Genomic DNA, 144179 nt, shown 5'->3' with positions numbered 1-144179 from the left:
AATTGTGGGCACAGCGACACTTACGATGGACTCAGAGGAATTGGAATCAAGTCGTCTTCAGTGATGAATCCCGATTTAATCTTCGATTTGCTGATGGTAGGGCGAGGTGTGGAGGCGCCGTCATGAACGTTACTCCCAGTGCTGTGGACAGGAAGTTGACAAATTTCGAGGCGGAAGTGTCATGGTGTTGGGGGCTTTCTGTGGCAATGCACGTTCCAGGCTTCTTGTCATCCGTGGCAACCTCAACGCTGCTGCTTACCGCGACCAGGTACTGGCACCAGAACTTCTGCCTTTTATGGCAGCACATGGACCCGGTTTGATCTTCCAACACGGCAATGCCAGACCCCACACAGCAATTTTGACAAGGAATTTCCTTCAGAATGCGGGAGTCAACGTCATGGATTGGCCGTCAAGGTCTCCCGACCTCAATCCCTTCAAACACGTCTGGGATGCTCTTGGCAGAAGTCTGCGCACTCTCCAGAACCAACCACAGAATTTGCAAGATCTTGGCACCATTTCGCACCAACAATGGCATCGTCTTCCCAATCATGTGTTCACAAGCATCACAAGGTCCATGCGGAGGCGTTGTGTGGCAGTTGTCAACGCACATGGTGGCCATACACGCTACGGAACTTGTGTGCCATCAGATTCTCGTGCTTGAGACTTATCATTTAAACTGTTGATGTTATTACCGAATACCGTAGGTGCTTGGAACAAATTATGGTTACCACCGTTTATTAAAATTCTTCTTTGGACATTAATGATTAAAAATTACCTTCTCTGATACATTTGTCCGTTGTATATCATATATGGGATTACTTTTAAAGATTTGAAAAGATCCATCTTCTTGAAGGACGAACATCAGACGGGATAACAGGTTTTAATATTGTTGGGAAATGGTCCCTGCCATAGCGGTCATCGCGGACTGGCCATTCGAATTCATTCAGAAGATCAGAGTTTGTAAGAGATAGATCAAGAGATGTGTACGTACCTGTTCCAGGATGTAAATATGTTCTAGAATTGTCATTGAAAAGACATAATCATTGTTAGAAATGAAATCTTCTAATATCTTCCCTTTACTGTTTGTAGTGGCACTTCCCAAAACCGACATGTGTAATTAATAGGATTCAGCATCCCTGCTCCCCACCACCAATCGAGTGTCAACAAAGACGATGTTGCAGTGGAAGCCAGCCGACAACAACAGGGCTACAAGGGTACTATACTCCAGAAAATACAGACTTGAAAAGCTGTGACATCTAATAGAATACATGGCAGTCTGGTTCGGCCAATGGCACATTTCTAAAGAATACAGAAAACAGGTCCATATATATCACCAGGCTGGTCCTTCTGGCATATGACTCTAGGCAACATTCATAATATCATAATTTAAGGGATAATATTCCCTGACTAAAAGCCATTTGTAATATTGATAGTCTTGCGAAATTCAAATTTCCATGGACAGGGTATGGCGTGAGCAGCCGCTTGATAGAATCGGGCCAATTCTACCACCAGTCAAGGTGAAGTAAAGGTCGAAGTGGTATCTTGGGCAGAAGAAACACCGGTTCCTGGCTCCAATGCCCTCAACCACCAGAATCCCGTCCTCCACCGACACAGGGGCGCAACCCACGGCAAACGGGATGCGCAATTAGGTCGCCTTTTAAGACCTGCCATGGAGTGCTGAGGACACATTCTTATCTATCCCGGGTTCCCCCGGGGGTTAAGCAATGGAAACTATATACATACTACAGAGACTGTGCTTTTAAAAGTATTTTGAATAAGTCATACAGTCCGTAAAAGTTGTTTTGTGTTAAACTTTAGAGGTTGCATGATCAGAAAACATAGTCCGCCAACAATGTAACATAACAATATGAATATTTATTTTATTTTTTTTATTACGTGTTTGAATCCTTTTACCTATCGTGTAGTTGTCCGATTTTCGATCACGAACGTTGATACTACTTAATTTCGTTTATCCGACATACTCGTTAATCCGACATAATCATATGCAACCATCGATGTCGGATTAACGGGACTTGACTGTACCTCTCAGATAATTTTATCTTATGTTTGATTTTCATTTACAAATATCTTATATAAGAGCAATATTGTATAAATGAAATGACGTAGTCAGAACTCATAGAATTTTTCTACATGGTTATATTTTTAACTCTAATTTCATTTAAAAGATTAAAAAAATCAATTTCGCATAATACATAATTGCTGTTGGGTATCTTATATTTGAAATAAATAAAAAAATATCGGTACAAATTAACAGCATCTCAAATATGGTAGGGGTATGTAGTTGCAAATTCATTTCTTACCCCAGTCTCCAATGAACCAAAGCAATTTTACATAAAAGATACCCAATCGTAGATTACGTTTTATAAACTGTTGCAGGAATGTGGGGTGGTTAAAAAAGACATGATGAAACTTAACAAAAGTTCTTTCAATTTTCAATTACATATAAAATCAATTCGGTATACTTTCTATTGTCCCTCAGTTTTTAACACGAAGGCATGTCCATCCCTCTACAAAGATATTTGTATTGCTGTGTCAAGCATATGCACCACCAAATCACTGTTTCAAACTTAAGATTAATCTGAATTATTAATAATATCAAGGACAGTCTTTCTTTATCTTCACAGAAAGATGGAAACTTTGAAATAAGTGGAATTAATACCAATCCCAAAACCTCAAAGATTGCAATCTCAGTTCAATTATGTTAAAACATTTGATTTTTCAACTTGTACACCGCTATGCCGAACCACAAACAACGACCATGTTGGGTACTTGATCCATGTGGCATATGTAACATCATGTCAACGTGATGACCATAGATATAGATATCTCTATAATTTGTTAAAAATGAAAGAAAATGTCAGCTGAAGTTTTCTGAGAAAACAACATGTGAAATAGCTTTGCTCATAGATAACATTCACTTGTGCGCTCCTCCTTGCTGATAAGTTTCTTTAAGTACACGAGTCAGAATTTCAGCTTGAATTGGCAAAGCCAAAAATAGTGAATTTGGACAAGGAATTTATCCTTTTACTAAGCTACAGATATATCGGTCATCGGCTCCAGCTAAAAAAATGCATTATGAACAATATACAGGCGCTGTCGCGTCAATGGTATGAGTAGGAACTTGACGCAATTAAGGATTGAAGTTGTACTTGTTGACGTTCATCAGCTGATGGAGACTTAATTGATCAGATTCCACGATGCGCGAAGCGTTTCATGGCAAAGAGTATGTGTCTCACAACTGTTGCCCAGAAACTAACAACACACAGTATTAGTCTGGACGTGAAATACAGTAATTACAGTATTTAATTGGTGACAGTGAGATACTAAATATATAACACTCTTCCACGTAGTTGTCATTTATTGAGTTGGATGCAGAACATTTTCACTTTAATTAGCTGCCTTTAATAGTTTAATAGCAGAGGTAAGTGGTTGATTAAGAACATGGTAGGGCCAATTTAGGCAGTCATGCGGTTATACCGACTGACAGAAGACCCTCACACGAACCAATTATAAGCATTTCCAGCATACTGCTGCCTTTCACTAAAACTCTCAACATACTTCAGTTCAATTCCTGCCTTATTTTTCCTCCATAAGTGCCACTCACCAGAGCATACGAATCATACACATATTTTTTCGTATTGCTTTTAATGTCGATTTATAGTTCAATTGGTAGCCTTGTGTTTAAAGTGTCCGCTCGGGGGCACGGGTGGCCCAGTCGTCTAAGGCGCCGCGTCCCTTGGGCACGCCAGAAACCTATGATTGTGGGTTCGAATCCCGGTTCGCCCCAATTATGTTTCTAGGTTTGTCCGCACCATACCCGTGCTCGTGGGTTTCACAGAAGTGGTAAACGTCTGAGACCTGCATCACTTGGGGCTTTCCTCCCACATTAAGCTGACACGCCGCGATATAACTGGAATACTGTTAAAAGCGGCGTTAAACCCAACTCACTCACTCACTCACTCAATGCTTCACAGATTGGACTCCATGTGGATTCAAAAAGTTCTGGGGGCACGGGTGGCCCAGTCGTCTAAGGCGCCGCGATTCGCTGTGCAGAGTTGCGTCCCTTGGGCACGCCAGAAACCTATGATTGTGGGTTCGAATCCCTGTTCACCCCGATTATGTTTCTAGGTTTGTCAGCACCATACCCGTGCTCGTGGGTTTCACCGAAGTGGAAAACGTCTGAGACCTGCATCACTTCGGGCTTTCCTCCCACATTAAGCTGACACGCCGCGATATAACTGGAATACTGTTAAAAGCGGCTTTAAAACCCAACTCACTCACTCACTCACTCAAAAAGTTCTTGGGGTAAGAGCGGACGACTATCAGAGGTTAATTGGAAGTCAGGGTATACAAAGGCGTGGGTCGCTACTCCTGTTGTCAGCCACGTGTGACCGCGGCGTAAACATCTTCTCTCACTTTAACGAAGAGGAATGGGAACAAACCTTCCATTCACTTTGACACGTGTTCCTTATTTGTGGAACCGCAATTGTACTTCTTAGCCAATATTGTGATCTTCACTAGCTTTGCGTAACACAAGACGACATTGCTGTGAAATAGACATTTTACATCTGTGATGCTTCGCCCCAAATATCTCTGAAGGCAGGCTAATATGGATTCGGGGTTAAGTGAGTGTCTTCATTTAATATTTGATTTGTCAAACATGCACCCACACTCTTGGATTAACTTTATCTTCTGAACTGTAGGCTTTCACGAAGTTCAGGACTTTGCAAATAACCATGTTATCATTGCAACTGTTACCCCTTTGTAGTGATTTTGTAACATTGACCAAATCATTAACTATCCTGCTGTATTAAATGTATCATAATTAAATAGTAGCATCACTATTTGATAGTGATTCATAAACATATGCTTATGATATTAACTGACGGCCATAAGATACCGGGCTTATACCATAGTTTTAAATCACTCAAATTTAAATAAACAAAAACAAATTAGTAAAATGAAGTATGATGTAAAATGTATTAAAATGGTCATAATCTCATTAAAATTAAATAAAACCTTTAAAATGACAGTCACACAGTATCCGATATTGGCATGACTGTTGCTTGAATTGAGGTTGAGTAGCAAAAACAGGCTTTCAATGTCATGGACAAAGAGCACACACATATAAATTGCTCAGGTTCAATGACACGTCACATTAATAGCGTGTATGACCACCCCCTGCTACGGGACACCACGCAACAACTCTCCGGCAGACTGAAAAGGTCAGTCGTCTGATGACGACACGTGGGATACGTCGCTATTTTTCTTGGAGGGCCTGCACCAGTTCTTGTCGCTTGGCTGGATGATGTGGTCGCTTTGGATATCTGTTGAGCATGCGGGTCACGTTGGATGCAAGGAAGTTCTGTGCTATTCGGGTCAGTCTGATAAAGGACACACATGGCAACTGTTGGAGAAATGATAGGACAATGAGCTGTCAATACCCCGTCAGTGGTGTTCTGCTCTCCTGCGTCCACAAATCCCCCCCACCCCCCCACCCCCCCCACCCCCATCCCCCCACCCCCACCCCGCCCACACACACACACACACACACACACACACACACACACACACATACACACACACACACCATAACAACCCCTCAATCAAACGTCACGACCGCTGTTTGTTTTCCACTTCGTCGCTAAACGCGCTGTCTTCCATCAGCTCTGATCAGACAAAACCGGCTTTCATCAGTGAAGATTACCCGCTGCCAGTCACGTCGCTGCCATCGACGTACAGTCCGGGCCTGTGAATAACAATCCTCTGTAAGTCTGTATGAATGTCGACTAGCCATATGCCCAAATGCATTCGTCACAGATGACTTCACTGTCAGGAACCGGTTCCAGGGTTGCAAGGTAGACAAGTACCTGTCTTCATTGGGCGAAGTTACCCTGTTCCTGGCCTGTCTGATGTCTGCCACTCTGTCTGTAATGTTGTATCAGGTTAGTTACAGCAACACGGGATCAACCAACGGTTCTAGCTACGTGGACATGGGTCTGCATCTGCATTGTACCCAGGGCCTGCTCGCGTTGTTCGGGTGTCAGTCGTGGCATTTCTGTAGGTTTGTTTTATTAGCGTGAGTGCCGTCCGTATCATTTAATGGTATGTACACTTATTACGCGTGTAGTTTCAGCTGCCAAGGTGGCACGTTTTCTCTTTTCACATATTCTACAAATAAACGTGGACGTGTAACGCTTTCTGCATAGAACATTGTTGCGTTTGGGCGATGTGTTTGGTTTAATCTTCTTCTTGAGTATTTTAGGGTGATTCTCTTAAAGAATTTCGTTTTGGTGGAAAAAGTGACGGCCAAAAGGTTACCGTTACTTAGTATACAGTCAAGGCCTCAGTAAAGCTTTCAAAAGGTTTTATGGTAGACGTGGAGGACATTTCCAAATTTGAAGCATCAGTGACAACACTTATTTCCGATATAATTCTCTATTTTGACTTGTACCATATGTTTCCGTGTTTTGTAAGGTGAACAATTGACTTGCCTTTGAAGAAGTTTGTGACAGGTGCCACCAATGGGGCAGGATGCTCTCACCCTTCAGCGAACACCTGGTGTCGTCACTTATTTTGTCGCTTGTATTTATCAATTCGCATATTTCGAACAAGGATGTGGAAAGCTAATTGAGTGGTCAATGGGCAGTCTGAGAACCCGAGTTTGATTACCCACATTAGTTCCATATGTGACGCCCATATCGGGGTTCAACCTTACTCGCTATGTGATTATTCATAAATAATAAACGTGACTTGACCCATTTAATTAAATCAGATACTTGTGACACCGCACTCAGCAATATTTCACCTGTATAACAATCTGTAAATAAGCGAGTCTGGACCAAACAATCCAGTGCATCGATCTACGCAATTGGGTTACGATGATATGCATCAACCTGACCATCCAATCCCGTTAATCGCCTCTAACGACAAGCAAGGGTTGCTGAAGACCAATTCTAACCCGGGACGAGTATAGATAAGTTACTGTATCTGTGGTCGCTACGTTTTATAACAACAGCCCCATGGATCAAGTTTTTCTCTAAGTTTGTCATGTGGGATGGTGGTGTACAAAGGTTTAAGAATCATATGTTCTGACAGAATGGAACTTGGTTCTTTTCTCAGATTTAAAAAAAGTCAAGTCCTTTGAGGTTTTGAGAATCCACATGGTATAAATTCAACTTGTGTCAAATACTTTCTGTGACTTCCTTGATTGCATTAAGGATTTTTAAGCTTAGTCTTTGAGACAGGGATTATATATGGACCCAGCAATATATCTCTCTTGGTACGGATTTTTATGGAGCTTTGGAATCCAGTACAAAAGGGGAATGGACATGTCTTCAGGTTGTAGAATCAAGTCCAAAGCTGACAGTACTTATTTGTGATTTTGGCAGATTTCTTCCTCAGTTTACATACTGGCCTTATATCTGGCATTATTTGATGTGTCATTTATACCAAGTTCTTTGATCAAACAAGTAATCTGGTTATGCTTACATATAATTGCTATGTTACTTAAGGCTTTATCAGGGGGAACAACTACAAACCTTTCATGTAGGTCACCCAGACTTTAGATGACATCTGGCTGGGACAGAATGGATTTATTCAAATTCCGTTTCCTCTTTTTAAGTTTGTGCATTCTACCAATGACAACATCGCACTGACTTAACCCACTTAAGACATTTAACAGGTTCCTCTTCTCTTTTGGCCCATTTCGTGGCATATTCTTCGACAGTATCCATAATGGGATCCCAATTGGCAGGAGGTTGCTCAAGATATTTTGGTCCATATTTGAATAACTGACAGTTATTATTGTCAACAATAGAGAAGGCACCTGTGAGTATATGACCTATAGGTTGATAGCAGAATGGTGAGTCTTGGCAGCCACAAGTAGTTGAATTTACATCTTGTGCTGCCAAGTCCACGTTCTGCAACACATTCCTATAATTGAACAACCATGATGAAATTGTGCGCGTATTCGAAAATGAAATTGTTGGTGGTTCCTGAAATTTGAAGTATTATGGGACATTTTTGGTAACTGATCTTTGTCTGAGAATGTTACTTAAATTTAAGGCATCAATACCCTTATTTGCAAATTTCACATTCAAGAAATTGCGGTCTTTTTGTGATTGAGTGGTGTCTGTTTCTGGTTTGGCCAAACGTTTCAAAGCGATATCAAGAACTATAATCTCTTGTCGATACTGTGGGCTCTTACTGTTTGTAGACACACCAATCAGCAGAAGTTCTTTCAATTGAGCAGAGTAAAGTCGTGTTCTTTCTTTGTGCAGTCCCAATGGTTAATGAAGAAGAGGAAACAACTCTTCCAAATGAATGGCATCATTTGGCCTTCGTCCTATATTCTGACAATGGCTGCGTCGACGTCTTTGGGATGCCGGAAACAGACTCAATACATTGCCATTAGACATGGAGATCTTTGTGTCGGATTCCTCATTGTCCATAAGTCGACATGAACATCGAAATAATGTCGAAATGTTTCACAACCTCATCTTTATAGTGAGTGAGTGAGTGAGTTGGGTTTAACGCCGCTTTTAACAGTATTCCTGTTATATGACGGCCTGTCAGCTTAATGTGGGAGGAAAGCCCGAAGTGATGCAGGTGTGAGACGTTAACCACTTCGGTGAAACCCACGAGCACGGGTAGGGTGCTGACAAACCTAGAAACATAATCGGGACGAACTGGGATTCGAAACCACAATCATAGGTTTCTGGCGTGCCCCTGGTGGCATGAATTTTTGTTTTTGTCTTCAGTCATTGATGGTCAATGTCAATGATTTACAGGCCGGCTTGGGCCGCCTCTCTGGCCTAGTGGGTAGAGCGTCTGCCCGGAGAGCCGCGTCATACCAGGAGAAGTCAGAAGATGACATTTATTGTTTCCCTATGTGGCGCTCGACATGAATAGAATGAAAAGGACTGATCGGCTCGGGAGCTGTATGATGTCGGACAGAAGAATCCTTAAACACCGTCAATGCTGACTCTTACATATTTGGCAAATCACTTCGAGTAAAGAAAATTAAAAAAATTGTACAATCACTCAAGGGGAGGATTGACGCATGTCTCTTGGCACATCTTGTTTCCTAGCGAATGGAGGTAATTGTACTGTGGGGATAAGAACACAAACGTGTTTAAGCATTGAACATTAAATTCGATTATGCTAATTTTCCGTATCGTACATTTCATATCACTAAATAAAGGGTGAAAAACTAGTCCCGGATAGTGGTATGGTTGTCAGAAAAAAACTGACGAGTGGCAATAATTAAGGATCATCCATTTTAAATTCTAGGTGGTGGAGATTTATGAAATGAATAGTTTGTTAAGAAATATGCACAAATGAATAGTTTGTCCAAAGTCATGAAAAAAATGAATTGTTTGTTGGAGTGAGTGAGTGAGTATGGTTTTACAGAAATGGGCTTCACACATTGTACCCATGTCGGGAATCGAACCCGGGTCTTTGGCGTGACGAGCGAACGCTTTAACCACGAGGCTACCCGCCCGCCCCAATTGTTTGTTGGATATCGATGGGGAAAAATAAATTGTTCCCTCACCATCCCTCTCCAACACACTAATGAGGTGAAGTGAACCGTGATTTTCATTTGACGTCGCGTTCATGCATGTATGTTTGTGCGATGAGCATGCATGTATGTTTGTGTGTGCTTGAACTCGTCCGAACGTTGCCGGCAGTATAGTGGTTGCCCACTGATGCCCACTGATGGATACTTTACTCAGACAAAGTATACGGATTCCGAGCCGACCATTCCTTGTTTTAGCCCCTTATATTGCAAGGCATGGTAACAACAAGCACGTTGATCTTTTAACGTCTTATGGTATTATATACGTTACCGGTGATCGATCCGCCGACCGTTTGAACAGACGCTCTATAAATTAGACCATGGAGGCGGTAGATTCACAGTAAATTGCATTCACTCATATTTAATTTGTGTTAGACCATTTGATATTCAAGGGATGGGATATTAATAAAAACAGTTGTCCCAGAAACTTCTTGAAATAATTATATTTCAGATAGCTAAAAGGAGAAGAAAATACTGTGGTATTATTGCAAGATTTTTAAAAACAAACAAACATGTTTAGGTTCATGGTACTCGTATAAATTAAAAATAATATCTGGTTTTACAACTGTAGCTGAAAACAATTCTAGTCTCTACTCTCCACATAAAGTCTCTCCTATATAAGAATATCAAACTTCTAGACAAGAAGGACGAAATTTGTTGAGCAGATCTGCGTCCATTAGTGAGTGAGTTAAAATTTAACGTCACATCGGCAATATTTCAGCCATATCGTGACGAGAACGCGTTTATTAGTCATGCAAAGACCACTTAATCACTTGGATTCTTCTTCATCATTAAAGTGACACAGTAGAATTATCTTTCTTCTGAAATAAGGCCCCACGCCACTAGGTCTGTGCTAGGTGTACGATAAACAGTGTTTATTCATTTTCCCTTCCTTCTTCTTAAATAGAGTTAACACCAAGTCCTTCTGTACCATGCCTGATTGCAAGAATACATCCTGCCGTTATGACATTTGAAACCTCAAAAAGCAATAAATGTGCACATGTTTTGAAACCTTCCCACAGTTGGTATCATCAGACGTAAATTGAACCTTTTTGCTTAAATGAAACAATCTCCGCTGTCGACAAAACAAGTGGTCATGTGTTAAGAGCACACTGTAGTCACATGTTCATATTTAAGGAAACTGGAAACTCTCCGATCCTATAAAAAGATGAAGATATCCAAATCGCATTGTAAGTGAAGAAAGGGGATGTAGTCTGTAGGGCAACTGTGGCACGATCTGCCTAAAATATAGAAAACAATATACCTCACCATGATAAAAAAAATATTGTGACATTTCGTTCAGTTCATTACATGCATGTTCTGGTATTCTGGGAAACAAATCATGGAAACAATGCAAGCGGCAGACATCACAAGGACACTGATACAAACTAAACAAATCATGGCATTGAAAACAATAGCACAAAAAATGTAAAACAGTGTATATAAGAAAGAAGAAACTTTAAAACTAGTGAAAGATGATCAGTACATGTGTATATAAAAACAACGACAAACAATAAATCTAAATTAAAAATTGTTAAGAATGTGGGAGAGAAACTTTATTGCAAGTCGGTATACATTACAACATAACGATCGTGCTGTAAACAGTAAACTGCAAATTGAAAGACGTTAGATAAGTTGACATTCTACTTAAAGAATGACATCATCCTCCTTATTATTTGTCACACAACACAAAAGTCACCACGTCCATACTAATTCATTAAGTTGGTGAGTGAATGCATGAGTGGATTGTTATGTCGTTTTCAGCAATATTCCAGCCATAATAAGGGAAGCGTCAAGGCTCAGAAAGGGTGTATTAGCTAAACTAAAATATAGAAGTAAATTGCATCTGAGTTTATCCTGTCATAAGAAGCATATTCGAGAAAGCCTTCTCATGCTTGCACAGTGTGGAATCACAATATAGATTAAAACACTAAATGCAAGTATTTATTTATGAACTTGCTTGTGAGGTGTTCTGAATCAATACGTCCCTTTAATCTTAAATTTAAATGATTTTAACCTCGATAAATAACACCAAGTCCATTAACAATATCCGTATAATTTATGACTACCATTTTGAATCCCCATGCTTGATAAAGTCAATTATCCTATATTCATTGTAACCTGCATGTGTACATGCATTATGTCAGATCGAGATACAAATTATGAGCAAACATGTATCTGTGTGTGAGTTGGGTTTAACGCCTCGGTGAACAGTATTACAGTTATCTCAGGTCGTGTCAGCTTAATGTAGGAGGAGAGCCCGAAGTGATGCAAGTCTCAGACGTATGGTGCTGACAGACCTAGAAACAAAATCAGGGCGAACCGGGATTCGAACTCACGATTCTAGGTTTATAAGCGACCAAAGCAATTCTACATACACAAGAAATGTACCGTACGTTTCCGACTACACTATAAGCATGTGCATATGAATCACTGAGGTGGTGATATAACCAGGTGTTCGCAATAAGGTGAACTCATCCTGAACCGCCGAGGGAACCCTTCACAAACACATACACAGTCAAGTCAACCGTTCATCCAAAGAAACATGGAAATGTTTGGCACAAACCAAAACAGGGAATTGCATCAGACATCACTTTCTTACTGATGCATTAAATTGGAAATGTCCTCCACATGTCTGTTATATAATTTTTGAAAGCTTTTCTGAGGCCTTGAGTGCTGCAACCCTGATCAAACAACTTTTGAGCAAGAGGCGTATGACGCTCTTTGACATGTTGGTGGAAAGAGCATGCTCGATTGTACCTCAACAGTTGTGAATGGTGTATATGAAAGGCTGGAGCTGCCTGAATATTGCTGTACATAAAGAGAACTCAACCCTCATGTCAAACAGACTTGTGGAGAGTGTTTTGTCACACTGAATCTTTATGCATAGATCTAAATAACAAAAAGCTTAGGTGTTTTCAATGGTTCCTTCTATTTCTAGTTCAGGTGGGTAAATCAGTGGAAGGGAATGACTATTTGACCGTAACTGAACGAAATGTACTCTACAAACAGTTGTGTGGATAGGTATTTAAATCTTTATGCATAGATGTAAGAATAACAGATGAGGATAACTCACTGAATCTCTCAATGGATTAATCAATGTCAGGGAATTGGCAATTAGACCATCATTTAAATATTCAGATATCGATATACCTGAAACTTAACTTGGCCTAATTCCTGTATATTTTGACAATTCCAGCAGAAATTCTGATTTACATTCATAGCAGACCAGCAAAGATGGGGGACACGCCTAACTCTTGAATAAATGCCCTATCCCCACAAATTTCACATTCAGTGAGGCATTACCAATGAGGCATTCACATTTTGTTCGTCAGTTAATTTGGTATTCAACATTTTGGAGCGTGTGGTGCACAGGATAAATCTAAATTCACACCTAAAATGTATGTTCATAGCCACTTGAATGCTCTTGTATTTCAAGAGCTGCTTAATATATGCAAATCTGGAGGCCAAATGATTCGTAGACCTCAAACGTTTGTCGTACGGATCTCAGATTACACGTTCGTTTCCTATCATGAATAGATTTATAAATACTAACTTTTCGTGTTGTGTATGCTCCAGTGGTCAAACTTCCAAACCAGGTATTAGCAGTAACGCTGCCAGGTCGTTAATGGCTGACTTAGTTTGCAATACTGCTATAACCAGTTCTTCGATATACCCCTGAGAGGTAGTCTCACTAATATCAATGGTCGATATTACTCACGTATCAGAGAAGGCAATACCTTTTCTCCTGTGCATGTATTTGAGCATGATTATAATGGTTTAGGAAAAACCGCTGCTAATTGTAAGGAATAGCATCATTTATCAAACCGGAGACATTGTCAGGCCACACTGAGACATCGTCTTAATCACATCGCTGTTTCCGCTTAAGTGATCTGAATGGCACAAGAACCCATAAATTGCACCCACGGTCAGATCTAAGGGGCTGTGAAAAAACTTAACAAGCTGTGTTCAGTCTGATCTGAGGAAATGAAGCCGGCAGCACGGAAGACCGCTGATGCACAGATTAGCTGACCGAGTTGAATTTCATGTGGCAAACTTGACAGGTAGTGACATGATTACACAATACTGCTCGATCTTACAGCAGCAGAACCTTTAAGTTTGAATAGTCCAAATGTGCCGAAATTCTATATGTGTGCACTCTATCACGTGGAATCACTCTGGCTATGGGCTTTTTCGTCTCACACAAGGGGAGAGGTAATACATCACATATTCTTTTCAAAAATGATGCAATAGGAAATAACTTTTTCAGCCTCCCACTTTTCAATACATACTTACATCACATACCCTACATATTCTATGATATATGCAAACAATATAAACACACTTGAAACTCCAAAAACTGGTTTCATCGTGTGTTATCATGTATGAGATCGTAACATAAATGGCGCTGATATCCTTGTGTTTTCATGTTTCTCCCGACTGATATCAAATCTATAAAACTCATTAATATTAACTACAAATATGGCTCTTGAGCACCTAATCTCGCCAGCAACTATGGTCGTTGTGCACTTGTGCCTTTCCGGACTATCCCGTAGCTGAATGCTTGTAAAGACTCTCATCAGGTAGTTGAAGTGGAAGTATTAGATTACTCTTTATAAGCTACATGTTATCCCCAAAACTCGTGTATTTCGTATATTGATAATGATAGTAAGTTAGTTTCTTAACAGTGTTCTAGTTATACCAGAGCTTCATGTGGTTGGAAAGACTTATGTTAAGTTATTGCATGGGATCCAGACAGTATAACAGGATATCTTGGCATATCCATGAAAACCAGCAATGAAAAAACATGAAACTGCCTGCAGTCACAATTCCACAGGAAGAGGAAGTTGTGATATGATATATGCGTCTCGGGTTCAAGTTATCTTATATACTTTTATCGTCTTAAAAGTTCATATTTGTGTGACATTCAGATATTTTCCTTTGATGATTTGCAAAGCTGCCTCCCGTACGCATGTTTAAGTGATTATCCGTTCTTAATCTTATATCTCTTTGGTGGACAACACTCAGACCATATAATTCCATCAAACCTTTTCAAGTTGCGTACATTCCTACCATCAAAGCTATAAGTAGCCACGTTTAATAAGATATTCAGCAACTAGCTCAGCCTTTGAAGTGTATATAGGATATGTACTTTCTGTTTATTCTCGCAATTACATTGTAATTATATTTGAACTTTGTAATACACGCCTTTCAAAGCAAAAGATGGAGATAGATGCTTTCATAGTTAATAGTTGGAGCTGTCAGTTCTTGTGCTTGACTTATGCCTAAACTTAAGTGTATACTTTATAACGAGTGGACACTGTGGCATATTAATGTCAACACCAAGTTCTGAAATGTTTTATGTTACGACTTCTCACCTAGTCTGTGTGAAGCCTATATAATTCATTACCTCAAACAGCGTGTAACACTTTTCCAATATTCCAGGTTTGAATGTCAAGCTTAGGAAATTAAAGGGAATATCCGTCTGCCGCTGGCTGTAATAGTGACAATCATCATGAAGACGTAAATGCAACGCTGACTTTACAGACATGTTAGACCCAAAACGCAAGAAACCTAATTAGATGCAGTAACACTCTACGTGTTCCGCTGCGCGCCGTCGAAGAAATGAATTAGAATTTGTAAAGTGTGACATGATACTTGGTTTTCCATTAGATTTGTAGACAGCATGTAGCTCTTATGAAATTAATAAAGCATGTACAATGTATATCAGTCGTTCGTCTCGACTAGGTACAGTAACGTATTTGTTTCTATGCCTTTCTTTAGAGATTGAAAATTGTATGAAACTGTTCAAAGGTGCATTGCATCCAACTCACCCGCCGAGGCATTCTCTCATACCACCACTATCACCACCACCCCAGAATATCAAACGGCCTCTCCTTTAAGTTAAACTTCTTGGACACTTCATATATTGTTTTCGCATTTCATATATTTTGTAAAATTATTGTGATATACTGAAACGAACACTAAACGGGCCAACCATTTTATATATTTTTTGTGTGTGTGTGTGTGTGTGTGTGTGCGTGCGTGCGTGCGTGCGTGCGTGCGTGCGTGCGTGCGTGCGTGTGTGTGTGTGTGTGTGTGTGTGTGTGTGTGTGTGTGTGTGATGGAGGATGGGGGTGCAGGAGGCGCAGTATCGAACATTACCAACTCGGCTGCATCCACATCAACGACTATCACGATACCTGGTTGAGACGTAAGGAAGTCTGAAAGAGTAACGATGCCATATGACTTGAATGGATTTATTTTCTTTCGTTAATGGTGCCGAGAAAGTATGATCAGTTACCGGAGTGGAGACGTTGTCAATCAAACAGGTCTTAATTAATCCTCTCTTCTCCGCCTCCGTTTTTCATGTGGAAAAGGAAAAGTGCTTGTTCAGCCCCTTCTTCACGGCTGTACAAAAACAGCACGAGATTTGCTCAGTCTGATGTGCAGGAACCGAGGCAGGCTATGCGGAAGCCAACTCGTCATCAGGCTCCAATCGGCGGTGTAATCAGCAAATAGACTGCTCACCATCCTCATCTTCAAGCATAAAACATGAGGTTTTTTATTTAAATTTATATTTAAAGAGTTAGCTGAAGTCGTAGAGAAGGGCAGCAGTCGCTTCATTATGGTTAAAATCAAATATGTGCAATGCTATGGTTAATTTTGAGGTGTAGCTTCCCGAGGCAAGAGAACTAGGCTGGAATTCTTCGGCTCGGTCGTAGCGCCACCAGTGGTTATTACGATTTAAGTCCCTTCTAAGCCTCTTCTATGGACCAATCAGATTCCACATATCGTTTCACTTACAATTTATTTACAACAAAATGGCGGGGAAGATCTGATCGACAATCAAGATCTATATTTTGATAATACGGGTCTTACATCGCAAAGTGCATCAAGTTACGTGAACTCCTTGATTCAAAACATGAAAAGACTTGGTAAATATCCGCTACGAAAGAGTTGGCGGTGCACATGCTTTGCTAATCCTGCAATCGACTGAAATTGCACGACGGTTTACGAACCAGATTTCGATTTCGTTACGCGATTTTGATTGGACTATGCATATACTATCGATAATATCAGCCTAGCTCGGCAAGGGTGGAAACTGGACGTTTAAGGTCAGTTGACGCTCTTGCCTCGGGAAGATGGCATAATAACTCGCTTCATTATGGAGACAATCAAATATGTGTGATGCTTTCTCTTTTGCGGTTAATATGGTTAATCTTGAGCTGTATACATGTATATACACGCGTATTTAGCTTTATTCAAAACTACTTATTACATACAATGTTAGACGTTAATTTTGATTCATATATTGTACCATGAAAGGTCAGTCACTGATATTGTGTCTCACTATACATTTTAATGGCAAGACCGCAGGTAATTCCAACAGTGTGTACTCCGAATATGCAGATCCTGTCTTTGTTCTTGAAGATCACCAATGACGTAAACGACCTTATTAATTATGTATCTAATATGCAAGCAGCTTTTCCAAGTGTTAATGAGTCTGAATGACATCGATTGCAGCGTATTGGGACACTGATGGCATGACATTTCGATGGAAATATTGAATATTTATGGAGTTTAAATTCGGATGGGGGCGGGGCGGGGGGGGGGGGGGGGGGGGGGGGGGCACCATGATTACCCAGTGTGGATGCCATTTCTAAAAAAGCTGCGGCAGGTGGGCGGAAGCATGTCATATCTGAAGCAAGCTCCTTTACTGTGTAATTGTTAGTCATTGAATTATAGTATGATTGATATCCTTCTAAATAGTTCATCAATCTACACCAATTGTTTGCATCAGGATGATAATAAGTGCCAAGTAAGGTTAAATATACATTGTAAATGCAAGAGAATAACCAGTCTAGATTATCCACCAAAACAGCTTCCATTATCAGCGAAGGTCTGTTTCTCATATCTGACACTCCAATTGTACCCGCTTTACAAACTAAGTTCACCTATTTAGATTGATAGATTATGTGATGAGAAAGAATATTTTTTTGGTGCGCTCAATTTTTTTCACTGCGGTCACCCTGAAATCCAAGGTGGCCGCAAATATGGCCGCCACTTTTCTACCTAACCTATTAACTTCACTATATATCTATTTGTTTATCAAATATTAATCATAAATCATTACTAAGGGAAAATGGCTGTGAAAATTATATGCTAAATAAATATTTGATAATTTGAGCAAAAGAAACTATACCTCTCAGTTAATGTTATCATATCATGTTTGAGTTACAAATATATCATATGCTAGCGATATTAAATTAAAGAAATGACATGTTTATATTTTTAAAATTATAATTTGATTTTAAAAACTGGAAAACAATTTCGCATAATACATAACTGCTGTTGGGTATCTTAGACATCTTATATTTCAAATAAATAGAAAAACATCGGGACAATTTACGAACATTCAAACAATGGTAGGCCAGGAGTCATGTTGTAGCAAATGTTTTTCTTACCCCAGTCTTTAAAGAACCAAAATATATATGCATTTTTACACAATAATTACCCAGCAACAAATTTCTTTTTATTAATCTTCATTATTAATAATACCAAGGGAAGACTTTCTTTATATTCATAGAAAGTGTTTAAAACAAGTGGAATTAATACCACTATCAAAACCTCAAAGGATTGCAATCTCAGTTCAATTATGTTAAAATATTTGATTTTTCAACTTTGATCACCACTATCCAAGACGACAAACAACGCAAATGTTCACTTCTATGTAACTACATGGTGACCACAGCTATAGTTAAATCTCTATCTGGACAATTCGTTAATGATGACAGCAAATGTCTTCTGATATTTACTGAGAAAACACCATGTGAAACGTTGGACTTCCTCATAGATAACATTCCATTGTGCACTTCGCCTTGCTGATATTTCTCTTTTAGTATACGAGTCAGAATTTCAGCTCGTATTGGTAAATTTGGACATGGAGATTATTTTATTATATATCGGTTATCGGCGCAATGTCACAACATGCAAATGGACACTATAAAGGCGCTGCTGTGTGAATGATATTTGTTTTACCTTGAAGTTTGTTTGTGTGTTGCCGTACTCAGCAATACTCCGGCTATAAGACGGCGGTCTGTAAATAATAGAGTCTGGGCCAGATTATCCAGTGATTGACATCATGAGCATCGATCCACGCATTTAGGACCGATGACATGCATCAACCAAGTCAGCAAGCCTGACAACCCGATCCGGTTCGCCGCCTCTTACGACAAGCATAGTCGCCTTTTACGGCAAGAATGGGTTGCTGAAGACCTATTCTACATCGGATCTTCACGGGTCTATTGTATTAACTATAACCTTGAAGTAACCTTGAAGTAATTAATGACTGATGTAAAGTGCATTTGTTGACGTTCATCAGCTGATGGAGACATTGCCTCAAGTGAGTAGATTCCTTGATGCGCAAAGCGTTTCATGATTAATTCTCATATTGATAGATACATAAATCATAACACAACAATCAATTTAAACACAGAACTTGAATTATTTATGTATAAACGCAGAGAGCAGTTCCGTCGTGACGTTGTCCGTCACAGAAATTCTATGGGGAATTCAGTCCCTTTGTTTTACAAGTCATGAATGGCATTCACTTGAAACAGAAGTTGCATCCAGGAAAATTGAAATTGAAAAAGAATTCCAGACCCGGTTGGTGCTGAAAATGAATTAATATATACGTTGTGAACTTTGAGTGTGTATTTGAGTCAAACTAAGGCAAGAAGAGCTCCTGGTGACGTGGATTACAGCTTTTGGCGGTGCAGTTGGATTTCCTTCAAGCAATACATGACAGTTTGGAGCTTCGTGATTTCCTTTGGGTAAGTAGGGCATCTCTGTTGCAATTTCGAATGGACGCTTTATTTTGGTGACTCGGCACATACATGATCTGTCCGACTTCAAAACCATATTACGGTATTTTTAGACATTGAGTGAGTGAGTGAGTTGTGTTTAACGCCGCTTTTAACAGTATTCCGGTCATATCACGGCATATCAGCTTAATGTGGGAAGAGAGCTCAAAGTGATGCAGGTCTTAGACGTTTACCACTTAGGTGAAAGCCATTATTCTATTAGTAAATATGATTTTCATGGATGATGAAGTTAGGGATATACTACTGTCCGTGGACACCACAAAGTCAACTGGCTCAGATGGTATTGGAAATAAAGTACTTAAAAAACAGCTTACAGTTTAGCCCCAATCCTTACAAATGTACAAATTACAGACTGGTTGCGCTCACAAGTTGTTTAGCAAAGAAAATTAAAAATGTATATTTAAACATGTCTATTACTTTTTAAGGAATAAAATCAGTTGACATATTTATATGACTTTATTGCAAAGGTTTCAGATGAAGGCTGTTGTTTTGTGACATAAGTAAAACTTTTGATAAAGTCTGGCACAAAGATCAATTTATAAGCTACAACATTATGAAAACTGTGGAAATGTATTGAGATGGTGTGATAGTAACTTAGAAAATCGATATCTTAAGGTAGTTATAAATGGCTTTAGCTCGGATCCCAAAGCTGTCTTGGCAGGTGTGCCACAGGGCTCGGTCCTGAATCGGAAGTAGCAAAGGACAATTCAACTACAGCGGAAAGGAGCAAACTCTTCACCTCGGAATCACGCCAGAATACAACAATGCAACCGAAGCTCCCATTCAAGACAAGAAAGTTGTCATCAGAACCGTCTAAGGGTGATATATTCAGCAAGTTTGTCAGGTCGGGGATCCTACTGATACACAAAGCTCTCCGGATGTCCATACCATAACGTCTAGTGCATCAGCAAAACCCAATCGGGTCGACTGCGATCCGGACCTCCTTTTTTATTATCCAGTTGGCCTATACTGGCAAATGGCAAAAGCAAGCTTGTTTGACCTTGAGTGTCAAAACACTCCATAATGAAAGCTCTTCAACTTTACCGCCTGCAAATGCATCACCAAAGGATGTTGTTCGCATGAGACGCGACGGAAACTGTCGTTTTCGTTCATTAAGTTTTGCAGTTTTTGGAAGCCAAAGTCTTCATGGTATTGTATGAACTTCTGTTGTACAGTTTATGGTGTCCCACGCACATCTTTTGGATGAATATCTATCACTCCAATGGAAGAGTTTATTAGCAGAAGTGAAATGGATCTTGATGGTACTTTTGGAACAGAGATTGAGATTATTTCCGCAGCTACAATGCTGAAGGCATCAATCCATGTCTATAGCAGAGTAGGAATGAAGAGTGGAGAACCAACATTCGGGTGGCTTGTGTATCCTCCTCTGGGAAACAACAAACATGACTGAAGAAGCCATATATCGTGATAATATGAGCAACCATTTCCCGCCAGTCACAAGCACCGATACATCTGGCACCCATTTCCTGGAAAGAAGCCCGTTCTTCAGAGTAGAAAAACATCTCTGAACTTTCAGAATTCATTGTCAGAAATGTGTCCAAGGTGTGAATAGCTAACTACAGATTTTAAAATTGACCGAGTAGAGATGGATTGTGTGTAACATGTATATTTCTTTCATATAAATATGCATCCATACACAAAAATTCAAACGGAGTTGTTGTTACATAAATGTCCATTGTGTCCGAGATATGCACACCTAATTACAGCCTGAAAAAAATGCCGAAATTGAGATGGTTTGTGCGTAACATGTTCCTTTCTTTCATATAGATATGCATTCAATTAAAAAATTGCAAACGATGTTGCAGTTACTTGAATTGGCATCCAAGTAAATTGTAAGGCAGTACATTTCACTGACAGAGCATTCAATCCATCATCAACAATCATGAAAATCGTATCCGCCCCGGCGATTATATAACATGATTGTTGATGATACCATCAATAAAACAGTCGGTCTATCTGTCTTGTTGTACATGGTTACCAAGTGATAAAACCTGACATATGCGACTGGGTAAGTCGGCATAGATGTCCTGTACAAGCACCTGGTGTTCACATTATATGCAGTGAAAAATGTAATGCTAGGCTTGTCGAGGTTTTTAAAATATTTTTCAAAATTATCTGTTATAAAAATCATTTGTTTATAAAATATTTCTTTACACCGGCAATAGTTTGACCCTTACTTATCCTAGACGATGGTAGGATGGGCCCGGTCCAGTCAATCGGCTTGACATGCCAAGCCCCGTGCGTCAATATTGTTTTGCACCTGTTTATCTAAATGTTGAAATAATTTGTTTTAGTCTTGGATGAATGATATTTTACTTTAATTCCGAATGTATAGTTTAAATTTCTCATTTGCCTAGAGTCGTATGCCAAGAAGGCGGTGACTCATGGGCAGGTCTGGTGAATTCTATTGTTCTTCTGGAATATGCCTTTATTCTGTATCCCTTTGGTGTTAGTTTAGATTGTTTTGCCAGGAAACAAGCAAGATTAGCTGCACTTCAGCTAATACCGGAGTTAAAACAGTTAAAACGGTTACAACAGCAGCCGTACATCCGTGGACAATAGGAGTGAGTGAATGAGTATGGTTTTACGCCGCTTTTAGCACTATTCCAGCAATATCATGGCGGGGGACACCAGAAATGGACATCACACATTGTACCAATGTCGGGAATCGAACCTGGGTCTTCGGCGTGACGAGCGAACGCTTAAACCACCAGGCTACCCGACCACCCCTCATGGACAATAGGAGACACACAAGCAAGTGTCTGATATTGATTACAAAGCTACAGCTCCAACATCTACGGCAGCAGCATTAACAGAGACAGAAACAACCCACAAAACTATAGCATCAAATAATGTTTACATTCCCCAAAAGAACAAAAAAATAACTGACCGAGTGTCAACGGCACAAGACAATCTCATGTAAATCTACGACAACTATGGGTCGCTCGAGGATATGGATACTGAATTATCTCCTCACATGAGCCCTAGTGGTCCTGCAAGACACGAATCGATTCCCTGTTATTCCACCTCAGTGAGTAACACAAACCGTTGAATTCAGGTCTTCAGTAACCCTTGCTTGCCGTAACAGGTAACTATGCTTGTCGTAAGAGGCGACTAACGGGATCGGTTGGTCAGGCTCGCTGACTTGGTTGATGCATGTCATCGTATCCCAATTGCCCAATTGCCTTGAAGTAAATTTGAAAAAGTCAAATGTTATTGTTTTCAGAAAAGGTGGTATTTTCAATAAATTTGAAAAATGGACGTATTGTAATAAGACAGTCAGTATTGTTTCACATTATAAATATTTAGGATTTTGGTAAACAGCATGTAAGCAGTTGGCTCTGCAAGCATCTAACGCCTTGATTCCTGTCTATAGAGTTTTAAAGAAAACAAATTTATTTATTTCCGAGTTGTCTCGGACATTTTTGACAGAAAAATAGCACCAATTCTTATGTATGGTTCAGATATATGCGGATGCCAATATAATGATTCCATAGAAAAAATTCATTCCATGTACTTTAAACGTGTTTTAGGTGTCGGTAAATATGCCTCTAACAAAGCCATTCTAGGAGAAACTGGTCGTACCAGTCTTTTTGTTTCATCCCAGCTACGGGCAGTTAAATATTGGATAAAGTATGAATTCAAATAGATTTCCTCTTCATTGTTATAATATGTTAAAAGCCTTGGACGAAAAGGGTAAATATTGTTTATGGTTGTCTGATATCAGGAATATTCCTTGTATGTCTGGTTTTTCTCTTGCATGGATATCTCAAGATGTTGGAAATGATAAATTATTTATCTTCATGCTTAAGCTAAGATTAATTGATATATTTTAACAAGATTGGCACTGTCAAATATCATCCTCAATGTTTTTATACGAATATAAAATTATTACTTGTTCCTGAAAAATATGTATCTGAACTTCAGGATAGAACTTTGAGAAGATCTTTGTGTAAATTACGTATATCGTTACATGATTTTATTGTTAATAATTTCAGAAAGAAAAATGTACAAGATAAAGAAAATAGTTTATGCCGTTATTGTAATGAAGGCTATGTTGAGGATGAGTTTCATGTACTTCTCATTTGTAAATATTATCAGTTTCTTAGAAATGGATACCTCCCTCTGTCCCGCATCTCCGTCAATATTCCTGAAGAAGATTTTTGAAATAAGACGTTAAAATATTATATGTAAACTTACTATTACCTACACGTGACTGTACAATGTTGATACAAAAAATAACCACTTTTGTACTATAGGTCATATGGCCTAAAATATTGAATAAACATCTGTCTGTCTGTCTGTCTCTATGTATCCCAATTGCGTGAATCGATGCTCATTATGTCAATAACTGGATTGTCTGGTCCACACTCGATTATTTACATATAGCTGGAATATTGCTGAGTGCGGCGTTAAACAAAACACAACAACAACAACAACAACAACAACAACAACAACAACAGTGGAATTTCAATTATAATGAATTACACTTATTGATACAAGATTATAAGCCGTCAAATAATCTGTCTCCAAGAGACGTATGCCAAACATACAGACCCATTTCACCTAAGGTAGTACAACTGTTCTCTTTCATTTTCTCCTCCAGGAGAAAAAGCGACTATGTTACTCCGGCAGACATCATTCAGAGCGCTGTTCATTTAAATTATTATCTTCAAGCTGTTAATATCCGACTTAGATTGCTCACAGCATTGACTTTGTGATCTCTGTACATCCCACATTCATCTGCTCTTCGACAGTCTGATCTTCAGAATCTATACGATCAGCTCCCTAAGCCCTGCATCATCATGGGCGATTGTTTTCAGCCCAACTAAATGACAATGCTGACTAAACAATTCCTAAGTCCTCTGCAAATCCTCATATTCGTAAACCATGGTTTAATAACGACTGCAAACAAGTAGGAAAGTGTAGGAAGAAAGCGGAAAAATATTTCCGCCGACATCCTACAGTTCACCATTTGAATAATGTAAACAAAACTGGTGCCAAGGCTCATAAACAAATCATGGAGAAACATTGTCTCTAAAATTAATTCACGCACCCCATGTCACAGGTGTGGATCATAGTTAAAAAACTAATAGAAAAATGTTCCAAATCGTCTGTACAACATTTTAAAGAAGATGACAAATTAATAACTGATTAATCTGCCATTGCAAATAAACTTGGCGAAACTTGACAAAAGTTCTTCATCATCAAATTATGTCCCTGATTTTCAGAAATATCAAAAACAAAAGGAAAGAAAAAGTTTTGATTCAAATAATGGTGAAGATTACAAAAAAATATATTTATTGCATGAGATACTTACCGCTTTAGGGCAAGATCATGATACTGCAGCAGGGGATCATAATTTCCATTATCGCTTATTGAAGCATTTGTCCGAATCGTGCCTTTAAGACACTTTCAGATATTTTTTTAACCAAATATGGACTTTTGGAAATATTACTCATTCGTAGCATAATGCCATTGTAGTCATACCAAACCCTGGCCGTGATCATACATATCCCTCAAATCCACCCTATATCTTTAACAAAACCATGGAACCAACGTGAATAATGGATTAGTTTGGTATTTGGAAACCAATAAACACCTTCTAAAAAAATATTCAATGGGGAAAAAGGAAATCTTATTGATCATTTAGTAAGAGTGTAATCCTTTGTTACAAATGCTAAAATAAATAAACATCATGTAGTATCAATTTATTTTATCTTGAGAAAGCATAAAATACTACCTGGGAGCATGGCATTTTAAAGGATTTACATGTTATTGGCTTGAGAGGTCGTTTACCTCATTTTTTTACAGTTTTTAACAGACTGGCAATTTCAAGTCCGAGTGGGTACAACCGTGGCTAACCCTTATAATCGGGATTCAGTAGATGGATCACTTTTCGTGGATGATTTCAATATATCTTGTCGTGATAAACATATGCATACAATAGAGAGACAGTAAGATATTTGTCTCAATGAAATTCACAAGTAGTCTGATCCGTGAAGATCCAGGGTAGAATAGAGTCTTCATCAACTCATGCTTGCTGTAAAAGGCGACTAACGGGATTGGGTGGTCGCAGCCGCTGGCTTGATACATGTGATCGTATCCCAATTGCGTGGATAGATGCTCATTATGTCAATCACTAGATTGTCTGGTCCAGACTCGGATTATTTACAGACCGCCATCATATAGCTGGGATAGTGCTGAGTGCGTGGTTTAAACAAACAAACAAACAAACGAGCACAAGCGGTCTCTTGCAAACGGGTTTAATTCTCTCCTATTCACAGTCTGTATGTGGATCCGGATGAGCCATCCCTTAACAGTACCCTCACAATACATCAGAATCAAATCTGCCATTTCTGCTTCCAATATTAAACTGCCAGAAAGAGCTCCCATACAACTGTTTTCACCGCCCCTCCCCCGAGCAAATAGTAAGGCCTATCATTAACTTAAGAAATCAGACACAACCCATTCATTTATAAACAGGAATACAATCAGTTAAGTTAAGAAACACTTTAAGACTCTTTTAAATCTATATAAACAGATGGCTAGTGCCACTGTCATTGGATCCAGAACAGTATCTTCACGATTTCCCGACAACAGTTCCATATTAACAGCAGAATAACACGCCATTTTAACAGCACTAACATATTTCAATAACCAATCTAAACATAAACAATGCATTTTAGATTCTCTTTCGTGCCTTCAGCTATTAAAAATATGTCACGTGAAGATTCCCTTTTAATCGAAATTCTTAACTTATTTACTGGCCAGTATGACATCGTGTTTTGTTGGTTACCGAGCCATGTTGGTATCATTGGTAACACAATGGCCGTTGCAGCTGCAAATGCAACACTCGACAAAAGTTATCCCATAAAATGATTATAAACCTATAATCAGCTGTTACATCCGAGATCTGATGCAAAAGAAGTGGGACACCGAAGAAGGTATGGCGTAGCGTAAACGTACTGTTCCTGTAGGTTCCAGCTCATTCAAAGTATTTTTAAGTATGCCAGAATTCTAAAAGTAGAATATTTGTCATTTTACTCTGTTGGCTAAACTTGCATACACTCCTCAGCAGCGGAAGAGATGGTGTAATTCCTCCAGAGGAACTATGCAGGAAGCAGAAGTATTGTTAGTCTCCACTGCCCCTGATAGGTAGCCTCACTTTCGTTGTTGGCGATCCATAGCCCATTTCTATATTGCCTTGTTGAATATTAGTTTCTTCTTTTAAATGTTCTCACCTAGTTTTAGAATCGAAACTTTAATACTCTAGTTTTTAAACTGGTTCTGATTCAAACTAAATACATTTATTATAAATGTCTAAGTTCTTGTCACGAAATGGCTGAAAGATTCCGGGGTAGAATAGGTCTTCAGCAACCATGCTTGCCGTATAAGGTGAATATGCTTGTCGTAAAAGGCGACTAACGGGATCGGGTGGTCAGGCTCGCTGACATACTGTTGATACATGTCATCGATCCAAATTGCGTGGGTCGATGCTCATGATATCAATCACTTGATTGTCTGGTCCAGACACGATTATTTGCAGACCGCCGTCATATAGCTGGAATATTGCTGAGTGCGGCGTTAAACAACAAACCAACCAACGTTAATTTTTAATTCACTCACTCACTTTAAAATGGTAAAGTTTCTTTTGGCCGTCAGTTTAGTCGGAATCGTGTAATCGACTCTGGTTTCGGCAAAATATTCGAATGTTTGTTTGTTTATTTGTTGTTTAACGACACACGCCGTATGACGGCGGTGTGTAAATAATCGAGTCTGAACCAGACAATCCAGTGATTGACATGAGCATCGATCAACGCAATTGGGATACGATGATATGCATCAACCAAGTCAGTGAGCCTGATCACCCGATCCCGTTTGTCGCCTCTTACGACAAGCATAGTCGCCTTTCACGGCAAGCATGGGTTGCTGAAGAACAATTCTGCCCCGGATCTTCACGGGTCAGATTTCTTATGAATAAGGAGAGGGTTTTGTCGCTTTATAAAAATTTACGTCAATCAATACAATTTTCTTATTATGACTGTAGATGCCATCTTGCTTTCCTGCCATGACCGCTTAGTCGTCCTTCTCGAAGTCGCTTGTAAGTTCCCCTGTCAAGTTGTAATACGTGCCAACGAAGGTCACACAAAGACTGTCATTTATACCACTACTGAGACGGTGTAAATGGTCATCGGGCGGAGACTAGAGGTCTCAGAGGATATCTTCTAGCAGCCAGACTGACATTATTAGGACAATAAAACAGTGGCGTGTCTGTCACTGAGAAGTGCCTGAGGAGGGGTCTGTGAATACTGTCTACCATTACTTGACATCAGTATATATTTCCCTAAACAATTCAAATCTTCTTCGTGAACATGTTGGAGTGATTCTCTTGCAAATGTCGTTTTGCTGGAACGGGCGACGGCCAAAAGGTGTCCATTGTCTAGAATACATTCAAGGCCTCAGTAAAGCTTTCAAAATGTTTTATGGTAGACACGTGGAGGACATTTGCAAATTTGTCGCATCAATGGCAAAAATGATGATTCAATTCCTCATATTGACTTATACCATATATGTTCCCGTGTTTTTTCAGGTGAGCATTGGTTTGCCTTTGGGTGCGTTTGTGGAGCAGGATACGCTCATCTTTTAGCAAACACCTGGTGAGTGAGTGAGTTGGGTTTAACGCCGCTTTTAACATTATTCCAGTTATATCACGGCGTGTCAGCTTAATGTGGGAGGAAAGCCCGAAGCCCGCGAACACCTGGTATCAACATCAGTGCTAAATTTAACATTTGAAACCTCATGCTGCTGCGGTTTATTGTGATTTGACTAACCTCTTATAAGAATTGAGTAATTTCCAAATTCATGGTAGAATGATTCATAAACACATGCTTATTATATAGTCTGGGTTGTACAATCTCTGTCTTTTTTGGCCACGGTTTCCTTTGAATATGGAAAGAACTTTGTCGCTTTTATTTATACATGTATATATTAGATCATGATCATTACTGACTTTCTCCCGCCTCCATCACAAGCTACAAGTAAGGTGGTAAGGTAATCGAGTGGTCAATGGGCAGTCTGGAAACCCGAGTTTGATTGCCCACATTAGTTCCATATGTGAGGCTCATTTCTTGTGCCCCAGTCAAACTCGGGGTCCAACCCCACACGCTATGTGATTAATCGTGGCTGATAAACATGACTTGACTTGTGATGTAAATCGGAATGATACTGCAGGTGAAATGTTCCCTCCAAAACTATCAGCTTGTGTTTTGAAGTATACTTATGCACCCAGGATGACTAATAGAAAAACTGACTGACTGACTGAGTATGGTTTTACGTCGCTTTTAGCAATATTCCAGCAATATCACGGCGGGGGACACCAGAAATGGGCTTCACACATTGTACCCAAGTCGGGAATCGAACCCGGGTCTTCGGCGTGACGAGCGAACGATTTAACCACTAGGCTACCCGTCCGCCCCGAATAATAGAACAAAGTACCAAATTACATCACGTCGTCGTCATAAGCTTGGTTCTTTTGTTTGATGTAACACCAGCAGCATCGATCTACGCAAATGGGAAGTGATTACAGCTAGCCTGACCATCCGATCCCGCCAGTCGCCTCTTACGACAAGCAAGCAATTATATGGGATGCATTCATTAATTACTGTAACAATGTAACTACAATACTCATTTGACAGTTTGGACATCACAGATTGTACGAGTCGGTGTAGCGTATGCGGGCGTAATGCCTTGTTAGCTGCAGATTTGACATTATAATGTGTGGCTTTCGCTTGAAGGGTGAGACTGACAGACATCATCACAGACAGTCTAGATCTACTAATCTTCACATATTACTTCAAGCACATCGCTTCCTTTTCAAGTTCTTATTTCTATTTCAGGGTTTCCCTTTAACCGTCCGTGAATGTACCATGCATGATTTGAACAAATAATATAACCAATTAATGTCGATAACACATGAGTGCAAATTAGAAACAGATGATAACGAACTTCGCTCATTGAATTCTAGACAGTGGGCGTTATATTTCCCAAGTTACGGAATTAAGGCAGTTAACAAAATGATCCACGTGAGTAGCTGGTTGCATTTTGTTCAGGGGAAATTAATCTTAAAAATAGGAACAAATCAGTGAAACTTTCATTACTGAATTTGTTTTAATAAATGATAATATGCAGTAAAAATCATTTCAGAAACAAAATGTTATTTCTTTCCACGGCATTGACGTAAATGACTTCAATATTAACATCGTCTCACACGTTCAATGTACATTTTAGGTGATCTGTAGGTTATGTTCGCCATATCGACATTCAATGCTGAATCTCTCAATACTGGTACTTTTCCTCAATGCGAGGACTGGTATAAATGCCTGTTTCTCCCACGAAGAAATAGATATGTCAATGTAATATTATATCCATCCTACGACTTGTATTAAGCACCCATTACCTTTACACATGAACACCTGGGGTTTTGAGAGTGATTCACACTTCTTTTAAATCAGCCTACGTCACATTTATGTACGCACACCTGGTAATATATTGCGCTTTATAGCAGCTGATAAGAATATCTTAACATGCAGGAAGTTGTGTATGGGTAATAAAATTGCCAACGCGTGTACCGATGGTCCCCTGAGACCTACATTTATTACTTGGTTTACCGATTTTTTCAGGTCGTTTGATCGAGGTTAAAACGTTTTGTAATTTTATTTTAATTTTGAATGTGTACTTGAAATATTATGATAAACTTTATTTGCTAACAATCATTTTGCAAGATGGTAATTAATAATAGTTTTATTGTATATTAGGGTTTTTCCCATCGAACTAAAAAAGGCCGGTGTTTTTAGATGTGACAATTAAGACAGGTTTGGGGGCGGTCGGGTAGCCTAGTGGTTAAAGCGTTCGCTCGTCACGCAGAAGACCCGGGTTCGATGTAAAGTGGCTTGGTATTATTCTGGGAGCAGTTGAATATGTTTGTGTGCGAGAAGTCATTTCTATTCGTCATCCTCGCAACACGTCGACGCTACATACCGAATTTGAGATCTAAAAATGTTTCAATGTGGAACAGAATAAACGTCGAAAATTGAACAGGGAAATTTTATATTTCTCTATGGAAGCGAATGTGTGGTTTTGCCGTCCGGCCTTGGGGAAGGGTAAATAACCAAGCATCGACCCATGGCTTCAGGTCATTGACTTGATAATGTAGCTCAGTCAACACAGTAAGGGAAATTCAAGGCGTCTGTTTCTCAATAAACAACCATGCCAAGGGGTTGCTTCTATCTGATCATTTTGTTAGTTACCCTTCAAGGAATCCGCTCGGTGTCCAGCAGTCGACACAAGCAGCGACACAATGTCCACTGTCTAAAATGTGTCAGTACCTTGTCTGAAAAACTGGCATCCACACCCACTTAATCAAATGATTTTCAGGCCGCCTTGGGCCGCCTCCCTGGTCTAGTGGATAGCGCGTGTGCCCGGAGATCGGAAGGTCAGTTGTCCGCCGCGTCATACCAAAAGCCTTTAGAAGATGGTAGGTATTGTCTTCCTGTCAGGCCCTCGGGCATGGTGGGGATATATAGTCTTGGTCGACTCGGAAGATGTAAATTGTGTCTGAGTGGGGTACCTAAGTAAAAGTAAATGGTATCCCAGTAGGCAAGCGCTACAATATATATATATATATACGTCGCTTTATACGTGAAGTAATCTTGAACGCCACGTTAAACCACATTACACCTCACCTTACAGGCTGTCTTGGTCTTACTAAATAGTGTTCTCTGCGGCTTTAAACACCGTACACTCACACATCTTCTGATACATTTCACTGGGGATGTTATTGATTAAATCACACACAAGGGATGTGACAAAGCAGTGCTGGAGGTATGCTTGTCAGCCAGACACGTTCACTTTTCCAGCAACTTAAGAGATAACTGTGATGGATGACACACGAAAGTTTATGATGATGAAAGTAAGTCTTGATACAGAGCTGGACTGCGAAATATGACGCGTTCTCAAATGACATACTTCCAAAGTACTCAGCTGGAGGACAACGGCTGTTGTAATCCCACTGGTACACATGTCTGAGTACCTGATAAGAACGTGAGTGCGACTGCAGGGGGCACTCAATCAAGCAGGAGTGGGGGCGGACATTTGAGGGCTAACTGTCAGCCACATGACTGTGATGATTGGCGGAAGAACCCTTACACCGTCCATACTTACTTTTTCATTTGCAAAACATTCACTCTGAAACACGTACTGCTTATGTTTCAACATTTCACTCCAAAAACTCTGAATCTAACGCCCATCAACCTAATGGGCACATCCATTGCTTCCTAGCGATTGGAAGGGCGTAATTGTGCTGTGGGGATAAGTGCACTAACGTGGTTAAGCAATGATTATTAAATTTGACTGTGGTAATTGTCCGTATCAAACATTTCTTTTCGCTTTTTCATGTTTTTATTTCCAATGTTATAGATGCAAAGATACATCGACAGGTTATATATACACACATCAGATTTTAATATGATAACATTTTTGTACACTAGAAAGTTTATACGTTGTACATTCATAAAGATAATACAAGTGCAATATGAAATGAAAAGGCGACTTGACATATGTGGTTTAGGTGCATTACGTACATGTTCGAGTACAGTTTAGTTGAATCATGAGAGGATAACCATGGCAACCACGCAAGCGGAAGACATCACAAGGACACTTATCACAAGGGCACTTCAGACAAACTATAAAAATCAATTCTTTGAAAAACTATTTTTTACGGTGTATATTAGAAAGAAAAAAAACCTATAAAAGTAGTAAAAGCTAACCAGTGCATGTGTATATAGAAAGAAAAGTAAACAATAAAGCTAAATTAAAAGTTATAGAGAGAGTGAGTAACGGTATTAAAAGTCAGTATGCTTCACAACATACAGTACGTGCGGTAACCAGTAAACTTCAGATTAAAAGATTTGTTGGTTGGTTGGATTTTTACCGCCGCACTCAGCAATATTCCAGCTATATGACGGCGGTCTGCAAATAATCGAGTCTGGACCAGACAATCCAGTATTTGACATCATGAGCACGCAATTGGGATCGATGACATGCATCAAACAAGTCAGCGAGCCTGACCACCCGATCTCGTTAGTCGCCTTTTACGAGATTAAAAGAAGTTGGATAAGCTGACATTCTACTTGAAACGAAGCCAGTTCTCATGGGTGCGTATGTGCATGAGTGGGTTGTTATGCCGTTTTCAGCAATATTCCAGTCATAATAAGGGAAGCGAGAAGGTTCAGGAAGGGTATTAGCTGAAATAAAATATAGAAGTAAATTGTATTTGATTTTACACGATCCGGGGTAGAATAGGTCGTCAGCAACCCATGCTTGCCGTAAAAGGCGACTATGCTTGTCGTAAGAGGCGACTAACGGGATCGGGTGGTCACACTCGCTGACTTGGTTGATGCATGACATCGATCCCAGTTCCGTTGATCGATGCGTATGATGTCAGTTACTGGATTGTCTGGTCCAGACTCGATTATTTACAGACGGCCGTCATATAGTGGGAATAAAGTGCGGCGTTAAACAACAAACAAACAAACAAACATGGGTTTACACTTTCATACGAATCGCTCAAGAGATAGACAAAACTCTGAATGAAATTAATACAAGAAGAGGACTGAATTCGTTTGCCGGATACCTCGCTGGACACCCCCGATGCCCTCCCAAAACGCATCCTGGAATCTGGTGCAGGATCAGCTTTCCAGGGAACCTGACAATGGAACCTCGCCCGAAACCTCGCAAATAGGTACCTAAATATTGATCTGAATAACAATGACTTCAATCTCGCTAATGAAAATGAGCAGACATGACAGTTCTCAGTGGTAGCATACATGTATTAGTGCCCGAAGTTTTGCAGGTCTTAGAGGTTTAACACTTCGATGAAAATCAGAAGCACGGGTATGGTGATGACATACCTAGAAACATAATCAAGGCAAATCGGGATTCGAACTCACATTCACAGGTTCCGGTTCGAATAGTGGCGCTTTAGACGCCTGGGCAACCACTGTCCCCATACATATCAAACGTTCCAGACCTGTCCATGTTGATACACGTGGCAAAAACCAAAGACTGATAAGAGCCCATCTCACAGTGCTTAATGATATACACAATGTTATACTTGTCCTGTCAGCATCGGGCCGCCTCCGTGGTCTAGTGGTATAATGTCTGCCAAGAGAGCGTAAGGTTGGAGGTTCGATCGGGCTAAAAGATGGTACTTATTGATACCCTGCCTGGCGCTCGGAATGAATGGCTAACACAGTCAGTATACTGTGGCTGAGTGAGATATTCATGTTAAACTGCGGCACGGTATCTCAATGGGCTGGCACTATAAAATCGGCATTAGTCCCCCCACAGCCACGCGCACGCACGCACGCGCATTAAGTGCAATAATCATGACCGCGACGTTCACCACCACGTCACCACATGTCAGCATCTGAAGTAACAATGCAGAACTCCATTTATCCATAAGACGGGCAACATTGATCCTACTTGCATATATGTAATATTATTAGGGATATATAAAGGATAAGAATACCCACACATAGGTGAGGTGAAATGGGGTTTAACGTCGCGTCCAAGAGCATTGCACTTATATAGCGACGTGTGCGTGCATGCTTACTTGCGTGCTTGCACTAGTCCGGACTGATGCCGAATGAATACCCCACTCAGACACAGTATACTGACTCCGAGCCGACCAGTCCTTGTTTTAGCCCCTTAATGCCTAGCGACAGAAGGGTAACAACAAGTACCATCTTTTAACGTCTTTTGGTATGACGCTAACGGGCGGACACTCTACCACTAGACCACGGAGGCGGTCCTACCACAGATATGTACATGGTTTGTTATTCAAATATTTGTTCCTGTTAATTCAAAACAGAACTCATGAGTTTTATATAATTCGTTAACTTATTAGTCAGCAACATGCATCTCATGTGTACTCAATTAACACGTTATGCCAATGTTAATGTTGATACCATGGATATGGTTGATATATCAAACTCGAGCGAGAGAGTCAAAAAGTCTGTCACATATGACCCGAAAACAGATCAGAACTATATTTAGTGTTGAACTCGGAGAGAGTTCTTTGAATATGAAGTACAAAGCAAATTCTGCTAATTCATCCAAGTCTTCTCATTGAAAGTTCAGGAACTGAAACAGCCTAACTAAAAGTTAATGATCACACAATCAGTAAGCCAATCCTCCCTGATGTAATTAACTGACATTGCAGATCATTTCGATAATTTGTCAAAGACAAAAATATGCTTGCAAAAAGCATAACAGTGCTATTCTTCTTTCATGTCCATAGTAAGATTGGAAAACCATCTTGCAGATCTGTTAGCCATTATTATCTGCTTGATATGTGATCATCATGCACATTAATAAAGTGTCAGGGCTGACACTGGACCTATTAAACCAAGGGTGGGTGTTTGCATATACCTTCCACTATCGTAATATAAACTACATAAAATGACGACCAAAAGAAACGAAACCAAACAATTTTCTGGTCTAAAACAGACGCAACATTTAGTAACAGTTGATGTTTTATTATAAAAAAACCCCACTTATTCAAAAATGACAAGATAAAAAACATGTACTTAAAGTTCTGCAGACACGTTTATCGTGCTGGGTGCACTGTCCAGTATTCGATCACGCCCGCAGAATCGACGTCGATCTCTTTTAAAGTTCCGTGCTACACACATGGCTCAGTATCGGATGTAACCCCCTCCAGCAACGATGCTGGCCCAAGCACGACGTCGAACTGAGTCATGAGTCTCCTGACATCCTGATTATTCTACGGCATCCCTCCTGCAGGGCAATTGCCAAGGCATCCCTCGTCAATGGCGGCTCTTGACGTTTCCAAATCCTGCGTCCAAGTTGGTCCCAGAGGTGCTCTATGCGCGACGGGTCCGGTGATCTGGCTGGCGCAATACGGTCACGTTGTTGGCGTTCAGAAAGTCGTTAGTGACCCGAGCTGTGTGAGGGATGGCGTTGTCCTGCTGAAACTGCGTCCGTGGGTGTCGTTGCAGGAAAGGCAGTACCACAGGCCGCAAAACCTCATAAATGTAACGACGTGCAGTCAGATTTCTCTCGATGATGAACAGATCTGTCTTCTGGTCCCCACAGATGCCACCCAGACCATCACACTACCACCTCCATACGGCTCCACTTCTTGGACGCAACAACGTACCGTCCGTTCACCACATTGTCGGTAGATTCGAACCGGCCCTGACACCTAACCTCGTCGCTGAAGAGCTTTCTTCGTCGATTTCGGTACAGTCCTGGCCCATCTCAGTCTGTGAGACCGCCTCCGTGGACTAGTGCAGCAGGTCCGGGGTTCGATCCCCGCCCGCGTCGTTACAAAAGACGTTAAAAGATGGTACTTGTTGTCACCCTGTCTGGCGCTCGGCATTAAGGGGCTAAAACAAGGACTGGTCGGCTTGGAGTCAGTATACTGTGTCCAAGTGGGGTATTCATGTTAAACTGCGGCATGGTACATGTATCTCTGAGCTAGCTCTATAAATCGGCATCAGTCCGGACAAGTACAAGCAGCAACACACACATGCATGCACGTCGCTATATCTTGGACGCGACGGTAAACCCCATTTCTCCTCATCTCAGTCTGTGACGTCGGTGTAGCAACGATAACGTCATGCCCTTGAAAGGTCGATAGGCACGGAGACCATACAGGCAGAGTCGTTTAGCACCGTCCTTTGCGGATGATGACGTCAAAGTTAGGAGTCTTGACCTTAGGTGAAGCACCCTTAAATACCGGTCTTCCTTTGGGGTCGTGACACTGGGTCTTCCACTGCGTCGCCCCCATCTGCAACATACCGATGGCTCTCTATCTCTGCTCTGCGGTTAGTCGAGGCGTGTTCGTTGTTTTACACGGTTTCATGTGGTTAGAGAGTACAGTCCTGCTCATGTTTTACATCAGTACAGGCCAGACGATCAAGTGATGGGCCAGAAAATCCACTATTCACTTCACAGTACGGTGAGTTTATTGATGAGATTTTTCATTTTCCTCGCTTTATTAATCTGCGGATATATTTTCCCTGTATAAACTGGAACAACGATCTGAACTGGGTGCCGAATCAATAGTAGTAAGTGCATAGGTGACAGTTCCAAAACACGACTCGTCGTGGAGACGCGTATGTCTACTCTGTGAATTGGTGCGATCTATAATCTCCCACTCCTCATCAGTCAACTTACACCCTCTAAACGTCTCTATGATGTTTGTTTGTTGTTTAACGCCACACTCAGCACTATTGTATCCAGCACTATTGCAGCTATATGACGGCGGTCTGTAAATAATCGAGTCTGGAACAAATCTGGAACAAATAAGCCATAATTTGACACGATGCGATTCAATAATCCAAGGAGGAAGCAGACAAACTGGGCTCCGGCTCGATCTTTGAACTTGCGCAGCGCGTTCACCGGGGACCCGTTTTACCCACAAGAAGTGGAATCCCCTCAATGGCGGATCTTTTCGTTTGTGGGACGATTCGCCTATCGTTTTTTATCCTCTATTTTACGCTATTTTCATTTTTCAAATTTAATTTGCTATGACGACATTACCATGATCCCGCAACGCAAGACATCAAAGTGCATGTGTGATACCGTAATCAGATCAACTTGAATGAACACATTAAATTGCGATAGTGACGCTGTGGGTAGCTATAAATGAGTTAATAATTATGTTTATGCTGTAATCAGTTAGAACCAATCTATTTTGTAATTGAATTACACCTGGAACCTGCACTGAAACTAAAAGGTGTAAAGAAAATTTGGTTAACCCCGTGAGAATATCCAACCTTATTCTTATTTGAATCCCTATGTCTGTGAGCTTTGACCCAAATGGAGAAGACAAATCTTCAGACAACGATGCACCACATTCTAATCTTTATTTGGCTATCTGCCTCAGACAGCTCTTGGGTATATATCTCAGAGTGAGTGAGTGAGTGAGTGAGTATGGTTTGACGCCGCTTTTAGCAATACCCCAGCAATATCACGGCGGAGGACACCAGAAATGGGCTTCACACATTGTACCCATGTCGGGAATCGAGTCCGGTACTTCGGCGTGACGAGCGAACGCTTAAACCACTAGGCTACCCGACCGCCCCCATATATCTCAGAACCTTTACGGTGTTCAAGGTAGTTTACTATCTGACTGTGTCGCCTTTGATTTATGTGCTGCCATCTTTTATAGCGTATTCGATGTTTGTGGTATTTTAATCACCTGGCAGAGAAGCGTATACAAAGACTTCAAGTATGGTTTATGTAATGGTGGATCTAACAGAGTTATTTAGAGATAACCTCGTAAGTATATGTTTGACATCGAATGCGTTTTAAATGGTAATTTATGAAGACATTACTCTTTATTGAAAAGACCGATTTATCCATTTTGCTGTGATTGATGCGTAAAGCACATGGCATTTTAAAGAAGCCTCCTCCTTCTTCTATAATGAACCCTTGATATATTGACATCATTAATCGTCTCTAGCTCAGCTTTGCGGTCATTATTATTTGGCAAAGCATTTGATATAATCGGTCACAAAGCAGGGTGAGTGAGTATGGTTTTACGCCGCTTTTAGCAATATTCCAGTCACATCACGGCGGAGGACACCAGAAATGGGCTTCACACATTGTACCCATGTCGGGAATCGAGTCCGGGTCTTCGGCGTGACGAGCGAACGCTTTAACCACCAGGCTCCCCGACCGACCCCACAAAGCGGACAGAACCCCAGCTTCACATTGATTTTATCGCAGTTCGAGACTATGAGTATACCGTTTTCATTTAGTGTGGGGTCTACTCAACGTTAAGGTGTACGTGAATTAGTCATTCAGTTTGACACCTTCATACATTGCATTCGCACTGCATTTTGACACCTGGTGTCTTCACTGATTTTCAGTGATCCATTCATATAGTTTTCAGCGTTATTTTGCCTTTTACGCCCAGTGGAATCTGTTGTGGCATATAATCGAGGCTGATTATTCTCTAGCGTTTCAGTAATATATTGAACCACTTTAGTTGAGATGTTTAGTAATGTAACAGACCCGTGAAGATCCGGGGTAGAATAGGTCTCCAGCAACCCACGTGCACGTTTGCCGTAAATGGCGACTATATGCTTGTCGTAAGAGGCGACTAACGGGATAGGGTGGTTGGGCTCGCTGACTTGGTTGATGCATTTCATCGTATCCCAATTGCATGGATTGATGTCTAGACGTAAATCACTAGATTGTCTGGTCCAGACTCGTTCATTTAAACACCCCCGCCATATAGCTGGAATATTGCTGAGTGCGGCGTAAAGCAACAAACAAATACAATACAATAGCCCTTGTCCATATTTCACAACTTTTGAGGTTCAATCGATTTCAAAGAGCGTCGGGGGCACGGGTGGCCCAGTCGTCTAAGGTGCCGCGATTCACTGTGCAGAGTTGCGTCCCTTGGGCACGCCAAAAACCTATGATTGTGGGTTCGGATCCCGGTTCGCCCCAATTATGTTTCTAGGTTTGTCAGCGCCACACCCGTGCTCGTGGGTTTCACCGAAGTGGTAAACGTCTTAGACCTGCATCACTTCGGGCTTTCCTCCCACATCAAGCTGACATGCCGTGATATAACTGGAATAATGTTAAAAGCGACGTTAAACCCAACTCACTCACTCACTCAAAGAGCTTCTTACAACTCTTGCCCAGAAGTTGTTTGACTCAAGGCCTCAGTATATGTTATGAGAATGGTTTAATCAGCGAGACACCAATATGAGTGTCAATAAGGAACTAAGTACTCAATATCAAATGGTCGTTCTTGAAGCGTATTACGTTCTACACATTAGTCAATGGACCTACGAATATATCACTGTCGTGATGTAAACAAATACTCGTGTCTGGAACCAGATTTAATAGAAGTCGATAGTGTAATCAGTGGATCCATAGAAAATGGAAACCCGCGGGCAAGAAGCGATATTTAGCCACTAGATTATCCAACTAAACAATCTCGTCCATCTAGACTGTTCCAATTAAGCTATTTGTAAAGGAAATGTAAATCTTCCCCGAATGATCTACGTCTTTCCCAATCTTCGTATATATGTATGTAAATGCTTTCCGGAGTCCCCTTAGTCATCTAGACTTAAATGAGGATCACGTCGTTACAATTGATTGTAGCGTATTGGAGTCCGACGGCGTGGATCATTGAACATGGCACTAAATACTTGTTTGTCTTGTCTAGACATGATTTGTTTCAGGCTGTCTTGCTCGAGCAATATAATTACTGACTAGAACAAAACAAATACAGTTTTGCATGATACATTCACATACAATTATGTCAAGCAGCGAGAACGGACAGGTGCAGCATAGATGCTTGTATTCGTCCATACGTGTAAGTAAGGCTACATACATGTCTCTCAGAGCATGATTGGAGAATGTATACTTGTTATCTTGGTTTCATCTGGTATGGCGCCGCCAATAATTAAGCAGCAAATAAGAGCTTCGTATGTTTCAATGTATGATGTGCAACAGTAAATATAAACGTTAACACCAATCTTAATAATCGAGCCTGTCCAGAAAATCCATTGATTGATAGCATGAGCATCGACTTACGGAATTGGGATACGATAACATGTATGAACCAAGTCAGCGAGCCTGACCACCCGATCCGGTTAGTCGCCTCTTACGACAATCATAGTCGCCTTTTACGGCAAGCATGGGTTGCTGAAGACTTATTCTACCCCGGATCTTCACGGGTCGCCTTTTACCGCAAGAACGGGTTGCTGAAGACCTATTCTACCCCGAATTTTCAAGGGTAGCCATTTACGGAAAGCATGGGTTGCTGAAGACCTATTCTAACCCGGATCTTCACGGGTCGCCTTTTACCGCAAGCATGGGTTGCTGAAGACCTATTCTACCCCGGATCTTCACATTGTTAGTAATAAGCCGAGGCGAACTGGGCATCGACCGGATCGTTTAAATTACGCAGCCCGTTGAACACTGGAACACGTTTTAACCCAATAAGAGGAATCCCCTCAGTGGCGCAATTTTCGTTTAAAGGTATTAAGCAGCCAGAAAACGTTCATTTAAAATGTTTACAAAAGCTTTTGCTCGTAACGAAAGCTCCGACGTTCATACAGTTTGGCCCTCACTCTATGAAGGTTCATACACCAATGAACTCACACAAAGTGAAGGTCAATTCTTAATTGTACTTTACATTATTACTGCAAGCAAAATGGGAAGCAACCTTTTGTACCCGCAATCAACGACATAAAAAAAACGTGTGCACCGCACGTGTCGGATACAGTAAACAGAAAGTGGTCTGCAATTTAGAGGAATGTGACCCCGCAAATACAGCACATCAAAGCGCATGTGTGATTCTGTAATTGGCTTAACTTGAATTAACACATCGAAGCTCAACAGTGACGCTGGGGGTCGCTTTAAATGAATTATTTTAGGAATGCTGTAATCAGTTTCAAACAATTTATGTTGTACCTAAATTACACCTGGAACCAGCACTGACACTGAAAGGTGTAAAGAAAATTCGGTTAACCCCGTGAGAATATCCACCTTATTCTTATCTGAAACCATAATTATATCTGTGCGCTTTAACGCAGATGTTAAGACAACGAAGCCTCACATTCTAATCTTTATTTGGTTGTCTTCTTCAGACAACACTTCAGCTTCTATCTCGAAACTTCACAGTTTTCCTCGTTGTTTACAATCTAATTGTTCCGGGTTTGATTTATGTGATGTCAAGCTATTCATGGCTTATTTGACGTTTGTGGTATTTAAAATCCGCCGACCGAGAAACTTGTATTGACTTCAAGTAAGGTTTTTGCAGTGGTAGATCAAACAGCGTAATTTACATATAACCTCTTACGTACATAATTGACATCGCGTGCGTTTTAAATGTCAATTGACAAAGTCATACGTCTTCAAGGGGAGGCAGGTGTTAGCCATTCTGCTGTGATAGATGCGTAAAGAGCATGATCTGAACTAGTGAGTGAGTGAGTGAGTATGGTTTTACGCCGCTTTTAGCAATATTCCAGCAATATCACGGCGGGGAACACCAGAAATGGGCTTCACATATTGTACCCATGTCGGGAATCGAACCCGGGTCTTCGGCGTGACGAGCGAACGCTTTAACCACTAGGCTACCCGACCGCCCCTGATCTGAACTAAGTATCCTACTTCTTCTATGATGAACCCTTAACATATCGAAATCTTCGGCATGTGTCCGGGTATAATTATTCGATGTTGGCAAACAATATCATAAAATTAGCCTAGAAAGCTTCACTAAGCTTAAAAATCCATCTAGGAGAGGTTAAGTAGTCTAGTGGTTAAAGCGTTCGCTGGTCGCACCGAAGGTCCGGGTTTGATTCCCACACGGGTACAATGGGTGAAACACATTTCTGGTATCCCTCGCCGTGACATAATGTTAAAATCGGCGCAAAACCATACTTACTCACGCACTAATAATCCATCTAGCTCTTCGCCTTTCTAGCTGTTTCATGTCCAGATGCAGATACCAAACGCCATTCGAATAATAAGCAAACGTCTGTCAAAAGGTGCAAATCGTTAGATGGAATTACCGTTATCGATGATAGTAGCAATAATCACTCGCCTTATTGATGCGTCGTGGACAAGGCAGCTCGCATGAAAACCAAGTTGATTTCTCAGAAATCACGCTCAGCAATTGAAATTATTTACCATAAGTCCCAATACGCATATGTGTTGGCGTGCTTGCTGCACTGCGTAACAAATCATTTACCAGACAGCCACAATGTAATGACATATTTCAATAGCGTAAAGGGGTAGAATTGTCCCGAGAACGATTTCATGTCACTGAGGTATTTTGCAAATTTTACCAATCTCACAAATCCAATAAGGTTATTGCTACCTTATCAATACGAATGAAATTTGGATGAATTTATCAATAGTGGTTCTCCATGTGAATACAGTCTCTATATATACTGAACAACGAACGTTCCTGTTGACAGGGTTGACATTGAATAAGATTTAATGCAAAGTTATGTTTTTTTACCAAATCTGAATGAATTTCAGTTTGCAACAGATAAAAGACCCCTGTAAGTGTTCAAATGGTTTAATTTACCATACTGACTTCATGATTTCATGAACTACGGTTGAATGCGTGATTTCATAAAAAAAAACATGAACATGCCAAAATGTCAATTTACAAATCAATAGCGTGTGTGTCCACCTCTGGTTGCGATGCAAGCAACACATCATCGTCTCAGGGAATGGACCAGGCGTCGCACAAAGTCCCGTGCATAAAAAAACGTAGAAATTTTAAAAATGTTTCGCCGCTCCTTAGTTCCTTGTAAACCCTGGAGAAGCGACATGCCTGCACGGTTTGATGTTGACCTGCTTTAAGCGTTGACAGAAGTACCTAAATAATAATATGTCAAAATGGGACCTCTGGCGGGTCTTCTGGCGACAATCCCGGCACATCTGAGGCGACGACGTACGGTTTGTGAAGATATTCGTCGAAGGCCAGGGATGCTTCTTGCAGTCACTGTTGCTGGCTGGAATCGATTTCGTAGGTGTGTTGTTCGAATCCAGTTGTCTTGTCGATTATTGGTTACGCGTGGCCTGCCACACCGAGGATGGTCTCTGACTGCATTCGTCTGTTGCCAACGTTGCCATAAACACCAAATGGTGTTTCAGTGGACGTTAAATTGTCTTGCAACGTCACGTTGACTCGATCCTGCTTCAAGCATACTAATGGCTCGCAGACGCTCATTTTCGGACAGGCGTGGCATTTCGTAATGTTGAATGATTATTGGAATATGCTGTATTTTCAACAATTATCAACACGACAAAAGCACCAAGATAAACAATACCCCCAGCAGCACTTTGATTTTATCGCAGTTCGAGTATACCGTTTTCATTTCGTGGGGGTCTACGTCAAAGTTCAGATTCACTTGAATTAGTAACTACGGTTGAGTACTTCTGACAGAGCGCGTAAAGTGCCATACATTCCAATTGCATTTTGACACCTGGTTTCTTCACTGACTTTCAGTGATCTATTCCTATAGTTTTCAGCGTTATGTTGCCTTATAAGCCCAAAGGAGTCTGTTACGGCAGATAATCGACACTGATTATTCTCTGGCGTTAACCTTTAATAATTAATCACTTTAGTACTGTCAACGCACATGTCGACGGGAAATTGGCTCTTGGAGGAATCAAGGACAAAATCGACATCACTGTCCCGATACGTTTTATGGACAATATGTAAACAATAAACAACAATTGAACGGAATACCTGCTCTGACAACTCAAACACAGCGATGAGCGGACCTTCCAGCTCAAGGAAAAACATGAGGTGAGCGGAGCTCAAGCTCATCCTCAGGACGTTCCCTACGAGCGGTACTTCCAGCTCGAGGTTGTCCCTTCACCAGCACTCGGAATAATACAAACTAACAGGGTAATGATAATACATACACATGTACATAGAAACGAACAACAATGGACAGACAAACAGACAATAACTTTGCTCTGGACATTGGACATTGGTGATGAACCGACACAGTTCAAGGGATGATGAATTAAGGCAATAAATGTCATACTATAAATAACAGTAATTAACGGAAAGTTATATGGTAGCCCAGGTTGGCTGACAGTCAATATACAATGAAATATTGGTGAGGATTAATAACGTCTTATAAATAATGGCAATTAAGTTATGGAGACATATACAGGGTAATGTCATGGCTACAGGGTAATTAGCTTTTGGAATCAACTGTTCTTCAGACAATGGTTGTCCCAAATCAGTCGCTATGACGGTACTGTAGTACATTAAGGATGAAATAAAGCATTGCGTTACTCTACATGCATATGCTATGAGACGGGATAGCTTTATACGTGTCTATGTATTTCGATCAAGTGCCACTTCTGTCTACGCTGGAAACATTTGTATCTATGCACTCTACAACCTGAATAGATGGTCAAACATAACAGACAAAATGTTATGAGGATGATTGAGGTAGGACCGTTGGCCATCCAGACACCAATATGAGTGTGAATAAGGAACTAAGTACTCAATACCACATGGTCGTTCTTGAAGCGTATTACGTTCTACACTGTAGTCAGTGCACCTACGAATATATCACTGTCGTAATGTAAGCAAATACTCGTGTCTGAAACAAGATTTATTAGTAGTCGATAGCGCAATCAGTTTATACACAGACGTATTTTGAAAATGGTACCCACGGGTTATAAACAATATTTAGCCACTAGATTATCCAACTAAACAATCCTGTCCATGCAGACCAATGTCTATTCCAGTTAAGCTTTCTGTAAAGAAACTTTAAATTCGATATCTTCCACGAATGAGCTACTCTTTTCCCAATCTTCGTACATATGTATGTAAATGCTTCCGTAAGTCCCTATGGTCATCCAGACTTGGTCGAATTGGTGCCTCGTTCCGCGTTGGAGACGTATTAAATGAGGATCAATTGATTCCAGCGTATTGGAGTCCGACTGCGCGGATCGTTCAACATGACACCAAATACTGGTTTGTCTGTCTAGAAACGATTAGTTTCATGATGCCGTGGCGGAGCAATAGCATTGCTGACTAGCGTAAAACAAATTCTTCTTATTCACTCACTCAATTGTCACACACGATTATACAATTATTTCAAGCAGTGAGAGCGGAGAGGTGCAGAAGGTGAAAGTAAGGGTATATACACGTCTATCAGATTAATGGAAAATGCATAATTGTAATCTTGGTTTCATCTGGTATTTTGCTGAGCAGCAACGGCTAGCTGCATATGTTTCAAATTATAAAAAATGTTGCGCTATGCAACAGTAAATATAATACTTCAATGCCGGAGCAATCAGAGTTCATTTGGCGTAAAAGGCGAAACTGTGCTAAAAATTATATGGATGGATCACTGAAAATAGTTGATGACACCAGATGTTCTTAAAAATAGGAAGCAATTCCTGCTCTGCCTGTATCATTCGCCACTCATACCATTTGCATAAAAGGTAAGTGTGGCTTTGTTGCCTGACGCCGCACAGCCGTACTTCTGCAATACGACGGAGGCCTGTAAACACTCAAGTTTGGACCAGACAGTTCAGTGAGTGAGTGAGTTGGGTTTAACGCCGCTTTTAAAAGTATTCCAGTTATATCACGGCGTGTCAGCTTAATGTGGGAGGAAAGCCCGAAGTGATGCAGATCTTAGACGTTTACCACTTCGGTGAAACCCACGAGCACGGTATGGTGCTGACAAACCTAGAAACATAATTGGGGCGAACCGGGACTCGACCCCACAATCATAGGTTTCTGGCGTGCCCAAGGGACGCAACTCTGCACAGCGAATTGCGGCGCCTTAGACGACTAGGCCACCCGTGTCCCCAGACAATTCAGAGACACGAGAGCACGTTTACAGATTTTGTCGAAATTGTTTGTTTGTATGTTAGTTGTTTAATGCCACACTCAGCAATATTCAAGCTATATGACGGCGGTCTGTAAATATCGAGTCTGGACCAGACAATCTAATGATTGACATCATGAGCATCGACCTACGCAATTGGGATACGATAGCATGCATCAACTAAGTCAGCGAGCCTGAGCACCCTATCCCGTTAGTCGCCTCGTACGACAAGCATAGTCGCCTATAACGGCAGAAGGGGTTGCTGAAAACCTATTCTTTACCCAGACCTTCACGGGTCTTGTTGAAAGTAAAAACGATATGTTAACTTTGAATGACATCTGTGTACATGTGAAGAGATTCTGCTGCTTACAAGTAAAAATGAATTATGTAAAGAAAGATAACAACAAAACTAATCTTTTACTGTTGTATTTCGTTTCATAAATTATTCATGTTCCTCTCAGAAACGAACGGTTGTGATAAATTACATCACACGCGTGACAGCTTGAAACGTTTAATCTTTTTTGTCGACTTCATTTCATATTTTCTCACAGTGTAAAAGAAAACAGTGATGATTTAAGACGAATTATGTTGTATATTGAAATACACCAGCAGTTGCAGCACAAGCTGAAACGGTTCTTGAACTGTATCAAAGGGCAACAAGACAACACAATGTACCACTTGAAGTCTGCTATTCCCTCTCTGGGATATATCTGAACTAACATTATAGATGTAATTGTTTCCGGCGTCGACAGGAGTGGCATTTGATCGAAACATATAAAGACACATGAAAACAATACAGACAAGTCATAGACATCATTGACTAAATTAGATTGAAGACTCACGTTAGTCAATACTCTGTCGATCGGACCAGCAGAGTAACGACATTTGTATGCGTTGCATTATGAACTGATGTCTTGCATGCCAACGAAACATCCTGTAATGTTTTTATTCATGTATCAGACACGCCAGGCTCATTTACATTTCAGTTATATTCAGTAACACACAATTGAGGCTATTTACATTGAAAACAATACTTAGGTATACTATTTGGTCTTCGTACGTAGTGATAGAGCTTCCTTCACATACTTAGCTATGTTTCTGAATATCAGTCATTTTTGCTGTTTAAGATATTGCTGAAAGTAGTAACATGTGGATTGATATAAAATCTTACAGGAATATACTTTTGTCTAAATGGCGTGACCACTGGTGACCAAAGTGATGGCATAAATCCTGCTGGGAATCATGCAGGAAGCAAAAGCACTGTAAGTCCCCATGATCCCCAGTTAGGTGGTCTAGCTTTGATTGCCAGTGGCCTATAGCCTGGTTTTAATGTATATTAACTAATTGAATGAACAATGCTTTGTTTTAATGTAGATACAGTTTGTTTTATATCTAAACTGTGATATTTACCTTACTGTTTTACTGTCCTTTGTCGACAGGAATTTTATTATAATCAACTTGTTCCCGTCACGATATGGCTGAAATACTGCCGATGTGACGTTAAATATTAACTCACTCACTCACTCACTAAATGGTGTGTAAAACGGGCAGATAAAATCAAAATGGACGTCGTCCTCAATAGAACTATAATTGTTACATACCAGTAGCCGACAAAAGCGTTGTGAATGTACAATAACCTTTCTTCTGCCCAGATAACCCCGTACATGCAATTCACTTAATCTCAACAGGCACAACATATATGTACGTCTATGATCTCTATTTCCGAAAGCTGCAACACAATTTTCCATATCCAATAATATCCTAACGTGTGAATAGTACCTTAATTTACAAGATTCATAAATTGCCATCTGGACACTCTGTTACAATCCAACAACAGCTGTCCAAACAGCCGCAAGAAACAATTAACTAATATCCTGCTCTGACCAAACATAACCAAATCCAAAGATGTCATGTAAATATTTACCATGAGAAAAGAAAGCTCCAGAAATTCTACCACATTCATCTTCTTCTCATTTTAATTTAACAAATAAAACTGTCGGGGATATCTTTCATCATTCTTTCTTATAATCTTACGCCAGTTTTTAAGACACCTCTTATCATGATCAATATGCAAACCATATCTTCCACATTCAGGCAATATTGCTGTACTAGATACATATTTACAACTCCTAAACCAAATAACGAACATAAGTATGAAATTGTTTCGACTTTGCAACCCCAGATCTCTGCCCCTTAATCAAGAATGGGCTTTATCTTAATATAAAACAATTTAAATATATTTAAACTGTGACACTGCAGCTTTTTAATGGCCAACAACGCCTTATTGGCGTTAGTCTTGAGGGTATCAATGCATTTAGACCAAGACAATCTATTTGAAACCGAACACCAAGATAACTATAGTAAATACTACTGCTACTAATACGCTCATCATTCCAAAATCATCGTTCATCATCCCATTAAGTGCCACCTTTTCTGAACACCAAAATTACGGTTTTAGACATGTTAATTCAAGTCCCCACACTTTAAAGATAAATTGGATAAAATATCAAATTTTCTTTGCAGGCCTATAACAGTGTCATCGAATACACACAAATCATCTGCAAAGTTGAAAGGAATATGTCTGTAAACTTCTCTCCAATAAATATTCCTCGCAAATCACTACTTTCTATCGTTGACTGTAATTCAAGGATAAACATCGTGAATAGAAAGGAACTGAACAAACAGCCCTGTCGAACGCCGGTCAGTGATTCGAAATAATCTGAAAGTCTTTGATGTCCTGACAGCACACTGAATCTTTGCGCATAGATCCTTCAAAACCACCAATAAACGACTGTGTATTCCATTTTTCATTATTGAATACCATGCGAGCTTCCTGTTGATCGAATCGGGTGGTCAGGCTCGCTGACTTGGTTGATGCATGTCATTGTATCCCAATTGCGTGGATTGATGCTCATGATGTCCATCAAAGGATTGTCTGGTCCAGACTCGATTATTTACAGACCGCCGTCATATAGCTGCAATAGTGCTGGGTACAATAGTGCTGAGTGTGGCGTTAAACAACAAACAAACATCATAGAGACGTTTAGAGGGTATAAGTTGACTGATGAGGAGTGGGAGATTATAGATCGCACCAATTCACAGAGTAGACATACGCGTCTCCACGACGAGTCGTGTTTTGGAACTGTCACCTATGCACTTACTACTATTGATTCGGCACCCAGTTCAGATCGTTGTTCCAGTTTATACAGGGAAAATATATCCGCAGATTAATAAAGCGAGGGAAATGTGAAAAATCTCATCAATAAACTCACCCTACTGTGAAGTGAATACAGTGGATTTTCTGGCCCATCACTTGATCGTCTGGCCTGTACTGATGTAAAACATGAGCAGGACTGTACTCTCTAACCACATGAAACCGTGTAAAACAACGAACACGCCTCGACTAACCGCAGAGCAGAGGTAGAGAGCCATCGGTATGTATAAGTGCTGCGTTAAACAACAAACTAAAGAACGAACGAACGAATCGATGCTTTTCGGAAATAAAAAATCAAACAAGAAAATCTACCCCGACGTTCAAGGAGATACTTTTGTGTGAATATATACTAGGTACAAACAGCTCAACACTTGCACAGTATTGCTCCACAGATATTCCCATTTCTACAATCAGTTAGTTTGAACTCTCAATGTAGGTATAAACTCGGTTCACACACAACTGCATTGAGAGACGTGAGACACCTGCTTCGACACGTCCTCCATCTTGCCATCCTGCCATCCTGACACTTCAGAGGTGACAAGCCAAAGGCACTACGGCTACAAAGAGGTATTTGTAACTGGTCATGTGCACGTCTGTCACCGTTACCAAAAACAACGACAGCTACATACCACAGCCGCTTCATCTTTTGGGGCTCCCAAGAGCCTAATATTAGTATGTTGTAACAGGCTATGAAGGTCGACACGCGAAAATTTGTTAAGCATGACAAATGAACAGCCGTGAAGAGCCAGGTTAGAATAGGTCTTCGGCAACCCATGCTTGCTGACTTGGTGGATGCATGTCATCGTATCCCAATTGCGTAGATCGATGCCCATGATGTCAGTCACTGGATTGTCTAGTTCCAGACTCGATTATTTACAGACCGCTGTCTTATAGCTGGGATATTGCTGAGTGCGGTGTTAAACAACAAACAGACACAACTTTGAAGCATCTGTCAACAGATCAGTGACCAAAAGGATGTGAGCGCAAGACGGTTTCCTCGTTCATGCATCAGAAACAGGTTACAATAACACTGACGGATATATACTGAGGGAAACAAATAAGGGAACACATGAAAGTACACGTCCTCTTTTCCATGTTTCTTCGCATGCTTTGAATTGCTCTGTGGGTGAAATAAATAAAGGAACAGTGTGACAAAGTGGTGTTCCCTTATTTGTTTCCCTCAGTATATAAAGGTTTCTTTATTTAATTGAGCTTCCGTGGCTTCTAATCGTTCATGTCATACAAGAATCAACGATCGTTCCAACAAAAAAATAGAAGATGGCTTCACATGGAAGTGAGTGAGTGAGTTGGGTTTAACACCGCTTTTAAAAGTATTCCAGTTATATCACGGCGTGTCAGCTTAATGTGGGAGGAAAGCCCGAAGTGATGCAGGTCACAGACGTTTACCACTTCGGTGAAACCCACGGGCACGGGTATGGTGCTGACAAACCTAGAAACATAATCGTGGCGAACCGGGATTCGAACCCACAATCATAGGTTTCTGGCGAGCCCAAAGGACGCAACTCTGTACTGGGAATCGCGGCGCCTTAGACGACTGGGTCACCCGTGTCCCCTTCACATGGAAGAATAGATAAGTCCATTGTAGGGGATACCCCAGGTCAAAAGGCGTTAGGTATAGCAACATCGCGTCTCCGTAATAAAACCTCAGACACACTTTAAACAAACGTGTTCGCATCTGGAACATTCCAACTGTGCAACCTCGACGTCACCAAAACATAATAAAGTGAAAATACTTGAGTGGCATCTTCAGTTGAACCATGGGAACATGTAAGTATTTTACAGTCGCATCATTTACTTCGTTACAAGGTTTACAGGTAATGTACGTGCAGTTACCTGGAAATATGAACTGTGTTCATGCAATTAGAACGGGAATAAGGACGTGAGGCCTCATGTGTGGTGTTTAGGAGCCCTTAATTAGTAATCTTGACTTCGAAAAAAGCGACAAAAACATGTACATAATCATAAGAGATTTAGTAAAAGCAGGGTCCATTGTACGATTCCGACTTTATCATAGGTGAGGTGAGGTGAAATAGGGTTTAACGTCGCGTCCAAGATTATTGCACTTATATAGCGACGTGCATGCACATGTGTGTGTTTGTGTGTGGGGTGCTTGTACTAGTCCGGACTGATGCCGATTTGTAGTGCAGGCTCACTGAGATACCATGCCGCAGTTTAACATGAGTACCTCACTCAGACACAGTATACTGACTCCGAGCCGACCTTAATGGCAAGCGCCAGGCAAGGTAACAAGTACCATCTACTACCGTAATTTGGATTGATTCGTCCGGGGATCGAACCCCGGACCTTCCGCTCTCTGGGCAGACGCTCAACTACTAGACCACGGAGGCATTCCTTGTATAGATCGCGATACATTTCAGTGGATAACACACGCAGTCCATTCTACGTTATGATGTTAGAACTCCGAGTACGTTAAACACACCTTACGCATGCCTCCCTTCCTCTTCAAAATTTCGAAAACCATTACAATTGGTATGGGCAACGACATCACCACCGCCATCAAGATTCCAATCACCTTGGCGTATTCAGGATACATGTACTCACCATAGGATGGAGGATCGTAAAGAAACAAGGAGGATATTAGGGAAACCTGAAAAATATACACAGCATTGTACATGTGTGTGAGTGAGTGAGTAAGATTTTATGTCATCGTCATCCATACACAGACATAAGGCCACAGCTATTTATTTGTTGTTTCACAGCGGAGTGAGTAAAAGCGGTTTTACGCCGCTTTTAGCAATATTCCTGGAAATATCAAGACACGGTACACCAGAAATGGCTTTCACGCATTGTATCCATGTGGAGAATCGAACCCTGGCCTTCATCTTGACGGGCGGACACTTTAACCACTAGGCCCACATTGTAAATGTATTAGAAAGTTCAGAACAATTGCATTTGTGAATTAGATGGAAATCCAGGACGATTTGTTATTTATATAAATAACTTGTTATGACAAGATAATCATTTAATTGTTTCGAATTGTATTTTTGGCAATGTTTCTTGGAAATGTTACCATCTGAAATTGACACAGGTTTTATATCAAACCAATTTTTGAACTCTAATGGCACATGACTTTCCACTGTATAATCAATCATACAATATTTTACAGTATCAGCATCAATTCATGACTTTTTCTATAATTTTCTTTGATTTTACTTACAAAGAGAATGAAAGGCGTTATGTAGGATGACATGACTTTCAGCACTACAGGGAATCGCTGTCCAGTCATCATCTCAATATTGCTGCTCAATGTCTTTGAACCTAAAAAACATAATAGCTATGTAAACGTCGCAGAGAAAGTGTTGTTTGTATCATATAGCACTGGCTTCAACAGTCACACCATCACATTATTGCTGATGGTGTGGTGATAATTTGTATGCAAGTTCTGGGAACTAATTCACTCGGATCCACTCGGCTTGTCCCATCATCTACATGATAGATACGTCAGGCAGCAATGGAGTAATATTTCACGAATTCTCTTTAAACCGGACCCGTGAAGATCCGGGGTAGAATAGGTCTTCAGAAAACATGCTTGCCGTAAAAGGCGACGATGCTTGTCGTAAGAGGCGACTAACGGGATCAGGTGGTCAGGCTCGCTGACTTTGTTGAGGCATGTCATTGTATCCCATTTGCGCGCATCGATGCTTATGATGATAATCACTGGATTGTCTGGTCCAGACTCGATTATTTACAGACCGCCGTCATATAGCTGAAATACTGCTGACTGCGGCGTTAACAACGAACCAACAATGACAACAACAACAACCAAAACCGATTATCGCCAGGTGCTGTCGCATGTGAAATAACTAGACGCCAGTTTTGAAGTCGAACATAGCATAAATATTTCATTTAATAAAAAATCGACCGGAAACAACTTATTGCCAAGTTGTGTTGTGTCATGTGATAGTCACGTACGAAATGAGTGCGTGGGTCAGTTGGGTTTAACGCCAATTTGAATGATCTTCTAACACAACATCAACTGGCTTTGTACATACATAATGCGTTTTTGTTACGAAGTGAATTGTTACCTTGCCTTTGTATCTTATAATGTATGTCATGTAACTCCGTTGAATATGGGCCTGTGGCCTTTCATAAAATAAAGAAATGAATTGAATTGAATAGTTTTTTTCTGTTAAAGGTTCAACACAGCTTCCAGTCATTGATAGTGATTAATATCATGAGCATCGATCCACGCAATTGGTTGGTTGGTTGGTTGGTTGGTTGGTTTGTTGTTTAACGCCGCACTCAGCAATATTCCAGCTATATCACGGCGGTCTGTAAATAATCGAGTCTGGACCACACAATCCAGTGATTGCTATCATGAGCATCGATCCACGCAATTGGGATCGATGACATGCATCAACCAAGCCAGCGAGCCTGACCACCCGATCCCGTTAGTCGCCTTTTACGACATGCATAGTCACCTTCAGTCATTGATGGCCGGAGTCCTATTGCAAACACATAACGACATATGTCAGCAAGTAACACTGAACTTAACCATATATCCAGTTGATGGCGACACACTCGAGACAGCCAATGAGCATGACACTGAAGGAAGAGGAGTACCAGTCCAACAGCTGGAAGAGGTAGATCCCACCCTGAACATAGGACAATCAGGCTCTTTAAGTTTGCAAATATGGCTTTACACAAAAATGACTGAACAACCAAATAAGAAATGGATCAAAGAGAAACCCCGTTGAATCGAATTTACCTAAACTTAAAATACTTACTTATCTGTATTTCAAGACAAGCAAATTTGCAGCTTATATTGCCAATACCATAAGGTTATTTCATTGTAGAATGAATAGATGTGTGATGGTCCGAGTTTAGGAAGTTTTGTGGTATTTCTAGTACATGAACATCTTTAGAAACTAACTCAACGTACAATTAGATATACATCAATTTTGGGAATTAGGGGTGTGACTTTATCGGAATAAATAAAAAGTCCAAGAAAATGCTTAAAACTTTTAATTATGCTTCAGATCGTGGTGATAAAAACAAATGTGCCTGCCACCAAAAATACACTGTTGCAGATCCATACTTAGCAGAAAAATCTAGTCTGGTAGTCATAAATAAGAATATATCTGCTTTATCAGATGCAACTGAAAACACATCTGGTCTCCATATGAAAGCCAACTTTCAGTTCGCTTTCTGAGATCCCAGTGGTGTTATTGTAACACCAGTTACTCACTGATTGAGACCCCAGTGGTGTCATTGCAACACCAGCTACTGACTGATTGAGACCCCAGTGGTGTTATTGTAACACCAGCTACTCACTGATTGAGACCCAGTCGTGTCACTGTGACACCAGCTACGGACTGATTGAGACCCCAGTGGTGTCATGTCAACACCAGTTACTCACTTATTGAGACCCCAGTGGTGTTATTCTGACACCAGCTACTGACAGATTGAGACCCAGTCGTGTCATTGTGACACCAGCTACTCACTGATTAAGATCCCAGCGGTATAATGTCAAAACCAGCTACTCACTGCTTAAGAACCAAGTGGTGTCATTGCAACACCAGCTACTCACTGATTGAGACCCAGTCGTGTCATTGTGACACCAGCCACTCACTTATTGAGACCCCAGTGGTGTCATTGCAACACCAGCTACTGACTGATTGAGACCCAGTCGTGTCATTGTGACACCAGCCACTGACTTATTGAGACCCCAGTGGTGTTATTGTAACACCAGCTACTGACTGATTGAGACCCAGTCGTGTCATTGCAACACCAGCCACTGACTTATTGAGACCCCAGTGGTGTTATTGTAACTCCAGCACCTCACTGAGTGAGACCCAGTCGTGTCATTACAACACCAGCTACTTACTAAGATCCCAACGGTGTCATTTCAGCACCAGCTACTCACTTCTTGAGAACCAAGTGGTGTCACACTGATTGAGACCCATTCGTATCATTGAAACACTAGCTACTGACTGACGGAGAACCCAGTGGTGTCATTGCAACACCAGCTACTCACTGATTGAGATCCCAGTGGTCTCATTACAACACCATACATAATGTATCATTATCGGATTCTCGCCGATGAAACATTTGCTTTGTGAGGGTCCTAAATGATCGAGTTCCGAACATGAAGCATGTGTGAGTGTACAAAGTTCCTCACCTCGTTGGTATAGGGGATGGACAAAAAAAAGCTGACCAGACATACTCCAGCAGTGACGTACACAGTCTTCTGCATTGAAGGTACTTCGGACACATTTCTATAATTCCAGCTGTAACGGTTTCCATGGATCCAAACTAAAGAAATATATTCGCAGATTATCACAGCAATTCACATATCTTTCATCTTACGTTATACTTGATAATGGGGACTGAAATTGTTTCATATATCGTTGCGGTGGTTATATCTATATGGTTAGTGTCGAGTGGCAAACCATGTGTCATTATTTTTTATATCTGGAATCATCAACGATTTTCAAGACTTTTGAAAGAGTGAGTGAGTATGGTTTTACGCCGCTTTTAGCAATATTCCAGCAATATCACGGCGGGGGACACCGGGAATGGGCTTCACACATTGTATCCAAGTCGGGAATCGAACCAGGGTCTTCGGCGTGACGAGCGAACGCTTTAACCACTAGGCTAAAGAGGCGACAAACGGGATCGGGTGGTCAGGCTCGCTGACTTGGTTGATGTATGTCATCGTATCCCAATTGCGTAATTGATGCTCATTTCGATCACTGGATTGTCCGATCCACACTCGATATTTTAAAGACCGCTGTCTTATAGCTAGAATATGTCGAGTGCGGTGTTAAACAACAATCACAAAAACAAACACTGATTTTCAGTGATCAAGTCATATAATTTTCACAGGTTTGTCTTTTACGCCCAATGGAATCGGTCTCGGCAGATAATCGAGACTGGTTATTCTCTGACTTTGACGTTTTATAGTGAGTGAGTTGGGTTTAACGCCGCTTTTTCACAGTATTCAAGTTATATCGCGGCGTGTCAGCTTAATGTGGGAGGAAAGCCCGAAGTGATGCAGGTCTTAGACGTTTACCACGGTGAAACCCACGAGCAGAGATATGGTGCTGACAAACCTAGAAACAATCGGGGCGAACCGGGATTCGAACCCACGATCATAGGTTTCTGGCGTGCACAAGGGACGCAACTCTGCACAGCGAATCGCGGCGCCTTAGACGACTAGGCCACCCGTGCCCCCTTGACGTTTTATGAATAACTGAACAATAGGACGATCATATTCACAAAACATTTGCTTTTTACACAATATTGGCAAGCGTGAAAAAGATTGCGGTTCAAACAGAAGCGGGCATAAAATCTATTTAAACAAAACCCGATTTATGTGCTATTGTTTACCATTGAGACTATTCCCATCGAGAACATCATTAAGAAGAACAGGATTGCCCACAGGTGAGGTACGGGAAGCTGGGAGATGGCCTCTGGGTAGATGATAAACCCAAGGCCTGGACCTGGAACAGATCATTATGTTAGTTAGTGATGATTCTCCCACATTACCCGTGAAGATCCGGGATAGAATAGATCTTCAGCAACCCATGCTTGCCATAAAAGGCGACTATGGTTGTCGTAAGAGGCGACTAACGGGATCGGGTGGTCAGGCTCGCTCACTTGGTTGATGCATGTCATCAATCCTTATCGCGTGGATCGATGCTGATGATATTAATCACTGGATTGTCTGGTCCAGATTCGATTATTCACAGACCGCCGTCATATGGCTGAAATATTGCTGAGTGTGGCGTGAAACAACAAAGCAACCAAAGCAAAGCAACCGAGAGGCAGCCTATCATTGCCGTTGAAAGAGAGATGGCGTGTTCCGGAGGGCTGAACCGATTCTGTGTGTGTATGTGTGTGTGTGTGTGTGTGTGTGTTTGTGTGTGTATGTGTGTGTGTGTGTGTGTGTGCTATTGTCAGTTGGGTCCGTCGATTGAACTGCAGACATATACATTCGTATACGTCGAATAAATGTACATATTCTTTTAGCCTGTGTTTCCAGTGCAATTTCTATGAATGACTCAGCTGGGCCAATCTTTGAATGACATTTGCTGACAAATATATATGTAATTCATAAAATGAGTGTAATAACTATTATTACCTTATAGAATAATGGTAGTTCCATTTCAGTGTAAGCAGTAGACAAGTTTATCGTACATCTTTCGGCAAATAATTCCATTGTATGCATATATTTACAGTCTAATAATTTAGTAATGCCAATAAATGAATTTTAATAGCTGTTGGTATTTGAACTATGCCAATATGCAACAACTATATCATAAATTTAATTCATTTTAGATTTATTTTCGGTGACAAAAACTGAATTTTATGCACGGAATTCGAAACAGCACAGACATTTGTTACAGAGATGCGAAAAATATGTTTCTGCAAAAAGGAAAATAAGACATATTAAGCCTGCACACTTTACACTTATATTCAGTAATTGTTATGTTATTTATCTGCTCAATAAAAAACATTTCATAAATGAATCCTGATTTGTTGATTTTTCATAGGCCAAAATGTTACTTTTTTAAAGAATGACCCTTTTACGTCAGAACACGAAAACCAGAACGGTGTGATATTGTGAGTGTGTGAGTTGGGTTTAACGCAACTTTGAACAGTATTCCAGTTATATCACGGCGTCGTGTGATATAGAGCCCAAAACAAATATCCAAGAATCAGAATTACATAACATAACCGAAGTGCCCCACAATCACCATTTAAGCGCCATGTGGAACATCTGGGTTAGAATTGATTTCAGGTATTCTATCCTTGTCTACGAGGCGACTGATCAGAGCGAGTCATCAGGCTTTGTTGGTTGCGTGTCACCGTGCCCCTACTGTGTGGTACGTTGTTCATAATATCAATCACTGGTTCGTCAGGTCCAGACTCGATTAAGTTTTCAGCAACCCAAGCTTGCCGTATAAAGCGAATGTGCTAGTCGTAATATGCGACTAACGGGATCCGATGGTCATGATCGCTGACTTGGTTGATGCACGTCATCATATCCCAATTGCGAGAATCGATGCTAATGATGTCAATCACTGGTTTGTCTGGTCCAGACTCGATTATTTACAGACCGTCGTCATATAGCTGGAATATTGCGTTTAACAACAAACAAAAAAGACTCGATTATTTACAGGCCGACGACGTGTATCTGGAATATCAAGGCAACAACCAATTACTTAAGGCCATATTATTCTGGAACTAGATTTAAAGTGAGACAATTACCTCAAATGAGTGTTGTGGAAGTTAACGTAGCTGCTCATGGTGATGAGGCTTCCATACGTGGTGCTCATCGAGTAGAAACCTTGGAGTAACGCCTCCAGCCAAACCTTTTGTCAATACAATGCATGTTAATGAGTGCTTCATGTAAAAGCCAATCTCATTCAAATCAGACCTTAGTTCTCGCTACCGCTAAACAAAGATCTGAAGATGTCCCATTATGGGTCACGTCAGTCCGACCAATCAGTGCGTCGCTTACCAGATTATGAAAGTTACAGTCGGAATGTGATTTCTAATCATGCAATCTCGAAAACTTTAACATGGGGTATTCCGAACCATAGTTACGGGTCTAACGACTGAATCCTTACAATCTAACCCATCTATTAGCCATTCCAGAATGTTTTTTTTGTTCAGGTTTCAAATTTGTAATCGAGAATTTGTCAAAATATGTTTGGAAGCGTAGTCGCCAATTTGAAATTTGTGCCGTAAAGCACGAGAAAGCTGCCTTCTGTTTGGTCATTCCATTGGTCGGTCAAAGTTCGTGCAAGGTCGGTCTGACGTGATCCGTAATGGGATGTCCTCAGATCTTTGTATAGCGGTAGCGAGATCTAAGATATGGTTTTAATGAGATTGTGTAAAAGCCGCTATGTGACCTTGAGAGAGCATTCGCTTAGTGTAACACAGTCGCTTTTTGTATGATGTTGGAAATTGTTCTCCCTCACTCATTGTTAATGGACAACGTAATAACGACGATGTACGATATTGGTTTAATCATATTTTTCAAACTCTATGTACTGAAAAAAAATACATTTTGCTCCCTTACAGACAATTTCCAAAGAAAACAATTCGTTCCATTTCTTTTACTTGAAAAGGTAATTAAGCACCTGTTTATGTGGGAAACAGTTATTGAGCAAAAATAACCCTTAAAATAGCCCTTATGCCCAAAGGATTGGCTGCTGTAAGCGCTTTCTATTTGAGGAAAATCTGGTTTAAAGAAAGACGGGGCTATTAAACCTGAATTGAGGCAAGTCGTGAGAAGTCAGGACAAAGGAAGTACAATATTCCCTCCCCTGCTCCCGGCATCATGCACATCCTGATGAGTAGCATCGTCAGCAAAACATACGGCACCACAGCCGAGACGTACACAACCTAAAATAAAAATCAGTTACAGTAAAATTCCGTAACCCTATTACAAGTGGCAAATAATTCTCTGATAATACATACATGTGGAAGCAGACATTACCATGAACATATTTCTTGCTGAACGATTATTTTTTTTTAAACCTTTAGGTCGGTTGTAAAATAATATTTCAGCATAAAACTATTTATTTATGTTATAAACTGATCTGATAAAATTGTCGGTCTAGTGAAATAAAGAATTAAACTGATCAGAAACGCTCGTAATCAAATCTCGGATACCTTAAATGCAGAGTCATAATCGATAGCTTATTTTCCATTGATGGATGCAAACATACAACAGCAATTTTTAAAATGTTATTTGCAAGTTTCATTATCAAATTTATTACTGTAAAATATACTGTTACATCCTTATTCTAGACACTCACTGACAGTGAATGTTTCATAACATGCCTTACCAGATTTGTTTGTTGTTATAAACGCAGCACTCCGCAATATTCCAGCTATATGACGGCGGTCTCTAAATAATCAGGTCTGAACCAGACAATCCAGGGATTGACATTTTGAGATTCGATCCACGCCATTGGGATCGATGACATGCATCAACCAAGTCAGCGAGCCTGACCACCCGATCCCGTTAGTCGCCTCTTACGACAAGCATAGTCACCTTTTACGGCAAGCATGGGTTGCTGAAGTCCTATTCTCTCCCGGATCCCTTACTAGACCCGACTGGAAAAGTAAAAGTAAAAGTAAACTGGGGTTCACATTTTGATATTATTCCAGATTTGTGAAATTTGGGCTGGTTGATAAAATACAAACGCATAACAACATGTTGAATTCGTTACAAAGATTGGTACAAACTTAAGTATCCCACCTTTCCTACAGACCTTACGCCTTTCATCAGACAGAGAAAGACTACTACCCAGGAGGCAAAGATACAGATGACGAGGTGCCCTTGTACTGCCCCGAAATTGTCAATGCCACTGGACAGCGTGTTGTATCTATAGAAGTGAACGAAAGTAAACGTAATCAAGTATTTACTATGGATAACTGAACGTTCGCTGCCAGCGTGTGTCAGGAACGGGGATGAAGACACGCACTCTATCGGTTGGTTGGTTGGTTGTTTTACACCGCACACAGCAATATTCCAGCTATAAGACGGCGGTCTGTAAATAATCGAGTCTGGACCTGACAATCCAGTGATTAATATCATGAGCATCGATCCACGCAATTGGTTAGTTGGTTGGTTGGTTGTCAATATTCCAGTTATATGACGGCGGTCTGTAAATAATCGAGTCTGGACCAGACAGTCCAGGGATTAATATCATGATATCATAATATCCACGCAATTGGGATCGATGACATGCTTCAACAAAGTCAGCGAGCCTGACCATCCGATCCCGTTAGTCGCCTTTTACGACAAGCATAGTCACCTTTTACGGCAAGCATGGGTTGCTGAAGACCTATTCTATGCAGCAACTAAGTCAGCGAGCCTGACCACCCGATCCCGTTAGTTGCCTCTTACAACAAGCATAGTCTCATTTTGCGGCAAGCATGGGTTGCTGAAGACCTATTCTACCCCGTATCATCACGGGTCAGCAACAGGTGAACGTTAATCGTTGCCCTCACTGCCAAAATTCTTCTGATGCCGTCAGTGTCATATTCGATTTCCTCCAAGACGAGGTGATCATGATCAGCTGCTGATGCTGCGCACTGTTGTTGAGGTAAAGCTGGCCTGTTGATGAATCGTTGCCAAGCTTTGTGACACACATGGGTGTGTTCCACCAGTTGTCACACGTTGTCCATGGCAACACGGGCCGGCAGGTCAGGTAAACGTAATATAAGGACCAGGCAATGATGACATTGTATAGCACAGCTCCGATGAAAGAGGCCAGTAGCTGGGAGAAGCCGATACCTAATAAAAATACACGTTAAGATAAGCCACAAACCCTTTTCATAAACATAAGAAATCTCTGCTAAAACTAAATCACGAGCATGTGTCTATCAATTACTATTAAATAGTGATGATACCAGGTGTTCGTGAAAAGGCGAGCACCCGTCACAAACACATGCAAAGGCAAGTCAATTGTTCACCTGAAAACACATATTGTCCACTTGTCGACCATAAAACCATTTGAAAGCTTTACGTCGATCGATGCCCATGATGTCAATCACTAGATTGTCCGGTCCAGACTCGATTATTTACAAACCGCCGTCATATAGCTGGAATATTGCTGGGTGCGCCGTTCAGCAAACAACCAAGTGAACCATATCCGTGCTTGTTGGTTTCAGGTTTGAGACCAGACCAATCTCATTAAAATCAGATCTTAGTTCTCGCTATCGCTAAACAAAGATCTGAGGACATCCCATTACGGGTCACGTCAGAACGACCTTTCATCCAACCAATCAGAGCGTCGCTTACCAGATCGTGAAAGTGACAGTTTGAATGTGTTTTCTGATCATGCAACCACGAAATATTTAACACGGGTTATTCCGATTGACAGTTACTGGTTTTATGATTATATCCATACAATCTAGGCCATCTATAAAGCCATTCCAGAATGTTCTTCTTATCAGTTTTAAATTTTTTAATCGAGAATACGTCAAAATATGTTTCGAAAGTAGTCGCCACTTTGAAGCAAGTGTCGTAAAGCTCGATTCGCTAGTATCGATTTCAGTCATTTCATTGGTCGGTCAAAATTAACGAAAGGTCGTTCTGACGTGAGCGGTTATGGGATGTCCTGAGATCTTTGTTTAGCGGTAGCGAAAACTAAGATCTGATTTTAATGAGACTGAGACCTGACTCACTCCAGGATGTCTTCCCACGTGTACATGTTTTACATACCAGTATTCGTTGTTGGATGACATATCAATATTCTCCGTTACAGCATTCGAGAACAGTTAGCATTCGATGTTCGCGACAGGCTATTATATATCTTAAGAAAAATGTTAGGGGTCATGAATATTTTCTGGGATATTTTTAAGTAACTGTGTGCTCTGTCTTCGCTACAAACATACCTCTGAAAATATTAATAATCACTACTTTCTTTGTTCATACTTTATCGAAATATGAAAATAGTTTTCGTGAACAACCTAAGCATTTAACGTTTATTATACCTTTCAGGTCGGGGGTATATACTGTTATACCAAGGTTCCGTCCGTCCGTCCGTCCGTCCGTCCGAAAACTTTGTCAGCGCGATTTCTCTTAAACTATTCAGCGGATTCATCTCAAACGTAGTACATATAATCTGTGTCATATGGAGGGGTGCAGTCAAAAGAAAATTAATTTTCCACTTTTTATGAATTTTTCAAACCCTAACCCTATATTGTGGTACTCTTTTTACAAAAACAGACTAAATGTATAAAAGTTGAACAATCAGGGGTATTTGTAGGCTCGATCTGGTTACATTTTTACTTATTTATATAATTAGTGCTTTGAAAATAGCTTGCAGAGTTGACACTGAAAAGGTTGACGTTGAGAGTATCAATAAGCTCTGCTTACTTTTTCACTTTTTTCAGTTATTTCACTGAAACTTGGTATTTCCAGGTGAGCTACATGTACAGGGCCACGCGTGAAACTATTTTTAAGCTATATAATTTGAAACTACTGACACACTAGGCGGGTCGGGGGTATTATTGAGCTACGCTCACTTTTGCCCTTGTTGAAATGGAATCAACACGATAAAGTGAGTATGTAGAAGGCATGAATAATTCATAACTATAACAAAATGACTGCGTAGTCAGATTTCAAAAGGAATTTAGAGACTATTTGATATTCCGACTTGCTGGATCTCCTAAAAAACACGTGGCCAATTGTGCCTTGATGCAGTTGCTATGGAATCGTAGAAGGGACATATCGCCCTAAGGGAAAATTAGTGAGTGAGTGAGTTGGGTTCAACGCCGCTTTTAACAGTATTCCAGTTATATCACGGCGTGTCAGCTAAATGTGGGAGGAAAGCCCGAAGTGATGCAGGTCTCAGACGTTTACCACTTCAGTGAAACCCACGAGCACGGGTATGGAGATGATAAACCTAGAAACATAATATGGGTGAACCGGGATTCGCAACTCTGCAAAGCGAATCCCGGCGCCTTTGACGACTGGGCCACCCGTGCCCCGGGAAAATTAAAAATAATTAACCAAAGGGCGACATAACGACAAGGCTACATTTTTACCATTTATCGCATTGTTGCGTGGTCGCATTATCGCGATTTGAATAATATTCCTGTTTTTTTCCAAAGGTTGACAACGCGACATTTTCAGTGTCAAAATATGTCGCTTTAGTATGAGGAGTATAATCAGTTCTGTGCTTGCAACACATTCACACAATTATATAAATATCAAAATGCGGCTTTCACACATTTAGATTTGGCAACAATGCGACATGTTTTCAAGGAAAAAATATGTCGTATTAAGAGGGTAATATTCTTTGTTCACATGCTCAGCACTAATTGAAACGAGCGACAATGCGACGTTATGAAAACGTCGCATTGTCGCGCATTTGAACGCCTTTTGCACACATTTTATATGGGGGCATCTTTTGACCTTGAAAAAGTCGCGTTGTCGCCCTTTTGTAAAATCAAAAATATTTTTAAAAGAGACAAATGGTCGAATATCGCTTAGTCGCTGTGGTTTTTTTTTTTTACACGTTTTGCTTGTTTTTGTTTGGGCGACAACGCGACAATGTCCCTTCTAGGTTTCCATAATGGTCGAAAAGATATTCTGTCTCAAACAGACATTTCTACATAACAAGATATGTTCCTTCATAACTGATGGTGAGTTGGAATATTCTCAACGTGATCCCAACAGTGAAGGGTTGAACTGTGCTCCCAACTACACTAGTGTAGGGCTCAACTCTACTAACAGTGCCAGGACCCTGTGCTGTGAACATTGTCGGTATTCAACTGTGCTCCCAACACTGACGGGATTCAGTTGTGCTCCCAACAGTGTTGGGCTCAACTCTACTCCTGACAGTGCCAGGACCCTGTGCTGTGAACATAGTCGGTATAGTACTGTGCTCCCAACACTGACGGGATTCAATTGTGCTCTCGACAGTGCCCGGACTCAACAGTGCCGGGATTTAAATGCGCTTTGAACAGTGCGGGGATTCTATTGTTTGCCAGCGAGGCACAATGACTGTAATCGGTTCTCTGGTAGCTGTAGTGCTTGTGAAGCTATGTATCTCCTCCCATCAATATGGCGTCCAAGTGACAATGTTTCGACCATCCCGGGACTGTTATTCCAAACGAAATCCACAAACATCGGACAAGCTTACTGAATCGTTCGTACGATCCTTTCTGGAGTGTGCGACCCTGTGTGGGTCTTTCTCTGGTCAAATACCCACCTCGGGAAGGATTCGACCTCTATACCGATGTGAGAGGCGTGGACCTGGTGATGCATCATGTGCATATCACAGACAAACGTGTGTTATTCCTAAGCAAGTACGTTTTTAGATCTTCAAGCGAGGCACACCTAATTGTGATCATATACCAGTAGTTTGAGGATCCATTGGTGTATAACGAAGTATCATTCCGTAAAATAAGATGTTGCTTTTGGGGTTGTATCTGAAGTTGATCTTTCACTCGTCTCCACGAGGGTCATACTACACACAGTAGGGTTTCGAATCTCGGATTTTGACCCTTGGTTTGTCAGCACCCGTGAAGATCCGGGGTAGAATTGGTCTTCAGCAACCCATGCTTGCCGTAAAAGGCGACCATGCTTGTCGTAAGAGGCGACTAACGGGATCGGGTGGTCAGGCTCGCTGACTTGGTGGATACATGTCATCGAGCGTGGATCGATGCTCGTGATGTTAATTACTGGATTGTCTGGTCCAGACTAGATCATTTACAGACCGCCGTCATATAGCTGGAATATTGCTGAGTACGGCGTTAAACAACAAAACAACCAACCAGCCATACACGTGTTCGCTGACATTTGTGGTGTTTAGATATGAAATAAAATTTATCGCAAGTAGAAAGGTATGCTTAAATGTTTTGAAATAAGTTTGTATTTTACATAATGAACGAACTTGAGAAAAAAAAAAAAAATTGTACAATCATACACGTGGCGATTTTTGTGGAAGTATATATTTTCCCATTTCTTTTTGGCGTCACAGCACATTTACAGTCTAGAACCCGTAATGTCCCTTTCCCCAAGCTGGTGGGTCACATGTATTTACAGCAATTACATATTTCATATTTGCTAATTTGTGGGAGAACATTTTATCGGGCATTGTTTGTTGTTTTGTGTTTTATTTATTCCAGTTCACGTCATCAAGAAAAGAACATAAATGCAAGTCTGGGCATGTTTGTGAAACTACAGCATCAAGTATGTATGATATAATTTTTATCAACCCTTTAGTACGGGGGTATATAGTTATTCCAAGGAATTCCGTCCGTGCGTCCGTCCTTCCGAGGACATTGTTTGTGTGCGACCTATAACTTGAAAACTACAGCATAGATTCTTTTCAAACTTGGTGAACACTTTTTTATACCAATAGGAGAGGTGCAATGCGAAGTTTGAGTTAGATTTTCAGAAAAAATACAGCTAATTTTTCCTTTTTGACTTAGAATTGTTTATTTTAACACTACTGCGTGGATTCTTTTTTTATTTAGCTAACAGTTTCCATACTAATAGAAGAGTTGCTGTGCAAAGTTTGGTTTTGAAATGTGGATGTTCTGAGAAAATATGAATTTTACATGTTTTGAATTTAGAATGTTTGATTTACTTCAACATTTTGTGCAATCTATAACTTGATAACTACTTCATGGATTCTTTTAAAATTTAAGGAACCCTTTCTATAATAATAGGTGAGGTGCTGTGCAAAGATTGATTTTGATATAAGTATTTTCGGAATTTTCTTTAAAAAAATTCATGTTTTTTTAACTTAGAATTTTTAACTTCAACATTTATGCGACCTTTGTCTTGAAACTCTGGATTTTTCTCCCATTGAGGGTACAGTTTCTATACCAGTAGGAGAGGTGCAGTGCAAAGTTTGATTTCGATAAGTGGATTTCTGAGAATACATTGCCTTTTTTATGTTTATTTGTGAGCCCTGTCCTCTTTAATAGTATTAGTTCGTCATCATGACATGTGAGTGAATGTACCTATGAATCTCCGGGAAAAGGTACCATTGACATTTGCTGTGCTAAGTAGGGCAGTAGATATCGCGGTAATTCCACACTGCCAATGTTTCATATACAATGAACGAAAAGTAGACCACATTGGAGTATTTAAACGGAAATATAACGCAGAGCATCATGGTGTAAAGTACAATTGATGCGACATTCATTGGTTGTCACCCTTGTGGATTCATGGGCTTAATAGGCCCCCAGTTTTCGATGCTTGTCGTAAGAACCGGTAATGGAGGACTGATTGCCCTGGCATCACAACGCTAAGAACCACCTGCAGATGGCACTCATATATCATCTAGCTCTCCTTTGATCCAAACAGGTAGGAATATCCCCATATCTGACACACGATAGCTACCCCATAATCCACACATGATGATGAGTGAGTGAGTATGGTTTTACGCCGCTTTTAGCAATATTCCAGCAATATCACGGCGGGGGACACCAGAAATGGGGTTCACACATTGTACCCATGTCGGGAATCGAAACCGGGTCTTCGGCGTGACGAGCGAACGCTTTAACCACTAGGCTACCCGACCGCCCCCGATATATGATGAGTAGCTGTGCCCCTTCAAATGACGGAACTTTAGTTCATGAGATCTACCAACGGATCATGGGAGGTTTACAACCCAAGCTGCCTGTGAGGTGCTAGTAGGTTATACACATTACCAACTCATCCTCCCGGGTACCCACCCAAACCGCATAAATACCGTGAAAAATACATGAACAAAAAAAAAGATTAAGAAAGTATGCATAGCTGAAGTCGCTACTAGGTTGCATACACAATGATATGACACTTAAACATATTTTCAAAATGACACCTGTGGTGTCACTAACATAGTTGACTACCGATACACCCGTGAAGATCCGGGGTAGAATAGGTCTTCAGCAACCCAAGCTTTCCGTAAAAGGCAACTGTGCTTGTCGTAAGAGGTGACTAACGGGATCGGGTGGTCAGGCTCGATGACTTCGTTGGTGCATGTCATCGTATCCCAATTGCGTGGATCGATGCTCATGGTGTCAACCACTGGATTGTCTGGTCCAGACTCGATTATTTACAGACCGCCGTCATATCGCTGGAATATGTCTGTGTGCGTCGTTTAATAACAAAAGAACGAACGATTACTGATACATTAACGTAATTCAAGTCTAGATCTGTATTTATATTTTAGGCTGCAAGGAAATACGAAAATCTGGCGCAGGAAGTAAAGAGTACACGGTGTTGGTCAAATTCAGTTCAAAGACACTTACCATATTCTGTGACATGCAACCAACGAAAAGTTGTTTTACGACATCGGTGGGTTGATGGCAGACAATATGACAGTATCTTGGAGCAAATACAATCGTTAACCACAATACCACTAACGATAACCTCCCCACAACCTGATGGCTACCCAAAGCCGATCAACACCGTTCTTGGAGAATATATCTACCTATGTTTTCAACCAAATGTTTTCCTAAAGTCTATTAATGGTTTTCGAGCGAACGGACAGGACTTCAAATTCAGTAACTCAGATATGTCACGAAATAGTTACTTTGCTTTTTATCCAAATATTGCAAAACGGCAATCATCCAGTTCGATGAACTTCACAGACGGTTTAATTGACGTTATGGGATGGATAAAATATTCGAGGAAGGTCCGGGACAGCGTCCTCCTGCCAAAAGATTATTTCTATGTTACTGAGATTCACTTTGGTGGGAACGGAGGGCTGACAACGTCGACGTTATGGAGCGACGTCACGGGGACATCGCTTGGTCTCATACAGGCCCTGTAAGGTGGAGGTCGACCTGGATGATGAAGTGTATCATACCAGAAACGGGAATCTGGCCAAAGGTTTCAGATACATCGATGATCTAATATCGTTCAATAATGGTCAATGACCTATTCCCATCCACTGACTTACCCACCTGCATTAGAAATACAAGCGACGATGTGTAAAAGATTCACATTTTGTGTGTAAAAGATTCAGAGTGACAATAAAGTATTAACAAAACTTTCTGACAAGAGGGATGACTTCAACTTGTATTTTATGTAGAGCAATATTCCAGCAGCTCCAGTCTTTGGAAGCTACATTTCACAACTATTGATTTCAAAGAGCGTCTCTTGCTTAAACGTTTATCAGAGTTAACACTTAATTATTAAGATTTACAGATTAAAATATAAAATGCAGCAAAGGAGGTTTGAGTGATCCTGGCACAGTCATGCTGGTTAGGCCAATCATCAGCTCAGGGCCCTTGCCACCTCTACACGCAGCCCAGACAGCGACCCCAAAGACTGCAGCCTCCTGCATTACCCAGATTTTCAGAAGAGCTGTATTCATGTTAGCAAACGCGGGTACTCTCCGACTGTCAGTCAACAGATTGGGAAGTACCAAACGCGAGGCATCGATAACAATGGGGAGTCGGACAACTTGGTACTTGGGACATTTCGAAACCGAGGTCTGCATATTTGCCATGCTTTTCCTGAATCTTGGGGCGGTCGGGTAGCCTAGTGGTAAAAGTGGTCGCTCGTCACGCCGAAAACCCGGGTTCGATTTCCAACAAGGGTACAATGTGTGAAGCACATTTCTGGTGTCCCCCCCCCGCAGTGATATTGCTGGAATATTGCTAAAAGCAGCGTAAAATCAAACTTGCTCACTCACTCACTCCTGAATCTTGACATTAGTGTCAAAAGGAACAGAAAATTCAATAATGTAAATGATTTCATTGGATTTATCAAACATGACAAGATCAGATTTGTTGGCATGGATAGGTATGAGGCTGTATACGGTCCTATTCCAAAATATTTTGTATTTATGATTTTTCATAACACTCTCTACATATTCTGGGTCGTAGCATGAATGGACCTTTGTATCAAAACCACAAACATGGCGAAGACGGTGATAAAATGATCGAGCCACTCCATCATGTCGTTTAAAATACTGTGTTTGTGCCAAAGCTGGGATTCCAATGACAATGTGTTGGACATTCCCATTAAATTCAATATGAAGCTCCCGTTAGTTCAATTACACAGTTTAGAATGTAAACACAGACAAGACATGTTTAGACCTAAACATGATTAGGAATGCGTTTACATCCTAAACAGAATACACGTTTGATGTGGCTATCTAAACGCATTTAGGCCTAAACACATGAAATGAGTTATTGCCTCATAGCCACAACAAAACCTTAACACCATATCCCCATAATCTAAAAAATATTCACAATTTAAAACACGTAACATGTTTAGACTTTAAACATGTTTGAACATGTTTAGATTTTAACATGTTTAAAGTTTTAGCATGTTTAAAATCTAAACACGTTTAAACCTGTTTCGTCTTCAAACATGTCTAAAGTTAAAATATTTTTAGAATTTAAACACGTTTAAACATGTGTCCATAAAGTGAATATCATTAGGCAATAAGTCAAATATGGATAAGATGTATAATATATACTGAAATTAGATGTGCAAATCAGATTGACAGGCACTAGCATAACACATATACCCCCAATATCAACAACGAACATGGTACAATATTAACATAAGAATGTCCAACTTAACAAAACTCGGTTAGTGGTGACAAGAAAAATTGATATTTGTGACAACAGTCTCCGTAGCACAGGGGGTAGCGTGAGGGACCTTAAATCAAGAGGTTGCAGGTTCGTATCCCGTCGAGGTTCAAAAGTTTATATATGTGTTGTAGCTCTTTGACTTATAGTAGTTCTCTCATATGGGAAGCTGAAAATATATCTGATCACAACATTAGGCTCTTGACTTGTTTTAGTTACCACCACCCACACAACCCCACCCATCCACACAACACATACTCACTTCTGTATCCCTATTTAACACGAGTAAAAATATAGAATGAACTCCTTTTTCATAATTACCTGCAATGAATTCCAAGGGGTTTTCACTTTTAGACCCTAAACACGTTTAGCTGTTAAAAATAATCCTAAACATGTTAAGACCTAAACATGTCAAAATTATGGAACAATGAAAATATTTAAGTTTGTGTTTAGGACGTAACAATTTTTTTTACAATGAAACTATTTCATTTCACATATCTTAAAAATAAGTACTTATACTTGAGAATCTGAGCATAACGTTTGTTATGTACGTGGTACACACAAAAGTGTCTAGGACATCGTGCTTATGATATGATATTACAGTTTGAACCGCCGTCATATAGCTGGAATATTGCTGAGTTTGGCGTTTAACAACTTAACAAACAAGCAAGTATTACATTTTGATCCGTGGAGATCCGGGGTAGAATAGGTCTTCAGCAACCCAAACCTGCGGTGAAAGGCGACTATGCTTGTCGTAAAAGGCGACTAATGTGATCGGGTGGTCAGGCTCGCTGACTTGGTTGATGCATGTCATCGATCCCAATTGAGTGGATCGATGCTCATGACATCAGTCACTGGATTGCCTGGTCCAGACTCAATTAGTTACAGACCGCCGTCATATAGCTGGAATATTGCTGAGTGCGGCGTTAAACAACAAATAAACAAACAAACAAACAGACTGTGACAAGAACCTGACAGATCACCAACCTTTTAACAGAGGACAGAGGACCCACACATGTGTTGCACTCCGACTTGAGAACTGGCCAACGGTAACTTCCAGGAAAAACAGCGGGATAGCACACGTGAAAATTCCAAAAAAGTAGGGTATGAGAAACGCACCTGACAAAAGAAAGTAATTTATCTATGAGTGAAGGAACATGATGTATTTGGAAGGAACAATAATGTCACGTTAAAGCAAACATTCGAAGCAAACGAAGACCCCATAAATTCATTAAGGAGAGCATTACAAATGTTATGTCATAGTAATATTATGTTCACGTACACTAAGGTCACCATGTTACATACTAACCACAGACCCCGCTGTGAAGTTCATCTATGAATATTTTTTTAATTTGACGTTTACAAGATATACAGCTTTTCCATTGGACGAGAGGTCGGTCACATGACCACGAAATTGACGTTCATAAGTGTATGAACGACACAATTTGACGTTCATACGTTTTCCACGAGATCGTGTTCTTAAAATGACGTAAACACTGACGGACTACTTCCACATTCCTGGGGAAACCCCTGGGAATTCCTAAGCACGAAAACATAATATATAAGCATTATTTCTGATCATTTAGAACCTTGAATCCTGGTCTCAGCATTTCAGTATACATTGAGAAACGTAAGAGAGCTTGACTGCATGATTGTTCACGAATTTCCTCGCTACGGCCCATCCTAATGAACAAACGAAAAAATGCACATCCAAACTATCGTCAGTATCGATTCGATCTGTGTCTAGGCTGACAGTGACCGTCTCCAGCAATCTACGAATTTACCTTGGTGTCTGTTTGACCAGAGACCATGTCTCTGGTTTGACGCATCTTTAATCACCTTTTAATAATCGGTCAGTTCATCAATGATGACTAACACATGTAACCGCCACAGGTTCATTAACAACTTCGGAAATCCTCCCGTTACGTTTATCGTGTCGGCCATTTTGACGTCTTGTACTTGATGTAAATGTATTACGACGCGCTGTCATTGTGACTGACTTACTGAGGTAGTTCATTACAGACCTGTCTCATCTAATGGGGATATTATATGAACAGATGTGTTGCGTAAGATGTTTCTGAAGAGCAAGTCCTGCATCCATTCGCTCATGTCACCTCTCGTTTTGGAGAACTATTTCATTCCGCGATGTAGCTGGTTGTTGTTTGGCTGTCAGTGTAAACATGAAGTCACACGTACTAGATCATAGATTTCTGAAGTTGTTAATGAACCTGTGGCGGTTACATGTGTTAGTCATCATTGATCAACTGACCGATTATTAAAAGGTGATTAAAGATGCGTCAAACAGACACCAAGGTAAGTACAATACAGTAAACGACGTTCATAACGAACACGCTTATAGCGAAGTGACGGTCATAACGAACTTTCGTTTTTGGTCCCGGCCATTTGCAATAACCCTTTACTACGCTTATAACGTAACGTAACGAACAAAATTATCGGTCCCTTTGAGTTCGTTACTGTACTTCCAAACTTGGAGTGCTCTTTCCCTGTAATTGTTCAAGAGACATATTTAGGGATAGGCAGGCCCTCGGTACCCCTTTCCCCTTGTCTAACCAAACCGATGTGATTCACTTATTAGAGTGTTCATTTAATTAGATGTTAATTGGTCAACGCCGGCTTAATTGGCCGTCAGTGCGTATTGTCGATTGTCTTGTAAGAGTGTTGTTTTCGCTATCATTTGTAACAACTGTTACATAGTTGCTTAGTTAATGAGCTTATATATTTGTTCTGGTTTAATACCCAGTGATCTCAGGGAGAAATAGATTGCGTGGGGGAAATTTCCAAATTAGACGCATCAGTGACAAAAATTGATGTCCGATACAATTCCTTATTCCGACTTGTAGCATAATGTTCCTGTGCGTTAGGTGAAATAATTGACTTTCCTTTGCGTGTGTTTGTGACGAGTGCCACTGGTGGATCAGAATACGCTCATCTATTCATGAACACATGTTATCATGCCAATTTGGTAGGGATTCGTGAGCACATCCTCGTGATACCGGAATCGCACAATCGACTCTGATTTTGGCAGAGATTTCATATGAATATGGAAAGAGTTTTGTCACTATTAATCATTATTGTGTGATCACGACACCATTTAAAGCTGTGACATTGAAAATCAGCAGTCATTATGCAATTTCGGAAACATGTACATTATTAAACTGCGATGGCAGATGTAACACCGATCATATAACAGGCATTTGGTCGGCGAAGTTGATAATGCAATATATTAACATGAGTTAGTGAGTTAATGAATATTGCTTAACGCCGTATCAGCAATCTTGCAGCGAGCAACATAAAAATATAATGTCCCCATACATAGTTATGAATAATACAGCTCATGGGCCGTATAGGGACACCAGGTTGGAACAACTCCCCAGCAACCTGTGCGTGTTGTATGAGGCAACTGACTGGATCGGGTGGTCAGGCTCACTGACTTGGTGTCATCGCATCTCGACCGCGTGGTATCCATCGCTGGTTAATCTGGTTCAGACTGAGTATCTTCAGACGCTGCTTAGCAGGAATATTGCAATCAAGAAATATTTTTTATAGAACGTATAAAACTGTTTAACTTGTGGAGAAAGAGGCGTTTATACGAGCAAAGTATGGATGGTGTTTTTTGTGCCTCTCATCTATTTGGTTGGTGATTTTTTTCTTGACAGAAATGCTCTTTATGGAACATTCAAATCAAATGAGATAATATAATCTACCTGAAAGATGTACCGGCTCAGTGTGTACGCAAATAGAGAAATCATAACTTGAGCCATCTTCCCAAGGCCAGTTTTCACCCTTGACAAACAAAGCTGGATTTCTGGACTACTTCGAAGAGCCACCAGTGGCTATTACGAGTTATTTCCCTTCTATGTCCTGCCTATTGACCAATCAGTTGCCACCTCTCATATCCCTTGCATTTGCTTCAAACAAAATGGCGAGACGATCTGGTCAATAATCAAAATCGTTTTTGAAATAGAACTGGTCTTCAGCAAACCATTCTTGCCATAAAAGGCGACTATGCTTGACGTAAAAGGCGACTAACGGGATCGGGTGGTCAGGCTCGCTGACTTGGTTGATGCATGCCATCAATCCCAATTGCGTGGATCGATGAGCATAATATCAATCACTGGATTGTCTGGTCCAGACTCGATTATTTACAGACCACCGTCATATAGCTGGAATATTGCTGAGTGCGGCGTAAAACAACAACACCAACCAACCAGTGGACCGCTAGTTACCGTTACTCGACTACCGAGCTAGGGCTTCTCAGCTGGGAGGATCCGCTAGTCCCATTCTCCATTAAGCAATGTGGATTCTTAAACAAATAGTGTGTGAGTACCATGGGATTGGGTCATTCTTTAGATGACACCCTTGCTGTGTCTGTTACCCTCATAGGCAATGAGGACAAGGCGTCCCACCTCGGGTTTAAAAGATCCGGTGGTACAAATACAGAGTGTATGGTCACCATATTGACAACATTCAGTCTCAGTACCATTGCATGCTGTCCGGACAGTGTCTTCTGTTGAGTGAGTGAGTGAGTTGGGTTTAACGCTGATTTTAACATTATTCCAGTCACATCACGGCGTGTCAGCTTAATGTGGGAGGAAAGCCCGAAGTGATGCATGTCTCAGACGTTTACCACTTCGGTGCACTATGGTGCTGACAAACCTAGAAACATAATCGGGGTGAACTTTACAACACAACCGCCATACGATTGGTAGTTTTATGTCACTCAGCAGATCGTTTGTCCCGATCCCACAAAGGTTATGGACATGGTTTTATCACTTCCATTGTCATGGCAATTGGTTTTATCAAAGTGTATACCACCTAGGCCGGTTTTCGAACATTGGAATACTGTCCTATACAGTAAACTACGTTTATAACGAACACGCTTATAACAAACTGACCGATATAACGAACTTATTTTAAGTCCCGGCTATTTGTTGTATAACGAACTACGGTTATTGCGAGCTAAAATCAGTTCGTTATAACCGTAGTTTAACGTACATTCTTACGCGCGGACTCACTCACCCGTTTCGCTGACGCGTGATGTTAACGCGTGTTACCTCTCAGCCTTGATTTACTGCTCAGGGGTATTTAACTCCAAAGAAGTGAAGGAACACCCGATTCTGTAATTCTGTACTATTGTGACAGACCATCGTAGTGGTATGAGGGGGCACGGGTGGCCCAGTCGTCTAAGGCGCCGCGATTCGCTGTGCAGAAGTGCGTCCCTTAGGCACGCCAGAAACCTATGATTATGGGTTCGAATCTCGGTTCGACCCGATTATGTTTCTAGATTTGTCAGCACCATACCCTTGCCTGTGGGTTTCATCGAAGTGGTAAACGTATGAGACCTACATCACTTCGGGCTTTCCTCCCACACTAAGCTGACACGCCGTGATATGACTGGAATACTGTTAAAATCGGCGTTAAACCCAACTCACTCACTCACGTTAGTGAAATGGAAGAATGAATGGAGTGTTCTTTAATTTCGCTTGAATACTTGTGTATTATTCTAGTGCATCAAATTGATTAAGAGGAACTTGTATCTGTAACAACAGAATAATGTTCAATTGAAGGTACTTCGTCACTCTTTGCAACTGATGATTTATCCAAACGGTATCCAATTTAATTTGGACAGACTTCCACAACTGACCTTTCTTGTAAATGTGTGTGTGTGTCTGTGTGTGCGTGTGTGTGTGCGTGTGCGTGTGTGTGTGCGTGTGTGTGTGTGTGTGTGTGTGTGTGTGTGTGTGTGTGTGTGTGTGTGTGTGTGTGTGTGTGTGTGTGAGACACATGTGCATGTGTGTATGTGTCCTCGTGTGTGCCTAGTGTATCCATTATCAAATGTTTAAGCTTCACACTAAAGGTAATATGTCAAAAACACAAATATAGTACATCACATATTTATGCATATGAAAAACAAAGAATATTGAGGTACAAGGAGGGTTGAGGAATATTCAAAATTTCATTTAGGATTATCTTTGACCTTTATAGGTCACTTTGGATTTAAAATAATCGGTGGAAAAGCAATTACCATTTGAAATCAGATGAGGAAGAAAGTTAACCATAAACCTAAAGTTGAGTGCCGACATCATAAGATTTTGAAATAAGATTTGTACATGAAAAATCATTATGTTAATAAGCAAGGCTTCACCACAGGAATATGGGACGGCCATCATCATGAGCCATCAACATGAGACATTCCAAAAGGATGAGGTTGTCCCTCTTCTCTGTTTCCGTTTGAGAAAGAAGTGACACAAAACCTCGCAAAGTCTCGGCGTCCACGAGACCAAAGGCGTCCAGTGTTCTGCGATCTGGAGCATTACTGAGCAGTCCATACTTGTTGATCATCTCCTGTGCGAAGTTGCCATGCCTCTCAAGTTTATAGCCATAGGGTCCCAGGGTTGCCACAGTGTACCTGAGTCTGTAGTTGAGCTTGAACTGTAATTGGTCATCAGTTGTTCCATCATATCTTTGGACCTCCTTGGCAATCATGAATGGGATGTTGCTAACGGTGTAGCCATAGAAACGTCGCTTGGCTCGATCTCCGCCATGAATTTTATTCCTAGAGAAGACATAGTCGAGGATTCGACGTTCTAGTTGAAATGCAATCTCTCCCAAAATCCTGTAGGACGGTTTAACGAATGTGGTTTTTCGCCTTACTGGAACCGTGGACGAGTCATCAGAAACGGGACTTGGGGTTCTGCTTCCTGGAAAAAGTTATTTGGCTTCTTTAATTACTCGACATGAAGCATGTTACATTGTTAATACCAAGAGTAAGTAAGTGAGTGAGTGCGTATCGTTTTACGCCGCTTTTAGCAATATTTGAGCAACATCACGGCAAGGGCCAGAAATTGGCTTCACACATTGTACCCATGTAAAAAATCGAACTCGGGTTAAACTCGTCCACTAGGCTACCCCACCACCCAACCAAGAGATTATATAACACATCACATCATAATTCTGACGCCCCTGATCGCGTGATCACGCAACAAGGTAAACTGCCATGTTTGATGGTAGGTAACACAATGACAAACAATAAATGGTTATGGAAATGTTTCGTCGCCTGTTTTCAGCCTAGTTTTGAAAACGTTTGTACCGTTTTGGTAAAATCCAATTTTCAAATGTATGTTTTCTTTTGCCAGGCAATTTAGTCAAAGTGTATGCACGCTGAAGACAGGGGTCGGAATCCCATTCTTGTGTCACGTTCTTATAATGAGGGAATAATGCTGTGTCCCGTTCTAATAATGAGGGAATAATGCTGAAAATTGCCAACGACCAAACTCGCTCACTCTGATGTTTGTGAGTAAGGTTTCAGCAATATTAGGAGTGTGTGTGTGTGTGTGTGTGTGTGTGTGTGTGTGTGTGTGTGTGTGTGTGTGTGTGTGTGTGTGTGTGTGTGTGTGTCGTAAGAGGCGACTATGCTGGTCGTAAGAGGCGACTAACGGGATCGGGTGGTCAGGCTCGCTGACTAAGTTGATGCATGTCATCGATCCTAATTGCGTGGATCGATGACTCCATCGACTGGTCCAGACTCGATTATTTACAGACAGCCTTCATATAGCTGGAATATTGCTGAGTGCGGCGTTAAACATCAAACAAACAAACACATTAACAAACAAAAAACATGTAAATAATCGAGTCGTTCATATTATGAGAATGATGGCCAACAATCAACCAAGCCACTGAGCCCGACCACGCGATTCCTCTGAATCGCCTTTTATGATAAGCGTATTGGTCCTCAGGGTAGTCTCACTGGATTGTGAAAACGAATTCGCAGATCATTCGCAAATAAGGTACCAAAGAATAGGGTATGTATTCGGTTCAGTCGCAACTGGCACCGTAATACAAGCTGTGCACCATGAACGGGTTTGTCAGAGTCACACGTTATTATTAGTGTCCAAAACATTTCAGTTACATTACATTGGCATGTCAATAAATCGGGTCCAGGGAAACGATCCATGCCATAAGATGACACAGCAGGGCCCCGTTCCTCAAAGTAATCTTAGCGCTGAGATGAGCGAAACTCCTCCGATTCTTTAACATAGACGTACGACAATAGTAGCGCTGAGATCTCTCTGTGGAACGGGTTCTGGCCATATATTGCCTGTGAAACAAGCATGGGGAACTTCTGACCTACTTTGTTGCGAATCATGACAATGGCATTACCAACACAATATGAGTGAAGACATTTACCTCTGGGGGAACGTTGCCTGCTATTGTAGCGCTTCGACACGCTGTGGGCTGTCGGAGATGAGGTTCTTCCTGTGGAGGGAAGATGGCGTTATGAGATAAGTCTACACCTGCACATCATATAATTATTTTTTTTCAAAGGGGCAAAAAAAGAATATACACCTATTGGACGGTGGTTAAAATTAAAACAAAAAGGAAATGGTTATTCGATTGTGATGTATTTGACACTGGTATCGTAGTTGTGTTTTGGAGATTCAGTTTGCAGTGTTCAGGCAACTGTTATCTATTTGGGTCAAACCCAATTTCCAAGTGTACGCGTTCTAATGGGTAGTATCAATACAACCAATGCAGTAAGCCGACAAACACATCAGTCAGTAACTTCAAGGCAAATGAAGGCTGTAAATATACGTTTATCCAAACCTGTATTTGGCAAGGTATTCATTACATATTTAAGGAATTGCAAACAATTTATATCAATGATGAATAATTACGAACAAATAATGTTAACATAAAAAAACTTATATTCCCTACTATATACTATTAATATTGCCTGTGAGGGGTAGGTTCTTTCTCTTGTGATACGCTTGCAATTTTAGAAAAGTTTTTATTTGAATCGTTCTACCAAATCTGACTTTACCTTTCTTTGGTGTTGACTCTGCTTTTGGTAGGCCATACTTCTGAGAGTTGGAGATCATTTCTGCCGGACTCATTGAGCGGGAGCTCAGTCCTTTGAGCTCCTCCTCCATTTCCTCAACTATGTTTGACATGTATCCTGGAGGTGTCTTCTTCATTTCAGGAATTGGAGTAAGCGTTCTCTCCCTTCCAACGTCCTCATGCAAGACAACGCTATTGGCTGGCAGCGTGGGATGTGCGCTGTATGATAATCCAGGAGAAGGAGGTTTCATTGCCGTACTCTGGCCTTGTGGAATAGCTGCTGTGTTTTGGACGGTTTCTCCTCTGGGGGAATAGCGACCCTGTGTTGGAGACGGTGACCTTGGACTATGGTTCTGAACCAAATGATGCTGGGGAGAATCTGGTGGTCTCACTCCACGAGGTGACTGGCCTCGTTGTGGTGCTGACTGAATCAGGGAGTGGTTGGGGGAGGTGTATGATTGCTGACCCGGGTAACCACTCTCGTGTACATATGGAACAAACGGGGCGCTGTCTGGGCGCTTGAGACTTGCTTTGGTTGAACTGAGATCATGCGTTTCAAGCGTGCCTGAAAAATCACTTCTGCCAGAGAATTGGCTCATATAAGCTGCAGCCACGTCAGACTCTGCGGGCAGTTTGGCGGAGAACTGTCTGAGGGCAGGATTAAACTGATACGGAGGAGGCTGTTCTGGGACTTCCACATCAGTTTGGATGTCTGATCCTCTAGCTGGTGTTTCCTGTAGTGTTGATGAAATGATACTGTTTGGAGATGAAACACGCGAAGAGGCTCTTGATGGTTGCTGACTGGTTGCATTGCCTACTGGTGAACTCCGACCTCTGGTACTGGCAAGACCGGGAGTGGCATCTGCGAAAAGTTTTACTGCAGGTGAGTTCTGGCGTTGTCGACTGGAAGACAACGTGGGTGAGTAGCTCCGTTCATTCGAGAGGGAAGGCTGTGGGGGTTGCACCTCCTGTAAAAGAGTATTGGCTGTTGGGTACGATCGATCAATCTCCTCAGTCCTTTTGTTGAAACTTCTGACAGGACTGGAGGGTGGAGTGAGGTTGGAGAAGGTCGAACCGGTGCTCACATAGTCCGATGACGAGATTTTACTATCTGCGCCTGGCGCTTTGATTGGTCCTGGGGGTGTGATGGGACGAAAAGGACTGGCACTCTTTCGTCCCGTAGATGTTGCAAGGGACATGTCTGAAATAAAGAAACAACTTTGTAACTTTATGTACGCTGCATTTTGCTATAATGTAAAAATGCATCCCCCAAACCAAAGAAAATGAATACAAATTCAACATTCAAAATGGCCTCTTCTGCCTGTGGTTGTCAGTCATGACAGAATACATAGATCAGGAATGGAATCAATAGGGGGAGGGGGACAGCCAGGGAAGTTGTTCTTGGTAATTTTCCGATCACGACACAAACAAAAATTCATAGTCTGATATGTTTGTTTACGTATCAAAAGGACATGTGACAAAGGCGAGTCGGGCTCGAGCACTTTTTATAAACCTATTCATTGGGATCGCTATTAAGTAAGAGACTTCTTTCTATAGGCATTAAAGCCTATTGTGAGGTTTTACTTTCTAGCCGGGTTAAGACTCATAAACAAGGACGTTTTAATGTCCCTGGGATTTTATAGGATATTCAAGTCATATTTGCTATAATATCCCGGGGATTTTATTAATGTAACTTCCGTTCAGATTGTAACATGTAATGAAATGTAAAATCAAATGTCAAATGTTTTCATTATATTCCCGAGGATGGTACTCGCAACCTTCATATTTGTAGCCCGGTGAGTGTACCATGAGGCTACAGAGTTGTCGATAAGCTATAATGGTTTTTAAAATGTCCTTTTCAAGATCCGTACGCCAGCAACAGATATTTTACGCGCGTTTCCTAAGGTTCATGGAAAGTATGTTCGAAACATAAAAATTTTGATAAATGTTGTTTAAAGTTTCTTTTTTCGCCCCCTTGGTTTTCCCCCTCCCCATGGCATGCTCTATCTACCAAAACCTCGTGAGCGTGTTTTCTCCAATACGTAAAGATGGTGGTGCGAGTTTTACAGTCAGTTGATCGAGCCGAATCTCGGTCGTTTCAGTTACCCACTCTGTGACGAGCCTGTCCTGTCCAAGTAGTTGTGTATTCAGAGGTGGACTGAAGTTTAGTAAAGGTTATGTGAGTATCAAACGTTGTCTTATGGTAATGCTTGGTAAAGCGGGGGTACGTGAATGCTGGAACCATCACTCCAAGACTTCGCGGAACCCTCACGATTAAGCGAGTTGCAGTGTCATGTCTTAAACAGACCCGTGGCGACAAGGAACAGCGATAATGGGGCCTTTACACAGGATGGCGACCTTTGTGCCTCCCGTGTGCGACCTTAGAATTTGCCAGGTTGTCGTTGGAAGCTCAAAGGAGGCAGAATGGTTGCCTCGGTCGTTCCAAGGTGGTACACAGGAGGTTCAGACATCGCCATGGACGCCATGGTCGCCTTGAATTTTTGAACATGTTCAAAACAGTCGCACAAAGGTCGCCGAGGAGGTTGGTTGCTCAAAGGTGACTCAAAGGAGGCAGAAGGGAGGTACAAGCATTGCCGTTGTTGCAGAATGAAGGCACAGTGGTCGCCCAATGGTCGCCAGGTAATAGATGCGTTCTGCTGAAATACTGTCCCGTAAATCTGGGCGATGCTTCTGCCTCCCTTGTGCCTCCTTTGGGCGACCAACAGCGTGCATTGAACGATGACTGTGGCGACCGCTGTGCCTCCAGTCGGCGACAACGGCAACACTTGAGACACCATGGCAATGCTTCTGCCTCTTTTCTGCCTCCTTTGAGTTACCTGTAGTGCCTCCTCAGCCTGCCTATAAATATAGGACTTGTACCTGCAGTATTTCATTGTGATTGCAGACGCTCAACAACTCGAGCAGTTACTGCTGAACAACTGCTGGAGCAGTTACATAGAAACATGGTTTTCTGGGTTTAGGCGACCATTGAGCGTCCTGGCCGGTTTTTGATCGCTCGAAGGTGGTACAAAGGTCTCAGCCCTGTGTAATGGGGGCTTAACCGTGGGTAACTGATGTTGCACCCCAGAACAAACAGACAATATCCGTCGAGATAGTTATTGCAACCTGAGCTTTTTATTGGGACGTCAGGGATTTTCTTGTCACAGATAAAGACCAATGTCACCAATACCGTCTGGCACAACTTAATAGTGCCATTAGTGAGTGAGTTTGTGCTTCCCGACGCTTTTAGCATATTTCAGCTTATCAAGGCAGAAAACAAAAACAAATGGGCTTCAAACAATATCCATGTGGGGAATCGAACCCGGCTGGCCGATGTGACGAGTGACGAACTACTGATTTACCCCACCTCCCCTTACGCAGTCCGACCGCCTCCGTGGTCTTATGTAGAACGTCTGCCCGGAGAGCGGAAGTTCCGGGGTTCGATCCCCAGCCGCATCATGCCAAAAGACGTTAAAAGATGGTACTTGTTGTTACCCTGTCTGGCGCTCGGCATTAAGGGGCTAAAACAAGGACTGGTCAGTATACTGTGTCTGAGTGGGGTATTCATGTTAAACTGCGGCATGGTATCTCAGTGTGCTAGCACTATAAATCGGCATCAGTCCGGACTAGTACAAGCAGCCACACACACACACATTCACATACAAGTGCATGCACGTCGCTACATAAGTGCAATAATCTTGGACGCGACGTTAAACCCCACCTCACCTCACCTCACCTTACGCAGTCATGGACAGTGTATGTGATGCTGAGCACTGATGCGAACATACTGTTAATTTAATATTGTGAGTGAATATGGTTTTACGCCGCTTTTAGCAATGTTCCAGCAATATCATGGCGGGCGACACCAAAAATGAGCTTCACATATTGTACCCATGTCGGCGTGACGAAATCACTAGGCTACCTATCCGCCCATGATTTAAAATAATAATATAATAAAAATATACCGTTGTGTTGATTTAATATACTATACTGTAGTATCGATTTGATACACTATACTGTAGTATCGATTTGATATAAGAAACTGAAGTGTTGATTTCATAGGTACTGACGGCGAAAAGAAACTTTACCCCTTTAAAAATGAACTTGTTCAAACTATATTTGTGCATGCAAAACACTTCAAACACAACAAAGGTCAATGCAGAAAGATGCACACGTTTGGTAGAAAATGCGAAAACGTGAAAAACACGTGCCACGACTGACACCCGAACAACGCGAGCGGGTCCAGGGTTGGATACAGATGTGAGTTAGTGAGTGAGCGGCGAAACACCATACTCACTCACTATCTCAGCGCTACGAGACCGCCTCCGTGGTCTTGTGGTAGAGCGTCCGCCCGTAGAGCGGAAATTCCGGGGTTCGATCCCCGACCGCGTCATACCAAAAGACGTTAAAAGATGGTACTTGTTGTTACCCTGTCTCGCGCTCGGCATTAAGTGGCTAAAACAAGGACTGGTCGGCTCGGAGTCAGTATACTATGTCTGAGTGGGGTATTCATGTTAAACTGCTGCATGGTATCTCAGTGAGCTAGCACTATAAATCGGCATCAGTCCGGACTAGTACAAGCAGCCACACAAACACACACACACGTACATGCACGTCGCTATATAAGTGCAATAACTTGGACGCGACGTTGAACCCCATTTCACCTCACCTCTCAGCGCTACGACTGTCTTAAGTCCACCTTAAAGCATGGGAGTTACGATCGACTTAGCGCTAAAATCACTGAACCCTGCATCATTTCGGGATTTTCCCCCAACATCAAGCTGACATACCGTAAAATTCAAGGTTGAGTTAAACCCATCTCACTCACTCACCCATCCACCTTCTCGTGGTTTGTTGCCAGAAATAATTCTACTTACCAGCAAATTTCTTCCTAAACCTATCATCACACCATGCTATCACGGAAGAGATGAGGTTAGCGCTCTCCAGCTCGGCCTGTTCCTGCATAAGCTTCAGGCATTGCCGTAACTGTACATTCTCTAGTCTCAGGTATTGAGATTCCCGGCTCTCTTCGTCAGCCCCACCTCCACGGGGCGAGGTCCGACCCGTCGGGACTAGATCCGACGCGTGGAGGGAGGAGTTATGCTCCCCAAACGACATTTGTGCAGAGGATATCAACCCAACTGCATACCGCGACAATTTCTGGATAGACTGATTGTTGTGACGTCATCAATGGGTTGACGTCATAAATGGCCTGACGTCACAATGATGACATGTGTTTCCTTCCACTGCCATTTTGCGCGTTCTATGTCCAACATAGACATACAATGCAATGGTTGCCTTGTTATTTTTTCTTGGAGTTTTGCTTTTTTTCAGGCAGAAAGAAAGAGTGAAAGCTATATAATTTAACAAATAGAAAAGATAGTTTGAATGTCAAGTGAATTAATGAATAAAACCGCTATTTGGCACAATACTTTCGACATGTGTAATATTTCAGGATAGCTAGAAATATACTTCATCCCATCGTTACTAGTAATATAGACCTGTTGCTCCCGCCGTGATATTGCTGGAATAATGCTGAAAACGGCGGAAAACCAACTCACTCACTGATCATGATTTGGATGTTGTTAGTGTACGGAGGTACAATGATGGGCCAATTACGCCCACTCCGATTTCTCTACGTCAGGAAAATGACACAAAAATACAACAGGTGATTTACGTTTTACCATCTCACGGCTTAAATATTCGATAAATTGAAAAAATAAACCAAGGTATTAGGCTGTTTTTTTCCCCGCTGGCTTCAAAAAGACATAATGTCGCCATTCGTACAAACCATTATTCTGGAAAGGTATGACTAAATTATTATGTTTTAATATCATTACATTTGTTTAAGACCAGGGCGGTCGTGTAGCCTAGTGGTTAAAGCGTTCGCTCGTCACGCCGAAGACCCGGGTTCGATTCCCGACATGGGTACAGTGTGTGAAGCCCATTTCTGGTGTCCCCCGCCGTGATATTGCTGGAATATTGCTAAAAACGGCGTAAAACCATGCTCAGTGACAATGACTGTTTAAGACCATATCGCTTGGAATGTTTGCGACTTGGAAAATAAATGTACATGTACATGTATATGCGTTTTTATTTATGTTTTTTTTTTTTATTATTGGTGAAGGTACGTGTACATCAATGGAATAAGATACACTGTGTTGTTTATCCGTACACTAACTAATAGTTCATCCACATGTCGTCGACTTGTTAATTATCGAGTCTGGACAAAACAAACCAGTGATTGATGTTATTGAAAAATACTAGACACTGGGCTTCAGACACGTCCGCTTTAGTTACTGTCACTTAAACATTTAAAACATTTGTTTTCTTTTATAAAGAAAAAAATATTTTTTGCCGTCTGTTCCAGTCTGGTAAAACAAGACAGCCAGATTGAGGACAACACGCCTGAGTTGGCGAGCTGGTGGACGAGGGAGGGAGATAGGGAGCAATATTCCAGCAATATCACGGCGGGGGACACCAGAAATGGGCTTTACACATTATACTCATGTCGGGAATCGAACCGGGTCTTCGGCGTGAACGCTTAAACCACCCGACCGCTCCTATTTTCGTTATATCACGTCAGTGATGCATGTCTTAGACGTTTACCACTTGTCAATTTGATGTGGGAAAGGCCAATTAATGCAGCTCATAGAAGAGGAACTGTTCTCCCGGGGGTTCGAACCCATAATCTCAAGTTCTGGTTACCTAAGGGACGCAACAGCGAACTGCTACGCCTGAGATGGCCTGCACTCTTTTGAAAGATGAGTCAAGTAGTTTAGTCTTAGTTCTGTTGCATTTACGTTAAGATACAGCTGACAACTGATACAAGTAGGAAGAACGACGCGTGAGTGAGTGAGTGAGATTTAACAGTATTTCAGAGGAAAGTCGGAAGTGATGCAGGTCTTAGACGTTTTCCACTTTGGTGAAACAAATGCGCATGGTATGTGCTCACAATACTTGGAACATAATCACGATCATAGGTTTCTAACACACGAAAGGGACGCAACTCTGCATACCAAATTTCCACGCTTTAGACGACTTGGCCTCCATATCCCAGCTTACTTTGACATCTGAATAATCAAAATATAGTTGAACAAAAAACAAAGGATTGTCTCATATTTTTTAATTTTATTTTCTTAATGAAATAACACTTGACATGATCCCTGGCACCACGAGAGAGTTGCACTTGAATAGAACTGGTAGTCATATTCATCAAGAACATGTGAGTCAAGTACATCAGAGGATAGGCATATCCGATAGCTGCAGTAGAGGCTTACACAGTAACCAGCCAAAGAATTTCATCGTCACCAGGCAAGGGAGTTAACTGACCTTTTTACTTGACTCTTATAGTCAGTTAACTCCCTTGCCTCGGGAAGATGTAGAAATTCGATTTAAAAGACTAGTCCAGAGGAACTTTATTTCACTAGTCCTTCGAGTCTGTAGCTTGTCCTGCGTGAACCAGTAAAAAATGTTAACTATGTTTTATTCTGTTGGAATTCGTAGCAAAATTGAAGCATTGAGAACTGGGTCAGAATTATAGCCTTCAAATGCTACATTGGAATTTTGCTTGTCTTTCGCACAAATCTTGGCTAGCAGACAATGAAAATTTTCGAAGGCTGTAACCATTGAAGCCACTGACTGACAACTATCAAGCCCTTGTCAAGCATTGCTTGAAACACATCTCAAATCACAGCTAGCTTGGTTCCCTACTCAACCGGGTTCTACAAATGTAAGTTTTACATAGCTGAACACTGCCACACCGACTTGTGTCAAGGAATAATCCCTGGCAAAAAGTAAATATACTACTCAAAAGAAGTTAAAGAACACCTGATAACTTGTTTTGAGTAGCATGCATACATCTGGACAATAGTCACCAATTTATCCATATTTTGTTTGAGGTTAAAAATGATAAGACATTAATTTCATGTGTGCCACTGGCCAGAAGGTCCATCTAGACTTGAAACATACTGGTTTTGATATGTTTAAAGGCATTTGTCCAGTGGTCAAGGGTGTAACAATTTGTTGAACCTGGTCAATAATATATAGCGGTGGTTCTTTACAGAACTCAGCATAACTTAATAATATCCCTTTAGTAATATCTCAAACATATTTTTTCCAGTTCTAAGTTACTGTGTATTGAATGGAAACAACATAATATCTGTGTATGGTACAAATATAGCCCTGAGTGAGGAGGATGGATAAATGGAATAAATCCTACCATAAATAATCAGTGTGATAACTAGATCTTATTCCCATGAGGATATCTATAATAGCCTCAATAATCTGCTGTATCGTGTTTTTACCTTCCAGTGAATCTGAAAGTCAATTTTACAATCAATCAAGCCACTCCATAGAAATAATAGCTGTGGTAACTTTTCGAATTTCAAAAAGCAGTTTATAACATTTTGAAAGATCATAAAAAAGAAAATTCAGGAAATTCAAAAAACTTTGCCACATAATAACTCCTGCAAGGATTAAATGTTAATATTTGAATTTTCTCAGATTTTTCCCCAGGAAATATGTTGTTGGTCCAAAACATATTTTTCAAAAGATTTTTAGTTTCTGAATGCTGACTTTTGCAATATTCTAGCCATATCATAGCAGCCCGTAAATGTTCGATGGGACAGACACACCTGTGGTTTGTGCAACATGGAATAATGTCCCATGTCGTCCGAGTTTGATGCCACACTATCAACCTAGACACTGAGTTACCTGATCCAATTTCGTCACCATTGACAACAAGCAAAAGTGCACTGGGGACCTTCACTTACATTGAGATCTCTGTCTTCATTTGTAAATATTTAATGATCATGTTCAGCTACCAATTATTATATATGCAACAACTGTTCATGTTGTTTTTGTGATGTGATCATTTAGCTATAACAGATTACTCAGCCCTTGGTTAGAATTGGTCTTCAGCAACCCATGCTGGTCATAACAGGCGACTAACAGGATCGGGTTGTCAGACCCACTGATGATGCATGTAATGGTATCCCAATTGCATAGATAGATGTTCATGATGTCAATCATTGGATTGTCTGTCCAAGACTCGACTATTTACCGACCGCCATCATATTTCTAATGCTACATAAAACAACAAAAAGAAACCCCAAACAAACAGTGATTACTTGGCTGTTTCCCTGATTAATGATGATGTATTCAAACATGCTTTTGAAACATTTGTATCCCTGCACCACATGGTAAATAAAAGTTCACATTTTCATATTTCAACAGATGCAATAAAGTCTTAAAATAACAACCATTAACATGTCTTCTAACTGATATGAAAGAAATATAGTGCATGCCATACAGAACAATATAAAAGAATACATTAAAATTTGATAATTAAGGAGTTTTGTTTAACACCTTTTCAAACAGCATAACATGGTGATTTCTTTTCAACAGGACTGAGAGTGTCGCCATATATGTACAGCTGTGATATGTTACAAGCGGAAACAGAGATGTCAGGGCTTTGTGTAATCCCATGACATCATGTCTAAGGCTAAAAAACAATTAGTGTAAACTCAAGGCTTGAAATACCTAAGGCGTGAAATGAACTGTTATGAACATGAAAACTACATCAAAATCTTTATGACAAATTGAATGGAATTGGTCTTAGGACTGTATCATATTTTTTGACAAATCCATTTTATGTAACATTTTTTTCAGGCCCCCCACACCCCATAATAAACAACCAGTCCCTAAATAATGTTAAAATTATATAACTGTTCTATTTGAAAAAATAGAACACTGTCATTTCTTCATGCTGACAAACTTTTGCGACCCCCACCTTTCGCTGTGTCATTTATTCATGACAAGCACCCACCCACACACACACCATATTAATAATCTCACTGGCCCATCCCCATTCCCCCTCTATGATAAATAACCAGCCTCTAATAATTGTATAAAAATCAATAGTTTTAAGTCGTGATGGGAAGGTTGTCAGATTGAGGAGTTACAGTGATAAAATGCAGAAAAGATCCTTTATTTTTATCAAAACAATAGTCCCTCTTGCTAACAGTAATTACTAAATTTAGTCATAATTAATTAATTTTAGACCTCATCCCCTATATTTCTGCTTCATTTGGGGTTGTTATGTCTGATTTAAGGGTAAGTATGGATTTTAAGGAGCCAGCCCGGGGTCAAGCTTCTACATTGGGTCAACTAGAAGACTATCAACAGCTGAAGGACATCAATGGCTAGTTCAGGTTACATCAACAAAGTCACTTGCCTTATTTTGACCCGAAATATTGCTCATCCTTAAAAAGTCCTGTAAATAACCATTGAAACCTACCACTAAAACCTCCCATTACAGGAAAATAAATGACGTGGCTCTACAAATAAATGACTGATTAAATCTTATTACTAAAGGCATGTTATAATGTGCCAACTACACTAGTCAAACTGACTGATGTGTGTATTTAATGGTAGTTGCTGTTGAAGATAGTGAAAATATTTGTTGTATTTGTCAGTGGCAGTTATTGACTGAAGTTTTCGTAAAATGTCTGGTCATGGGCAGATTTTGATAGTGGTCTGCAGTAGCGAGAACATCTTCCCGATGGCAAGCTCGTTAACTGACCATAAAAGTCCAGATTCCACCCTTGCCGAACCACACTGAAATTTCCCGGATCAATCGTAGCGCCACCAGTGGCTTTTAAGAGTTATGTCACTTCTATGTGCTTCCTATATTGACCAATTAGATTCCATCTTTTATATTACTTGCATTTGCTTCAAACAAAATGGCGGCGCACAGTCAAGAGGATCTGATCAATAATCAAGATCTATATTGTAATAAAATGGGTCTTACCCCGCGAAGTGCATCAAATCACTTGAGCACCTTGATTAAAACCATGAAAAGATTTTTAAAATATCTGACGATACCCAGTTGAGAATATACATGCTTTTCAAATTCTGCAGTAGACCAAAATCTGCACATTGAAATCCATGTTGTTTATGAACGGGATGTCTAGTTCGTTTTAATGATTTGGATTGGATTATGCACAGACTCGTTAATCCAGCCAGAATGTAACTCCAGAAATCCAACCTAGTCAGGCAAGGGTGAAAACTGGACTTTTAATAGACAGTTAACGCCCTTGCCTCAAGAAGATGTCATTGATCTTGCATGGCCAATTACTTATTTCACAATTTAGTTCTGCACATACCCATTTCTGGTGTAACCTTTGTGTTTCATTTGGAAATTCCCTGAAACATTGGCTGGAACAGCTTCTCCTGGGCAGGTGAAGCCAATTGACGACGTCTGACTTGAGGAGATCTGTCATGAGATACTGGCCCAGACACTCATCCACACACACACACTGCATGAACACAACTAGCTGGACGGAATACACGCCCTGACACTCTCTGTCAAGGAATTCTAAGCTGATTAATGACTTCTGCTAATAAATTCAAACATTTCACATGATCTAACTTCCGAATCATGAAAATATTCACTATTTTGTTCATTTTTCTTTTGTACAAGAAATAAATATTCATCCTGTTCCTGGTCATAAAGCAATTTTTGCTTTTACTCTTGCATCCTGAAATAATTCCGTAAAATTGTGATAACTGCAGTTATAGTATACCACTCAAAAGAAGTTAAGGTCCAGCCAATTCTTTCATATTACTGAAGTCATAGCATGAATCGGTTGGTCCTAAACTTTTGAGTAGGATGAATAATATTATCAGTCAATAACCATGGTAGTCTGATACATAAGGGTTCAGCTTATTCCTGTTTGAAGGAGCAAAGTTCAAAATAATGCAAAAATATCATCACCTATAGTGAAGCCAGGGTATTCTAAATTGTCAATTATGTCATTCCAGTTGCTCTGCACATCACTTTTAGCGATAATGTTTAACACGTTTAACTGTACAATGGACAATATCATCATTAACAAGCTATCATATTACATCTGAGAGTAAAAAATGTCATATAAATTTTCTAAACTCGTTACAGTAAAACAGATGAAAAGTTACGGAACCTGTCATTTTTATAGAAACCAAATAACCATAGTGTATCATTGTTCATTACCCTCCCCTAGAGAAAGTCATACTCTTTGGTGACCCCATCCTGATTCCCTCAGACCCACCCATCCCATAATAAATGACCGGTCCTTGACTCAAGTAAAACAATTTACTTAAAGAATACAGTTACCGTATTCGACGTAATAAGCGCCCCGCTCTAATAAGCGCCCGCGTTGGGATTTGCTAATATATTGGCTAGTGAACAATCCCAATTAGCACCCCTTCCGACCCCTATTCGCACATAATACGCACCGTTTCCTTCCCCTATTCGCGTATAATACACACTCATGTGTTATATGCACCCTTTATCATTGGCAATTAAATTCTGGAAAAATATATCTGTCGTACATAAACATTTCAGGCTGTCAGCATAAACCACGAAATTTATCTTTCAACTCTGTTTTTTTCACCAAAATAATATTCTAATAAGAGCCCCCTATTTTTAATTTTGAGAGCGCCCTGGGCGCTTATTACGTTGAATACGATATGTAACATTATTCATTCTAAGCCTGTCTTGTACAAAAGAAGATATAGGTAACCAACCATCTGATATTCAGGGTTGAGGTATGGGATTTTTTTTGTAAATAATAATATAGAAAATAATATGAACTCAGGTTTTACTACCACCACACCCCAAGAATTGTCACCAAAATGAACACATTTACAAAACAATATCAGAATTATGTAGATTCTTTCCTTGGTTGAGTGTTAAACACCTGCTTGTCATGCTTGCATTGAGAGATCTTGAATCATTGTGGACTACCGATTTTGGGACATAAATAGATATTTATTGATACATAACAAACACATTTCTTGCAGCACTTTCATAACCCATCACACCATTCTTCCCTAAGTTGTCCTTTCATTCACTGATCTAACTAACCTGCAGCCTCACTGTCAGTTTTTCACATTGCACTGGAACGCTTCAACTCTCCTGTGTCAACAGGATGAAGATCCTATTGACCTACTTACACAATAAGTTATAAATAGGCACTGGGGAAATGGTCAGGGGACAACCAACTTCTATATACTGTAAATCTTGAAATTAACACGAGCATGAATTAAATGCGACAAATGCGAGTGGTCTTTGTTCACGTTAATGACAGTTCGCATTTATGTCTCTAAAAATGACTATCACCAAAAAGACTGCCTCACAACACAAAAACACTGTGTTATTGTTATTACGGAATATTACTAAGGATTTGATGAATATTTAGAATGCAGTCAGAGTGCAGTTAGAATACACTTCGAATGCTGTTCGATATTTCTCCACTTCGAATGCACCACAAAAGTAAAACATTCGGGCCGGCCACAAGAATGACCCCGAAGCACTCAGAATGCAGTCAGAATTTTTAGAATGCACTTCGAATATCCAGAAATAAACAAAGAATTTCATTCCAACGGCATTCCGCCTCTAGTGTGACTAGGGTTTTACTCAGTGCTAATAAGCGGTGCTGATTTGTGATTAAGGTAAGGATATGTATCATTCCACTGGGGATGGAGCAGGGGGGAGAGGCGCATTGATTTTGAGTTGCATTTTTGGCTAGGGGTCAGCAGTCATATTAATTTGGAAATGCATTAATTTGAAGATTTACAGTAATCTACAAGCCTCTATATAAACCTAGCAGCCCAGACATATTTACAAACTGGGTTCTTGGGAACACCCAGAAAAGGAATTCAAATATTGCACCAAAGAGTAAGTAAGTATTATATTTTACGCCGCTCTTAGCAATATTCCAGCAACATCACGACGGGAGACAGAAAGTTGCTCATAAAAGGGATACAGATTGCACAGATATGATATAAATGGAATATGTGCAATACTTACAGGAAAACCCATGTCCCATTTCATCATGTTCATAAGTTAACATTGATAACATGTAACTATCACCTGGCAACACATTTAAAGCATATGACCAATTTCAAAGACACGTTTTAACTTAAAGGCTTCTTCAATGATTTCAAAGGCACATGCTTGTACTTCTTACATAATTTCACTACAAGATTCCACATTTGGTTTAGGCTTAAAAAAATAAAATAATTGGTTCTCATGCAATGCATATCAAAAAATAGTGAGGGCGGTGTTTTTTTTAGCTTGTTCAAACTAGTATGTAACAAAATAAACAGTTGTGTACCATCAACATGGGAAAGGGCCTCCCTACATAAACTAGGATACAAACTCCTATTGCCGCCATGACCATAACATGAGGTGTGCAGTAAAGGGAAGTAACTGCGTGCTATACTGAATTTTTTTTAAGTATTAGGATTTTTTTATTTCTTTTGAAAATGGAAATAAAAACGAAACATGCTGCAGACTTTATGATGATGCAGGCATTGCCTGAGAACCAAGACTTTTATGTTTCTTCGCCTTACGAATGAAATTCACTGAGAACTTTACTCATGAATGGTCGAACCAACTGATAACATTGTGTAACAAAAAAAACCAATCATCTCACAAAACAATATTGTGTCGAGGAAGCATAAAACTGGCCTTACAAGACACCAACAGGTACTTGACACATAAGGCCTTTTTTCATTAGTTGGAATTCAAAACATTCGGCCTAAAATTAAATGTAGGCAATCAGAATTTTTTTAAAGGATTTTCAACTTTCCAATTAGTTCTGCTACTAATGAAGGAAAAACAAACAAGTTTTAACATGGAAAGCTACAAAAACCTTATTCGTCTTTAAGTGATTACAATAAAGATTTTTAAATGTATTATTCCCTATTTCTTAGGAATAGAGGTGACAAAATCTTGAGGGTTTATTTTTCATTTAATGGAATTGTATAACAGCTGGCGATGAAAAAAATAGTCAAAAGCCTTTTTTTCTTATTCTAATATCAATTTGTTTTGTAAGACGGTCTTTTAAACCAACAAAAACATATAAGTCTGCATGCTTCAGAAGATGTATTGAGTCTGGATATAATACTTGTTTGTCATCTATGATGCTCTTCTATACATGTACAAGACCTCTAATGTTCCTTAAATACAAATTCTAGATCTATAATTGTTCCTTAGGCACTAATGGTTCTCCTAATGCCTTACAAAATTGACACGACCAGATCATTGTCCGAGTCTTCTACTGCTACTCTTCGCATAATTTAAATATAGGGATTTCAAACCTCTCATTGGTAATTGTGTTAATCTTTACTTTTTGTCTGTAGAGCATGTATAGGAAAACAAAAGAACTTGCCTTAATGAACATGTATTTTCAAAATAACATTGAATTCTGAGACACAGACATTGTCATGTTTCCTCTAAATTGGTCGGCTAAAAAACATTTACTGTTTGCCTACAACTTCTTCAATAATGTGCCTTGGAGATCCAATGACAGTTTAAGAATGTATAAGGTCTGCTGTACATGAATTTCATTCCATACTTAAAATCTTGGAATGCTGATATTTACAAAACATCACATGATTGTCAGGCACAAATACCAATTGTTAGGCTAAAAAAAATAATGGTCTTGGTTCTCAGGCACCCCCCGCGTCATCATAAAGTTTGCCACAAGTTTTGTTTCTATTTCCATGCTAAAAAAAATAAAAAATCCTTTTTCTTAAAAATAATGCGATCCAATACAGCACACAGTTACCTCCCTTTACATGCACACTGCTTTACTGTGCATCTCATGTTGTGGTCATGGTGGCAATTTCAATGTTTGTATGATTGTTATTTAGTTACATACTTGTTTGAACAAGCAAAAAACAAAAAAACAAAAAATGCCCGTCCACACTATAATTTCAAAAGTCATTGCCTGAGAACCAATTCTATTATTTTTTTACGCCTTATGAATCATGTCAATGACATCCTTTTAAGGAAATCACAATATGCCCGAAATACACACGCCTCACTCATCTCATTCATCATCAACTTGCACAACATCATCAACACAATCATACTCCTCTCGTTATCATTCAACCATTTCCTTTCCGAGGTGGAGACTGAAACAGTGTGGTCAGCTCTCCAGTGCCCTCGCCGTCCGAGCTGGAGACATCATCATTGGAGCCATGGAAGACAAACTTGCGTATTGTCTTTCTGACAGCCTCATCAGTAGCGCTGGCTTGTTGTCTCCGCACATTGAGGTAGATGGAGATGAGAGTGATGTTGATGATGATGCTGACTGCTGCAATGATGCCCAGCGTGACAGAACTTGACACACATAATCTGAAAATGAATGTACCCAAAGAAGTGAATAATATCAAAACTACCATACTCTAATCCATCTTCCCGAGGCAAGAGAGTTAACTGACTTTAAAAGTCCAGTTTCCACCCTTGCCGAACTAGGCTGGAATTCCTGGGCTTGATTGTAGAGCCAACAGTGGCTGTTACGAGTTATGTCCCTTCTATGCATCTCCTATGGACCAATCAGATTCTACCTCTCGTGTCACTTGCATTTCTTTCAAACAAAATGACGGCGCCCAGTCAAGACGATCTGATCGATAATCAAAATCTATATTATGATAAAACGGGCCTTACATCGCGAAGTGCATCAAATCATGTGAGCACCTTGATTAAAAACTTGAAAAGATTTGGAAAATATCTGTTGACAACGAGTTGGCGGTGCACATGCTTTGCAAATCCTGCAATTGACTGAACTCTGTATGACAGTTTACGAACCTGAGTTCGATTTTGGTTTGCCATTTTGATTGGACTATGCATAGACTCGTTAGTCCAGCCAAAATCAAACTCCATAACACCAGCCTTGTTCGGCAAGGGTGGAAACTAGCCTGTCATAGTCAGTTAACTCCCTTGCCTCGGGAAGATGACTCTTATCTAGAAAAATACTTCTTCTGGACTTTTTGTTAATTATCTCAGCCGAAAGGACATAGAGGAATTTTTGTTGTCATTATAATATCATTGCCTGTGGCATTAAACAACATTCACAAACATTACCCTACTAAAAGATTGAAATATGCAGTTGGCCAACAACAGTTCAAAAGAACTCGCCAAGAACACAAGAAAGAGTCTGGGACATCTGCTGACCTCAACAGTGTTAAAAATGTTGGAAATAATGCTCGATGGTTGGTCGGAGGCTTGTACAATAAGTGAGTATGGTTTTTATGTCACTTTTAGGAACATTCCAGCAATATCCTAGACCTGGGGAGGACATTGCATGGGGACATTGAATGGGGACACTGCATGGGGCCATCGCATGGGGAAAGTCAATGGGGACATTGAATGGGGACACTGATTGGGGACATTGCATGGGGACATTGAATGGGGACATTGAATGGGGACACTGCATGGGGACACTGCATGGGGACATTGAATGGGGACATTGAATGGGGACACTGATTGGGGACACTGCATGGAGACACTGCATGGGGACATTGAATGGGGACACTGCATGGGGACATTGCATGGGGGACATTGCATGGGGACACTGATTGGGGACATTGCATGGGGACATTGAATGGGGACACCGCATGGGGACATTGAATGGGGACATTGCATGGGGGACATTGCATGGGGACACTGATTGGGGACATTGAATGGGGACACCGCATGGGGACATTGAATGGGGACATTGAAAGGGGTACATTGCATGGGGACATTGAATGGGGACACTGCATGGGGACACTGCATGGGGACATTGAATGGGGACATTGCATGGGGGACATTGCATGGGGACACTGATTGGGGACATTGCATAGGGACATTGAATGGGGACACTGCATGGGGACACTGCATGGGGACATTGAATGGGGACATTGAATGGGGACATTGCATGGGGACACTGCATGGGGACATTGAATGGGGACATTGCATGGGGACATTGCATGGGGACACTGCATGGGGACATTGAATGGGGACACTGCATGGGGACACTGCATGGGGACACTGCATGGGGACATTGAATGGGGACATTGAATGGGGACATTGCATGGGGACACTGATTGGGGACATTGCATGGGGACATTGCATGGGGACACTGATTGGGGACATTGCATGGGGACATTGAATGGGGACACTGCATGGGGACACTGCATGGGGACATTGCATGGGGACATTGAATGGGGACATTGCATGGGGACATTGAATGGGGACACTGCATGGGGACACTGCATGGGGACATTGAATGGGGACACTGCATGGGGATACTGCATGGGGACACTGCATGGGGACATTGAATGGGGACACTGCATGGGGACATTGAATGGGGACATTGAATGGGGACACTGCATGGGGACACTGCATGGGGACATTGAATGGGGACACTGATTGGGGACACCGCATGGGGACATTGAATGGGGACATTGCATGGGGACATTGAATGGGGACACTGCATGGGGACACTGCATGGGGACATTGAATGGGGACATTGCATGGGGACATTGAATGGGGACATTGAATGGGGACACTGCATGGGGACACTGCATGGGGACATTGAATGGGGACACTGATTGGGGACACCGCATGGGGACATTGAATGGGGACATTGCATGGGGACATTGAATGGGGACACTGCATGGGGACACTGCATGGGGACATTGAATGGGGACATTGAATGGGGACACTGATTGGGGACACCGCATGGGGACATTGAATGGGGACACTGCATGGGGACATTGAATGGGGACACTGCATGGGGACACTGCATGGGGACACTGCATGGGGACATTGAATGGGGACATTGAATGGGGACACTGATTGGGGACACTGCATGGGGACACTGCATGGGGACATTGAATGGGGACACTGCATGGGGACATTGCATGGGGGACATTGCATGGGGACACTGATTGGGGACATTGCATGGGGACATTGAATGGGGACACCGCATGGGGACATTGAATGGGGACATTGAATGGGGACATTGCATGGGGGACATTGCATGGGGACACTGATTGGGGACATTGCATGGGGACATTGAATGGGGACACCGCATGGGGACATTGAATGGGGACATTGAAAGGGGTACATTGCATGGGGACATTGAATGGGGACATTGAATGGGGACATTGAATGGGGACACTGCATGGGGACATTGCATGGGGAAAGTCAATGGGGACATTGAATGGGGACACTGATTGGGGACATTGCATGGGGACATTGAATGGGGACACTGCATGGGGACATTGAATGGGGACATTGAATGGGGACACTGCATGGGGACACTGCATGGGGACACTGCATGGGGACATTGAATGGGGACATTGAATGGGGACACTGCATGGGGACATTGAATGGGGACATTGAATGGGGGACATTGCATGGGGACATTGAATGGGGACATTGCATGGGGACATTGAATGGGGACACTGATTGGGGACACTGCATGGGGACACTGCATGGGGACATTGAATGGGGACACTGCATGGGGACATTGAATGGGGGACATTGCATGGGGACATTGAATGGGGACATTGCATGGGGACATTGAATGGGGACACCGCATGGGGACATTGAATGGGGACACTGCATGGGGACATTGAATGGGGGACATTGCATGGGGACATTGAATGGGGACATTGCATGGGGACATTGAATGGGGACACCGCATGGGGACATTGCATGGGGACATTGAAAGGGGGACATTGAATGGGGACATTGAATGGGGACATTGCATGGGGACACTGAATGGGGACACTGCATGGGGACACTGCATGGGGACATTTCATAGGGACATTTCATAGGGACATTGCATGGGGACATTGCATGGGGACATTGCATGGGGGACATTTCATAGGGACATTGCATGGGGACACTGCATGGGGACATTGCATGGGGGACATTTCATAGGGACATTGCATGGGGACATTGCATGGGGACATTGCATGAGGACACTGCATAGGGACATTGCATAGGGACATTTCATAGGGACATTTCATAGGGACATTGCATGGGGACACTGCATAGGGACATTGCATAGGGACATTTCATAGGGACATTTCATAGGGACATTGCATGGGGACATTGCATGGGGACACCTGTGTGGGCAACTGAACCTGAACTAGAATTACTAAGAGTCAAAGACTGGACAAATTGAACTTTCATAGGCTAGAATTTCAACAAATCTTCAATTATTCCAAACAGTTACCATGGTGATTTACCACATATTGTTTTGATTATGAGCAAAATGTGAAGACTAATGAAGCTTCCAAAATGAAAACAATCAAAATTCATATTGGTAGCGGAATGCTGTTTTGTGATACAACAATATTTTGACACGTCATATCAGATGGCATTTTTCAGATTAGCAAAACACCAACATGTCAGGACTAACGGTAAACACGATAAAATAGAGCAAGTGGATTTTGTCTAAAGAAGAAAAAATCAACTAATTATTGACCTGACAATATGAAAGTGACAGCACCAAACATGTAATAACGTATCTTTTTATTTTTCAATCCAGATTTTGATGTGGAATTTCTGCTTCTTGCTTTCGTCACTGTGGTAATTCTAGTTAAGAATAGATCCCCAGTACTTCATGTTTGTTCTACCAACTCACTAAAGAGGATTGCAGGGTCAGATTCAGCTGACCGATTGTTGTCACACTTTGCTGGTGTGGACTGGTGCTCATGCTTTCAGTCACTAGTTTTCTGCATGGTCCAGATGTGATTATTTAGGGGTCCCTTGATAGACAAGATAGACACAATTTTTATGGATAACAACTTCTTTAATACTGTAAAAGGCGACGTTTCGGTATAGATCCTTATACCGTGGTCAAGCAAGACAGAATGAGGGACATAGTGCAGAATATATATAGCAAGTGGAGGATTAACAGTAGAGGATTAACAGTAACAACAAGGGCATACATGAGTGGGATAGAGCTGGACTGACTGCTGACTGCTTCATCAAAAGAATATCCGCTCTCTCGCTCAACTTGCAACCACTGATATTGTTGTGCCAGATCTTGTTGTTCTGTTGTTCAATGATTCATTCAGCAATATCTCAGCCACATGACACCGGACTGAACGTAATTTTCTGGACCAGCCAATCCAGTGATTCAATGCTGTTCATGTTGTTGGGGTACGATGACAGGCCATAAAACCAAGTCATCGAGCCACTCGATCTGTTTGGTAGCCTCTTACGAGGGTCGCTGGGGACATATTCTACCCAGAAACCCCCCAGGGTTGTGTCAGATCTACGAGTTCTGTCAAGGTTACCTGTATTGATCTGACTGATCCACCACCAGGTGCTGGGACTTGATCATCTCGTGGGCCACACAGGTACCAGCTGCAGAGACATCATCAAACAAAACATATTAGGTGAGGTGAGGTGATATGGGGTAGAACATCTGTGTAATATTTTGCACTTCTATAGCAATGTGCTTGTGTGTGTTGCTGCTTGTTCTAGTTTATGCTGATGTCAGTGCTAGGCAGGTAAGATACCATGCTGCAGTCTTAACATGAATGCCACCCTCAGACACATGCCATGGAGCAACAAATTAGCACTTCTTCAAAAACATACCCGAATAAATACTCCAACAATTCCTTCTATTAGACTAAAAGAAAATTAGTCCTGGTTCTCAGGCACATCCCTAATCATCATAAAGTCCGCCACACGTTTCGTGTTTATTTTTATTATTTAAAAAAAAATTAAAATCCTAATACCGGGGTACTTAAAATTAATGAGATCCAATATCGCATGCAGTTACTTCCCTTTACATGGCACTGTTTTACTGTGCATCTCGTGTTTATGGTCATGGCGGCAATGGGAATTTGTATGCTTGTTTATGACCATCCCCCACTTGCACCATATTTTCAAAAGTCATTGGCTGTGAATCAATTCTTTTATTTTTTTTAAGCCTTATATTTTGATTCCTGAAATTAGATTTTACAAAAATGTCTGTTCTCATTAAACCCATGACTAAATGATAAAACATTGGAAGTCATCACAGTAATATAAGAGACCGGTCATTTATTGGGGGGGTGGTGTGGGGTGGTGGTGGTGGGGGTGGGGTCTGAGGGAATCAGGAGATGATCACCCCCCAAAATTACTGTTCTTCAGTAAATGCTAAGGGAGGGTCGTGAAACATATTTGGGGACGATCATGACAAGAAGGACATTTTATAATAAACATGATGTACTTTAACATTTTGTCTTTTCAAGGATGGTCATGAAATTCTTCTACAAGGACATGGAGAGGGTTATCAAAACCATTTGAAGCACCCATCACACATTGTTCTACAAGGACATGGAGAGGGTCATCAAAAACCATTTGATGCACCCAACACACATTGTTCTACAAGGACATGGAGAGGGTCATCAAAAACCATTTGATGCACCCAACACACATTGTTCTACAAGGACATGAAGAGGGTTATCAAAAACCATTTGATGCACCCAACACACATTGTTTTACAAGGACATGAAGAGGGTTATCAAAAACCATTTGATGCACCCAACACACATTGTTCTACAAGGACATGGAGAGGGTCATCAAAAACCATTTGATGCACCCAACACACATTGTTCTACAAGGACATGAAGAGGGTTATCAAAAACCATTTGATGCACCCAACACACATTGTTCTACAAGGACATGGAGAGGGTCATCAAAAACCATTTGATGCACCCAACACACATTGTTCTACAAGGACATGGAGAGGGTCATCAAAAACCATTTGATGCACCCAACACACATTGTTCTACAAGGACATGGAGAGGGTCATCAAAAACCATTTGATGCACCCAACACACATCCCCCCTCCCCCTTGTAATTAATGACCGTTGCTGACATCACTACCTTGTTGGAAGTCCTGGAAAATCTGTGAATCTTGCTTTCTTGTGAAGTTGCAGGATCCGGTGATGTGATCACAGAAGCAGGAAGCGGCACAGTTGCACACACTGCCACATCTAGCACCATAGAAACCATACGGGCACACTGCAATAAACAGGAAGTGTCTGTCGTTAAGCATTGTAATTAAATGACACCTACCTGACTGACAACTCTCCAGAGAATCCTGGTGGACAATCGCAATGGCCAGTGACAGAGTCATACACACATACGCATACCTGACTGACAGAACTCCCCAGAGAATCCCGGTGGACAAGCACAATGGCCAGTGACAGAAATACACACTTACACCTACCTGACTGACAGAACTCCCCAGAGAATCCCGGTGGACAATCACAGAGCCCAGTGACAGAGTCATGCACACCTACCTGACTGACAGAACTCTCCAGAGAATCCTGGTGGACAATCACAGAACCCAGTGACAGAGTCATACACACATACACATACCTGACTGACAGAACTCTCCAGAGAATCCCGGTGGACAATCACAGAGCCCAGTGACAGAGTCATGCACACATACCTGACTGACAGAACTCTCCAGAGAATCCCAGTGGACAATCACAGAGCCCAGTGACAGAGTCATGCACACCTACCTGACTGACAGAACTCTCCAGAGAATCCTGGTGGACAATCACAGAACCCAGTGACAGAGTCATACACACATACCCATACCTGACTGACAGAACTCTCCAGAGAATCCCGGTGGACAATCACAGAGCCCAGTGACAGAGTCATGCACACATACCTGACTGACAGAACTCCCCAGAGAATCCCAGTGGACAATCACAGAGCCCAGTGACACGAGTCATACACACATACCTGACTGACAGAACTCCCCAGAGAATCCCGGTGGACAATCACAGAGCCCAGTGACAGAGTCATGCACACATACCTGACTGACAGAACTCCCCAGAGAATCCCAGTGGACAATCACAGAGCCCAGTGACAGAGTCATACACACATACCTGACTGACAGAACTCCCCAGAGAATCCCGGTGGACAATCACAGAGCCCAGTGACAGAGTCATGCACGCATACCTGACTGACAGAACTCCCCAGAGAATCCCAGTGGACAATCACAGAGCCCAGTGACAGAGTCATACACACATACCTGACTGACAGAACTCCCCAGAGAATCCCAGTGGACAATCACAGAGCCCAGTGACAGAGTCATGCACACCTACCTGACTGACAGAACTCTCCAGAGAATCCTGGTGGACAATCACAGAGCCCAGTGACAGAGTCATACACACATACACATACCTGACTGACAGAACTCCCCAGAGAATCCCGGTGGACAATCACAGAGCCCAGTGACAGAGTCATACACACATACCTGACTGACAGAACTCCCCAGAGAATCCCGGTGGACAATCACAGAGCCCAGTGACAGAGTCATACACACATACACCTACCTGACTGACAGAACTCTCCAGAGAATCCCGGTGGACAATCACAGTGGCCAGTGACAGTGTCACACAATCCTCCATTCTGACAACAGCAGTGCATGGAGCAGTTGAAGCCGTACATGCCTGACGGACAGGGCAGTGAGCAGTTGGTGCCATACCAGCCCTTGTCACACACACAGCTATCTGCAACACACATGTCAATACCTTGGATAGAATTACAACACAAACATTACATGTTTTCAGCTTCACAGGCATCAACTTACCAGGGTAAATCGGCTATTCTGAAAACACATGTAATGAGAAATATTATCTATGATTTTCTGTAGAACTGTCATAGAAAGTCAATCTCATTAAAATCAGATCTTAGTTCTCGCTATCGCTAAACAAAGATCTGAGGACATCCCATTAAGGGTCATGTCAGAATGACCTTTCATCCAACCAATCAGAGCGTTGCTTACCAGATCATGAAAATGACAGTCGGAATGTGTTTTCTGATCATGCACCACAAACTATTTAACACGGGGTATTCCGAACGACAGTTATGGGTTTTATGATTATATCCATTACAATCTTGGCCATCTTTTAGCCATTCCAGAATGTTTTTCTTATCAGCTTTAAATTTTTTAATCGAGAATGCGTCAAAGTATGTTTCAAGGCGTAGTCGCCAGTTTGAACTAGTGTCATAAAGCTCGAGAAAGCTGCCTTCTGATTGGCTAATGTTGATTACTTGTCAGTCATTTCATTGGTCGGTCAAAATTCGCAAAAGGTCGTTTTGACCCGTATTTGGATGTCCTCACATCTTTGTTTAGCGATAGTGAGAACTATCAGCCAGTAAGATTAATGAGGGTCCTTACAAGTAAAACTGTTATAAAATTGGACATTATTAGGGACTGGTCATTTATTATAGGAGGGCGTTTGACAAGTTGGTTTGTTGCTGCACTCGGCAATATTCCGGCCGCATGATGTCTGGACCAGATGATCCAGTGATCATTATCATGAGCAATGATTCACATCATCGGAGAAAAGACGGCTTGCAATCAACCAAGTCTTTGAGCCTGATCACCCGATCCATTTAGTCGCCTCTTACCACCAGCAGCGTTTGCTGGGGCCCAACTTCCAACGGATTAGCATGACAAGTGAGGTGAAATAAGTTCACCATTATTGCACTGATATATCGACATGACAAGTATTCAAATCGCATCAACATGACGACTAAGATAAAAATCCCAACGATTTCCAGGCCAGTGATAACAATCCCACCTATGTGCATCAGTTATCACCGAACAAAAATTATCTTAGGGACCAGCCATTTGAAATTCGGAGCTGGGTGGGATGGGGCCCTTGGACTTTGCATTGGATATTTTATTTTTTCAGTTACAGCTACAAAATCATGTTGTTGTTTTATTTGGAACTATGAGTCTGAAATGTTTTTTTAAAGAAAATACCTTGCAACAATTTAATTTTTGTGGTAGGCAATTCTGAAGCATGATTATTTTATTCAAGAAATTTATTTTCAATAAAATCACAACTACCCTCGAAATATCAAATGGTCAGTTCCTTGTGTAGTTTTCAACAAATAAGGTCAGGTCGAATGAAGCAAGAGAACTGACCTGTCCTCGAGCAGTTTTACGTATCAAGTTTGAGGACGGCAACCTCACCTGCTGTGCATGTTCCATGTCCATTGCATTCTGCTGGACACTGCAGGGTGTCACACGCTCGCCCTGACCAATGACCTGAGCAGTTACACACTCCCAGCTCACAGATGCCATGCCCTGAACAGTCGTCCGGGTCACACTCTGGTTCGTGTACACACAGGATGGTGGACACATGGCGCTCACAGTTGAACCGCTTGTCAGGGCTGTAGAAACAGGAACAGTGAGTGAGTGAGTGAGTGAGTGAGTGAGTGAGCTGAATTGAACACCGCTTTGGACAGTATCACAGTATGTCAGCTTTATATTGGAGGAAAGCCTAAGTGATGCAGGTCTAAGACATTTACCACTTTGGTGAAACCTACGAGCATGGGTATGGTTCTGACAAACCTAGAAACATAATCGGGGTGAACCAGGATTTGATTCAATTATGATATTTTTCTGGCATGCTCCTAGGATGCAACTCTGCACAGCGAATTGTGGCCTCTAAGACGACTGGGCAATGGCCCGAGTACATCAGTGAGTGAGTGAGTGAATTCAAACACTTCATAACAAGCCCTGGTTAAAAGAAGTAGAAGCAGTCAGATATTTACAAATCGTTATTCTCAACAACATTCTAACACAATGGTAGTAGTGAATGTTGATAGGCTTTTCAGACTGGCCACTGAAGCTTTCCTCAAATGTACATTCAAAGAGAAAATGCTCTCACCATAGATCTGAGGGGTGACTGACTAGAGTACCGTTGATGACAGTTGTGGCCGAACCTCCACCGTCCAGGTTAATGGCATTGACAAAGCCAAGGTCAAGCAAGATGGATGCCATCTCTTTGAGGTCAACTCTGAAATATTGAAAAAAAGACACAAAAGTTTGAGATTTGATACTTAATACTAGGGGATGCAGTATTGGTGGATAGACCATCACAGATCTAAGTTCAAACAAGTAGAATAATAAACTGTCATTCAACAACACAATATAATAATTGGCTGCAGATCGACAGCAACCGAAGTTAAGCCACCATGCTAGGCACCATGGTTGCCCAGCAGGATTTACACCATCCCTTCATGATATTAATCACTGGATTGTAAATACTGAACTGTAGACTTGATTATTTACAGAACGCCGTCATAAAGCTGGAATTTTGCTGAGTGTGGCGTTAAACAACAAACCAACAAACCAACCATCCTTCAGCTGCTGGTGATTATGTGCAATTTTAGCCATTAATCAAAATTTACAAATATACTGCGATCCAATCAATGGTAGGAATAAGATACATTGAAAGACATGGTCTTTCGATACTTTCTCAGGTGGACAATAAGTTTACAGTATTTCAACCCGCCACAAACAATCTCAGTTAACAATTAAGCTGAGGAAACACTTCTTGTGAGTAGTGAGGTGATGTGAAATGGGGCTTAACATCGTGTCCAAGATTATTGCACATATATATATCGACATGCATGCACATGTGTGTGTGTGGCTGCTTGTACTAGTCCGGACTGAAGCCGATTTATAGTGCTAGCCCACTGAGATACCATGCCGCAGTTTAACATGAATACCCCACACAGACACAGTATTCTGACTCTGAGCCGACCAGTCCTTGTTTAAGCCTCTTAATGCTGAGCACAAGACAGGGTAACAAAATGTGCCATCTTTTAACGTCTTTTGGTATGACGCGGCCGGGGATCCAACCCTGGACCTTCCCCTCTCCGGGTGGACGCTCTACCACTAGACCACGGAGGCGGTCTCTTTTGAGTAGTATATGTTAATGTTGTCAACTGACGCTGGAGAATTGAAAGGTGTTATCATACACAATGGCCTATCATTTGTGTGGCATGCTTCACGCAAGTACAACAGACATGAAGAAAGCATCCATTCATAATCAGGACGATCAGCCCATCATAAAATAATTATTACTCTTCTATCTAATTTTCTTCTTGAATAGGGGTGGGGATTTCACTGATTGCATCACATGAACAAGCAATATGACATGTTACCATGGTTACAGAAAATGGGGTGAAGACCGATAAATGACCATCCTAAACAATAATATCCAGCCATGAGTGAGGATATTTTTGGGAGTGGTTTTTGTGCAAATATCAGAACTAACTTGGTCTCATTGCTTCACCGTACTTACCCGAGACTTCCTGTCTTCCCATCAACCTGGGCAATGAGGATGCGGCCATCTTTGTCATGTCCGACTGCAACTCGAGCTGACTTGACAGTAGCAAACTCTCTCAGTGTTCCTAAAATCAGGATGATAACTATGTTCATGATTTGATCACTCATCTCTTCACATTAGATTTACAAAAATGACAAGACAAAAAGTGAACAGGGCTCACTACCCCCGACTCTGACTCCAACAAATTTCTAAGTTCACAACAGTAAAAACATTTTATTTCAGAAAATATGTATATCATAATCAAACTTTGCATTGCACCTCTTTTATTAGTATGGAAACTGTTCCCTAAATTTGAAAAGAATCCATGAAGAAGTTTTCTAGTTATACAGCGGTAGAAACTAACATTTTTAGTCCACCAGTCCTTATAATGATAACAGCAAAACCCTTAAAAATGGCAAATTTCTACTTGTACTTATGATACCTTAACTATTGGGCAGTTTGGCAAGTACTACAGGAGTAGTGCCAATTCCTTACACTGGTTATAGGTCACACAAATGTTTAAGTAAAAACATTCTTAGTAAAAAGAGTGAAAACAAGCTGTATATTTTTCTGAAAATCCCAATATTAAAAACAAACTTTGCACTGCACCTCTGCTATTGGTATAGAAACTGTACCCCCAATTTGAAAAGAATCTATGAAGTAGTTTTCAAGTAAAAGGTCGAACAAAAGTAAAAAATGAGAAACGCATTTTTTTTTCTTCAGAAAATCCAAATATTGAAATCAAACTTTAGACTGCACCTGTCCTATAGGTGTAAAAGGTGTTCAACAATAATCTTTTTGGTAGTTTTCAAGTTATAGGTTGCCAAAAAAATGTCCTCGGAAAGATGGATGGATGGATTTTAGGTCAGGGGTATAAAATTGAATTTACTGTCTGATATGTAAGATTTATTCATCGCTTTGATCAATGTAGCATTCGACAAAAGAACAACATAATATCCTATTTGCACTCGAGGTGAAGCACTCGACCATATTTCTAAAGCATCCTGAACAATCCCATATTTGGCAGTTGTATGGGTGATTGGATATATGATGTGTAAACATATTGCAAACTTATCATTTACTCGCTTGTTGATATATTTTGAAAACATGATGAAATATATATTTATTGCTTTATTCCACATCTCACCTCTTTTATTAGTATGGAAACTGTTCCCTAAATTTGAAAAGAATCCATGAAGAAGTTTTCTAGTTATACAGCGGTAGAAACTAACATTTTTAGTCCACCAGTCCTTATAATGATAACAGCAAAACCCTTAAAAATGGCAAATTTCTACTTGTACTTATGATACCTTAACTATTGGGCAGTTTGGCAAGTACTACAGGAGTAGTGCCAATTCCTTACACTGGTTATAGGTCACACAAATGTTTAAGTAAAAACATTCTTAGTAAAAAGAGTGAAAACAAGCTGTATATTTTTCTGAAAATCCCAATATTAAAAACAAACTTTGCACTGCACCTCTGCTATTGGTATAGAAACTGTACCCCCAATTTGAAAAGAATCTATGAAGTAGTTTTCAAGTAAAAGGTCGAACAAAAGTAAAAAATGAGAAACGCATTTTTTTTTCTTCAGAAAATCCAAATATTGAAATCAAACTTTAGACTGCACCTGTCCTATAGGTGTAAAAGGTGTTCAACAATAATCTTTTTGGTAGTTTTCAAGTTATAGGTTGCCAAAAAAATGTCCTCGGAAAGATGGATGGATGGATTTTAGGTCAGGGGTATAAAATTGAATTTACTGTCTGATATGTAAGATTTATTCATCGCTTTGATCAATGTAGCATTCGACAAAAGAACAACATAATATCCTATTTGCACTCGAGGTGAAGCACTCGACCATATTTCTAAAGCATCCTGAACAATCCCATATTTGGCAGTTGTATGGGTGATTGGATATATGATGTGTAAACATATTGCAAACTTATCATTTACTCGCTTGTTGATATATTTTGAAAACATGATGAAATATATATTTATTGCTTTATTCCACATCTCACCTGTCTCCTCTGTGTCGGAACACTCTATTTTGACACTCTCGTCCACATAGATCTCCCCCTCCCTCAGGATCCACAACACGCCCCCCACCAGCTGGGTAAAGTGCTGAGTCAGCAGATCCAGCTCCGACAGATACCTGCACATTGACAAATATATTTTCAAGGGCCTTGTAATAACCGCAAAGATGGAGTAAATTCTAATTTATCTGGAATTACTATGCTTCCATTTATTGTTCGTTCAAACAAACCTGAATTGAGTTATGGTTACTATTCCCTCAATCATCCGTTCCCAACAGTTGAGTGGATACAGTTAGGCAGATAAGCTTATACATGTCATAGTAGTCATAGTCATACCATCAGGTATCATATCTCTTCACAGGAGGGGGCACGGGTGACCCAGTCGTCTAAGGTGACGCAATTCACTGTGCAGAGTTGCATCACTTGGGCACTCCAGAAACCTATGATTGTGGGTTCGAATCCCGGTTCGCCCCGATTATGTTTCTAGGTTTGTCAGCACCATACCCGTGCTCGTGGGTTTCACCGAAGTGATAAACGTCTTGGACCTGCATCACTTTGGGCTTTCCTCCCACATCAAGCTGACACGCTGCGATATACTGTTAAAAGCGGTGTTAAACCCAACTCACTCACTCACTCTTCCCAGGCCCCGACCTACCAGTCCCGATCGGCAGAGTTCATCAAACACCCTGCATGGCTTCAACAAATATTGACCTGAGAAGATCCTGGGTGGAATGTCTTCAGCAACCCATGCTTGTTGTAAAAGGCGACTATGCTTATCGTAAGAGGCGACTAACGGGATTGGGCGGTCAGGCTCGCTGACTTGGTTCATGCATGTCATCGTATACCAATTTCGTGGATTGATGATCATGATGTCAATCACTGGATTGTCTGGTCCAGACTCGTTTATTTACAGACCACCGTCATATATAGCTGGAATATTGTTGAGTGCTATGTTAAACAACAAACGAACAAACTAACTTTTTGTCTGACCATCCGTTTTGAGAGACAAACAAGGCATCATCAATCAATATTTCATGGTCTTGTGTAGAGTCTACACCACATTCCTCCATGGAAATCTGACAATAACAGTTATCATCGCTGTGAGTAATATTGCAGTACATTGAAATTTGTTAGTGAACCCTTTGAAAAATCAATACGCAATGTGGTTCATTATTTATTGTTTGACATCTTGTTATCTAGGTAAAAAAACACAGATGCATTTAGCAGATCCGGAGGCTGAGTGATATCAAATGTCTGTCATGATAGCTATGTCTAAAAATTACATCAGAATATTGCCAGCAAATTTTAGAAACGGTATGGCGGGGAATAAATGTAACAAAGTACAGTGCCCCGTTCCACAAAACAATCTTAGCGCTACGACTCATATATCTATGTTAAAGTATGGGAGTTATGATCATTATACTGCTAAGATAGCTTTGTGAAAGAGGACACATGTGAACATGGTGAATACACCCCAACTTTTAAAATGTTTAAGAGAATGTAAGGGTAGATGTAAAAATACAGCAAATCTAGATAAACTGGGGAATGTGAAGGTCAAAGTTTGGTTGGTTGGTTTGTTGTTTACGCCGCACTCAGCAATATTTCAGCTATAGGATGGCGGTCTGTAAATAATCAAGTCTGGACCAGACAATCCGGTGATTGATATCATGAGCATCAATCCACACAATTGTGATCGATGACATACTTCAAACCAAGTCAGCGAGCTTGACCACCCGACCCCCTTAGTCGCCTCTTACGACAAGCATAGTTGCCTTTCAAGGCAAGCATAAGTTGCTGAAGACCTATTCTACCCTGGATCTCCACAGGTTGAAGGTCAAAGGCCACAGAAGGGTAAAAAAATTAAATTGTGCGAAAAAAATGTTTTATCATTCCTCATATCACATATTATATTATATATATATCTAATAATCATACATGCAGAAAATGCTTTTCAACGGCAAAAATATCGTGGAAGTGACCACATGTTTGAAACCAGATTCTATGAGCAAAAGGGATGGCTGCAGAGCTCCATAGGTCACACTTTTTAAATTTTTCAGTTCATTAATTCCTCTGACCAAGGCCAAGGCCATAATACACAATCACTGTAAATCAGAAAAGAAAAAAATATTGTATACATGTGCATATTATATCTTACTTATCACTATCGCTAAACAAAGATCTGATGACATCCCATTAGGGTCACATCAGAACGATCTTTCATCCAACCAATCAGAGTGTTGCTTACCAGATCGGGAAAGTGACAGATCTAAACAAGCAAACGGGGCATTCAGAACGACAGTTACAGGCTGTAGGACTGATTCCGTGAAAATCAACGTTCAATGGGATAAACATTTGAAATGGAAGAGACTTTCCATAGCCTGTGGTACTGCAATACAATCTCGGCCATCTATTAGACCTTCCAGAATTTTTCTTTGTTCAGTTTTCAAATATTGAATCAATATTTTTCAAAGCTTAGTCTGGAATGGAAGTCTCCAGTTTGAAACTAGTCCCGCAAAGCTCTAAAAAAGCTGCTTTCTGATTGGCTAATGTTAACTTTTTTTAGTAGTCATTTCACTGGTCGGTCAAAGTTTGCGGAAGGATGATATGACGTGATCCGTAATGGATGCCGTAGAGATAGTGAGAACAAAGATCTGATTTTATTAAGATTGGAGAAAAACAGATACAACTATGAAGATAACAAACACACGTAGCAGCTCAAACACCTAATGATAAGGGTCTTGATGGGGTATACTGTTTAGCACAAAAAACACCATCGTAAACGTAAGATGAGTAAAATTCTTATCATAAAAGATAACGTAAACTGTCTAAAATGTTCAGCGTAAATTCCATCATTACTGTATATTAGGCTCTGTAGCGCAGATGACGTATGGAGAAACAACTTTAAGACACTTCAACCTTATTTTCGTACAAATATCTGTAGTGCACAGAGTGAGTGAGTGAGTGAGTCAGGTTTAACGCCACTTTTAACAGTATTCCAGTTATATCGCGGCGCGTCAGCTTAATGTGGGAGGAAAGCCCGAAGTGATGCAGGTCTCAGACGTTTATCACTTCGGTGAAACCCATGAGCATGGGTATGGTGCTGACAAACCTAGAAACATAATCGAGGCGAACCGGGATTCGAACCCACAATAATAGGTTTTTGGCTTGCCCAAGGGACACAACTCTGCACAGCGAATCGCGGCGCCTTAGACGACTGGGCCACGTGTGCCCATGGGGAAAATGGGGAAAAAAAAGCGTTTTAGCAACATTGTTTATGACAACAATGTTGAGTGCACACAGTGATGCCATGAACAAACTTGGATCGTGCAAGTCATTACTACATTCCTGTAGTCCTGTGCCCTGTGGTTCTTGTGAACTTGACGTTCAACCAGGTGAGCTAAATACATGTGACCCTGGGATCTCTAACACAAATTAAAGTTTCTGCTTCCTAATGTTCATACTCCTTGAGGTTTCAGTAGTGAAACATAAAGTTCTACAAAGAACATGCCAATGACAGATGACAAGCCATTACAACAAATTAATTCCGGCTGCATCTTATATTACCAAAAGTGATAGAGTAAGTTCTGGTTTTTTGCAACTTTAGCAATATTCCAGCAATATCATGACGAGGACAAAAGAAACTGGCTTCACACATACCCTTTGACGTGGCAAGTGAACTCTTTAACCACTAGGCTACCCCGCCACTGGTGTTAAAAAATGGTGATTGTTGTTACCTTGCCTGGCGCTCACTAGCAGTAAGAGGCTAAAACAAGGACTGGTTGGCTCGGAGTCAGTATACTGTGTCCGAGTGGGGTATCTATGTTAAAACTATGGTATGGCATCTCAGTGGGGTAGAACTCCAGAATTTAATTTCCCATAATTAAGTATGCATATAACACACGTATTATACACGAATAAATAAGTCTTGTGTACATTGATCAATCGGAAGGGGTGCTAATTGGGATTGTTCACTAGCCAATATATTAGCAAATATCGCCGTAGGCGTTTAGACGAACTTACCCTACGTAGATGTATCCATCTGCAGTGACGCCGAAGTGAGCATTCTGCACACCATCCGAATCTCTAACCAGTCTTCCATCGCTGTAAATGTTGCCTGTAAACACAGCAAGGTGAGCTTGATTCAACAATGCCCGAAACAGTGAGTGAGTGAGTCGGGTTTAACGCCACTTTTAACAGTATTCCAGTTATATAACATGGTGTGTCAGCTTAATGTGGGAGGAAAGCCTGAAGTGATGCAGGTCTCAGACGTTTACCACTTCGGTGAAACCCACGAGCAACGCCTAGAAACATAATCAGGGCGAACTGGGATTCGAACCCACAATCATAGGTTTCTGGCGTGCCCAAGGGACGCAACTCTGCACAGCGAATCGCCGTGCCTTAGGCGACTGGGCCACCTGTACCCTGCCAGAAACAGAATTTCAGTTACCATGGTTGTATCATGCAGAGTTTGAAACATCTTCCCGAGGCAAGGGAAATAACTGACTATAAAAGTCCGGCATCCACCCTTGCCGAAGTAGGCTGGAAGTTACAGTTTGTTTGGGCTAATGAGTCAATACATAGTCCAATTAAAATCGCGTGACGAACTAGACATCTGGTTCATAAACAACATGGGTTTCAGTGTGCAGATGACCGTTGACTGCAGGATTTGCATAGCATGTGTACCGTCAACTGGGCATCAACAGATATTTCTAAAATTTTTTCATGTTTCCAATCAAGACGCTCAAGTGATTTGATGCGCCAGGTAAGACCCGTTTTTTTACAATATAGATCTTGATTATCAATCAGATCATATTGACTGTGCACTGCCATTTTGTTTCAAGAAAAAGCAAGTAATATAAGAGATGGAATCTGATTGGTCAATAGGAGGGACATAGAAGGGACATAACTCATAATAGCCATTGGTGGTGCTATGATCAAGCCTGGAAATTCCAGCATTCCAGGCAAGGGTGGAAACTAGACTTTTATAGTCAGTTAACACCATTGCCTCAGGAAGATGAGATCAAAACTCAAACGTGTCCTGGTGTTCGTAAAGATATTGAGACTTACTCATACTTGATTCGAGAAAGGGTATTACCTTGACTTACAAAAGTGGGGGTCCAGGTGACCCTGATAACTAGGGTCCTTGCAGACAAAATGAGGGTCCTGTGAAGTAATGATATGGTGTAGTGTACTGTATGTTTACATAACTACTTTACATCCTCGAATTAAGTGATCATGGACAGTGGTCAAGATTGAAGGATGAAATGACAGACACCCATAGGCATAACTGCTCTTGAGGCGCTGTAGGTACAATGAATATTATTGTGCTTCCCTCGGGATGCAGCATAGTTTTTTTCTGTGTCCTTTCTTTAAATTTGTGTGTACTGGAAGCACATTTGTGTGTACTGGAAGCACATTTGTGTGTACTGGAAGCACATTTGTGTGTACTGGAAGCACATTTGTGTGTACTGGCAGCACATTTATGTGTACTGGAAGCACATTTGTGTGTACTGGAAGCACATTTGTGTGTACTGGAAGCACATTTGTGTGTACTCGAAGCACATTTGTGTGTACTGGCAGCATATTTGTGTGTACTGGCAGCACATTTGTGTGTACTGGAAGCACATTTTTGTGTACTGGCAGCACATTTGTGTGTACTGGCAGCACATTTGTGTGTACTGGAAGCACATTTGTGTGTACTGGCAGCACATTTGTGTGTACTGGCAGCACATTTGTGTGTACAGGAAGCACATTTGTGTGTCACGTAAAACCTGATTCTAGAGAATCCTGAAGTTTGTAACCTCTAACTTTAGAGTTATGACAACATGGATGAGGACCCCTAACATTCTTCCGTAGTTTCTAACACCGTCACTTGATGTCAGCTGAAGATGGCAGAAGATGTTGCAGCAGTTTAGTGAAACACACAAGGATGAGCAGGTATGGTGAGGCTGACAGACCAAGGGTCATTGTCAGGGCAAAATCAGGGCTAAGGGCTCCTTTAGACCCAATGGACTCTGATGGGTCAACTTTGAAAAAAGGAGAGAGTTTATAGACGTCAACTACTTTATTATGATATCCATGAACTATCTCTCTTGTGTGTAACACTTCTATATGTTGTTTGAAAACATGAACTTTGAAATAGTGTATGAGTAATACATTTGTACCTGACCTTTTCTTTCAGCTTTGGCATGATCATGTACATGAGTATGGCTTAAACATGTTAAATGTGTGGAAAAAACAGATCAGATCGAGGAAAATGAACCATTAAAACTTATTATTTATTTTTTACCACATGTTTGTTCTGTCTTTATCTTCATCTCCCTAATAAAAATGGCAATAAATCATAGACTTGCTCACTTTCAAAATTTTTCAACAAACCCTGAAAACCACACAAATACCAATTCATACGAACACATTTTATTTCTTTAATAACAAAGGGGTCATACTCTTAGCATAAATTGATCCCTACAGCATACACAAAGAGACAATTTTGTGATTCATCTGTCATCATAATTACTAACTGCCTCTGTGGTCTAGTGGTAGAAAGTTCGCCTGTAGAGAGGAAGGCCCGGGGTTCAATCCCTGGCCACGTCACACCAAAAGATGTTAAAAGATGGTACTTCTTGTTACCCTGCCTGGTGCTCGAATTAAGCAGCTAAAACAAGGACTGGTTGGCTCGGAGTCAGTATACTGTGTCTGAGTATCCATGTTAAACTGCGGCATGGTATCTCAGAGGGCTACAACTATAAAATCTAGTACTAGTACTAGCAGCTACAGATGCATCTGATGCATGTATCATGATATAACATTTATACTAAGTTATCCTATAATAATTAGATCCACATCAAGTGCTTTTATGAGTTATCATGGTGTAATATTTACACATCATTTCATATAATTATATACTACTCAAAAGAAGTTAAGGATCACCCGATTCTTTCATATTGGTAATGTTAATCTGTCATGGCATGAGAGATTAACTATTGTAATATGGAAGAATCAGGTGATCCTTAACTTCTTTTGAGTAGTATAGTTTAGCAAGTAATATTTATCCTCAGGTAAAATGCATACATAAAATAACAGGTTCAGTTATAGCTTTTTAGATAGATGCTAGCCTAAGGTAATGGGAGCGCATCTCCTAGACATACTATTCAATAAGACGAGAGTTCTGTCTACATAGTTTAATAGATTTGAAGCTTTTAGATAAATACTAGCCTAAGGTATCAAGATCCCATCTCCCAGACAAAATTTAAATTAAACATCGCTATGCAATAATCTTGGACGCAATGTTAAACATCACATCACCTCATGATTACTATGTTTATATTACAAGGAAAGTTGGCCCGCCAGGTAATACTCTGTGGTAAGAGTGGTTGGTTTGCTCTGTTGCCTGACCTGTGTGTCACCTGTTACCAGCGAATGCATCTATGACAGATCAATTGTGACATCCAACCAGTCTGTTATCTCCATGTAGTTCAGTTTACATGCTCCAGTGTAACATATGGGGGTAATAGATAATAGAAGTTAGTTTCCCACTGAGTGAGTGAATGAAATTAGTGGGAATGGACTTACATTTCTATTTATTCTACTCAAAAGGAGTTAAACAACACCCGATGTTCTTTAACTTCTTTTGAGTAGTATATATCTTCTCGAGGCAAGAGAGTTAACTGAGTGTAAAATTCCAGTTTCCACCCTTGTTGAACCATGTCTGGACCGGACAATCCAGTGAGTGACTTCATGAGCATCGATCTACACAATTGGGATACAATGACATGCATCAACCAAGTCAGCGAGCCTGACCACCCACCTCTAACGGCAAGCATGGGTTGTCAAAGACCTATTCTAATATTGAAGACCTATTCTAACCCAGATCCTCACAGGTGCGGTAGGGATAATAACTCCAGCCACATCCAGCTACTTTGCTAGTGATGTCAGAATTTGTATTTTTTATAAACAAATTTATAAGTAAAATTCCATTTCAAACTGAATTCTTTGGGAAAAAGCCATAAACCAACAATGAAAAAAAGGGTTTTAGACAAGTATATTTTGATGTGGAATAACTTTAACTGCATAAGAGTGTCAATCCACTTTAGATACGGTATGCCGGATGCCGAGCCTCCTCAGTGTTATTCAAAATGCTACAGTGCAGTACTCTGGATGCCATAAAATGAAATCTATGAGGATGCAAATATTTCTATGTTGAAATATATTTGTCATCTTTTTTTCTTCCAATGGGTGACAAATCAATAAAATATTTATGAGCACACATTCAATGTGAAAATCCCAGTCTTGTGGAAAATCCTTGTTCCATCTTCGTACGCTGATACGGTTAAAGGGTTTTTAAATTGGATGCCAAGTCAAATTAATCCTTTGTTCTTGCGATCTTAAATTTCCCATCCTTGATTTCCATGGATATTTCACCAACCAATCAAATAGCGTCAACATAAGGAAAAACTAAAGGGGTAAGGGGAGTGGGAGACATCCTTTCCATCAAAAACATTTTTGAGAGCGTTCTTTTGTGTGGGTGTGAATTTTTTAATATTAAATTTCTCGCAAACTCTGTCGTAATCAATGGTGCTGGCTAGAGCTGGGACAGGTCCAAATTTACTACCCGGGTACCTGACACCCTATTACCCGGCCCTACCCGGATACCCGCTACAGGTGTCAAGAGTAGGGTACAAAATATCCGAATGGGAATTGATTTACCGCAGCCCTGGCAAAAACTATTTAGATACATGATCATGTATACACTGCAGTTGATAGACGCTTTATCCTTACTCGAACATATAAAAGTCAGAACGAATGCCTGCATAATGAGAAAGAAAAGTGAACATTATAGCTATACTAGCTTGTAATGTAACCATTAAGTTTTTTTATTGTTAATGTTATGTTATTGTAAGCGTTTTGTTATTGTAAACGTTTTGTCATGTGACTAACCACGGGTCCGGGTAGTCATGTGGGTACCTGGGTCCTACTCAGGACCCACCCGAAACCAAGTACCCTAGTGCTAGCTGCCATGTGGTTGACATTGTCATCCCAGCATGGAGGCTGGGTTGTAACCACCTTCTGATTGGTCTGTTAGACAGAGTAACGTAGCAAATCAAATTGGCTACTGAACATCAAGGGCAGGTAATTTGAGACCGTGAGAACCACGGAATGGGTCCAGGGTGAGAGTAGGTTTTCCGAAGTGAGAGCCCTGGTGATATAGAGGATGAGGGAGTAGGGCAGGAGGCTGTCCAAAGCGGCCACCTCCACCCATGCGTGCTCATGCCTACAGCTATGTGTGTATGTTCTCGGATGACAAATATCTATCAGATGCTAACAGATATTCCTATTTTTCAGGTGGGAACGGACCATCCTGAATGTGGGTGAATCCTTTCATTGAACTGATGCATTCAGCATCAAAGAAAACGTAACGACACACTTTCAAAATATGTTATCCTCTGAGTTTTTGGTCTGAAATATCTTAATGTCCATGTCCACTGTTAAATTGTAACATCATCAGTGATTGATCTAGTGGTGATTGTCAAGAATATTAGCTATGCAAGTTCACTGCATTCAGACCCCCTGTTTATTTCACTATTTTCATGAACTTTTGTTTCCTGGATTCTAAAAGATTTGCAGCCAGGTGTAAAAGAATTCCATTTTCCTCTTTTATCAAATATAACCACTGTCCAGCACTTGCAGTGGGAAATATTTATTGGCACTGGGTGTAACCTGGCAATAACAGTTACCTGCACTAACAATGTTTTACCTGCACTGGTGCAGCTTGGATATAGCGAAATCGATCCCCGACATGGTATCTGCAAAAAACTGTTTTGTTTGTTTGTCGGTTATCTAACGCCGCACTCGGCAAAATACTAGCTATATGATGGCTGTGTGTAAATTATTGGGTCTGGACCAGACAACACAAGCATCAATACACGCAATTGAGATACGATGACATGCATCAACAAAGTCAGCGAGCCTGACCACCGGATCCCCTAAGTTTCCTCTTATGATAAGCTTGGGTTGCAGAAGTCAAATTTTAAAAAAACCCTAGGTTTTCATAGGGTTAAAGTACAATCCAGACATAATTTAACAGACAGAGCTATTTTTCATCTCTTGAAAAATAAGGCTGAAATATGCATTTCATATCTGTTGTCCTCTTAAAACACCCTAGAGCCTACAGTTTGAGCATTATTATCATATTTATCATCAAATAATTTTGTATCAGTTTACCATGGCAGGGTAATCTGTGGTCAGATCACATCGCATGTCAAGGTCGTCCATATGCAGTTCAGCTTCAGTCAACATGGACCAAATTGACAAAATGTTACATTTGAAATGGTGACACGAACTTTGCAATCATTTTTTATTTTATTGATTTTCTCTGCATTCAGCAATCTTGGCATTTCAGTTGCTATGGAAGTACATGTAAATACATGTCTGTTGTCATTCATTGTATTATCATGATTATGATGTCATGGTTGAATCCCATCACGGGACTCGGAAATTTTATGGCTGCTAGTCATTGGCGCCCAACGTAGCGGTCATAAATTTCTGAGTCCCGTGATGGGATTCGAACCCTGGACCTTATGATCAGAGGTTGGACGCCTTGTCCACACGACTAAAGAGAGAACCGTGTCAGCATGCTGACAAGGTAAGGAAGTCGTCTGTGGGATGACTCCACGCTCCGCTACATACTTCCCCGTCAACAGAAGGCATGTCCTTGGCCGAATAGTAGGGTACTGAGACTTATTTTGCTCAAATTTAATATGGGTTTTGGGTGCCAATATAGCAGCCATAAAATTTCCGAGTCCTTTCTTGAGGTCAGACGCCTTGGCCACATGACCAAAGAGGTTAACAGCATGCTGACAAGGTAAGGATGCCATCTGTGGGATGACTCCACGTCCTGCTACAGGCATATTTCCACACCACTCAGGGGCAGGCTCAAAGCGCTATTATTACCCCGGTCACTGGATCATTGTGCACTCAAGAATCATTCTCATCTCCCTGGGGAGTATACAACCCAATCTGCCTGTTAGGCGCTAGAGGGTTAACAACCACATTGCCAACTCATCCTACGGGGTACCCATTCACTGTTGGGTGAACAGAGGCACATTTCGAACAAAGTCACTTGCCCAAGGAGATGCCACACGTGTTACACATGCTTCAGTGTGGGGCAGGTCCGAAGCCCTAGAAACTCTCAGGAGTCAAGCTGATGAACGTGGTCACCCATCCAAGGACTCTCCGTGACCGACGTTGCTTAACTTCACCTGATTTGTGACCAGTGCGCTGTGCATTGGACCACGTGCCACCAATACCAGTATTTCCTCCCATACAAGTCTGCATCTTGGTTACCCCAAAGGCCTTGATGGTGGCAATGACCTTGTACCAACTGATTTGATATTATGGAAGAGATATCATGGATATTAGTCAGAAAGCTCTAGGTCAGGAGTGTAAGGGGAAAAAGGAAGTCATTCAAAACCACAATCTATTCTACTACAGACATGGCCAATTATAAGTCCATTAATCTGAGACAAGTAACAGTGTACACAAACTAGTTGTTTCCTCACAAAATCTTGTTATTTCACATAACCATGTGTCCGAAATGAGCTTCGGACTAGATGGACATGACCAGTGTCTACCCCTATTATAAACTAGTGTACTATTGCATTGTAGATATCTTAATTACCTATCTCGTAATAACCTCAAGGTTGGTTTTACTTTTTCCTTGTGAGACCTCATTCGGGGTATGAGGTTTTACTTTTCCTAGAAAGACCTGGTATGAGGTTTTACTTTTCCTAGAAAGACCTGGTACAAGTTTTCACTTTTTCCAAGTAAGACCTGATGAGTTGAGTAGCAGATGAAATTTGGACTTGGTGCTTCAAACGTCCAGTGTTCTAACAATGAAGGGGGGCACGGGTGGCCCAGTCGTCTTAAGTCACCGCGATTCGCTGTGCAGTGTTGTGTCCCTTGTTGCACGCCAGAAACCTATGACCCTGGGTTCGAATCCTGGTTCACCCCGATTATGTTTTTAGGTTTGCCAGCACCATACCCATGCTTGTGGGTTTCACCGAAATGGTAAACGTCTGAGACCTGCCTCACTTCCGGCTTTCCTCCCACATTAATATAATTGGAATACTGTTAAAAGCGACGTTAAACCCAACTCACTCACTCTAAGATTGAAGACAAAAAATGAAACTTTTTCCATTATGGATGACAGAAGTCGAACCTGCAACTTCAGAGACCTTGTTAAGTTTTGTAAAGCCGTATTTTCCCACTGAACCACCAGAGCCAGGTGATAATTTCTGTTCAGTTTTACATGTCGTGACTTCCAATGTGTGCATGCTGCATGGGTCTTTCTCTCCCACTTTGATCAAATTAGCTTTATACCGTGACACACTGTATTGTTTCACTATAAGGAATCCTGATGATTTCTTATTTTTTCCTGACTTTCTTGCATTTAGATGGTTCATAAATCAAAAACCTCAGAGTCATGTTTTATTGTTAACTTAAAACACATCTGTGACGTCATTCTATCGTTTGAACGCTCCATTATTTTTCAGGAATGGAGAGTTGTTTGTCAACTATGCATTATCTTGAACCAATATTTGAATTAATTTCCACTTGGAATGAACGGAACTATTTTTCACATTTATTGACAAATGAATAATTTCATCGGTTTTTCGAAAAAATTTGTTGCCAACGGGGTTCAAACCCACATCATTAGATTTGAGGAAGTGTAATTGTCAACCTCATCTACGGTGGCACATGAAGGTATGGTGTGCAACTATTAAACTATTAAATATTTTCATAATTTTGCATAATGCTTAAAAGCTCAAAATAACATGCATTTAACATTATTCCAGTTATATCACAGCGTGTCAGCTTAATGTGGGAGGAAAGCCCAAAGTGATGCAGGTCTCAGACGTTTACCACTTCAGTGAAACCAACGAGCACAGGTATGGATCTGACAAACCTAGAAACATAATCGGGGCAAACCAGGATTCGAACCCACAATCATAGGTTTCTGGTGTGCCCAAGGGATGCACAACGCCTTAGACAACTGGGCCACCCGTGCCCCCCATAGCTGCCCCAGAATTCCAGGGATTTTGAGACTAGGAACATTCTAGACAGACTAGTTGTTTTCTCCCAAAATCTAGTTGTTTTACATAACCACTAGCCCGAAATGAACTTTGGACTGTAGTTGGGAAAATATAATCAAAATCATGGTTCAACAAAATACTTTGTACTTATTACATACAGATATACATTTTTAAAACAAAATGCTAATTTCTGAAATAACATTTTATGATCAAACACATTTAATTGTTCTGGTTCTGCATCATGGCATATTTGTCTGAATATCCATAAATAATAGTTTTTTTATCTGGCCCAATATTTTGTTTGCTGTTTAATGCTGCACTTAGCAATATTCCAGCTTAATGACAGTGCTTTGTAAATAATCGAGTCTGGAACAGACAATCCAGTGATTGACATCATGAGCATTATCGCATTTGGGATGAGATGACATGCATCAACCAAGTCAGCGAGTCTGACCACCTGATCCGTTTAGTCGCCTCTTACGTCAAGTATGATCACATTTTACTGCAAGCTTGGGTTGCTGAAGACCTATTCTAATCCGAATCTTCACGGTCATCTGGCCCAATAACAATCATGAAGCTGCCAACCCCCTTTTGGTATGCAGAACTTGGGGGTCTATTTGAGGGGGGTATTCTGGTCTCATCAGTGTGGCATCCAGGACGGAAAAATAATTTTATTAATTATGTGGATTTATCCATTATATAATTTTTGTTGTTGATATTTTTTCACTAATTTAACTTCAATTCACACCCTTTTAATGAGCTAGGTAGGTATAGTTTTTGTCTGTGAGCAACATTCTGCCTTTGTAGATAGAATTTTGACATGTGCTATTGAAATTTGTGTTAAGTATAGTATTCAGGGGTCAGCAAATGAGACACGGGGTGAAAAATTATATGGTATTCAGGATTTAGGGGAGGAAGGAGGTTTGCAACCCTTAATCATTTTATTGATGTAAAATGAATTCACCCATAGTAGAACAAATGTAACCGTTATGAACACTGTAAGCACAAATGGTAAAGATGACAACTATTTCAGCAATGATCAAGCATACAGCATGCAGAGTATTCCAGCATGAAACAAAACACCAACAGCTGTCGCAGTATGCCGACCACTAGACCAACACATAGTCTGCTGAAAATGTATAATTTTGATAGAAACAAGCAGCTACATTTAACAGTCGCAGACTTAACGTGTACGCGAGACAGCTCTGCCGTCTCTTGTACGCGAGACGGGTGCGGTCCGCAGTACTCAATGAAGCGCTTGATACTAATTAATTCAATCACCGTGGCTGTGCTGTCACCTGCGACCTCCATGAAAATTATTAAAGCACTATGTCAAATCGTGTGCATAGAGGCATCTGCCTTCCTATCTTCACATACCCTATTTTCGAACATTTAAGACATGTCAACATGTCATTCTGGACTGGATACACTTGAAAGTGTACATGTCGAAGCTAGCGACCAGTTATCGCCATGTTTTTCATGTTATTTCTGACATATTCCGTGTTTAAAGTGAAAAGGAGCCAAAGTCAATAGTGTTCATAACGACTTTTGAAGCCTTTGTAAATGCACTCTGTGAGTGAGTGAGTGAGTGAGTGAGGTTTTATGCTGCTTTTAGCAATATTCCAGCTAAATGTTATCAAAATAAGGCAAGTGGACTATACACGTAAGTTTCTATCACTGATGTGACTGAACATGCATCAATACAACCTATTATTGAAAAATGCAGTTTAATATTTATGGCTATTTGCTGCATGTGCATGTCCAAACACAATGTGTGACTAATGCTTATCTGTTCACGCAACATCTACCCCTTAACACACTCAATAGCTTTCTATACCATTCTCCATTGCTAAAAATTATCCCTCTGTTCATGTTCTTTCCTGTAGCTGCAGCTATCACTGAAGATTTGCATCATGATTTGCACTTAGATTAGTCAACTACAGCCTGAAATGTTTATATTTACGACAGATATATTTTTCCAGAATTTAATTGCCCATAATTAAGGGTGCATATAACACACGGGTGAGTATCATATACAAATAAATAAGTCCTGTGTACATTGATCAGTTGGAAGGGTTCTAATTGGGATTGTTCACTATCCAATATATTAGCAAATATCGCCGTGGGCACTCGAATACGGTATTACATAATTCTCATTTTAAATTGTGCATATTACCATGATTACACATATAGTTGTTGTAGATCATTGAAGTCACACGTATTTAATAAAAATGACCTTTGAGGTAAGAAATTGTGATAAAAAATCAAACTCCGACGTTCATACAGTTTGACCTCACTCTATGAAGGTTCATACTCCGATGAACTCACACAAAGTGAAAGTCAGTTCTTAATTTTAATGCAGTGCATCTTCCTGAGGCAAGGGAGTTCACTGACCATAAACGTCCAGTTGAAGAGGGAATGAGTATAGACTGCTAGAGCTGAAGAGGGGATGAGTATAGGCTGCTAGAGCTGAAGAGGGGATGAGTATAGACTGCTAGAGCTGAAGAGGGAATGAGTACAGGCTGCTACACCTGAAGAGGGGATGAGTAAAGGCTGCTAGAGCTGAAGAGGGAATGAGTATAGGCTGCTACACCTGAAGAGGGGATGAGTATAGGCTGCTTGAGAGGATGAGTATAGACTGCTAGAGCTGAAGAGGGGATGAGTATAGGCTGCTACAACTGAAGAGGGGATGAGTATGGACTGCTACAGCTGAAGAGGGGATGAGTATAGGCTGCTAGAGCTGAAGAAGGGATGATTATAGACTGCTAGTGCTGAAGAGGGGATGGGCACATACTGCTAGAGCTGAAGAGGGGATGAGTATAGGCTGCTACAACTGAAGAGGGGATGAGTATGGACTGCTACAGCTGAAGAGGGGATGAGTATAGGCTGCTAGAGCTGAAGAAGGGATGATTATAGACTGCTAGTGCTGAAGAGGGGATGGGCATAGGCTGCTACAGCTGAAGAGGGGATGGGCATAGGCTGGTACAGTTGAAGAGGGGATGATTATAGGCTGCTAGAGCTGAAGAGGGGATGAGTATAGGCTGCTAGAGCTGAAGAGGGGATGAGTATAGACTGCTAGAGCTGAAGAGGGGATGAGTATAGACTGCTAGAGCTGAAGAGGGAATGGGCATAGGCTGCTACACCTGAAGAGGGGATGATTATAGGCTGCTAGAGCTGAAGAGGGGAAAAGTATAGGCTGCTAGAGCTGAAGAGGGGATGAGTGTAGGCTGTTAGAGCTGAAGAGGGGATGAGTATAGGCTGCTAGAGCTGAAGAGGGGATGAGTATAGGCTGCTAGAGCTGAAGAGGGAATGAGTATAGACTGCTAGTGCTGAAGAGGGGATGGGCATAGGCTGCTACAGCTGAAGAGGGGATGGGCATAGGCTGCTACAGTTGAAGAGGGGATGATTATAGGCTGCTAGAGCTGAAGAGGGGATGAGTATAGACTGCTAGAGCTGAAGAGGGGATGAGTATTGACTGCTAGAGCTGAAGAGGGAATGGGCATAGGCTGCTACACCTGAAGAGGGGATGATTATAGGCTGCTAGAGCTGAAGAGGGGAAAAGTATAGGCTGCTAGAGCTGAAGAGGGGATGAGTGTAGGCTGTTAGAGCTGAAGAGGGGATGAGTATAGACTGCTAGAGCTGAAGAGGGAATGAGTATAGGCTGCTACAGCTGAAGAGGGGATGATTATAGGCTGCTAGAGCTGAAGAGGGGAAAAGTATAGGCTGCTAGAGCTGAAGAGGGGATGAGTGTAGGCTGCTACAGCTGAAGAGGGGATGATTATAGGCTGCTAGAGCTGAAGAGGGGAAAAGTATAGGCTGCTACAGCTGAAGAGGGGATGAGAGTAGGCTGTTAGAGCTGAAGAGGGGATGAGTTTAGACTGATACAGCTGAAGAGGGGATAAGTATAGGCTGCTACAGCTGAAGAGGGGATGAGAGTAGGCTGTTAGAGCTGAAGAGGGGATGAGTAAAGGCTGCTACAGTTGAAGAGGTGATGAGTATAGACTGCTAGAGCTGAAGAGGGGAAAAGTATAGGCTGCTACAGCTGAAGAGGGGATGAGAGTAGGCTGCTAGAGCTGAAGAGGGGATGAGTATAGGCTGCTACAGCTGAAGAGGGGATGAGAGTAGGCTGCTACAGCTGAAGAGGGGATGAGTATAGGCTGCTAGAGCTGAAGAGGGAATGAGTATAGGCTGCTACAGCTGAAGAGGGGATGAGTATAGGCTGCTAGAGCTGAAGAGGGGAAAAGTATAGGCTGCTAAAGCTGAAGAGGGGATGAGTGTAGGCTGCTACAGCTGAAGAGGGGATGATTATAGGCTGCTAGAGCTGAAGAGGGGAAAAGTATAGGCTGCTACAGCTGAAGAGGGGATGAGAGTAGGCTGTTAGAGCTGAAGAGGGGATGAGTATAGACTGATACAGCTGAAGAGGGGATAAGTATAGGCTGCTACAGCTGAAGAGGGGATGAGAGCAGGCTGTTAGAGCTGAAGAGGGGATGAGTAAAGGCTGCTACAGTTGAAGAGGTGATGAGTATAGACTGCTAGAGCTGAAGAGGGGATGAGTATAGGCTGCTAGAGCTGAAGAGGGGATGAGTATAGGCTGCTAGAGCTGAAGAGGGAATGAGTATAGGCTGCTACACCTGAAGAGGGGATGAGTATAGGCTGCTTGAGAGGATGAGTATAGACTGCTAGAGCTGAAGAGGGGATGAGTATAGGCTGCTACAACTGAAGAGGGGATGAGTATGGACTGCTACAGCTGAAGAGGGGATGAGTATAGGCTGCTAGAGCTGAAGAAGGGATGATTATAGACTGCTAGTGCTGAAGAGGGGATGGGCACATACTGCTAGAGCTGAAGAGGGGATGAGTATAGGCTGCTACAACTGAAGAGGGGATGAGTATGGACTGCTACAGCTGAAGAGGGGATGAGTATAGGCTGCTAGAGCTGAAGAAGGGATGATTATAGACTGCTAGTGCTGAAGAGGGGATGGGCATAGGCTGCTACAGCTGAAGAGGGGATGGGCATAGGCTGGTACAGTTGAAGAGGGGATGATTATAGGCTGCTAGAGCTGAAGAGGGGATGAGTATAGGCTGCTAGAGCTGAAGAGGGGATGAGTATAGACTGCTAGAGCTGAAGAGGGGATGAGTATAGACTGCTAGAGCTGAAGAGGGAATGGGCATAGGCTGCTACACCTGAAGAGGGGATGATTATAGGCTGCTAGAGCTGAAGAGGGGAAAAGTATAGGCTGCTAGAGCTGAAGAGGGGATGAGTGTAGGCTGTTAGAGCTGAAGAGGGGATGAGTATAGGCTGCTAGAGCTGAAGAGGGGATGAGTATAGGCTGCTAGAGCTGAAGAGGGAATGAGTATAGACTGCTAGTGCTGAAGAGGGGATGGGCATAGGCTGCTACAGCTGAAGAGGGGATGGGCATAGGCTGCTACAGTTGAAGAGGGGATGATTATAGGCTGCTAGAGCTGAAGAGGGGATGAGTATAGACTGCTAGAGCTGAAGAGGGGATGAGTATTGACTGCTAGAGCTGAAGAGGGAATGGGCATAGGCTGCTACACCTGAAGAGGGGATGATTATAGGCTGCTAGAGCTGAAGAGGGGAAAAGTATAGGCTGCTAGAGCTGAAGAGGGGATGAGTGTAGGCTGTTAGAGCTGAAGAGGGGATGAGTATAGACTGCTAGAGCTGAAGAGGGAATGAGTATAGGCTGCTACAGCTGAAGAGGGGATGATTATAGGCTGCTAGAGCTGAAGAGGGGAAAAGTATAGGCTGCTAGAGCTGAAGAGGGGATGAGTGTAGGCTGCTACAGCTGAAGAGGGGATGATTATAGGCTGCTAGAGCTGAAGAGGGGAAAAGTATAGGCTGCTACAGCTGAAGAGGGGATGAGAGTAGGCTGTTAGAGCTGAAGAGGGGATGAGTTTAGACTGATACAGCTGAAGAGGGGATAAGTATAGGCTGCTACAGCTGAAGAGGGGATGAGAGTAGGCTGTTAGAGCTGAAGAGGGGATGAGTAAAGGCTGCTACAGTTGAAGAGGTGATGAGTATAGACTGCTAGAGCTGAAGAGGGGAAAAGTATAGGCTGCTACAGCTGAAGAGGGGATGAGAGTAGGCTGCTAGAGCTGAAGAGGGGATGAGTATAGGCTGCTACAGCTGAAGAGGGGATGAGAGTAGGCTGCTACAGCTGAAGAGGGGATGAGTATAGGCTGCTAGAGCTGAAGAGGGAATGAGTATAGGCTGCTACAGCTGAAGAGGGGATGATTATAGGCTGCTAGAGCTGAAGAGGGGAAAAGTATAGGCTGCTAAAGCTGAAGAGGGGATGAGTGTAGGCTGCTACAGCTGAAGAGGGGATGATTATAGGCTGCTAGAGCTGAAGAGGGGAAAAGTATAGGCTGCTACAGCTGAAGAGGGGATGAGAGTAGGCTGTTAGAGCTGAAGAGGGGATGAGTATAGACTGATACAGCTGAAGAGGGGATAAGTATAGGCTGCTACAGCTGAAGAGGGGATGAGAGCAGGCTGTTAGAGCTGAAGAGGGGATGAGTAAAGGCTGCTACAGTTGAAGAGGTGATGAGTATAGACTGCTAGAGCTGAAGAGGGGATGAGTATAGGCTGCTAGAGCTGAAGAGGGGATGAGAGTAGGCTGCTAGAGCTGAAGAGGGGATGAGAGTAGGCTGCTAGAGCTGAAGAGGGGATGAGTATAGGCTGCTACAGTTGAAGAGGTGATGAGTATAGACTGCTAGAGCTGAAGAGGGGATGAGTATAGGCTGCTAGAGCTGAAGAGGGGATGAGCAACGGTAGCTGAGAAGGGGATGAATAGAGGCTGCAGAGAAGGGGATGAGAGCAGAATTAGGATGACTGTCATAAAACACATACGCTCTGGGGTCTGTAAGAGACTAATCTTACCATAGCATTCTCCTGTGTGTGTGTTAAAGAACCCTGCATTGGTTGCCAGGACACAATGTTTCTGTTTAGCACTCTCCCTCACGGTGGCTCTTTCAGCACTCCCATTTAAACACATCCCAGGGGCACCAGGCTCAAGGATGGAAAATGTTCTCACAGGGTTATTAACTTTTTGATACAGCACCGTGACAGTCCTCTTGTTATAATAATACTCTCCTATACTCTTGAGCTGATGTCTGGACTCGACTAGCGGGAGAGTCAAGTTGACACTGCTGTGTGCTTTATGCTTCGAGTGTGTCAGGTTCCCATATTTTATATGCTGGCAGTCTCGCACTTCTCGATGCGTTCGATGTGAACCATGATGGGAAAGATATGGCAGCAACAAGTCCATCCCCTCATCACCGACTTTCTGACCACTGTAAGACAAAATACATGACCGTTGAATATTGGTAATAAGCACATTTTATGATATATTCATGATATTAGATACTATTTGTGATTGTGATTGGTTGGTTTGTTGTTTTACGCCGCACTCAGCAATATTCAAGCTATATGACGGCGGTCTGTAAATAATCAAGTCTGGACCAGATAATCCAGTGATTAATATCATGAGCATCGATCCACGCAATTGGGATCGATGACATGCATCAACCAAGTCAGCGTGCCTGACCACAGGATCCCGTTAGATCTCAAATCTTTTTGGATGAGGTTTACAGATACAAGATACTAGGGCTGTATCCATTCATGAATTGAATTTGTTATTCGTGACCAATAGAATCGAAAATTTATGAATATGCAGTCATCTTCATTTACCATGTTTCCATACCCTGTATCTAAAAATATCCATAAGAACATATTATATGCATAGATTTCTTCAAAGACAACAATTTTATAACAGTTAATTTGACAGTAATGTGGTCACTGGTCATTGTCGCATTTGAGCAGATACTAGTACCTGGATAAGTGAAATATATAATTGTATAATATGTTAATAATTAACATCCATGTCAAATAATTTGTGTTGCTTTTGTTTCATTGAATATAACAAATAATACATGAACTGCTGACTTGTTATTAATATTGTGAATTAATATTCGTTAACCTATATTCGGGATACAAATCATATTTGCCTCATAGTGTATTCGTTGCAGCCCTACAAGATACTACTTATACTTGTACAATTTACAGTCGAACTTGGTTGTGTCAAACTTGTATGTGTCGAAGTTCCGGTTCTCTCAACTCTTTTGGGTGTCCCAAGTATGCAAATAAAGCAAAAAACTCCCCTGATGACTCGAACATCCACACACCAAACTTTCAATCACTTCACACACAATTGTCTGACCTGCAACTGCAATTACATCAAAGGCAGGATATCTTCTAACAACAAGCAAATACCCAATCAAGCCTAACTACCTTGCACACCTGACAACAATGGTGCAAGCTGATAACTATATATATACACATCGGCAGCAAGTTGCTTTAATTTACTCATATGACGGCTGATGACACATGAAAATTGAGAAATGAGTAAACATGTGAAGGTTATATCAGTGAATCTATTATTCGAGATAAGACTTAAACAATGAGGTCAATCCAGATGGGGACCATGAGATCGATGATACGTCAAAGTTGCCACCCCCTTTACTACCGACAGCCTGGGCAATGAAATTCATTTACAACTTGAAATCTAGTGTTGCGTCCGGACCTGGTATTACTCTCTCATAACATGATGTTTTGGATTTGGAAAATGCACTTGGTTGTCTCGAACCCCGGACCACATTTTTCCAGGTCCCCATGAGTTCAACACAAAGAGATATGACTGTATACGAGTGCCATTCAATATATAACCAGCCTAACCTATTTGCTACTGCTCCTCACTTCTTCTTTTTCCACATAACCACCATTGAGGTCTATGCACTTTGTCCAGCGATGTGTGAGAGCTAGAAGCCCGTTGTGATAGAACTGTCGTGAGTTCATCATCGGACAGGAAATGACGTCCACGCAGTTTTTTCTTCCAGTTTGGGAAGAGAAAGTAGTCGCTTGGTGCCAGGTCTGGTGATTGACGCACATACAGCCTTCTGATCATCACTCAGACATTTCGGGACCCATCGGGCAGACAGCTTCCTCATACCCAGACAATCATGCAAAATGGTATGGACACTTCCCTCAGAAATGTCCAAGGCCTTGGCCATTTCTGACACCTTCATTCACCTGTCTTTGACAACCAGTTGTCTCACAGCTTCACTGGTTTGGTCATTGGTCGCCTCTACAGGCCTGCCAGGGCGTGGCTCATCTTCCAGGTTCACCTGACCCCTCTTAAAGTCTGCAACCCAGAATTTGACCTGTGCATACGAAGGTGCACTGTCCCCATAAACATCTGACAATTCATCATGTATCTCCTTTCCCGGTTTCCCTTTTAAGTAGAGGTACCTAATAACAGCCCTGTATTCAACCTTTGACGATCATTTGGGAGAATCTACCCTTGCCATCTTTATAGATCACGTGTGTGACTCCAAATACAATTTCCTCAGTGAAACTTTGTCTATGCACGTGACATACATTGGTGCACAGCACGTGACAAACATGCAACCGTTAAGATCTGATAAATAGCTTAGGCTGGTTATATATTGAATGGCCCTCGTATCTTTGTCTGACCATGCTAACTGGTGTACTACGTCCAACCCTGAAGTATGTATCCACTATCATCTAACTGTACATATTAAACATATTTTATATTCCAAAAAGACAAAGGTATTGAGCACATGTGCACCACTTACTGCCGACTTCTCCCTATATACAGTTAAACATAATATTGCATAATGGAAATGAATAATTTACAACTGAAGCTTGCATTGCGGAAACATAGTGCATAATATATATACACCTAACTGTGACAGTGTCTGGGCAGTTTTTGAAACTAAGGGGATCCCGGCGTCCTTGAGGTTACCTCCAATATTATTTGAATGTAGGGATTCCTAAATCTATACATTTTAACACTGGGGTTATGACAGGGACCCCTTCACTCTCAAGCTTAATTTCAAACACTATGATGTGATCCAGCTTCCTGTCAACGTAAACATGAGGCCACATTTTCATAACTTGTTCTCCTTTGAGTTTTTGGTCTGAAATATCTCTATGTTCACGTCCACGGTAGTGATGATTGCAAACGCTGTACTTGAGAAACTTGGCAAAATGATTGTTTTGTTAATGTTTCATGCCGCACTCAGCAATATTCCAGCTTTATGACGGCAGTATGTAAATAATTGAGTCTGGACCAGACAATCCAGAGAGAGTAACAAAAGTTATATTTATATTACTTTCTTAGTAAAGTACAGATTCTGTACTTTTGTCAGAGGGGTACACAAGGTATGTGATCTAGATTATGAGTTGTCAGACTTTCCTTTTTGGAAGCCTCTGTGGCTGAGTGGGTTAGATCATTGACTTTGTGTGTTGGCGATTAGGTTCCTCACTCTGGTAGTGTGGGTTCAATCCTTGATGAGACTCAACCCCCAAAAGTACTAGAATATGTACTTTACTAAGAAAGTGTTATCCCAAATATAACATTTGTTACATTTGACCACTTTTCTAAATGGCATTGTGTGTTCATAATCCAGAGAGACATCATGAGCATTGATCTGAGCAATGGGACACAATGACATACGAGAACAAAGTCAGTGAACATGACCAACCGATCCCGTAATTCACCACTTACGACATGCATGGGTTACCATGGTTACTGAAGACCAATTCAAACCCCAAGGTTAACATGGTTGAATTACTACCCAGACACAAGTCAACAGACAAAGTGGTTATTTACCCAATCCTGTTAGTCACTAGTGATGGGTTTCGGATGTTTAAAGTGCATTACAATATGTTACAATGCACAAGGCCATATTGCAATACATTTATAGAATAACCCACGAGTTACGAGTGATTACGGAAAATATGTCACGAGTGAAATTAATGTTTTAAGTTCCGAGCTTTATATTAATATGAATATGGGTAATAAATATTGCAATACATATCACAATATGTGGTAAAATAATTCAAAATTTTGAATTCAGAGGAAATTTGCAACATCAATGCAGGGAATGAAGTTCCTAAATGAACAAATCAAGATGCTGGAACAGCATAATCTCTACTCATTCAATACATATGCACGGATGCACGCTCCGGGTAAGTGATGACTTTGTGTTACACCACTGCCATAGAACTCCAGAATGCGAAACATTTCGAAAGAACAGGAATTTGGCCAGTGTATATTATTAAACACATCATAAAAATCGCTATTTGAAATCACCCGATATACTGAGCATTAAAAAATGATGTGACCCATAATGGGATAGCCTCAGATCTTTGTTTAGCGGTAGCGAGAATTAAGACCTGATTTTAATGAGATTGGTTTTACAACATAGGTGTGGGTTACTATGGGTTGATCAATCTCATTAAAATCAGGTCTTAGTTCTCGCTGTCGCATATTAAGATCTGAGGACATTCCATTATGGGTCACGTCAGACCGACCTTTGACCGACCAATGGAATGACCGATCAGAAGGGAGCTTTCTCGTGCTTTACGGCACTAATTTCAAATTGGCGACTACCCTTCGAAACATTTTGACAAATTCTCGATTACAAATTTCAAACCTGAACAAAAGAACATTCTGGAATGGCTAATAGATGGTCTAGATTGTATGGATATAGTCGTTAAACACGTAACTATCGTTCGGAGTTAATGTTTTCGAGGCTGCATGATTAGAAATCACATTCCGACTGTCACTGTCATAATCTGGTAAGCGATGATCTGATTGGTCGGAAGAAAGGTCGTTCTGACGTGACCCCTAATGATTGGTCCTCAGATCTTTGTTTAGCGGTAGCGAGAACTGAGGTCTGATTTTAATGAGATTGTGGGTTGATGAAAATCAATTCTAACCCAGAACTTCACAGGGTTCAAACACAACGAACAGTGCAGTGTACACAACTTTACTAAGCCAGTGGTCATGGATACAACTAAGCTGTCGCTACTGTCATGTCAACATGGTCAAACTGACCTGCAAACTTATAGTTCCAAGGATACAAATGCTACTGCTGTTACACATTTACAACCAAATTAAACTATCATGATCGGTGACAGATGTAGCATGCAATACAAACATTGTACTTGTGACTTGTTTTTTCCCCAAAATTACCAGTTGGTGGATATTTTGTGTTTATCAGTTCGACTACTTTGTATTACTAATGCTAGACTTTAGTGGAACACAAAACAGTCAAACAAAATTAAGGGTGCGGAGTCTGGTGGACAGAGAAATATTACTAGCCTAAGATATAGAATATGGAGAAGGTATATCATGGTATATATATATAAATATAACCATAAGAGGGAAAGAGGTGGGATTTTGCATTGTGACAAGACATTTTTCCAGCTGCATCTGCTAAACCAGATATTTTTATTATTAAAACTATCTAAATATTTGTTTACAAAAAACACCTTGCAATAATGTATTTTGTGTGGCAAACAATCTGATTCATTTTCAACAGTCTGACCAGAGACCATATAATAGAGGGACGGCCCTCTAGCCTATGCGCGAAACCATCAGTGCTACGGCTTGTACTGCGCAGCCTGTCCGGAAGCGAGCAGAAATGCGTTCACTGTAGTCATCGTTGTTGCCTTTTTTCCCATGCAAAAGATATATTTCACAATACATAATTACACTCATGTATTTCTTAACATTGTTAACATTACAACTGAGATTTGTTGGTGCCCTAAAGCATGTCGTTGTCACTGTATTTGATGACTGTGATCACGCTTTGTCTTTGTCCGAGAGAACAAAATGGCGCACATGTAAAATCGGCAAAAGTGCAGATTTTGATTTTCAATAACGGCCTCTAATTCGCAGTGAAAGTCCTTGGTTACCTAGGTGTATAAAAAGGAGATATGTTAAAAATTGGCTTAGTGCCATTAACAAATTTAGGGCGGATGCGAAATTTCAGATTTTGACTCCAGAAATGGGACTAAATCTGAATTTTCCCGAAATAATTACACCATAACTCTAAATTTTCGCATGCTTTCAGACGAATGTGTTCTTATTATCGGTCCTGAATTTAATAGTTTTACATTCATCACGATTTCCCCTTTGGCTTGGTACCAACGTTATTTAGGTACGATCGGTAGTTTTTTTGGTATGATTTTTGGCGCAAGGCCATATTTTACGTCACATATTTTAAGTTAAATTACCATATAGCAGACGACATAACATGCATATTGTCTGTGATCATCATCCGCAAATATCCTTTGAAACATTCTACAAAGTCACTTATATTGTATGATATAAGAATTGTTTTTGTAAAACGCGTATTTTTTTTACCATTGCTTTCGCCATTTCTTCGTAAGTTTAACTTTGTTTCAGTTAGGCTTCTATCACATATCGCGCATATACTACCTACTACAATACTACATATTTGTTATCTTCTGTAGATTTTGTCTGTATAAATCATGACTCCATGTAATCAATTATTTATTTTATGCCGTGTAAATATTGATTATGAGCAAAATGATATTGTCCTAAACCCAATCATAATAATGTAAATATGATGAAGGTACTACTTACATTGTGTATTTACACAACAATGAAAACATCATACAAAAACAAAAATCCGTTACATGAAATATTTGTATAATAAAATTATCATTTGCTTTGTAATTGCCAAGAAAGAAGAAGGATTATATCGGCAGTTGTCGGGAGAGAAGTTCCAGACAACAAGGTCGAAGGTGTCATTCAGTAAAATATATAGATGGTCTATTGTCCTTTTCTGTGAAAAATACATTTATATATGTCAGAGTTTGTGATGTTTTGTTTTGTTTTAATAGTAATAGTTGCATGCTTCGTTCCAGGTTAGAGTTTAAAGTTTGTTTTTCATTGATCAGATATAGAAAACTATGATGAAAGAATTTGGAAAACAACAAACGTTACTACAGTTTACGATATACTAGTACATATCTAGTAGCATGCTCGTTGAAGATATATTGTTATACCTGAAATATCTAATTATTTGTATGTTGAAATATCAATCTAATCGGGTAATATCGAATAACGATTGTAAAATTACAATCGTCCTCTTTGCTTTGGAATTTAATAGTAGCCTCCCTTTGAAAAAAAACTTACCTCGCTCCGGCAAACCCCATTATCACTGCTAGCCCCAAACTGGCATTAACCAATAACATTTGATTCTTTCGAAGCCCATTGTCGGACACATCGAAAATTCATTTAACAAAGCTCGTAGTTTAATGTGTATTTCTAATTCACTGGAACTATTAGCATTATAAAATAGTAGCGAATTTACATGAAATAAAAACATTAATATGGCGTCATTTTCTTTCTGGCGAATAGTAAAGCATTTACACCAGTCGGTGATCATGCATTTTTGCAAGTAAATCTAGTCTGGACTTATTATAAGATATGAAGTTAATCTGGAGATATATTTTGTGAACATCGGGAATATGGTGATATGTTACAAGTGTCTTCCTTGCTACTGGATGAGTTTTATTTACACTTCCTGAGTTCCTGTGCAATTTACCGGATCGTAGTTTTCTGTGGCGTTCGTAGTAGATTTGGTATATTTGTTTATTTATAATAGTTAACAATTGCAGCATAAAATGAGATATATTAACTGATTTTTAAAACAAATAGAATACATTATAAAATACTTTTGATATCGGAGCGGCTTTTTCTTCACACGCCCTCGAAAACTTACGCTTGTGGACAGACGTCATATTTTCATTTCCTATCTTTTTCTTTGAGTGAAACTTTTTGGGAGGTATTACCAACGGCTTGGTAGCAGTAACATCACTGTCATTCTATTTAGACCAAGAGTCATCCGAAACCAACCCATGATCGAAGAGAGGGAATTCTTCAAGTGGCATATCTAGGTCCAAGACGAAATCGTCCAAGTTAATGAAGTCGTCCATGGCTGTGGCGAATGTAAATTGAAATAAATGTTCCGGAAGACACACATGTTCAGCAAATAATTTGCAGCCAAATGACATGTGCTAATGAGAGATATCATAAAAAAATCTTTGTAATCCGCTAAAAGACGTCCTTTTATTGGATTGTTGCTGGTCGTAGTCGGAGAAATCTCGGCTAAGGGAATTAACTCTTACCCCGGATATTATATAATATTGTTTACGTGGTTACCAGAATGGTCTGTCGTGAATGTCTGCGCATCTACTGCGCATCTGCAGCGGTACAGAGAGGTTAACAGCAGGGTGTCGGGATGTATCAGTTACATGCCAGACCGTAGCGCTGATGGTTTATGATAAACTGTTGGGGAGGGCCGTCCCTCTATTATATGGTCTCTGGTCTGACGCATAAATATTTTTTTCATGCATTTTCTGCGACAATCTATTTATTTTTTTTATAAAATCCCACCCAAGGCCCCCAGTCAGTATTGGCATAAGCCATAAACATTGTTCTGTTATTCTTGCTTATTATGTACATGATTTATTTGAAACAAAAATGGTGCTAACCATTTTACAAAATTAAACAAACCAAATAACGCTGAAGTTCAAACAATCAGAATGTAGTGAGGTATTCCATCAGTGGGTAAATAAAGAATGTAAGGACAGACAGCTATACGCAAGCAGCAAAGGGCATTTAGAGCATGATTACACACAGCTTTGTTAGGGACAAAGGACTGGCGATGTATTGTAGAGGGGTTGGGGTGAGATTTCTCTGAGGACTGTATCATATTGTGCTGCCCCCCCACCCACCCCACCCAACACACACACACATTTTTGGTAATTGTTTTTTAATCGTCCCTCTGCCAAATACATGTAACTTTTTTCATGACAGCCTTGTCCCCTCCCCCCCTATCCCTATAATAAAAGAGAAGTCCCTAAATAATGTTCAAATTTATTACTTTTTATTTGATCGCACATCTCTCTTCGATCCTTAGGATAAGGGTAGGTTAAGCCTAACTCTGTCTTTAGTTCTCGGATCCCTTTTTGAACAAACACCCCTTCCAACACCCATTTACAATTCTTAGGCTTAGGCACCCCTTTACGATTCTTAGTGTTAGTTGTGAGGTACAGTAGACTTATCGGTTAGCTCTCTCTTTTAACTAAAACACTGTAATGTGAGGAAACTGTACAATTTTTTATCAAGTTTTAAGTTTAGCTGAGAAAATGGCTACAGCGCAGATGCATAAAGGTAAACAATCTGGTTTTGATGACGACCAAATCAAAAGTAATTGGTTAAATATACATTTATTTTCATGTTCAAACGCAGATCTGACGCTCATGTGGAGCTCTGAAATATAATTGAACTCTTATCACCCTGATCACTAATATTCCAGTTATTGGGAGCTCATTTCAAGGTTGACTTGTTTGCACAACACCTACAAGGAATATCACCAATAAATAATTCTACGATTTGAATATGTAAACAGATTTCCAGGAGTGCTAGGATAGGTGACAAGTGACCCCTTACTCATTGTTCACTGTGATCGTGAATCGCACGAGATGCTTATGATGCGGTTTCTGTCGTTCATGAAAACTGCAGTTGCAATCTCCTGACCAGTCGCCATACCCAGCTTGTAACTAGCGACCAGTCAACAGTGTTTTACTATAGAACTGTTTGTCCTAGAGAAGTGACAATACCTGCATATTTGAACCGAAACACCAATTGCTGCCAGAGTGACCAATCTGAAGACAATCGTCATCCCCAGCGCTGCTACAAAACCGATTTCTCGTCGACATTCGTTTCCTCCATCTGTTGTCGCTGAACTCTTCTGTGGACGGAGGTAAATAAAGTACGGTTAATACTAGTTGACATATGAGATAAAATCGAAATTTGATTCAACAAACAAATTCTAAAATGCCATAAAACGGAAATCGGATTTATCTGTGCATACAAACCGTCTTCAAGGGATTTCAGGTTTTAAAGACGGATGTAGACTGACAAGATGTGTTTGCAGAATCAAATTTCTTTTAAATACAGTATTCCATGATCAATTCAGTTGACCAGTTTTGATAAGTGTTTGTAAACATTTCGAAGTTTTGATACACGTTGGTGCGTGTACGATGCGTACGTGTGTAGGTGTGGGTGGGGAAATACTAGCTGGCTGGCGCATACAATGATACGTACGTATGGAGACGTAGGTTGCTGAGTGGTGCGCGTAGAATGATATGCACTTATGAATATGTAGAATGTTACCTGAGATGTAAGAATGTTGGGTCACGTGTACGATGATACCGACATGGTGCGTGTACGATGATACGTACGTGTGGAGATGTAGAATGTTTGCTGGTACGGGTATGGTGATACGTACCAATGGAGATGTTGAATGTTGACTGGAGCGTGTACGATGACACGTAGCAATTGCGATGTTGAATGTTGGCTGGCGTGTGTACGGTGATACGTACGTATTGAGATGTAGAATGTTGACAGGCGCGTGTACGGTGATACGTACGTATGGAGATGTAAAATGCTGGCTGAAGCGTGTACGGTGATACGTACGTATGGAGATGTAGAATGTTGGCTGGTGCCTGTACGATGATACGTACGAATGGAGATGTAGAATACTGGCTGGTGCGCGTACGATGATACGTACGTATGGAGATGTAGAATGTTGGCTGGTACGTGTACAATGATACGTGCGTATGGAGATGTAGAATGTTGGCTGGTGCGTGTACAATGATACGTGCGTATGGAGATATAGAATGTTGGCTGGTGCGTGTACAATGATACGTACGTATGGAGATGTAGAATGTTGACTGGTGCGTGTACAATGATACGTACGTATGGAGATGTAGAATGTTGACTGGCGGCTGTACAATTATACGTGCGTATGGAGATGTAAAATGCTGGCTGAAGCGTGTACGGTGATACGTACGTATGGAGATGTAGAATGTTGACTTAAGCGTGAACAATGATACGTGCGTATGGAGATGTAAAATGCTGGCTGGTGCGTGTACAATGATACGTACGTATGGAGATGTAGAATGTTGGCTGGTGCGTGCACGGTGATACGTACGTATGGAGATGTAGAATGTTGGCTGGTGCGTGCACGGTGATACGTACGTATAGAGATGTAGAACGTTGGCTGGTGCGTGTACAATGATACGTGCGTATGGAGATGTAGAATGTTGACTGGCGTGTGTACGATATGATACTCACATCGAGTCGTTATAGATATTTGGCTGTTGTCGGTACTTGATACCGACATTGAGTATTTGTTTTTTTAAAGTCGACATGAGTGATTAAAGAACACAAATAAACTCACTCAACACAAGTCTTATTTAAACGTTTATTTATACAACGCGTTTGTATATTATTGTATCACTATATCATGCAAACATCGTTAGATTTTACAAATATGACCTCTGAATCTTGTTGTGTAGAACATCTTCTCGAGGCAAGGGCGTTAAACTAACTGACTATAAAAGTCCGGTTTCCACCCTTTTCGAACTACCCTGGAATTTCCAGGCTCGATCGTAGCGCAACCAACCTTCGTCGGGCAGTTAATGGAAGACCTCAGGCTTCTGCAAATGATAATGCCCTGAAAAATAGCGTTACCGTTATTATAGCTAAAATGAATAGAATTTTTTTTATCAAATACAAAGAAACAACAATATCAGATTTGAAACATTTACTGCAATCAACACGAATGTCACTGATCCACTTTTACAAATATGGAAACAAACCAGATGACGTCACTATTGAACGTGACGTTACCTACCCTTATAGCTAAAATGGATAGAATTATCATTAACCTTCTGGATGCCGAGTTTTTTTTCTGACGCACATTTTCCTAATATAAGATCGGAAAAGTGAAGGTTCTGCGAGAATTGCGCTCACTCGGCACTGGATCTACCTCTGTCTATAAAATTATGCAGAGGTGGAGAATATTAAATTTCCTATTTGATGGTGTAAATTTAACTGCAAATATCAAACCGGTTTTAACTAAAGACACTCCTTAGTGTTGTCCGAGAATTTATTCTGCGTTGAAAAACAGTAAATTTCTCAGCTTTTTGCCGTACACCGATAAATGTACTGTGCGACGATTTTTTTTATTTATTTCGAAGCTTTACGGAAACTGTCAGCGAACAAACTACTGCCTAATACCTTAACGACATAACTATATATCAAATAGAGTTATAGGCGTATGTATAACGACATACATTCAATGTCAAAAATAGCATGCCGCAAATGACGAAAACTGATTTTTCTCTATGACGTCAAAAGGCGACAGAGAGGTTACACACGTACAAGGTAAAGGGGACATAACTCCGCTATGCCTAGCACTAATTTTTTGTAACTCAGGTCACTTGATGAGAATTAGCTGTGGGTAAGGACAATATATTTTCGTGGTGTTTCGTTCACGAGGAACCAAACTATTTCGACACAAATATCCATATTGAAACTGTATACGTTTAGTTACTAAAAAAACCCATAAGAAATTATGAAATCGTACTTCATAAAAAAGAGGTAATAGAGAAATGGATGGCCCTATCTAACCTATAACTTAGTCCTTAGATACCAACATTCTCCTGTTTGTGTAAGTGTAATTTGACTAATGTTGCACCATTATTAATGGACCACTAGCCTTATCATCAAATGTAATGAAATGCCCAAAATATAACACCATTCCTTTTGACGTCATGGCTGGTTTTATGTCTTTGATAACGTCGAAGAAAGACGACACTGGTATTTTGATTAATATATATCTCCCCAAATGTGTAAAACGGAATTTGACGATTTTTCGACACAACATAAAATTACAGCTTTCACCAAGTAAATAATGTTTTGAATATGTAAAAAATTAGATAGTTTATCGTGTATCTTAATTAAAAAAGACACGCACCTGTTTGGCATCAATTTACGTAATGAAATACCCAAATGAATATTTCAAAACAACCAAAATTATATTCAATATTGGACATATATTTGTTCATTATAATGTTATTATTTCTCTTCATCTCGTCTCAGAATAACACAATAAAAGGATACGAAGACAGCTCTATTGGTATAGAATTAACAAGATAATCGTATAAGGTTGAACCAATGGGGTACCTGGCATGGATTGTATTTTATACATTTTACAATTCCTGGAGAAATTAAGTAAACAGTTTAATATCCTGTGATCACAATATTGAAAAAAAGAATGAACCCATTGATTTTATGATGCAAAACGAGAGGAATAATTCGTAAATTGTTTGTGACTAACGCGCACCTGGCGAATCGTTAGAGATCACTGTTCTGTGTATCAAACGACATAAAAAAAACAATTCCAAGACAATTCTTTCAGAAATGTGTGCATATATTTTACCGAAAAAATATTATTCATTTTGTTAAAGTAATATATTCAGTTTTAGTTATAAAATAAAATGAAACGGCTATTTACGGACATTGCTAATATGAACTTATAATGTTGACTATTGCACATCCCAAGAAATGCTTACATGCTGCAGTTACATTTACACTTCATCTTGTAACGCTCGTCCAAAGGAAAGAAATATCGCATTCGACACTAAAAATCTATCAATTGTTATGTAAACAATGTTCAAACAAACAGGAGATTATCAAAGGTTCGATCATACATGTTGTGGCCATTATTTACGTATGATATAATTTTGAACATTGACAAATGCCCAAAGAGAAATTAATTGTGTGAAAAAATGTATAAAAGATATGCAAAATCTACATCATAACTGAAACTGTAAACAGTATGGTATAATGACCGTGTGCACTCTCATTCTTAGACCTTCACCTCAAGGAAATTACCAAATATGTACAATAATGTTGACGTATGACATCACTACCTGTGACCGACTTTTACAAAATGGCGTGTTCACTGTCAACAGTACGCGGGATTTTACGAGGGGACTTTCGTTGATTCAGGGATCGTATATACATAAATGTGATATGTAAGTAATCAGAAACATTCTGATAATCTATGTACTTTTATTTGTTGGTATACTTTTCATTGAAACAAGCCGAAATAGTCAGAAATTCCGATAAATACCGTTGTCGTTGTGCGTGATTTTGCGTCAGTCATGGCGTCACACAGGGCGGTAACTTTGCAATGATTTGATATTTTCAACATAAATTGTCAATGTATCTATTTTAAATTCCCTAATTCTTCCTACTATTCTCTACCCATGCATATTCTGAAAATGTTGAGCCAATATATTGAACGAATAGACGAATGGATAGCTCAAAATAGGAGAAAATGCTACACTGTGTAAAATCTATATTTTGCCTTGTTTACATTTCAAACAAGTGCAGTTTTTCTAGTACAGCGTTCGTTTTCACACCTTACTTATGTTGCTTGATTTCATCCAGCCACTTCATATTGGTGACAAAGACCATTGTTCATTTGATTCTAAAATGTGTGAGGAATTCAAAGATGTGTGTATCGCAGCTAAGTTTGAAATATACGTAACGTTACAGGCGCCTCATAACCGGTGCACCTGAAACATGATTTTGTAAACACTATCCAATATGGCGGAATGTTCACTTCGGCGTTCGTTTTTGCGTATTTTCCAAAACATTCTAAACGATTCTAGGGTTATCGGAGCCGTTTTGGAATGATCATTGGTGATTTCATAAGGATGGATACTCGTGATCACTAATATGCTATTTTTGATATTCATTTCTAGGAGTAAATTTCCGAAATTTAAATTTCAAAACATGCTGTAAATAACGCGGTGAGTGGTGATTTAGTAATGTGTACAAAATGGCGACATTTACGGAGTACCTAATTTTCAGAGGTCATTATTAGTACTTTTGGGTAGACTGCAGTATTTGGGTCCCCACTTCGGAAGGAACGTTTTTACGTGTTTACGGAAGTTGTCGAATGAAAAACGTTCCACGCATGCGCAGTTCGTTATTTACGGTCGAAGCGAGAGGATTTGTTGGCCGCCATTTTTCTACCGAACGCTGTCTGCAGTTCAGTATTTTCTTACACAGACAACACACGGTGTGTGGGGGGTGGGGGGTGGGGGGTCGAAATATTAAAGTAAAAATGGGGGGTTAAGTGGGGTTACACCCCCCGTTTTTCAAATAAATCGCACGACGGTAAGTTCATTCTGTCACTTGAACAA

At 40.9% G+C, this 144179-nt stretch overlaps 3 protein-coding genes and 1 pseudogene across 3 annotated transcripts; 1 reads left to right on the top strand and 3 right to left on the bottom strand.

Moving 5' to 3' along the window:
* Nucleotides 1-51595: 51595 nt before the first annotated feature.
* On the bottom strand, nt 51596-72630 carry LOC139453837 (sodium- and chloride-dependent glycine transporter 1-like; annotated as a pseudogene).
* LOC139444354 (uncharacterized) lies at nt 67292-68453 on the top strand. Its single transcript, XM_071225298.1, has 2 exons — nt 67292-67318; nt 67851-68453. The coding sequence occupies exons 1-2, from the start codon at nt 67292-67294 to the stop codon at nt 68451-68453; spliced, it is 630 nt and encodes a 209-aa protein (XP_071081399.1).
* A 3759-nt stretch (nt 72631-76389) lies between the features above and the next one.
* On the bottom strand, nt 76390-84204 carry LOC139451029 (speriolin-like). The gene is made up of 4 exons (XM_071232845.1): nt 83964-84204; nt 79070-80287; nt 78436-78504; nt 76390-76949 (listed from the first exon to the last, which is right to left on the bottom strand). Exons 1-4 carry the CDS (start codon nt 84202-84204, stop codon nt 76390-76392), a joined length of 2088 nt encoding a protein of 695 aa, XP_071088946.1.
* Nucleotides 84205-93925: 9721 nt separating this feature from the next.
* Nucleotides 93926-138857, bottom strand: LOC139451018 (N-acetylglucosamine-1-phosphodiester alpha-N-acetylglucosaminidase-like). Its single transcript, XM_071232837.1, has 11 exons — nt 138732-138857; nt 129084-129496; nt 113121-113214; nt 109086-109219; nt 107047-107155; nt 105625-105753; nt 104925-105124; nt 103273-103449; nt 101807-101944; nt 100225-100294; nt 93926-95278 (listed from the first exon to the last, which is right to left on the bottom strand). The coding sequence occupies exons 1-11, from the start codon at nt 138791-138793 to the stop codon at nt 95029-95031; spliced, it is 1776 nt and encodes a 591-aa protein (XP_071088938.1). The 5' UTR covers nt 138794-138857; the 3' UTR covers nt 93926-95028.
* Nucleotides 138858-144179: the final 5322 nt, after the last annotated feature.

The sequence above is a fragment of the Haliotis cracherodii genome, unplaced genomic scaffold, assembly GCF_022045235.1.
Source record: "Haliotis cracherodii isolate W230 unplaced genomic scaffold, xgHalCrac1.p SCAF_10, whole genome shotgun sequence".
In the NCBI taxonomy this organism is placed as follows: Eukaryota; Metazoa; Mollusca; class Gastropoda; order Lepetellida; family Haliotidae; genus Haliotis; species Haliotis cracherodii.
The sequence above is the reverse complement of the archived record's forward strand: the minus strand, read 5'-3'. Positions and strand labels throughout refer to the sequence as shown.

Excerpts from the sequence above, each read along its gene's own strand:
- LOC139444354 (XM_071225298.1), top strand. The coding sequence starts at position 67,292 with ATGGGAGGTTTACAACCCAAGCTGCCT. Across the intron at positions 67,319-67,850 it reads GTTTACAACCCAAGCTGCCT|GCTGCAAGGAAATACGAAAA; the intron begins GTGAGGTGCTAG and ends TTTATATTTTAG.
- LOC139451029 (XM_071232845.1), bottom strand. The coding sequence starts at position 84,204 with ATGTCGTTTGGGGAGCATAACTCCTCCCTCCACGCGTCGGATCTAGTC. Across the intron at positions 80,288-83,963 it reads GTTTAGGAAGAAATTTGCTG|ACATGTCCCTTGCAACATCT; the intron begins GTAAGTAGAATT and ends TCTTTATTTCAG. Across the intron at positions 76,950-78,435 it reads CAGGCAACGTTCCCCCAGAG|GAAGCAGAACCCCAAGTCCC; the intron begins GTAAATGTCTTC and ends AACTTTTTCCAG.
- LOC139451018 (XM_071232837.1), bottom strand. The coding sequence starts at position 138,793 with ATGACGATTGTCTTCAGATTGGTCACTCTGGCAGCAATTGGTGTTTCG. Across the intron at positions 107,156-109,085 it reads TTCCGACACAGAGGAGACAG|GAACACTGAGAGAGTTTGCT; the intron begins GTGAGATGTGGA and ends TCCTGATTTTAG. Across the intron at positions 95,279-100,224 it reads GATCAGTCAGATCAATACAG|ATTATGTGTGTCAAGTTCTG; the intron begins GTAACCTTGACA and ends ATTCATTTTCAG.